Source organism: Lichenostomus cassidix, chromosome 2 (assembly GCF_008360975.1).
Source record: "Lichenostomus cassidix isolate B80296 chromosome 2, HeHo_3.0, whole genome shotgun sequence".
Lineage (NCBI taxonomy): Eukaryota > Metazoa > Chordata > Aves > Passeriformes > Meliphagidae > Lichenostomus > Lichenostomus cassidix.
The window spans coordinates 113,280,674-113,409,403 of record NC_139482.1 but is presented as its reverse complement, the minus strand read 5'-3'; the positions used below and the strand labels follow the sequence as shown (position 1 = coordinate 113,409,403).

At 40.0% G+C, this 128,730-nt stretch overlaps 3 protein-coding genes across 5 annotated transcripts; 2 read left to right on the top strand and 1 right to left on the bottom strand.

Moving 5' to 3' along the window:
* The first annotated feature begins 41,910 nt into the window (after positions 1–41,910).
* On the top strand, positions 41,911–50,238 carry LOC146442015 (epidermal retinol dehydrogenase 2-like). The gene is made up of 6 exons (XM_085052871.1): positions 41,911–42,254; positions 44,838–44,969; positions 45,792–45,891; positions 46,681–46,825; positions 47,401–47,526; positions 48,011–50,238. The coding sequence occupies exons 1-6, from the start codon at positions 41,934–41,936 to the stop codon at positions 48,102–48,104; spliced, it is 918 nt and encodes a 305-aa protein (XP_084908997.1). The 5' UTR covers positions 41,911–41,933; the 3' UTR covers positions 48,105–50,238.
* A 19,315-nt stretch (positions 50,239–69,553) lies between these two features.
* Positions 69,554–74,258, bottom strand: CHCHD7 (coiled-coil-helix-coiled-coil-helix domain containing 7). Of its 2 annotated transcripts, none has more exons than XM_085052872.1 (4): positions 74,079–74,258; positions 71,250–71,327; positions 70,587–70,685; positions 69,554–69,784 (listed from the first exon to the last, which is right to left on the bottom strand). In XM_085052872.1, the coding sequence occupies exons 2-4, from the start codon at positions 71,301–71,303 to the stop codon at positions 69,683–69,685; spliced, it is 255 nt and encodes an 84-aa protein (XP_084908998.1). In that variant the 5' UTR covers positions 71,304–71,327; positions 74,079–74,258; the 3' UTR covers positions 69,554–69,682. The 2 variants fall into 2 exon arrangements, with proteins under 2 accessions (XP_084908998.1, XP_084908999.1); XM_085052873.1 differs by lacking the exon at positions 74,079–74,258 and adding an exon at positions 72,776–73,076.
* A 164-nt stretch (positions 74,259–74,422) lies between these two features.
* On the top strand, positions 74,423–126,660 carry PLAG1 (PLAG1 zinc finger). 2 transcript variants are annotated; one of them, XM_085052869.1, is made up of 4 exons: positions 74,423–74,628; positions 115,592–115,691; positions 119,486–119,844; positions 120,441–126,660. In XM_085052869.1, exons 3-4 carry the CDS (start codon positions 119,603–119,605, stop codon positions 121,702–121,704), a joined length of 1,506 nt encoding a protein of 501 aa, XP_084908995.1. In that variant the 5' UTR covers positions 74,423–74,628; positions 115,592–115,691; positions 119,486–119,602; the 3' UTR covers positions 121,705–126,660. The 2 variants fall into 2 exon arrangements, with proteins under 2 accessions (XP_084908995.1, XP_084908996.1); XM_085052870.1 differs by lacking the exon at positions 119,486–119,844.
* The last annotated feature ends 2,070 nt before the right edge of the window (positions 126,661–128,730 follow it).

Sequence of the window (128,730 nt, the reverse complement as noted above, 5' to 3'; positions counted from 1 at the left end):
CCCTGAAAAACCTCAGTCCTTCTAAAGGTCTGATCACCCTCTATTATTTTAGGAGAACATCTTATACAGAAGAGATTCTAAGAATACTCAAAGCTAGTTGAGGCTAGTTTTATATACTGAAATTGAAGAATGTATTTTTATATCCTGCAATGTTTGAAGTCTTTTTTATGAGTAATTTGTATTTTCTCAGCCTCTGTCTGGAGAGATTTTTAGTTCACAGTTCCCAAAGTTAATGGAGTCTGCCCTCCACAGACAATTGTGGAGGGATAGGTTTGGCACTGAAAGTCAGAAAATCCCCTGTTTCTCTGTCACTACCTTTGTGTTTCACCTTACTTGTACCCTGAGAAACACAAAAGTAGTGAGAGTTGCCTAAAGCATGTATAAATGCCCCTGTTTTTCATAATTACCACTTCTGGGAAAAGGAGGCTTCATGCTTATACAATTTTTCATGTTAATTAAACAAAGAATTTTCATCTCTTTATTTTTACACCGAGAGAAATGTTACGACTTTCTATATTGGCTGATGATTTTCAATATTTCATATAATTTCGTGAGGAAGAAAGGCCTGAGTCAATCCAAACAGCCCAGTTATTAACAGATCAAAATTCTACATTGATTACTCTTATGGATTTTTCTAGTTTCTTTCTGCAGTCAATACCAAGCCTCTGTTCTATACTTCAGATTCTTCAGGATGCTACAGACTTCTAACAAGGAATGACTGTTTAATTTAAAAAATAATTAATCCAGCTCTAATTGCCTTCTATCATTGCAGAGAACTGTTTCTGAAGCCAAATAAATTATCAGGTGGTCTCCTACTTCATTAACTAATCTCAGCTGGCAGCACTGCCTGAGGCAGCAGTGATTTAAAGAGTCATGAGGAATTGCTCAATGCTTTCATAATCTCCACACTTCCCAGGTGTTCATTGATCAAATGCATTGTGTTGGTAGAAGGGGCATTCTAGCAGTTGCTCTCTTGCTTCCTCCATTGCTTCTTTCTCAGAAATGTCATTAAGAAATGACACCTTAATAGTTCCAGTATGCATTTTGAGTGCATTTACACACCTACAGAGACGGTCTTTTCTGCAATAGAGTGGGTTGAGTAGAGCTGGCTCAAGAGTCCATCCATTCTAATAGCAGCCTGTCTGCCTGGGATGATATGATAGGAGGTAACAGGAGATAAGGAATTAGATACTCCTACAGAAAAGGAAAAGCCAGAGAGTGTGATAGCCCTGAAAAGATCTTTGAAAGCTACTTAGAGTCTGACAGCCAATAAATTAGAAGTAGGAAATCAGGCTAGACCTGATGTCTACTTTGTTATCTAAAGTCCTTCATTATCTATAGCTTATATTTCCTTGGAAGCCAAAGGAATAGTAGTGCCTTGACTGCTAAACTGGCAAATCTGAGAGTCCCCACATAAATTAAGAGAAGACACATGATTCTAACCATGCCTTCAAAAGCAGGAGATGAGAAACCTCACTGTGGGACCATGCAAGAATGAAAATTAGAAGGAAATTATTCCTCTTCAATATTCAAGCCATGTTACAGAGGACTCTGCTTGCCTTACATGCATCTGTTTACTACCTGGTAAACTGGTGGTGTTTATTTCATATGCGTAGTTTTTAATATATAATTTCATGGCAGTTGATTTCCTGTTTTGCAAAGATTTTACAATGACATTCTAATCAATTATTTCCTTCCATTTACATTTTTTACAATCTTCTGTCCAAAGAAGGAACATATTTCTAGTAAGAAGTCAGAAAGTCAGAAGCCACTGCAGTAACTAAAGTAAGAATCAGAAAAATGAATACCACTTCTTTTACATAAGGAACGAGTTTATTGTACGTCAGCAGAGGCAACAGAGAGAATTCCTACATAAGGAGCAACCCCCACAATTTGAGAATCATTGTACACATCTCACAATGGAAAACTTAAATTACTTCAACCACACATAATGGCAACTGATGCATTCTTGGGATAAGTTCTCTCATGTGCTTTATAAATGAAAGGTGTGTTTCTGTCTTGGAGATGGCATCACATCTAGTGACATTAATGATAATTTTTTTTAGTGGCTTGTATTCCACCACATGCAAAATACCTTTAAAATAGCTCCTTCAATACTATTGCAACATAGATTAATTCAGATACTTCTTAACACAACATGATAAAATATCTAGAATGGAATTGTAGAAGGCTGCTATTAAGAAGAATTAGATAATATTATACATGCAGCACTATGTTGTTCTTCTACTATTAATAGGAAATGTCCTCTTTCTGGGGAAATATGAAAAAGAATCTTTTAACATTAGCTGGTACTGCATGCAAGAGAGAAGTTGTACATATTTAACTCTGTTTTAACTCATATTTAATAAGTGCATGAGCCTTCTTTATGTCCTAGTATTTTATGTTTCCAGCTTTTTTTTTCTGTCTGGTTTCTTTGTTTTCCTATTAGAAAATTAGCCTTAGTATTTTTCATGTGCAGCTTTAAAACTGTCTCAGAGACAGTGCAATCACTGGGAATCTTCTTTAAAGCTTTTGTATCATCCTTATTTCCCCAAAAAAAGTAAAATCAGAGCTTCAAATTGATTGAAAGGCACTTTGCCTTAAACTGAAACACAGCTGGAGCTACTCTAATGCAAGGTCACTCACAGAGAAAGAAAAAGAGGAACTTAGGTTACCCAGAGAAAATGTGTAAGGAATGCTTGCCTACCAACAGGGCTGCAGGACTAGGGAGGAAGGCCACAGAGGAAAGACAGGATTTCTCATTTATGTGTTGTTATTCCTTAGAAGAGTAAATCTTCCAAAATCATGTTCAGTAAATGGTGACATTTAGGAAAGAGGATTATGTAAACAGGTCTATGATCTTTTCCTAATTCAACAAGGAAGCTGTAAAAAACACTTAAACTGTATCTGTAACAATTAGCCTAACAGGCTATGGAACCTGCTTCACCTTAAGTTTCCCATAAAACATATTAGCTGCTTTGGTCAAAGAGCAGAATTAGCTGTAAAAAATTGAAGTTTTTCCCTTTATCTGGCTGAGACTCAGAGTTTCCAAAGGGTACCAAGAAAGAAAAAGGAGCAGGAAACTCACTTCTGTTTTTATCCTTTATGTTTAGCCAAATATGTATTGTATGAGCAGAAGAGCCTGGTATACTGTGGTTTCAGGGTGTGACCAAGAACCAGGACAGTGTTAGGTTCTCACAGACTGCCAGCCTTGCTGCTGCCTTTTGCTTGGGTGGCACAGCCAGGGTAAAGCTCTGCTTGTGGTGTTCAGCACAGCTACAGCACAAAGACCCAGCATGCTCCACCTTCACTTGGCTCTTCTGCTGCACTTCTCATCAGCTTTGCTGGCTGGCACCAAAACGTTGCTAAAATCTAACAACAGCCAAAAAATATTCCACTGATTGCAAAAATGAAAAAAAAAATCCACTTTCAAACTCTCATGGCTTCTAAATGATGCCCATTTACAAGAGACAAAGATTTCAAAGACTCTTTCTTATAAGGAATATTTGTCTCCAGTTATATTTATTTCAGCCTACTTTAGTCATAGTCAGAAAGAACTAACCTAAAACTTTGCCTAAAACTGTAAGTCACAACAAGAGCAATGAAAATCAACAAAATAAAAAGCTAAATGGAAAAATATTTTAGCACCTTTGCCAAATCAGTGTGCAAACTCTCACATATGGGAAAGCATTTTTATTTGCTTTCCTGAAATATGCTTTCAAGCAAAGGACAGAAAGGAATTATTGACATGAGTCACAATTTTGGTAGAAAGAGACAACGATTTGGGAGAAAGGGGATTTATCTTAAATAGGTGTTGGTAGAATAAATTACACCTGTGATACCAGCAGCCTCCTGCTTCTACATAAATGTGCAGGGAAAAACCCCAGAAGTTTACAGTCATTTCAAGAAACATATAGCAGAAGGATATTCGATAACACTGTTATCTCCAAAAAATGTAATGCTTGACAGAAATATTCTGTAAAACAATGGCTTTTTCACCAGTAATGCACATTTCCATATAAGCAACAAGTGCTCCTACAAGTCTGATAAATACCTGGCTTACTGCTAATCCACACTTTACTTTTCCCCTCCAGAAAAAAAAAAGATACAAGGAAAGAGTAGGTGACTCAGAAAATGTGTGTTCGAAGTTGGTTGCTACCATTCTTAGCACAAACAGGACAGGCTTGCTCTTGGAAGCAAGGACAATTCCTCTGAAAAATACTGCTTCACAATACTGAGAAAGGCAGCAAAGCTGTCTTCCCTGCCAGTAAAATTCTCTGACTGAACCAAAAGTGGGAAAAATACAGGGGCAGTTGGTCTTTTTTTTTTTTTAACCAATCATTAAGGAACAGATTAAATTAATAAATTCTAAATGTGTTTACAGCATTTTTCTAGATGTCCTATTTTTCCTCAAAAAAACCAACAATAAGCAATGCTAATTACATCAATTTTAATCTTTCCTAATTTCCACTTCTTGATAACATGATGTCGTTTGCTTTGCTTGCACATAAACATCTTCATTTCCATCACCAACTATCACGTAAGGGCTCTCCAGAGACTAAACAGCAGAGGGAATATTCCTGATGCTGCTCATTTAAATTCAAAGTATATTTCAAAGAATTGTTGCACACTTTAAACTGAAGATCAAACTGTGCAATGCTTGCTTATTTAAGCTAAAATGTATCTGGTCACCTGAATGATCCTGCAGAAGTAAATAAGGGATCCGTCTCATTTAATTTTAGTTATCTGGAGGTGAGGTGGCAACCCAAGCTACTAATTTCTTTGCTTGATTGGTTTCTGAAAGCAGCAATTTATTTCTACTAGTAGATGAGGACATTTGGTTGGATTTCCTATCCTGAGATGTCCATTTAATTGTTTAAAAATGGGATAAAGGAATTCCAGCCTATATTCTTAGCGATATCAGCTCAAATATTTGGACATTTAATATGCATCGCAAGACAGACAGGAAGGATATAGCTAATTTATATTCAAGTTCAATTATATTAAAAATAACATATACTATAACTATATATAATGCCAAAACATCAATGCTTTGATATATTGGATTATTCCCTCTTTCCTCACTTCATAGATTAGCAATTACTTATAACTAATAAATTTGTACTGATTGGGCAAGCTGGAAACAATAGATTCTGAGTTGAATTCAGCAGGCAATGAAACACCAGATGTATTCCCTATGACTATTGAAGTGCTTTAGGTAAAAGGCTTCTTCTGGTAAAATCTGCCTCACATCACTCATTCCCCACAGAGACTAATGTGGAGTGAAAAGTTTTTACACTTTCGAATATATTATCCTCAAAAATGCTACTGAGGTTAGGAATGAGTTGTTCCCATTTCTAGAGCAGCTTTGTGAATTGTTAATAGGATTGCTTCCCCTTTCTTATTCACAGCTTCAGAAAGGAAACCATGTCATGAAATGCACTGATAACGACATGAAGTTTGAGTTCAAATTATGATTTTTTTTTGTCTCTTTATTATAACACAAATTTCCAGGGTACCTTCTAAGATTTTATGTTAATTAGAAATGCTGGTTTTCGCTTCTGAGAACTGAGTTACTATATAACAGAAAATTAAGTCCCTTGTAAAGGTAAACAAGGGAGGCTTAAAAGGGAGAGACAACTAGGAAGAGTGAAGAGTTGATTTCCAGAGTGGAAGTGGGCTGTTCGAGAAACCCCAGAGAAACCTATGCTGCAGGCTGTGCTCATTTCATGCAGTTGTTGCTGATATAGAACACAGGATGAAGTAACACAACCATCTGATGATATTAAGGACAGTTCAGTCATTTATTTCATTCCCTTCTTCATTTGGTACCTTTGTGTCCCAGGCATCCCCAGTGCAGAGGTACTGGTTAGCCACCAGCTAAACTAAGGTGAACCTCAGTTTCATTTTTCCCCCGAATGGAAACAGATCGACATTTTTAAATTAGTTAATGGAAGGCATCACTCTCTGGGGATGGTGAAATTGCACTATGGTCAGAATATAGGAGAAAAAAAGAACTCAGTGACCCATTATAACTCTGAAAGATATGGGCAAGGGGGAAAGGTGTCACAGTCCCTGCAAGCCTGGCACTTAGACATAGACCTAACTCACTCAGCTTTACATACCAACAAGTGCATTAAACTTCAGAGCACAGCCTGGCACGATGGCATTGGCAGAAACTCCCATCTCACTCACATAGATTACTTTATGATTATGATTACTTTAAGATCATTGAGTCCAACTGTTAACCCAGCACTGCCAAGTCCACCGGTAAACCATATCCCCAAGTGCCACATCTACACCTCTTTTAAATGCCTCCAGGTAGATGGTGATTCCACCACTTCTCCGGGAAGCCTGATCCAATGCTTGACTACCCATTCGGTGCAGAATTTTTTTTCCTAATCTCCATCTAAACCTCCACTGGCACAATTTGTGTCCCTCTTCTAACTCCCTCTTGTCCCTGGTTTCTCTCCCATACAGTACAGCTGTCGTTGTATTTGCCTTCAGTTCACCAGCTGCTCCCGAAATTACGGGAGCAGGAAGGACCATAGACCTGCACGAACCTAAACCTGCCCTAAACCTGCTCTCTCCCCCGTGCCCAGCGGGGACGGGACACCGCAGAGAGAGCCGGCAGCGGCCCGCAGGCGGCACCGAGCACTGCGGGGCTCCCGGTACCCTCCGGCATCCCCTCTGCCCGCCTGCTGCCGGGGGCGACCGGCCCTGTGCGCCGCCGTGCCCGGGATGCCGCGCCAGCCCTCCCTGCCTTCAGCATCGCGGGGGCGCCTTGTGTTACCGACCTACCATTCGTGGTGTATTCTTGGCTATTTAATTCTGTTAAACTGACACCTTCCACACCAGGAACTTCACCTATCGATGAAACACCACATGAGCACTTCATTTTTTTAAATTCTTTCCCCCTAACATATAATTCTTAAAAAGCACCAACTATTTGCAAAGAAAAACCTTCGAGGCTCGCCGAACTATAAGTACACAGCCCTCGGCGGCAACGCTGATTCCCTGGAGGAAGCAAAGGGTTCATCCCGTGAGAGAGGAGGGCGGCATGCGGGACAAAGGCTGCGCTGCCGGGGACAGCCGCGCTCCCCGCCCCGATGGGAACCCGCCGGCCAGGGCGGAGCATCGCCAGCTCCGTCCTGCATCTCTAAGGAGCAATTCAGCAGCCTCTTCACTTGCTCCTCGAATCCTGCGGGCATAACTTGGAAGGCAGAGGGGTGCTTCTTAATTTTTTACCTTTTTCCAGTCGTTGGCGGTTTATATTTCCCGCTCGCACCGGGGCGTGTGTTTTTACGGCGAGAGGGTGAACCACTGGGGAAGACCGAGGGGTCAGTCCCTCTTGTCACTCCCTTCTTCTATCCCTGGCCTTCACAAGCCCCCAGAATGAGACGTTCGCCTTTCAGTGACGCAATAGAATTGTACATTATGAAAGAAATTTGAAGGAAACAGACACACATAACACTGTTTTAACACTGCAAGATCCTAAATCCAGCTGATCTTGCCTGACTGTACTGTGCCATATAAGCTTTGTGCACACAGGAGTGCCCTCTACTGAATAACAATATCTGTCTATTTAAAGCAATATCTTGCCACGAGCATTTCGAAGTTGAGAGAAGTTGCCATGGTTTTGAGCTACAATTTTTTTGCTTTTTCTTTATAAAATTGTTCTGTGTATGGGAAAATCCATGTACACCTTCTAAAATATCGTGGAGTTATTCATATGCCAGGGGCACTTCTTTATGGTTTTTGACAAGAGCATTTATAATACCCTAATAATTGAAAGCCTAGCAATTAGAAAAGACAGGGCACCAGAGTGAAATACGTGGAGCAGATTTCTGTGGAAGTCCAGTAAGCTATTTAAAAAGAGATGTGCAGAAGATTGCTGGATCCAAAAGACTAGACATGAGGCAGAGCCAAATATCGAAACCCCTGATAACATGAAATAACAGTAATGATGCTGCCCAATGTTTTTGAGAAAAGAGAAGGATGAGCACCGAAAAATGCCAAAGAGTTGGGGATGGAGAGCATAGCTCTCTGCACATTGTCTACTCTAATGGTAGTGAAGATACAGTTATGAGCCTGTACTAGAAATAGTATCCTCGAGGCCATGATAAAGAAACAAATAAATCACTGGTCTAATTTACAGTGAAAAGTCATGTATTTGCAGTTTACTGCAGGAGACAGTTGACATTTCAGTGAAGTTTTCCTTTGGCATTACATGACTGAGATGTCCTTAGTGGAGGTTTTGCACTTACTGTAAACATTTAGACATCCAGGATGAAGAGCAGTGTCAAAAATAGTGATGCTCCTGCGGTCCAGGTCTAGCACTCAGGAAGACTTTGTTTCTCCTTCTTGTGAAGCAGATGAAGCTCCCCGTGGAGAACAGGTACTCAGCAAATATCCTCAGAAACAAATGAAAAAGTTTGTTTCTGCAGACGAACAGTGTAAAAACTGTGTAAAACCCACAGGCTCTCTCACTTGCTAGCTCTACAAAGCTTGCATATCATGTGGATATGTTTCACTGGCACATCCAAACCAGAGTGAGCACACAGATAATCTGCAGCTCTCTGAGGAACAGATACCCACTGCATGGCTACACACACTTGTGATAAAATCTTTGTATGCTCCCTATTTGCTTCAGTTTTGAAAAATAAACACTTTCTTCCCATTAAATTTAGATTCAGTTTGAACACCCCATCAAATGGCACTGCAATTCTTTATGCTTTTACTTCCGTTTCCATTGGAAAGCACAAGTATTTCCCTGTATGTTATAGCTCCTGAAGTGTAACGTAGCACAAGAAAGAAAAAACTACTTTCCCAGGAATGCTGGCATTCTTTTTAGTTACCGAAGATGATATCCCAAGAAATGTTGATAAGATTTGTCCCAGTAGTACAGCTCATCAGCCATGAGCTTCAGCTTTTAACACACTGTATTTAATGAATTTGCTGAGAACTGTAACCAGAACTGCAGGCACATATTCCCCTTGCAGCCAGTGAAAAGACCAAAAAAAGGGGACTGAAGGCAGGTAAGTAGTGTGAAGTACCATTGAGATTTTGTGGCCTCTTTGTGCATGTGAGTGTGCGAGTTAGGTCTGCCTTCCCAGAACAGTGTCCATATCACTGCAGGAAACTGCAGTCACCTTCAGCTGGCCTGGATTAGGCATGCATTTACAGGCACAGAACCCTGAATATTTATACATAGCATGAGTTAGTAAACATTTGAACAAGTCAGTTACTGTGGGAAAAAGTACTATAAATTTCACCAGGCTCTGGAAGAAGTGTTATTTATTCATTGTTAAAATCTCACAATGTCTGCAGCTGTTCTTACAGATTTTATTGAGAGGTAACTCTGTGAGACTGGAGAATCGATACTGAAATAATTTGCTTTAAAATAAGGAAAGCTGAATGTGAAACTTTACACTTTTTTTAAATCCCTATTTCTTATTTTATCAGGTGCACATTTTCCTTTTCTACTTAAGACATAAAGTACATCGTCAGAAAGGTCAGGCTTGAAGTTCAAGTGGAAAAACTCAAGCACATTCTTACTTAAGCACTTAAGGACGTGTCTTTCCTCTTTATGGTCTCTTTCTTCCCTTTGCCAAATATCGATTAGCAAATACCCATTACTACAAACATGGTAAAACCGTGCAATAAAGCAGACTGTCAAGCTCATGGTCATTTTCAATCTGAGTCACAAAGAAAAAGTGTTTTCAAATTTTATGCTTTAGGTGGATTGGATTCCAATTGAGACACATGCTTTGGATATATTTTTCCAGTCCTATGCATGCGTATATTTAGTCCAAGAATTTCCATTAGTCTAAAGGAGAATGCTCTGGCAAAATGCCCTCTGTGGGAGGAATCAACAATTCCCAGTTTCTGAAAGCCTCTCTTACTGACTGTTCTCTCAACTACAGAGAGAGATTTAAGGGTCCTTTTTATCTGCAGCCTGAGAAGGTCATCCAGGTCATGAAGAACACTTTTGGAAATGTAAATGCAAGATGGTATTACAGTAATAGTTAAACAATGTGTTGCAATAACCATTTATAAACATAGATGTTGTGAATTTAATGGGGGGTAGGATGTAGATATAATGACGGGTTTTCAGAGATCATTAGTGGGAGGATAAATACAATATTTATAAATACATTTAATACAATAATTATAAATGCAATATCATTAGTGGGAGGAGCATACAATATTTTCAGGGCTAACTAGAAATTTCTTTGGTTTGGCACCTCCAAAACTGATGCTCATATTGTTCACTTACCTCACAATCTTTCACTGAGTGAAATTATTCAATTTATTGGAAGTTCACTTGATTAAAGAGAAATGATGATAGAAAATTACTCTGAAGATCTTAAATGCCAGCAATTTAGCAATTTCTATTATTGCATTTACCCTGTATTCTTGGCCATACGGATTCTTCTACTTTTGTTGCCTCTTGAGCAACTTTGCAAATATAAAATGAATTTTAAAAACCCAGAAACATAAAAAAATACTGTGGACTATGACTTAACCCAATTGATTTTGATTAGTTTAATGGGGATGAAAAAGACAAAGGTGACTTCACAGTTCCATGGGCTACCAGGAAGTCTGTATTTGTCACCTCACTTTTGCACTAAGGAAAACAGTAATTTTTATTTTGAATTACTTTGGGATTTTCAGCTGCCTAAATAACATCATTGTTCAGAAAAAGAAGGACTGAAACTAGACAGCTTTTAAACATTGCTACTAGTGCATAAAACTTCTTTAGTCAATTGAAGAATTAATTACTTACGTTTGATCTCTGTTTAGGTCATATTTTCTGTATGACAGTGAAGATATTTCAGGGTGTTATTCTTAATGTCTGCTTAAAAAAATGATGTTGTGAAAATTTCACTTTATTCTTTCACACATAGAGTTCTGCTCATTATTTTTTAAAAAGCAGATAACACATGGAGTTTCACAATATATCTAGCTGGACAATCGTATCTTTTTTATAAAATGGTAAAAGTAAATAAGTTCTTTTAATATATATTTACACATTTCATGTAAAACAGGAAAGGAAGTACTTTCACACAAGATTATTTTTCATTAATATCTGTTGTAAACTCTGTAAACTCTGCTTTATTTGTCAGTAAATAGTTGGGAATTTGCTGTTTGTAATTTCTAACCTTCTATTTGATGACATATGGGGCTGTGGAGGGTGTTGGATAACTACCTTCAAACAATAGGCCATGAAAATACTTGAGTACAAACAAGATTATAATTAAATGAGCAATTAAAAATGTCTTAAAAGGGATAAGCTATTATGGAGCAGGTCTAATTTGTTTCCTCTCTAGAAACTACTTTTCTCAATGGATATAAGTGTAAAACAAAATCTAAAAAAAAACCAAAACACATCCTCAAAAATAAACTATTGCCTTTCAGTTTCCTCGGTTTAGTGATACATTTTTATTTTGAAAGAGTATTCTAAAAATGTCTCCTTTTATTTAATTACTTGTAATTTCTTAAATTACAGTGTGATACAAACAAATCGCAAAAATAATTCCTTGCATTATGTCATTCAGCTGCAAATTCCATATCATTGTGTGCAGATATGTATGGGTTTATGCACGTGGTCAAGTAACACACACACTGAATTCACGTTTAAATAGAGAGAATGATAATTCCTGTCATAGAGTTTTCTAAAAGTTACTGAACACAATCCCAGTGCAAGGCACAGTTCACCCCAGAATAAAGAACCAGTGTCCCAGACAACTTCTCAAATATATTTGCAGTTTCTTGGTGTTTTCTTGATCTCTGAAAACTGTAGCAGTGGATGTCTGGAGAAAATGGTCCTTGTAAAAGCAAAATCTTGCCTCTGTGAAGGGCAGCAGTATCTGCCTTTTTCTAACTCACCTCTCTGCTTCTCAATCCCTAATTTAGTCCCACAGCTGAAGAGACTGGAAAGCCAAGATGGCATGCAAACACAGCGGATTGGGTCAGTGTGGGATAGTAGCTCCAGGCACATCAGGCAACTGCAGGCTTCATAATGAGACCTGCTGGGAAAGGACAAGAACATACAAAGTATAAAAAAGGCGCCAAGAAAGATTCAGTGGTGACTCTGGAATTTACAAGGAGTCTAAATGAAAGTAAACTTCAATTAACAGTGGCTAGACTTGATTTTTTTTTTTTAGAGAAAATGTGTCAGTTATAACTGGTGTTTGCATGGCACTGTATGCAATGGTCAAAATTATTATAACCTGTAAAAAAGGTGTCCCTGTAGAGAGATAAATTTCATATTTATTTATATATTATAGAAAATGAGACATGGAAATTAATTTACTGTCATGTCTTCCATGAAACTTTGACAGGAATCTCCTTCTCAGAGTTTCTAAGATGCTGGTTGTGGCTAGCACAGGTCTTTCCCATGAGAATTTTTCTTGTGTTTTATAAACAAAGATAAAGTTTGGATGTTATTAAAAAACCAGTGTCTCGAGATTTGGACAGTTCAGGCCTGGCCAATCAGGCCTAGGGGGAGGTTTCTGACTGACCAATCTGAGCGACCTCTGAAAAATCTATATAAGTTGGAATCAAACAATAAAAGCTCTCTTTTCTATGCCACGCTGAGAATCCGGGTCTTTTTCTCTGCTAGTGGCTCAACAGCGACAGCTGGTTCCACTGTAAGTATTTATTTTGAGTTCATATAACATTATTTGTCACTAAAATGTCTTACAATTAAAGCATTAAGTATTTTTAGATTTCTGCTGAATTCTCAAGAGGGAGAAGATGAAGGAAGATGAAATCTCATAGAGGCAGAACACAAATACATGGGCACTACCTTCATTTAGTATTGTTTCTCTATTAGTATTTGGTTTTGCACTTTCTTATCAGTATGATAATCACTTTTTTAGTTTGTATGTTTATGTGTTTGTTAGCTCTGCCTGAGAACTCTTGTCATGGATAAGCTGTAAGCTTAACGAAGAATTTGGCAGCTGGTAGAGGGAGTAAAAGCTTGAGTTCAAGGGGTTACGAGCTTGGGGCTGAGCACAGAGAACTCGGGGTGCTTTTGCAGGATCTGGGCCTAAATCATAAAAGCTTCAGCAAGAGAGAAATGCCAACTTTGCATGTCACATCCCATGACAGTGCTGCAAATCTTCAAGTAGCAGAACCAAAAGCATTTGAAGGCAAGGGTGTGTTTACTTCCTCAATGTCATTTACACATTGCCCAAAGAAGCAACTATCAAGGTGGCACCAAAAAAACCTGACAGCATGGGAACTAGGCTGTGAGCAACTTTCTGCTCAGTTTTGCAAGAGTTCTTTATACCTCACTAGCGTGGCACTGGAGAATCATTCCAAAATACATTAAGCTTCATTCCAAAATACATGACTTCCTGCTTGCTGCATGCTGTTTGTTCTCTCCTATTCTTCCCAAGGGAAGATGCTTGGGCAGTGAAGTCTTGTCTACTCGGTAGAGTTGGTTTGATTATAAACAATTATGTTGCCTCAATGCTTTTGCTAGAGGTCAAGTAAATGTGCCTTGAACTTTGAATGGAAAGTCAGGTTTGTGACCGTCCTTATATCCCAGGATATTCATTTCATTATCTCAGAGTGGTCTCCAAGAACATTCTGTCTCCTAGACAGACAACTTTTATGACAGCATTTACCCCTACTGAGGTGGAGATAGGGAGCAAATGGAATGGTCTGCATGGACAGATGAGTGCAGTTGTCAACACTAAGCTCTAGACACTTTTTGGCCATTGTGGAATACCCCACTGTGATGAGAAGAACCATCTTCTTGTGGGAAGAGATTGTAGACAGCTGAGGACAGGTCTGATGATACACTCAAAATAAACAGAATGGCTGAGGGCTTTTTATTGTAGGTGAATTGTTCTAAGTGCTGAAAGCCTGGTGACCAAACACATCAGACTCTTGTAGTCCAGCCAGGAAGCCAGCGAAGCATGAATAACTGAGTAACGTGTCATCGTCTGCCAGCATGGGATGGGGTCTTCTAGCCAATCAAAGCTTATAGAAAGCATTACTCATGGGTAATGCTATGTCCAAACTTAGCACAATCAAGGAATGCAAAAGGACTTCTAAATTATAGATTCAGCTGATCAATTACAGATGTTCAACGACTAACTCCAAAGTAGACTGCACTCTTCAGAACGGCTTTCCTCACATCATGATTCTTGCATGGGTTCAGTTTCACACAGATGTTTTTCATCCTTGGGCTAACTTTGTCCAAGTACAGAGCAGACAAGACAGAAACAGCAGCATGGCTGTATGGAATAAGCAACAGAGTAGTGTCTCATCTACCTTTTTCTAGTGACTTGAGTTTATGTCACCTGATGAGTTTCACTTCATGATAAAAAATACCCAAGAGACATCATTCTTGAACACCACATGTGACTAGCCGGACAGTACTCAGCAATTATTCATCAGTGCAAACCTGCAGAAAGGACTCAAAGCAACTTAATACATTCTCCAGCATCCTTCCCTTTCAGAGGAAACAGCTTCTTTTCATGGCTGACCGTCTCAAGTGCCATGGATATGCAAAGGATATGGATGGGTGTGAACATGCCAGCTCTCTCTAAGTAGTCCTTTCTGTTCATGTTAGTGGCATTTAGCCACTCAAGCTCAATGGTCCTGTAGGTCAGCATCCTGACCTGAGATCAAGCAACCTTATTTCTTCTGTAGAATAAGTACTTGCTCGTGGGAACTCACTGGGGGTTGAGATGTTGTCCACGCCTGAGCTCTGTAATGTCTGACATTTCATTTTCTTTAGTTAATTGATCATAATGAAGACTGAAGGTTTAGTATTTAAATCCAATGAGATTGTCAGTATTTTCTTTTCTAATTCTTTTCCAGCCATGAGAGGCCTTTACTTTCTTATTTACAGCACAGAACAAACTAGTGCTTGGTCAAAACAGATTTTCTGTAGTATTGCTTTATATGTTGCACATCTTCATTGCAATGGAGTAGGAAAAAGTAATAATATCTCTTCACTAATGGGTAGTTGCCTCTGCATAAGTACTCGGGAAAATTTTGTTGGTAAAATATAACTTCCATCAGCAATATTTCTTGACTGAGGAAATTGTGAATGGTAGATGTGCAAGGCGTACATTGCTGCAATTCTGACAGAAGATCATTAAAGCAGTGCAAACAAACCAAATAAATGATATATTCCAGAAATGCCTTTTTTCTGCATAGTTTCAGTGTTCATTTCCTTTCATATCATTCAATATATCTCTACCTATACTTAGCGGAGGCAATTATCTGTTGTCTGCAAATGACTGACACCATAAATACAGAATAAAGGTAGAATTTAATATACTTTAGTAAAGCTAAAATTGCCTCACAGATCTATCTCTGAAGGAATCAAGAAGCCTACAGACAAGGGAGAAAAATTTAACATAGTGTATACAGATTCAAAAAGACATTTGATAAGATTCTAAAAATTACACTGACATGGGCTAGCAGGAAAACCCCTTGTGCTACTACAGCTGTTAAAAAAAAATAGGAGTAAATGCCAACTGCCACAAACTACATGGTGTTCTGATCCAAAGTGTTCATCATATCCGAAATGACCACAAAAGGTGTGACTCAGAAGGAGACTTGGTGTGCTGCTGATGCAGTTATTCAGCATCATGAGGCCTGAAAATGAACCACAGAAAAGCCTCAAGAGATTGAGTGACTAAGTACAAAAATACCAGAGGAAATTACTTTTATGTAAACAAATGTAAAATGACACATGAAAACACAATCCTAACTTTGCAAACAAATCTGATTATGACCCAAACTTGGCTATTACTATTAGAGAGTAAGATTTTATAGATATAATATGTGGTTTCATAAAAATATCAACATAAACATCAGATATCACTGTTGAATAAAGATTTTTTAACAAAACCTCAGGAAAATGCTATGAATTATTAGAAAATGAATACTGAAAAAGACAAAAAATTTCTTTATGACACTGGGCAAAATAAATTATGTGTATTATGAATACCAAGACCATGACTGAAAGGGCATAGCAGAAATGAAAAGGTAGAGAGAAACCTAGCAAGGGTAATTTTGAACCACAAAGTAGCCTTCCTGTAAGGAAGAGGTAAAATAGATTAGGGTTAATAAACCTGGTGAGTAGACAGCTGAGAATATAAGAGGTCAAGAAATCAAGGGTGGCATGAAAACGGTGAATAGAGAATCTGTACTAGAACATCTGGGACACATCAAATGGTACTAGCAACAAAATCCACTGGAGATACAAATGTGTAAATCATTACAGTTTCTTTTCATCAGAAGAACAGCTGCAAGCTCTTAAATAATCTTAGACACTGGATGAACATTTTTTATGGTACTTGAATCTACTAGCAACACTTCAATGCTTGCCACTGACTGAATCTTCTTTATGTTTAGTCAGACACCTGAAAAACCTCATTCTCTTGTTTGACTCCTCCCAGATACATAAAAGTTTTGACATCTTTATGTTGCAACAAATAATAAGTAGGATGCCTAGTCACTGAAGTCCACAAACCTAAATTCTCTTCTCAAAAATGGGTTGGTCTCAGTGAATGATCCCTGGTCTGTACTGTCCCCAAAACCATGACCACGCACTGTTAAGGGATGGGCTGACTGATAAGGACAAAACCCACTAATAATGACACAGCAGAGATAAACATGGGAGAGTGGTCAGGCTCTGATGCTGTTTTCTTTACTAATACAAATGACAGACACTGATGGATGAAGATGAAAACCAAGGATATGATGAATCTTCTCCCAGTCCCAAGGGAGCCAGGGAAGTCTGTGGTGACTGATCACTTCCTTCTTGTGACTCATGGGCCACTTGCTGCAGAACCATTTAAAAAACTCACAGTACAGACAGGCTGTCTATACTCATGGAGGACAAATCCACAGGTAACCTGGGATGAGGACTGTAGGGGCTTCATAGATATTTCTGTTTTAAATTTGTGCTGTATAGGCATCTATTGACAGCCAAAGAATGATAGCAGAGATTCTTTGTAACCATTGTACAATCCAGAGCTGTGTGAATGATGTCACTGTGTTTGGAGTAATTCCTAAATCACATGAAAAATACTCATGGGCTGTACTAAGCACGGTTGAACTTTGCCAGCTTTCATTTCAGGCAGGCAGAATTTTCTTTTTCACAAAACTTATCACAGAATCATAAGCACATCAACTGGAAGGTGTCTCTGAGAGTTTCTAACACAACTTTCCACTCAGCCCTATAGAGTCAACCAGGGCTTTGAATATTTGAAAACTGGAAACAGATTTCTCCATCTCCCTGGTCTCACTCTCAAGTGTTGCACTATCAGTATAATAAGTCTTTTCTAGCGTCCATCCTGAATGACCCAGGTCATAGTCTTGTGGTTATTGCTCTTTATTATTAGATGAGGAAAATAACTTCCCACAGCTTGCTGGCAATGATCCTCTCAGTGCAGCCCACTAAAGTAAAGCAATTTGCTTTAGCATGTATCAGAACACAGTCTTGGTCCAAATTTGACTCCTATTTATCCCCTGTAACACCCAGGTAATTTGTAGCAGGACTGCTACTCAACCCTTAGGCATCCCTTTGCTGACAGAGGAACATGTCTTTGTGTCCATAAAAATGGACAGGTTGCTTTTTCCACCACATATTCAAACAATTAATGGGGTTCAGCAGTGGTCTTCAACAGTGTCATTAAAACCAGAACCTATGAATTTTATCTTCTTGGGAAGATATTATCAGTCAAATGCTATTTTAGGCCACATATATATACACACCAGAGTGCGTGGCAAGATAGAATAACATTAGACATACTTAACAGTATTATTTCTATTCTAGTATTCCTGTAAGAATTTTAAGATGGCTAATCCAAAAAGACACATTATTATGATGTGTATTATAAATGAATGAGAATTTACTTTTACATGGGATTCTTCTTTAAATTAAGAAAACAATACTTCAACCTCAACATTCATCTTTTAAAAGCATAATATGCTTTGGAATGAGTTTCTGTGATTTATGCATGAAAGTTGGCCTAATAAATACTATTTTTATGGAAAAATATTAATGCCAATGGCATGAGGAAAGAGGGTTATTCTAATTAAGTAAAAGTTTATTTTTGCTAAGTACATTTTTGGAAGATCATATCAGGGAAAACCTTTGGATTCCATCAACACTTTATCTTTTTGTAAAACTGACTCCATATCAGACCCAACATATTACAGGTGAGATCAAAGCCTGTTGGACAAAACAAAATATTATTTCAGGAAAATGCTTCACATTTGATATGCAAATGCTATATTTTAGTGCTGAAAATTATCTCTTAACTAAAACATTTTCAGATACAATTAATCAAATACAAACACTAAATATAGAAGAAAATTGCCATGACTGGAGTTCATACCTACAACAGTAATTTAAGATATTTTAGATGGTAAACTTTCCTGCATAAGTGTCTGCATTACTTTTACTTAATACTACTTGCAATTTCAAGGGGTAGTTCCCAAACTTCTGAAGATTTTCAATGGAAAATATTAATCCAGCTTTACTACTGTCTTTTTAAATAAATAATGAATTTACTACATAAGCTGTGTGAAGTGGGATATTCTCAAAGTGCACAGATTGCTGGTCTCCTTGTGAGATATCAGATAGTAGTTCCCTGGCATGACATGACATGACATGACAATGTGTTCTTCACCAAATTCAGAAAGATAAAAGCCACCCATTGATATTGTGATTATATTTGGTTATACTGTATGAGACTGTGACTATGTTATCACATTGGTAACTGGTTCCAGAAAATAGCAAGTAACACCTCTGATGAAAGCTACACTTGCTCTTTGCACACCAGTCAAAGATCAGCACATTGTTTTAAGCAGGAAAGAAAACAGAAGAACTTATATCTACAATCCATTCACTAGGAACTGGAAACTTTTCTGAAGAAAAAGTAGTGCACAAAGATCAGCAACATACTGCAGCCAGGAAAAAATTGAATACATCCCTGCAATTCAGAAGCCAAGTTTACCGACCATAAATCTGCAGTGAAATGCCTGGAAAACCACACAGCAGACTTTCAGCCTTGACATTGCTTTTCTCTGATTCTGATGCTTCAGCATCAGCAAGCACAGGACACTGCTCTGATACTCCAAGTGGAAAATGGAGCCTCTCCCTTATCATTTGTCCAGACAGTATGTGTTTTATTCAGACTTCTCCCCATTAATATAACCATTTCTGTATCATACCCATGTTGTTCTATTTAATTGTGAAATAAGCTCTTGAGCTCTGTATTCTTCACTTCCATTTAGTTACAAAACAACCAGAAGCAGAAATCATAACAACTGGGGGCAAAACTGTCCAGGTTCTTACTGGAAAACCAGGCGGTCTCTTACCCTGTCCTACTGGACGGAAAGCCCTCCTGCTGAATTGAGTTTTTCATGTCTGACTGCGTTGTGCACCCAGGCTGAAAGGAGGGGATGCACTGTGCTCTCTCCAGTGCCAATACCTGTGGCAATCTCACCAGGTAGGCCTTGGCCAACCCTGTCAGGAAGGCTGGAATTTCTTATTTTCCACAATGTTCAGTTCTATTTCTTTTCTAAATTCCATCATCCAGTTTGTCTTGATGTATTCAGCAATGGGCCAGTCTGGAAGTTAACCTCCTTTTCATCCCACTCAAAACCATTTCTCTCAAGCCCTACCCAGCATTGCCTGCTTCTGCTTCACGCTCTGACACACCAAAGCCCGTATCTGATGCTCCCCATTCCTTTAAAACCTGGCATCATTACCATAAGACATTTACAATAATTAATTGCGACAGATTGTACTGACACAGGTGGTAGAAAAAGAGTTTTCTGCTTAAATTATGTTGCACTGTGAATTTTGCACTGAAATCAGTGGCCAAATTTCTATACATTCTTTAGTCATTCCCACTTTTCCATACCAACAGATGGAAGGGCTGTGGAAAGAAAAAGGAATGAAGCGCCCAAACAATAGGTATCTTCGGGTGATGGCATTCCATCTTCCAAAAATAGTTCACTTCCTAAAAAGGTTTCTGCAAGTGAAGTGGTAGAAAAGATCAAACATCAAGAACCTTCAGCTTGTATAAATCTTTAGGTTTACCACCAGGCTACACTTATACAAAGTTCTGCTGAAGGCAGTGCTGAAAGTGTATTACAGCTATTCAAACTCCCTTGGCTGCACAGACATTTGCAAGGTGCAAAGACTTCCCTGGACTGATGAATTTGTTCACAAACAGTGGTACCTTAAAGCCAAAGAATAAATATTAAATTTGAGAAGTCTGCCACCTCCTTCTCAAAGCAATTTTGCCTTAACAAATTAACAAATCTAGATACTAAGTTCATTGTAATGAATAAGTTAAAAGGAATAACATGGGTATTTAACCATTAGTCATAATTTCTAATATCACACTTAAGTGATAAAAATGCACTTTTCCTACCACACAATCATAGATATCCTCTACTATTTGGTTTGAAATGGACTAGTTTAAAGCACCAGAATTAATTTTCTTGCAAATGAGATTCCTTCATGACAGTCTGCTTTGATTTTACACAAGAGAAAGATGAAGATAGATGATGGCTAGAATAGAAGAATCCAGACCCAAGAAAGAAAGAAGGAAAACAAAACCCAAGAAGTCGCCCCATTACAAGTTCAGGTTTTTTCCTTATTCTTCTTTACACAGAAAAAAATTTTCTCCCCCTCGTTGTTTTTTTAATTGGTCTTCCTCTCCTTCCCCCCTCCTTGTTTGGTTTTTTTTGGGGGGGGGAGGGATGTTTGGGGGGGTTTTTTGTTGTTGTTGTTGGGGGTTTTTTCCTTTGTTTTGTAGGGTTTTTTTTGTTTTGTTTTGTTTTTTTTGGTTTTGTTTTTTTTTTGGTGTTCGTTTGTTTTGTTTTTAAGAGCAAGTTAGTTCCCCTATTCTGTTTTGGACTCTTGCCAATGGAGTCTCCAGTTTTTCTGCCATTTGTTCTGCTAACTCGACACCAGCAGGTGGCCCCAGTGTATAATCTATTTCTTTACTTTTCTTTCCGTGATTCTCCCTTGCCTTTTTCATTGCAATAATTTTATCTTAGTTGGAATCTCCTGGGTTTATACCTTATTTTCCTCGGGGCTTAGCAAATACTTCCTTTAGAGAGTATGAATATTATCCAGGTCCAAACAGACATATGGGCTGAAAAATACAGCAGATCTTTGGAATCTTCAGCTCTGGATCTTTGAAAGAACTATTGCTGGCTCTTGTGACTCTCCCACATCTTCACCTTCAAAATAAAATTGACTTCTGGGAATCAGTCAGCCCCCGACTATGAAAAGGGTGTCACCTACATAAGTCATCCTGTGGCAATGCCCTTTCAAATAAAGAGAGGGAGATTCTTTCGATATGAAAATTGTGAAGTGAATTCTTAACTGATTGAAGATCTTAATTATCTTATTTATTGTATTTTTAAGCATTTAAGACATGTAGAAATTCATGTATCTACCTATTATCACAAAATAAGAAATACTGAGCTCCAGCAGTTAACAGGGTCACTTTTATAATATTTTACTTTGACAAGTTTCTGTATTCAGTCTGCCTTGTTAAACATCATGTAATACATCCTGCAGACAAGACCAGTTGGCATTTTCACTGTGACTTCCTAGCCCAAAAGAAGTGCCCATTTATTTGTGAAAAATATTTGTCAGTTAAGTATAGTTGTCTACTATGGATGTCCCCAAATTTTCTGACCTGATTTTTGTAGATAATTTATATGTAAACTCAGTCTTTGACTATTGCTAGTAAGCTAATAAGACAGAGAGTCTTATAGTTTCCCTACCATAATGAGGCCTGAAACCAATTTGGCGGGGATCAAGGAAATATGAAGCCTCCAAATATTTCTGGAATTGCCTCACTACAAACGTCTTCAAAAAGGCAGATTGAAATGTCCTATAATAGATGTGCCTGTCTGCATCAAGAAGGAGATATTTTTAGATTTGTGTTAACAAGGGCTTCCTAAGGAGAAGTTGGTGTCTGTTTCTATCATACCCTAACACCACTCTCAACTAAGCTTGCGACCTTTGTTGCCCAACAATGTGACGCCAGTACTGTCTTCACTTAAGGCTTCATTCACGTGGGGCACTAAGGAAAATGTCTGGTCAAGACAAAGTAACCAGATGAATTATGTAAGCAAGGGTTTATTACAATTTTATTTAGAAGAAGGGCAGGGGTTTTTTTAGGGGGCTAAGATATGGCAACCTGAGTTACAACGACTGAGAGCATCCACATAGAAGTTCAGTGCAACTTAACATATGTGCCGTAATTTATTTCATTTTAACATTCCAAAGCGCCCTAGTGCAGGCAAGCCCTGAGAAAACAACATTAGCCGAAATGAAAACTTCGGACAACTTTGCATTTGTCCCTTCCATAGCCTGCTCTGCTACCATGGAGACAGACAGCTCTGTCACATCTAGTAATCTCATCTTCAAAGAAACAAAAACATTCTTGGTGAAAAAGCCTGCAAAGCTATATTATTGGCCCTAAATGTTCACTGAAATCCCATTTCGTCACAAAAGAAAACAGAACTATTCTCTGCCACCCTTGTTTCCTTCTCATCTCTTTCTACGAACGGTAATCAGAGCTCCCAGATTGTTCCATGGGCAACACTATCAGTGGGCCCTGCACAACATCCTACATGCCCCCAGCACCATCATAGCACCCCTCTACACTTTCTCACATCCCTTCCCAACTCTTCCAGTTCTTCCCCATCAAGGCAGGACCCTGCCACACCTTCAGTCCACTCTTGCATGCTTAGCTGAGGATATTTGGTTCACACCCTTGATGTCTCTACTCCATAGCTCCTGCTGGTTTGCCTGGGGACTGAGAGCACCCTGTTCAGACAGCACTGGAGGACTCGCCAAGCGTTGGCTGCCTCTGAGCAGGCAATGACTCAATTCTTCCTACATTTCTCTCAGTTCAATTCTCTTCTCTCCTACAACTCTTCACAAAAAGTATGGAAATGTAACTTCTATGCCATTCTGCCAAATATTCCTGATTACATAACCGGCAGAGACATCTTGGTTAGTTATGTGTCATTGTGGTCAGAAAACAGGCCCATGAGAAGAGGGTCCTGGGGTCTCAACACATACTAAAAAACAGCTTTCACCATGCTCCCCAAAAAGGAACTTCACCTCACTCCTCGTTTCTTTGTCTATTAACAGAAACATGAAAGAGCCTATTAAAACTAAAGTTCAGAAAGGTGCTGGGAGTTCAAGACAATGGTTGGACATTGGCATAATGCCATTTTTAGCTCTGATGGAAGAACAGGTCTTGTAGCTCTCAAGAACATACTGAAATAAAGAAATTAAAACTACATTCAAGTGCTTGGGGATATTTGTAGTTTGGGGGTATATTCTGAATACCAAATGTAAGTTAGAAGGAACTCCAACTATTTAAGGAGACAAGTGACACATGGAAGTTATTTTCATGTTAGCTGGAGAGACATCGAAGGAAATGCAAATTTAACCCTCAGACTGGGAAGGGCAAATCTGCAGTACATTCCACTTTCATGAGATTTAAATAAGTCTCCTCACTACAGACAAATAAAGCTCTTACAAGCAAATTGCAGATCTCAGCTCTGCTCCTTCCAGAAGCTGCTGCCAGAAAATCTTGACCTCTTCTTTATTTTAACCATGTGGTTATACATGATTTGGGTGACTATAGCAATCACGAGCTCTTTGTTAACATACCAGTGTTGTGCATAAACTGCTGAGGAGTCAATGACCTGGGCTCATCTTCTCTACCCGAGGCACTGATCCATCCTGATCCACACAGATATTTAACTGCTGCAATGCATTCTCTGTTTCAATCAGATCTTGGTATAAATGCACTCAGCTGAATATGAGAAGAGTCTCAACCTTTCCTTCTCAAAGAAAAATGATTAAGCTAATCACACCCCTATAAAGAGGCTCCTCCAGGCGCAGCACATCAGATACTTCAGGTAACCCAGAACTCCTGAACCTCAAAGTCAACTGACATCTATGGTGTGTCCAGCAACAGAGAATGTGAGATGGAAAGCACCAGCTTTTTACATACTTGCATTGCCACCTACAAGACTTCAACAGGAGTTAAACTGGGTGAGCTGGGAATGCTGCCTGGCAGAAAGATGGTGTATTTGGGGGAAAGGTGAGCAGATAAGTGTAAAGGAGAAGGATGTCCCCAATATGCTCTAGGGAATTGGCAGTTAAACCAAATTTTTTGTTTCTGACACTGACCAAAACATATTTTATCTATTTTAAAGTATGATCTGTTCTTCTATAGTGTGATGTACAGAAAGATGAAGGATCAGAATAGGATCATATACCAACCATGCACCATGTTCATTGTCACTCAGACTTCTAAAGATAAGCAATAATGTGTTAAGATACACAACAAAATCACCTAAATTCTGCTCCCTTTGAGCATCTGTAGTTTAACTAACATAAATATATTTTGCCTGTGAAGATTATATTGTTCTAGAATTGAAGCTCTGATACTGATTCCATCTCATTTCTAAATCTAAGCATATGTTTACATGAGACATATTGAATTAAAGCATCCCACACAGCTGTGCACTCAAAATTTTAGTCTAGTGCCTAGAAATAATACTGTTAAATTTTATAAACTGTTATTTTTTTCTCAGCCACACAATGCTTACACAAAGTTACCCTTTCATAGGCCTACCATGGACCCCTACAACACACTCTGCCCTGTACATCAGCAGTCCTGACAAGAACACAAAGAATCCACCAGTAATACATGGTTATAAAACTTGGCTCTGGCCATTCTGTATCTCTTAAGGAATCTTGGGAATCCCTCTTGTCTTCTTTTTGATCATATAAATTGGGTGGATCATAGAATAGTTTAGGTTGGACGGGGCCTTTAAAAGTCACCTAGTCAAACTCTCCTGCAATGAGCAGGGACATCTTCAACTAGATCAGGTTCTCAGAGCCATGTCCTACCTGAATGTTTCCAGGGACTGGGCATCCACCACCTCTCTGGGCACCCTGTTTCAGTGTTTCACCATCCTCCTTGTACATCACCATCCTCATCATAAAAAATTTCTTCTTTATATCTACTCTGAATGTTCCCTCCTTCAGTTTAAAATCGTTGCACCTTAGAACAAGCCCTGCTATAAAGGTTGTCCCCATCTATTTTACAAGTGCTACTTAAGCATTCAAAGTCTGCAATAAGGTCTCCCTGGAACATTCTCTTCTCCAGGCTGAACAAACCAAACTCTCTCAGCCTTTCCTCGTAGGAGAGATGTTCCATCCCTCTAGTCAACTTTGTGATCTCCAGTTGGAGACAGTTCAGAAGAGAGCCTTCATCCTCCATCCTGTGTTGAAGGATGAATCATCTCATGTCTAATTAACAGCTTTCTCAAGCTGTTCCAGCTAATCCCCTAACCCCTCAATTCAGCATCATCTAAAGATGGGGACACCATCAGGCAACTCCAAATGATTATCACCTGTTCAATGAGGAAGAGTGAAGGCTGCATTAGCATGTGCCTTGATTCCTCACTCTGGTTTTCAGGAATCAGAATGTTATTGAAATGAACATCCTAAAAGAGCATGAGGCATTACAGAACAAATTTGACAATGTAGTAACACAATTTTCTGCAGTGAAACCAGCAGGATTATTGAGCTAATGGCAAAGCTTTTTAAATCATGAGGTCAGGCACTTCTTCCTCATGCTTCTGTATGCAATCCTCCCTTCTGTCTTGTGACCATCAGGTTCAGAAAAATTGAGGCAGTTTATCTCTCATGAGTCTTTGATGCATAGTTGGCCCTGTTTTCCTGGTTTAAGAGCTTACAGATGGTGTTACTGAGCTGTAAACTTAGTCATAAGCCTAACAAGCTTGCATTTTACCTATGCAAACTTTTCTGTAGAGTATGAACAATGTGTATTTTCTTTTAATGAAAAGAAATATGATTGCATTTGAAACTGACCTGGAATACTGGAAAATAACATCCTACAGAGATGGTGTATATTTTAGTTTTGACCTGCAACTATGTTTTTAAGTGTTGCAAAATAGACAAAGTGAAACTGGAACAGACATAGATAAATTTGGGAAGTTCTTGAGATAAACAAATCAATCTACTGCTGATACAAAATTATCTTATTTGTATGAGGTTACAAACTCACCTTAAAATCTAAGGTGGTCTTTTGACTTCTTCCCATAATAAGCTCCAGTTCATATTCTACTTTTGAGTCTTCTCATCTCTGATGTCCACTCAACTCCAGATCTGCCAGGCCTCAAGAGATGGTCATCAACAACAGGAACTGTAGTGAGCTTAGGTAAGACTGAACACAGCAGGATGACAATCATTCCTGCTCCATTCCACATACATGTAATTTCTCAACTATGAAAGCCCAGGACTTCCTTATTACAGTTGTCCTATTTTTCTTGGTAATAAATCAAATTAGGGTGTCATTTTATTATGTATCAAATATCTTGGTGTGTAATTTTTACTGTGGTTGCTACAGGTCCTAAACAAATGATGGCATGCATTATTACATCTTTGCAGGAGCTGGCAGGACACACAAGAAGTAGTTCACAGGATACAGTGATAAAGAAGAAACAAGGGACACAGAAGGAAGGTGGAAATTTACTTGAAGGGCTTTCTACAAAGGGGCACCAGAAAAAAAGAAGATTAAAACATATAGAAAAATAATGGCTTCACTGGAAGGATTGATTATTGTGGGCATTAGATCTGAAAACTGGGCAGCACTGGTTTGAACTCAGCTGTTCAGGACAGACAACTGTTGGTTCAACTGCTCAAGGAGTCACATGCCCTTCATTGCACAGGTTTTTCACTTAAGATTTCATGGTCATAGAGATTTAGCAGTAATATTAACATTACACACAGAGGAAATTTCTCTACACTAGCATAAATATATCTACTTTAAAATGAGACTGTTTTGTGAATCATATTAACCTGTTAAACCTGAAACCTCTGTACTGACCTTTGCATACTCAATAGTCCAGTAATTTAGAGAAACATCTAATGGCCATCACCTCTTCAAACATCCACTATGTCTGAATTATGACACTCAGGAAGTAATTTTTTTTTTTAATTATAGGGCCATCAGGACATAATGTTCAGTATTACAAACTTTTCTGTGGAGCATGTTAAATAATTCAGAGAAAAAATTAGAAACACAATCTAGTTTCAAAGTGGTTACCGTTCAATTTTCCACATGCAAAGCAAGTCTGCCAAACATGAAGGAGGTTTAGAGGGAAGTATATGAAATAAACCCCAGTGGGTTTCATTTTCTATCACATCTTAACACCCTGATGGCAGAATAAATACCTGGCAGACAAGGAAACACAGGTCTCTTTCTGTAAAAGAAATAAAACCAACCAAATACACACCCAGATGAAGCCAGCAAGCCACTGAGTGAATTGTTCTTGAGCACTTTGCCTCCTACCCAAATTTCACTCACAATTCATTACATGCAGAAACAGTCATATGGTAGACACAGCAAAAACAGAACTGATGAAGAGGTGGATAACAAACATCAGCAAATTGTGGAGACACCTAAATATTTGAACATTCAGCAAGATGTAGAAAGTATTTAAGTCGGACACTGTGTGTATGGGTTTGGAAAGAGTGCAGCCTGTAGCCAAGGTACTCCCATAATTTCTTGTGAGAGAAGCCTTGAGGTTTACGGAAACCTTCAGTAAGTTACAATCAGTAACTTAGTTCATGGCTGGCATCATTCAGGCCAGCACCTTCCCAGTGCCAAGGAAAAGAAATCAAGGAGCACGGGTGCCAGTACAACACTGCTGCTCCCCACTAGATCCTATTCTGGCCCATGCAGCAGAAAGCTCTCTTATACTGCAGTCCTGACCTGTGTAAGTCTGGCTGGCAAAGCACGTTCACATGTGCTTCACTATCCCAGCTTTGACTACTGTTGTTTCACCTCAGAGAAGAGGCTTCTCTGAGGAAGCAGCTGGTCTGTGCATCAGAGCTTCTCCTGTCCCTGCTTCCCAGACCTAACTAAGAACGAAAAAAGAAACAGACCCCGTGAGGCATTAACAACACACTCTCCATTCTTACACCCCTGATCTTAAGAGGTTCTCTGGCTTTGCTGTATGGGAAACCGATCTGCCACCAATCTCCCATAATCTTCAACACATTTCTATGTTCAGATAGTCAAGTTCAGATGGGCCTGGGCAACCTCCTCTGTGGAAAGTCTTTCCTTAGATTTTTGAGGTCAATGGGGAATGACTGAAACATAGGGACTATTTTAGTGATGCAACAGGTAAGTAAAGGATTGATTCTTAGGATTTAAAGAGATGAAATAAGAACAAAATTGGAGAGAATAGTTAAGGGTGGAAAAACTAAAATAGTGGTCAGCTTGCTGAGTAGGAAGTACTATAGTTTTGGGAGTATTGAAGTTAGTAAAGCACAAAAAGGGAGTGGCGAGAAGAGCTGAGAATCTGGCCTTAAAAAGGTATGTGTATGAGATACATCCAAATGTCAAAGAGGTGATTGTTGGGAGACTGATAGGATTACAACACATAGTAAATATAGGTTGGCTAAGGCTCTCCTCAGTGGAGCTAGGTAAGATTCTCCTTAATGAGGAGGGACTGTGATCTGTTTCTGATCCTGAAAGAGTCAAAGAAAGCACACCACCACCAAAAGAAAGGCTGTGGGTAAGACAAAGCAAGCCAGGAACTGTGGATGACTTGAGCTTTCAGCATCACGGACATGCCAAAAAGAGATTCCAGCCCTGGTGACATAGAGAAGCAGGCCTGGATGTATCATGGCCTGCAACACTGAAACCCGGCCCTCCTGACACATGAGCACAGGGGGCAAACCCACTCACATGGAAATACCCAGCTGTGTTTCCTACCCATGGAAGTGTCATCACAAGGGCACACCTCAGCTCAAGGCCCAGAGAAAACATTTCGGGACCCACGTTGTTGTGCCAGCTGCCTATTGCTCTATTAGCCCTCGTTGCTCAAGGGACACCATTGCCGCATCGGGCCCCACGGCGCTGAGGGACGGGCACAGCCGAGCGCGGCACCCGCCCGCCCGCTCCGGCAGGTGCCATTTTGTGGCACCACAGGCCCGACCTGCTCCCGCGGCTTCCACGGGCTCCCCCGGGATCGTCCCCAGCCCGAGGGGGCTCGGAGCTGGACACGGCGGGGATCCGCACTCGCCACCGCCGCCGCCCGTGCCCCGCAGGCCGCCCCGCCCGCCATCCCGCCCGCACTACATTTCCCGGCAGCGCCCCGGCCGGGGCTGCTGGGAGAGCCGCTGCCTGGCCGCCTGCCTTCCCGCAGCGTCGGGAAGGAGTGGAGTTGTTGGGGCTGTTTTATTGTGGGTGCAAGCCGAAAGGGGAAAGCCCCGCAGCCTAAAAAAAGCGTGACCGCTTCCTCAGTTCCCAGAGGGACCAATAACGGCGGTGGTGGGTGGGGGGAAGTGTCCAGCCGGCTCCCAGGTGGTTCTGGAGGAACCTTCTGGGGAAGCAGCTCCTTCCTCCGGGGGCTTGTGGCACTTCAGAGGTCGGGTTTAAACATAATTTATTTACAGTATGGGTACTATCATCACTTCGCAAGCATCCTGGAGACTAACAGCTGTTGGAGGATGGTGGTGCCCACGGGCTGGGACGGTTTGTGGGTGTTTGTTCCAAAGGCACAGCCAGGCCCTGTGAGGCCGTGGCTGCATACCACTGTACACGTTTCTAGGAAAGACCAGCAATATGAGGTTGGCATCTGGCCATCTCTTTGGCCATACCTTCCTGACCAATGTTTCGTTTTCCAATGTTATGCCAGGTGCAAAAAGACAGTCGGTGAAGTTACGTAAACATGCAAAACAAAACTCTACCCACCAGTATTTGGGAGTGCAAACAAATACAGACAACATGAAAATAAGAACAGAATCTTCCAAGCTCAGGTTTGGTTTTGGTTGCTTCTAACTGAAAATCGGTGCACGAGCTGGCCTATGCATTTTCTTTGCTCAGAAAGTTAGTGGATCGCTTTTTCTTCAAGAACTATGGGTGACCTGTCAATTAAAAAAGAAAATCAAAAACAGAGGTCTCTGTTGAACACGATGGAAAGCTTTTTCCCACCTTCCTTACTGGCCTTCTCTTCCGAATATGTTTTTCAATCTCAGTTTTCAGATGTCTAGAAATTTTCCAATGGAGCTACATGTGCCCATATGGCAAGTTTAAGCCCAGTGAGAAGGGGTTTACTTTTTTAGTTACTGTTGTCGTATGTTGGGCATGATCCACAGATAAAACAATTAATGGATCACAATTTAAAATGCAACAGATAGGCAGATGTACATTGTTTTCCAATTCAGTGGTATCTTCAGTAATTAATAGTTCCCCCTAATTGCACAATATAAATATTATGTGCCTATACTCTAATGCTTACAAAGGCAGATAAGTGCAATAAAACCCCAAGACCTTAATTATAGGTGTGTGACATATTAACATGGACAAACCAAAACCATGAACCTTACATTCAAAAGGTGTTTTTCCTAAGGGAAAATTCACACAGATGATCCAGAGATCAAAAGGCAGAGAAACAATATTTACATAATTATTCAGAAGCTTCTGTAATGCACAAGCACATTGGTTATATTTTCTCCATTTATCCATTGGTACCACTAGACACAAAACTATTTTCTGTGGCTTAGGATGTCCCTGACTGAATGTCTCCATACACACTAGGGAAAGAGCATTTGTTTGCTTTCCCTGCTCTTACACTGTTTGCCTAAGTACTGCTGCTGGCTATGTAAGGAGTAAAATACAAGGTTAAATAGATGTTTTGACTAACACAGTATGGCTGTTCTTCTGCAATGAACAATGTCTCTGCCAGTGCTCTATAGGTATCAGTCGTGTCAGATCAGCTGTGTAATTTAGCTTTCTAAAATAAAGCACTTCTTTCTTTGAACTGCTGTTCTGAGTGAGAACATTCTCCACAATCACTTTGCAAAGTGTTCAATACTTATTATATACATATATAAAAGACTCTGAAATGGGACTTCTGGTAGGCAATTGCTAAAAAGACTGTGTTTTAATATGCTTTTTCTTCTGTATGTATTACATAAATGACCTGTGTAAAAGGATTACAATTTTCAGCATGAAAATCAGTCTGATTTCCAGGACTAAGGATGCAGAGGGAAAGGGCAATTTCTTTTCTTTGATTTATACCTTGAGGATGACAGTCACTTGTTATCACCTACTTGTTTATTGTGAGAAACTGAATAATCATTCACTTCATCCACACCATTAGAGATGTTATATTCCTCTATCACACCTCTCCCCTCTCAATTCTTCCAAGCTGTTGAAATGTCTCTTAAGCAAAAGCTTTTGCATAGTAGAGACAGCAAGTTCACTCTTTTGGAAACTTTCCAAGTTGTTCTAGATCCTTTCTGAGACAGGGGTAGAAAGCAGGGGAATTATTCCTCACTAGGCATGGAAGATGTGGGTGCATGATGGATTCATCATGTGGGGTATATTGCTTTATATTTTCTTATCCTTGCTTCACTGAAAAACTATTATTTCACTTTGCATGTTATTCTGATATACTTCCCAATGCTTTCCAAACTCCCTACTTCAGAGACCATTGATTTGGGTTAAAAAGCAAGCAGCTGTCAGTCTGACAGATTTTGAAACAAAATCCAGTCTAAAACTAGGTCCAGTGGTTTTGTTTTCTCCAAGTGTAATTTTCAGGGAACGGGAAGGAGGCTGAGGAAGATAAGGTTGGTGGAACCCTCCTTCAACCACAGGAAGTTAAATGAGCAACAGTGAAGCATTTTAAAAGTGGCCTTCTTTGGCTTTGAGCTATGGAATTAACACATTATAGATTTCAAGTCTAGTACAGAAAAATATTTCAGAAATTAGGTGAGCAATAGTGAGAAATACAGACTTTTCAGAAAATATAAGGGACTTACTTTATATTCAGATAGATGAGAAGTGACACTGTAAGCAATAAGGTAATATGCTGCATTCAAATGGAACAAAATGTGGGAAAAAGTTCTTTCTCTGTAATATTGAGGTGATTTTGTACGATTTCTGTGGGTGAGGTTTCACACTTAGCAAGTGATGTCTGGGGGAAAAAAAAATCACAAAATCTCCTGTGGCTATTTGAAGTCAGCTGTGGAAAAAAGTTTTAATTTCTCAGTTTCTAGTATAAAATACAGTGAAAGATAAGGACTTCAAAAGCAGTGGTAAGCTTTTTCCTTGGGGTTAGCCTAGAGTAAAGATCTCCTGGGCAGGTTTCCTTTCTTCACAAACTTCTTTGAGATTTTTTCATCATACCACTTTGTGCTGCCGTAGCATCATGTGCATCTGCCCTTTGCCACCAACCAACATGATGCTCAGTTTCATCCATCATTAGCCAGCTGTAGGTATTACAATCAACGCTGAAATGGGACAACACTGAATTTTAAAATAAGAATTGTATATACAATACTCAAAGATAAAACTGTTTATTGTAGGGGAAATGTATTAACAAATGCATTGGAAGCATTTCAAACAAATGTAGACAAATGGATGTAACAAAATCATTGAAGTGTAAATATAGTAATAAATGTACAAAAAAATGTAGTACAACTTAGAAGAGGGTTGAGAAATGTGACTAAAATAACTGGACAGGATTTTTCCACCTGCTTTTGGATTTGAAATGTCTTTTTCCTTATACTTTTTAACTTTCTAACCTACAGAGCACTGCATAGGTCAGTAGACTCATTAGTACTCATTAGTACTCATTAGTACTCATTAGTACTCATTAATACTCATTAATACTCATTAATACTCATTAATACTCATTAGTACTCAAGACTTCAAAGTCCTTAATACAAATCAGCTCCCTGGTTTAGATCAGAATTTCATTTGAGGAAATTTGTTTCATTTAATTTGTTGTTGTGTCACGTGTACCATGCAGCACAAGCCTATAGCACTAAGGAACATCCAAAAGCACCGTGTAGAAATCAGGCCTGAACACTCCTAGCTTCTTCTGGGGAGTTGTTCAACTTAAATTAACTATTAAGTGGACTTTAGAAATTCAGATTTGCAGATGGATCTGCAAATTTGAATCAAACCTGGCAAAACAGAGGTGATTTAATCTCTGGTCCCTCAGATACCAGCTGGATCACTCAGAAAGTAGCAAGTTTGGGGCTCTTCTGAAGCAACCAGAGGGACACAATGAAACTTTGTCCAAGCCAGCACACTCTTGTAAATACTTCATGCTCAATGTTCATGGATTTATATGTTCTCTGAAAAAATAATTTCATCAAAATGTTAATGTGTGGGTTTCCTCTGTAGCTGAAGACCCTAATAACTTAGAAATTGTAGATAAAAAGGCAAGTTAAAATCCAAAAGCACCAATGCTGTGATTTTACATATAGCAGAGACTTGAGGGTTAATGTCATCGCAGCTGGCAGCTAAGTATGGTAACATGGACATTAAAGTTAGCATAAAAATATCAGAACTTTTTCCCATCACAGCATTTTTCTCCAATTTGCAGGCCAGCAATGCAGAGGAATGTATCAGCCTTTCTTTTCCTCACAGACATTAGCAGCATTATCTCAACTTCTGAGAACCACACAGCAAGCCAAAATCAACCATCAGAAGACATGCAAGTATGTTCTGGCATTCACAAAGTTTCATTGAGAGACAGAGGGTACTTTCTGTCTTACTGAGAGGTATTTACTTGAGAATAGGCAGGAAATCCTGATACTTAATAATAACATCAGCTGATACCCTAGAAAGTAAGGTGCAGAGCTGGAAACTCCCATCTCCTTTAGGGCTGTCAAAAACAAGGTAACAAAAGGACAGAGGAGCAAAGAAAGTTTCCTTTTTTATTAATGGTAGCTTACAGTGATACAAGTCGGAATGATGCTGAACCCTCAGAGAATTAGTGGCCACACATTATAGAGTGCATTAGAATACACTAGAAATTGCCACCTCACTCTCCCCAGGCTGTTTAACACTTAAAACAAGACAAAAAGCAACAGAATTTGGAAAGAAGGAAAAGCAGAGAAATGAAGATTAGGTCTGGCACAGAATCATTATTTGTTTCTTTCTGCCCCTTTCATTTATCTTCACTTGTAGCCTCTACATGCATGCAAGGCTGCCCTGGCTTTCCATCAGGGCACAGATCTGCAAGCCCAGATGAGATATTCATGACCACCACACTTGGATTCTTCCCTCCAGCATGTGGAGGTTTAAATTAATTCTTTGGTTATACCCTGCTGTTTTCATTCCATGTTCTCCTCCAATCCCTGCTTATTCCTGTACTAGAACACACTCTCCAACCCACTGCTTTCCTATATATTCAATTAATTAATTAAAACCTTGCTAACTTTTCTTTCTGTTAACTGGATATCAGCCTTGCTGCCTCATTTCCCAGACCTCTAGCATTTTTGTTGGTTTTGCTTCCCTGCTGTGTCTCTAATTTTTCCATGTCGGAAACCTTGCATTACCTTTTATTAGGCAGAATTTTTTCCAAGTCCCAAATGGTAGAAAACTGCCTCACTCTGTTTACTATTCAGCAAGGATCATGAATTACCTTTTTTTTTATTTTCAACTTCTCCCTTTAAATCCATCCTGACAGCCTGTACACATCTGCATTGTAAACAATGTTTTAGCCCAGACTCCTCCAGTAACCATTCACTTTTTTTTTTTTTTTTTTTCACGAAGAAAGGAGAAAAATCTCTTGTGGGACACTTCCTCCTGCAGTACAGGCAGGTACTCTTATAAGTAAGGATGCTATGAGGAACACACCATGGGCACACAGGGGAGCATGCAAAAACTCTGAGCAAAGAGCTACACAGCAGCAGTCTCTCTTTGCAGCTGTCTGTGGCGGCTGACTGATCATCTGTGTTCATTGCGCATCCAAGTTACAGCTTATGCATTTGCAAATAGAATCCTACTGTGGGATCAGAAAACACACACTGCCAAACAAAGCTGATTTGTAACAGCACTGGGACACACACTTAATATTTGAGCACATGCTGAAACATTTCTGCATAACTCCAGCATGCACCCCTTTTTTCTTTTTTTTTTTTTTTTGTAATTCATCTCACAGTTTTAAATAAAATTGGTTAACTCTGGAGGCTGATGGGAGCTCAGCCAACACTGCCTGATTACTGAACTGACGTAATAGGCATTCCTGTATGGGTAAAGAATGTAATTTCACACACACCTCCTGTGTATAATACTACCTGTTGCCAAAGTTAGAGGCAAGAGCACCCACACCACATTTTCTCATTGCACGGGAGCTCCAAATAAGTTTGTCCTGCTTTGCAAGCTTTCACTCCTCTTGCCACACAATCCTCTGTGCTGTGTGATCATATGATACATTTCATTGCAGAGCTGGCTCATATCAAAATGTTTTCTTGCAGGTCTTTAGTTACCCATTCTGATGAGGTTCACTACACTGCCGAAAATGCTCGGGGAATGAAAAACAATCTATCAACTGTTTGTTGATAGATTGTTTTCTATCTATCTCACACTGTAAACACACCTTAACAGACAGTGAACTATGGGACCTGGGTATCCAATGGCTAAGTCATAGTGATTCTTGGTGCTGGCATATTCCTCTTCCAATGAGAATTTGTCCCTCTCTTAATTTTATTTGCAAGAGATGTTAATTTTATTTGCAAGAGATGTGTATCATGCTGCTGGTTATATTTGCTGTGTAGTTAGTAAATACTTTGAACAGATGTTAGTGCAGCACATCTCACCCTCTTACCCTTGCTAAAAAGGACTTGGCACTTTTCCCAAGGGAAGTGAATGGGGCACCAGTGGGTAATAGTTTGTCACTTCTACAATTCCAGTATTTTCAAATCTGCTAATAGAGGGAACTAGAATTCAATACACCTCTGTTAGATGGTAAATATCACTCAAAGAAAATGCACATAGTAAATGAATATTCAGAATGTAACTTAGTTCTTCTGTGTTCAGGATGATGATCCTTCCTCTTGACTGGAATCTCCTTTGCCCCAGCTGTTTTTCTTCTGCCAGAATAAGAAGAAAAAGTCAATTTTGAAGAACTTCGGATAAGTGGTGTTTGCCCTGTTTCCTTCAGAGGCAACACAGTAGACATTTGCCTTCTATTAGCAAGGCACTAGGGTTTCTACAAACACCCACTCCTCTCTTGGTAGTTGCAATGCATGACTAAGGACAAGTCTGTGTAGGCTGCAATTGCAGTGACATACCTGCAACTGCTAAAGCAGCTGACACTGCCAATGAAAACTTATCAGAGAATCATAGAATACGCTGAGTTGGAAAGGACCCATCAGGATCATAGAGTTCAACTCTTAGCCCTGTGCAGACACCCCAAGGGTCATACCATGAGCCTGAGAGCATTATCCAAGTGCTTCTTGAACTCTGTGTTGTGATGTTGCTTGATGTTGTGACCACTTCCCTGGGGAGCCTCTTGCAGTGTTCAGCCATCCTCTGGGTGAAAAATTTTTCCTGAGATCCAGCCTAAAATTCTCCTTACTCAGATTCATGCTGTTTCCTTGAATCCTGATGAGAGTGAAGAGATCACTACTTGTCCCTCCACTTCCTCTCGTGAGGATGTTGAAGAGTGCAGTGAGGTCATTTTAGGATTCTACAGTAAGCATTCAAAGAAAGCAGAAAGATCAGACTGTTTACAATATTACACTATTCCACTTCAGCAGCAGGGGTATGTGGGGGATAACTGATGCTTTAATACCAAAATATTTATTGCATTTTGAGTGTTCTGATAGGAAAAAAAAATAATATGAGAGCTTTTAAGAGAATATGCCTCTAACAGCATGACAGGATATTGTTGTTTCTTTTTTTACTCTAAAGTGAGGATAACAATCCTAATCACCATGCAATTGCATTTATCCAGCTTAGACCAACCTTTACTCAATATTTGCTTTATCCATGCTTCTTGTGACACATCTATAATCAAGATTAAATAGTGGTGAAGTCAGGTGAATGTAACAAAACATCTACCACAGATTCACATGAATAGCACTCTAGTGGTGCTGCTGGTTATACTATTCCAATAAAGGTGCCAATATCTGCCCAACAGCAAATGCCAAGTGTTTTCTTGAAGTTAAGGCAGGCCAAAATACAAAGCCCTCAGTAAAAAAAAACAGCTACAGACTAGCAGTACACATACACAGCACAAGTACTACAAACAAGCAAAAGTGACAGCACTTATGAAGCTCCTCAAACATGTTCATATGACTTGAATGACCTTGGGTTCCTTTGAAAACATCCAGCAGGATGTTACACAAAACAAACAAACAACACCAGTCCCAGTTCTACACTCCTGGAATTCTGACAGCACTCACAAATCAGTCCAAAAGTAACATGTGGCAAGAGGGAGGCATCCTCATCTGATACAAATTAGAGTAGTTCCATTTCTAGACTAGAATCAACAGTCATGATTCTGCTTGTGTCTTCTCTGACACAAGACTGTGAAAGACGCTAATCTGACAGTCTCAAAATGGTTTCTCTACAAACTAGTTTTAGTCTTTCATAATGTAGACTAGTAAAGTCAAGCTATCTGGCGAACTTTGTTTCAGCAAGTTTTATTCAGTAAGTTTCTCACATGTAGGAAATCTTTGTACAAGCTGGAGAAAGGGGATGTGTCTCCCACCTTCTAGCCTCCAACTCCAATCATAAGGTCAGTATCAATGTTAAATGCTGTTAATTCCCAAGTATTAGTGCAAAGCAGATATTTAAACCTTTTTAAAATTAAATAAATTGGGTGGGTTTTTTACACTTCCTTGTTTTAAGTGAGCCACTTTAAACAATACAATCCTCAAAAAGAAAGCAGCAGCCAGTGTCACTGCTGGGCTATTATTAGACTCCTGAATGTAGTGCTTTAAAACAATAATTTTGGAAAGCAGGCATATTAATGACCATGACAAGGATTTGCCAAGCAAATTACTTCAGTCATATTTTTTCTGGTGATACTAAGCATTCTCTCCTCATACAAACTTTCCTTCCTTACAACTTAATTGTGAATATTCAGCACCTTACAATTTCAGAGTTCTGCTGCCTAATGATGAGCACCTGGTTAAAAAAGCCCTCCAAAACAATGGTGCCCTAAGGGACTTATGTATATATAGCAGTAAATGCAGAGCATTTCCCCGAATTAGCAAACTCAAGACTATATTTTGACTACAGCCAGAACACATTTTTTAAGCTGAAGTGTCGTTCATTCCCTCAAAAGGATGCCACCTTCAAGAGGGTCACGCTCAGCCGGTGAAACGCGCTCCGTGCAGTATGGCTTCACAGAGGCCAGGTGACCTCTTCACATCAACCATGCCTTTAGGTGCAGGTCTCAGCATGGAGTGATAACCACCTCATGTGTATAAATACGGGGGGGTGGGTGGGTGGGTGGGGGTGTTGTTTTTGTGGTTTCTTTTGGGGGGGGGGGGAAAAACCGAACACGAAAAAAAGTAACCTAGGGAAAGTGAGGGGGAGCTGTCCCGAGGGCCTCCGCCCAACAAAGTGCTCCGTCCTTTGAGCTTTTGACCCTACTCCGGCCTCAGCGAGGAGCCCAGGGGGCTAAGCGTCCTCACCGCCGCCCGGGGCCGCAGCTCTCCTTCCCGGGGCCGATCCCGCAGCTCCGTGCCGGCAGCTCCGTGCCGAGCCCGCTGCCCCCGCCCGGCTGAACCCCAGCCTGGCAGCTCCGGGCGGAGGGCGGACAGCGCCGCGGCAGCCCCCAGCCCGGCTTTCTGCCGCCACAGAGGGGAGAGGAGCGGACAGGAGAGGAATCGAGCCGAACCGAACCATCTCATCCCGACCCATTCCGTGCCGTCCAGTCCCCTCCCGTCCCGCCCCCAGGCATCCGGTCATCCCCGCTTCGGGGCGGGCTGCCCGATAAAGGCAGGGCTGCTCCGCTCCGCCCTGCTGCTCTCGCTGCTCGTTTGCGCCGCTCTCGCCTGCCCGCCCCAGAGCTGCTGCGCCACGCCGGGAGGCTGAGGTTCCTTGCCCGTCCTACAGCCCGGCAGGCGAAGGTACGCTCGGTGCTGGGGCGGTACGGGCCGGGGGGACGCGGGGGGACCGGACAGGGTGTGTGGGAGCTCGGCAAGGAGGACCGAGGCCGTGGACAGCCGGGCACTGCGGGGCAGCGGCGCGTCCCGGGCAGATGTGAGGGGGATGTGAGCTGGTCACTCACTACTGCTGAACGCTGCTCGTGGGCTTTCTTGTGATGCGGGTTGGGTTGGCAGGCGCGGTGTGCCGAGTGAGAGTAAGATTATCCAGCATGCTCCGGGGGCTGAGAAAAGTATTGGTGTATCTCAGCCCTTGGACAGCCTTGGTTACAGTGAGAAAAAATCATGCTTGCCAAACCCTGCCCAGGTGATTGCATGATGAGCCTTTAGTCCTTGGACTGGTAGAGGTGTTGTGCAGTCCAGCTGCCAGCCTCAATCCTGTCCTTGTGACTTGTGAGCAATGATATTCTTTAAGAACCTGTCCGGTTTGCAAGAGCCTGTTGGCTGTTAGCATTGGCACAGATACCAACAAGCCTTTGCTGGCAAAGTTACCTGCACTTGAAATCTGTCTGATAAGACGTTGTAGAATGTCTGATACTTCTCTACTGCATAAAAGCTCTCCACATATATGTCTGTGTGGATGTAGGCATATTAAAAAACAATACAAGGCATCAGAGGTGATCTGAGATCTTCTATGTGCCAAAGACCCCATTGGTTAATTCACCTGTAAATACATCCCTGCTTACTTTTTGAGCTGAGGACCCAAAATTGGCCAAGTGAGTGGCAAATTGAATTGTCTGTATGGATATGCTTGGTTACAGTAGCTGGTGTAGTTAGCAATACTGATGCAGTGAGTGAGAATGGAGGACTCCTTGCCCAGTCAAATTTGGGTTAGGGGAGAGATGTGTCCATGGAAATTGAGCATGTTATTGAAGAATGCAGAGTTGGTCTTCTACCAGGAAGTCTCCTGTGGTCAGTATGCCTAAACAACTCTACTTCATTAAGTGAAAGTCATACTTTTCTGAAAGATCTAATGTGCTTCTGTCCTATACAAGCCTAATATAGGAGTATTTTACTTAAAGAATTACTGTCATAAATTTTAAACTGGGTTTAGGCCAAATTGTGTATTGTCTTGCTTGGTTTTCCATAGGGGTTAACATCCTTATCTAAGCCAGAGATACAGGTCCCCTTTCATACAAATGGAGAATTTTATGTTAAGTGCATTAAATCAGTGCAATCAAGTTAAATTCAGCAACTGCATTTATTTTAATGACTTGTTGCATCCGTTTTAGACTCAACAAAGAACTTGTGCTTCCAAAAACATGCGCTTTTTATGTACATGAAATTTAATAACATTTTTCCTTTATAACTCTATTTTTGCTTATAACTGTAATAGCTCTATAGATGTGAGAATGTATTACAGGAAATGCCGATATTGGCTCTAGGAAAATGTTCCAGTGCTGCTTTGATATTTCTTTCATTTCTTGCTGGTGTTACCACCTCTGTGCACATTTTGTCACATTTTCATTAGAATGAGGAATAGAAAGTAATTAATAAAAACATTCACCCTATGACTTTGCCAGAAAGAACTTGTTTTGCTGCCCACTATGTCTTTGACAAATGTTTTTCTGTTTTCAGAACAGTTTTAAGATGTCCCAGTGTTTCTGCTGGAAAACTTTCTGAAATAACTAGCTCTGCTCTAGCAGTGGCCTATTTCTTTTCAGCTCCGGCCTAGTTTCTCGTGTAGAAAACCTGAGACTCGCAATAACACTTGTATGTTCACATGCTAAATTTCATGAACTTTGCTCAGAGTAGCAGAGACCTGAGTTACTTATCTCCTGGCACTTGTCAAACACAATTACCTATACACATAGATAGCAAAGTTAACTAAGAGATGTAATCAGACTGGGCACATAGTGCTAAAGGTTGAAGTGTAAGTGCCAGCGTGCTCTACCTTTAGCTGAGAAAGAAGATATTAATGCTTCATAATGTTGTTTGTCAATGAGTAAAACCTGTCTTGACCAAGGATGAATATCTTGCACAGCTTTTGTATACTGGGAAATAAAATAACATTCCTCCAAGGGCTTAAAGGCCTGCCTGCTGTCAGCATTACTGGGGTGCATACAGACTGTGAGGTTAAACACGTACCTTAGATGGTATGATTCAAGCCTATGACAATTGCTTAATGCAGGGAGGTGAAGAGAAGAAACTCAGCAGCTTTGCAGTGCATTCTTAAAGAACTGAGTCCAACTGCAAAAGCAGCCTCTCCTCAATAGTGGTAGTCCAGGTAGCTGAAAAGTCAGTAGTGACACACAGTTATTTACCTCGTGTGCTTTGGATATTTATAAGCATATTGTGGTCTGAAGCTCCTTATGCTCAAGTTTTTTCAGCACATTTGGGACTGTGACTTGTTCTGCATATGATTTCATGGTGACAAGGAGTGCCTACAGAACAAAAAAGGATATGGTGTCAAAAGCAGAATTTTTCCTGACCTATAGTACTGGCTTGTAAGCACTAAAGTTCTTTGATCAAGCTATAAGTTTTGATTTGTAATCGTCATGCATTTCTGTTTAAGATGCTCCCTGGGAAGACATATGTTTTTTAATTTGTTTTTATTTATTTATTTATTTTGTGCCTACATTCAGTCAGAGGACAGAATGAAACTCATGACATGAGGGATGGGGAATTTCTAAAGCAGATGAGGGCAGGTGCTGCTGAATGGTAAATGAACTGTGTATTGCATCCTGGAGGAAAGTAGGAGCAACCTGCAGATGAGACAGAAACAGAACAAATGGGTTAGATATGCAGGTGTAAGCCTATATATTTTTTTGAAACAACACTCAAAAGCAGGCTAGAGAAAATATTTAGAATGGATCTGAAAATGTTTTTGAAATGTTGATGTTTGCATCTTCTCTTTGGTTTACCCTATCTGGTAAATGTTTTGGGTTTTTTATCAGGTATCTGAAGAAATAGCCTCAAGATGAACTTCTTCCTGGAAACATTAAAACTCGTCGTACTTCTTGTTTACTATTCACTGGAGTCGCTGGTGTTCTTGGTTGTGCCTAAACGGAAGAAGAATGTTAGTGGTGAAATAGTATTAATAACAGGAGCAGGAAGTGGCGTTGGAAGACTCTTATCATTGAAGTTTGCCAGCCTTGGAGCCACGGTTGTCCTCTGGGATATTAATCAAGAGGGGCTCAACAGCACAGTTAGACTGGCCAGAGAGAATGGAGCAGGAAGAGTACACTCTTACATCTGTGATTGTAGCAAAAGACAGGATGTCTACAGAGTAGCTGACCAGGTAAAGTATCTCATTTGTGGCTTCCACGGTATTCTGAATGCATGTGTAGGTTTAGGATACATGATTAAGTTTTATAGTGGCTTCAAAGCAAGAGATTAAAGTTAATTCATTCTGAATGTACTCTGCTTTCTATCTGTTTTGAGAATTCTGATTTTTAGCGTTGACTTGTGTATCTCTATTCCTTAAAGAATAAAAAAGGCTGGTTCTCTTTTTCAGTAGCTCATTTTAACTGGGTAGCTTCTCATTCATTCAATTACAGAGCAGGCATTTAATCGTGAAGTGCGGAAAATCAATTTATTGAAGCTAAAGCAGTATTTCAAGTTCTGGCAGCCTTTTATCAAAAGTAAACCCTAAAAACCATACATTGTAAAAAGGATTAACTGCTTAGGCAATTTTCAAGTAATTCCATTGTTGTGAAGAGATTTTTGCAGACTTACTTTATCTGAATTAATATATGTATCTTGATGTCTTAAATATTTCTTTCTTTCATTTCTGAAGAGCTTTGTAAACATAGCATGTAGTTAGATATTTTGGGCAGACTAGCAGAATTACCAAAAGCTAAAATTGTTAAACAGTTTCCAATGTAACAACCTGTTCTTATACGTTTAAAATTTGCTAAACTTAACTGTTGGACTATAAAGTTTCCACAATGAGCGTTTGCCTGGGGATGAATTTAAAAAAAAAAAAAGTTCAGCTGTCTTCAGGAACATCTGTTGGCTGAAATAATGTTTTGTGCTCTTTAAGAAGCTCTAGCCTTCTGCCTTTTTCTGTCTGTGCAAAAAGGACTACAACAAGATTTCTGATATGTGATGCCTCTTCATGTTTTGCAGCTTGTTAGAGCTGTTGGTTTTTTATTCCAGTAATGCTGATCAACCTTGGTCCCCCTTGCAGCTCCATTACACCAGCTGAGCTGGACATCTGCTGTCCTTGCAGAGAAGTTGCACATCTCTCCCTGGGCCTGTAGGTGTGCTTCCTGCTCAACTGGGAGGACCGGAGGAGCAGTATTGTAGTGTGAAGGACACTGGAATGAAGAAGATGAAAGTTAACCTGTAGTTTTGAGGACTTGAGTTGATGGGTAGCACTCTGGGCCCGTGGAGAAAAGCAAAGGCTGAGCCAGTCTGGCCAAATTTGAAAAAGAAAGCAGCTTGTAGATCTGTATGACATGGGTTCAGGATGATGCAAACAGAGCTACACAGGAATGAAGAAGTTGTAATAGTGTCCAGTGCATGATCCCTCACTTACAACCTTCTGTCAGCAGCTCAGCAACTGTCAGGTTCACTAATAATCCTCATGCTGATCCACATAGGAGAAAATACCCTAGTACCATTATTTCGGAAGTGTCACATTCTGCTAGTGATGTAGAATCATCCAATCTTATCAGTTACAAAAAAACTTTAGTATTGGTTGGCACTTGGTGCTACTGTTTACTTAATGCAGTGTAGTAGACTTTGCTTCATAGTGTTCAGCATCAGCCTGTGCAAGATAAGACAGCATGGTTCCATGTCCTGTTTTGTCCCCTTCTGGTAATTCAGTTTTATGCAGACTTGGAGTTTTGCAAGACTATGGTGAACTAAATTCATGCTGGAAGGGCAGGATATGTTTGAAACCTTTGCTCCCAGTAAAACAGTCTTACAGCCAAAATGAAATGTAAGTGAATCTTTAAAATCTGTTTCATTAGCCACACAAACACACCAGGAAAAAGTCACTTTGGTAGGAAGAAAACCCAAAGGCTCTGCACATACCAGGTTCTTGTTTCTTTCCTGTACCAACAGGATGAAGGACAGCCTTTTGGCTATCAAGAGCTATAGCTTCAAATTTATTTCTAATGTCCCTGTTCCCAGAAGTTCCCAACTCCTAAAGCTTAGTTAACAAAAATGGACAGGATTGTAACAAGTTTAAGGAAGATGAGGAAGTTAAACTAGAAAAAAGGATAGGTGATAAATCACCCTTTAATTCTTTACTGTTATACCCATTTCATTTTTCCCAGATAGCTCAGATCAATGAACAGTACTCCAAATTCTATATTTAATATTTTCATTCTCCTTTGGAGAGCTGACACAATATCTTGATATCAGCTAGGCCTATAGTTGTTCTCTCAACTGAGTCTGTTCAGGAATGTTCTCAGTCTGGAACTAAAATGTGAACTATACTTCCTCTTACTGAATTAAATGTATAGGTATTATTTTTTAGCCAACTTATTTTCTGGTGTAGAGTGTACCAGATTCTAGTCCAGAATTGCTCTTTGGTTTTAAGATGGGTTTACTGTAGCAAAACACTTGTTGCATTAGTTAAGCTCTGTGTAGTAGAGACTTATCTGGAACAGTTGTCCTTGGAAACAGAGGTGCTGAAAGCAGAAGCTTGTGTGGTGCTGTTGGGCTCCACATCTCTGAAGAAAATCCAGTTGAAAGCTCACCTTTAAAAAGGCTCCAGGTGAGAATGTGCAAGAACCTGAGGTGTTTGGATCCATAACAAGAGTTCAACTTATTTAAAATGTGTAATATTTCTGTTTAAGTTTTTATATATAATACTTGGAAAGAATGTTTTGTATTTATTGCACACTGTGTTGATGTTTTTTTGTTTTAGGTTAAAAAAGAAGTTGGTGATGTTAGCATCCTAATCAACAATGCTGGTATTGTAATTGGAAAGAAATTTCTTGATTCTCCAGATTCACTTCTAGAAAAAACCATGGAAGTGAACATAGTGGCACACTTCTGGGTAATACCTGTATTTTGCATATACATTCTAAAACATCCTTTGAACATGTTTTCAGTGTTAATTTTGCCTTTTGGAATTGAGCAAAACATGCAACGATATAGAGCTCTTGGGTAGTTCAGTCAGAAATGAAAAAACAAATTACTTACTTTGCCCTGGAGTCTGTAAAATAAAAAATAAAAAGGATGGAAGAATGGATCCTTTGGGAACCTCTAATGTAGGTAGATGGAAGCACTTCACATTTAGAAATACTCTTAAGAACTGAAGTAAGAAATACCACATGTTCAGATAGTGCTCTTAACAATAAGTGGAGCTTTTGTCCAAAATGAGTAACTTCGTGTGCTTTTACTTCCTTCCAGGGAAGGCAGGTCACCTATTTGGTGTTTCTATCATAAAGAATTGTAAAGAAAATATTCAAACATGTTGCAGTTTATTTAGAAATAAATTTAATTATGAAGATTTCATGAATTTAATAGAAGGAAAACATGAAATTCAAATCTTTGCCATTTTACAAAATTTGCAATGAACTCTTAATTCTCCTTTGAAAGAAACTTCATGACTAGCTGAAACTATATATTTAGCTTTTATCAAGTTGCCATGTATCTTTAGTAGTACTGGTGGGGTTGGGAAATCCCCATTAAATACTTCAAGGTTAGAGTTCAAACAAGCTCCACATACATACACACATCCTTTCCATAATGAAAGGTAGAAAGCTTGTTTAAACTGTAGGGGGAGTTTCTCTAAAACCAACAAACACCTAAAAAATCTTACAGCATGCAGCTTGCCTAGTAAAATGTTACATTGCAACTCTGACTTACTTTGCAGACTTACAAAGCCTTCCTCCCAGCAATGATTGCCTCTAACCATGGACACTTGGTTAGCATAGCAAGCGCCGCAGGACTGTGTGGAGGCAATAGTGTTTCAGGTAGTGTATTAAAGCTAACATTAATTGAGATTATTAGTTTGATTTAAACACTGCAATCAATACCCATGGCAGGGAAAAAGCCAAACCGATTTTGAGTTTCTGGATCTTTCTGTATAGGTAAAGCAAAGAGTCACATTTTCAAAGCAGCTGACCTGAAATAACATTTCTTTACAAAGTGTTTTCCGGAAGCTCAGCGCTGCTGTGAAACAGGTTTTGCTGCCAAGGCAGTTAGAAGGTGTACAAGCCATATAGAACTTAAGAAACTGAGAACCTCAATGTTGTTAAGGTTAACTTGAAGGTTTCTGACAGGGGCGACATCACTTTAGATTTAGAGAAGACTCACAAGGCATTTCTGGAAGATGTATACAAAGGGGGAGGAAAATTATATAGGGTGACATAGCAGTAAAAGAAATCTAGCTTCAAGTGAATGATAATGAGGACAAATTGAGTTTCAAGTTGAAACCACATTAGTCTTGAAAACTTGAGTTTGACTCATAAGAAATGAGTGCATGGATTTAAAGAGATGGTCTAGTATGAAAAGGTAATTTCATTTACCATTGTTCTGTGGAGAGTGGAAAAGTGGTAGCAGGGTTGTGATGAGAAACCCTCTGTCTGCCAGTCTAGAGCAGCAGTTGGTTTAGGAGAGGAAAGTAAGGGAATGAATCACAGCAAAGGTGAATTTTAACCTAATCCTGAAAACTATTCTGTTGTAAAGTGGTTTATTATTGGACAGTAAAGTTTAATTTTTAAATTTAAATATTTAACTGCAATTAATGTTTTATTTTACAGATTACTGTGCAAGTAAATTTGCAGCAATTGGTTTTGCAGAGTCAATTGATATGGAGATGAGAGCTCTGAGAAAGACAGGTGTTAAAACCACAATTGCATGTCCTTACCTCATAAACACAGGAATGTTTGATGGTGCTAAAACCAAGTGAGTAAACTCTTGTGAGGTTTTTTTGCAAGTTGCATGTTTGGTGTGTGACAAACTCCTATTTCCTTTAAAAAAATAATGAGCTAGGCTTTTTTCTGCTTGTGTTATCTTAGGGCCTCAGGTGGGTGTTAACAGTGCTACCCAGTGACTGGGCAACCCAAAAGGCCTAGGTACTTTACTATTCATTTAAGCTGAAATGTGAAACATAATTGGTGTCCTTTCCTCTGCAGAAACTAAATGCTCCAGTTGTCCTCTCAGGTTTCTAAACCCCCATTCACCTGAAATTGGTGGCACAGCTTTGCTCAGTTTGTGTGTATAATGACAAAATTTAGGATCCAAATAAAATCCTGGTGTGTCTTAATATGATGACTGGTTTGTCTTAAGTCATACCGGGGATAATAACAATGTCCACTCACTCTGACATAATGAAGATTCTGCTGTAATAGGACTTGTGGTATTTATTTCCTTTTTTTAGTTGAGTAACTGAAAAATAACTGTAAACTGTAAATGTTTTATTGAATAAAATGTGAATCCAAAGCAATTTGTGTTCTAGCAGTAAATGTTTTCTGTTTCAGGTGGCCACGTGTGCTTCCCATTCTGGATCCAGAGTATGTGTCTGAGAGGATAATCACTGCTGTACGGCAGAACCAAGAAATTGTGATGATACCACGCATCATTTATTTTTTATATTTTTTGAAAAGGTAAGTTATGGTTTTCCTTCTTTTCCCCTCTCTTTTCTCTCTGGGAATGTTTCAGCTATGTGTTTGATTAAAAGTACAAATGAGGCTTCTGCTTAGTGGTGTGAATTTTCATTAAGTTCTGTGCATTTTAGGAGGGCTTTTTTTTTTTTGCTTGTTTCTATGGGTTCAGTCTATCCTTGGGCCACAGAACCATGACAGAAATGTCTAACTGTGCCTTGCTGACTCTGGGGTTCAGTTTTACTGTGGCCTGTAGACACTGGGCCTCCTTCTGTTGCAATAGGTTGGAATACCAATCTTTCTAATAACTCAGGCTATCAAATGAGTATAAAGGATATTTTGAGACGACCAGTGGGTCTGTATTTCAGAGAGAGCACTGCCTTTGCCAGTTTTAGCCAGGTAAATTAATTCTGTGATAAAACTGCACAACTCTTCTGATGTCTGTTTGTTCCTTTTTATCTTCTTTCTCAATGTCCCTATCTTACAGCTTTCTACCGGTGAAAGCAGCAGTTGTTCTAATGGATTACTTTGGAAACTTTGATGCCATGAGTAGTTTCAAAGGCCGGCCAAAGGAGGAGTGAAAAAGCGCAAAGTTCAGAGACCAGCAGCTCTAAAGTGGACATTGTAAAGGTGGTGGTGGGAAAGGTTTGCTTCTCCAGCAGCTGTGAACTTTGGGTGCCTCATTTTTCATTAGTAACAAGATTTTTTTTAAGTTGCTTTTTAACTGGCTCTTAATCAACAGCTTTCATCTTATTTTTTTTTTTAATCCAGTGAATGGTTTTCTTTTCACCTCGTTATAAAAATACATTAATTTCATTGCTTTGGTTATGTCTGTTTATAATGCCTTAAATATGATCCTGTATCACAAACTAATAATTGGCAACTTCAGGGGGGAAAAAAGGACTCAGAAACCACATGTATTTAGCAGGAAGCCAGAAAAGCCTCTAGTGGACCTGACTTCTTGAACCATGGTTCATTCAATGAACCATGAGGATGGGCTGTGCTGCTGGTGGCATTACTGTTCCCTGGTAAGCTGAAGAATTCAAGAATTCCCTCAAACAACAGATTCTAAGTAATCCATTAGCAAGTGAAAGTTCTGTGAGATAAAAATATTCACTGTGTTGGTGAAAAAAACAATTACATTTATTAATTTTTGGAGGTGTGATCTCTCAACTCACAGATGACTATGGATGTTGGGGCAGGGATGGGGAAGGATGTGTGAATTATGCATTTGTGCTGCTAATTTTCTTTGTGCCTAATTTATTTTAAAAGATAATACCATGACTGCAATTTTGTTACAGAAGTCTTTGTATCTTCTAAGTGCAAAATTTTAAGAGCTATTTTAAATTGTCATCTCCTAAGAAGAGTAAACTTGTATTTACAAAGCATAAGACTGTCAGTCTAGGTGGACTAACCAGTGTCTTGTCAAGTAAGACAATGAGCTACTAAAACCAAGTGTGTTATATTATATAATAGGGGTTTCTCTTGGGATTATTGCAGAAAGGAATGATGCTGATAGAACTGAATGATATCTTTACAGCTATTGTTTGAGTAACAGCATAATGTTTTGGTTCTCTGAGTTGGGTGACAAGTTGCCTTGTGTCTATAGAGACTTGTTTTACTTCCCCTTCACTCTTAGGACTATCCATTTATTTTGAGCATATTTTGAAAAGGTATTGCCATTTTTGGCAATGGATGCTTAGAAAGCTGAAAGTCACCTTGACTTCTTGTAATCCAAAACAAGAAAAAGCTTATGTGAATGTCATTTATGTACATGTTAAGTCCACCTCATGTCACAGTACTCCGCTAGCAATTGGTACAGCAATTGAAACAGTATGGAGAAAAGGGTGACCTTTTTAATGGTGAGTCTTTTTACTTCACATGATGGCCTAGAAACTACCTCCATTTCCCTTGGCTGTACAATTAGTGAGGTTTACTATCAGCAAAAGGTTTACATAGAACTGTTTCACTACTGATGAGCAAGAAATGCTGAGTGAAACAAGTGTGTTAAAAATCACCTTTACGATGGATTGGTGAGAGCTAGAATCCAGAGTGATGAAGAAGAGATTTGTCTCACTCTCAGATCTGCAGCTTTTCTGCTTCAAAACTTTTACTCATTTTATACTACACCTCAGGAAATGAAAGTTGTCAATTAAAAGAGAGATTGTCTCAATGTGCAGTCCATATAGATGTTCCACTGTTCACGAGTTCTACCACTAATAACTATGTGGTGTATCTGTGTCTTCAGCCTCCTCACCTTTTTATACTAACAGCATACTTTTCCCTCCTGGCTATGAAATACTAGATATGCAGAGTTCTGGAGCAAAGGAGGAGAAAAGTGGGCTATACATATGAACATTATGAATATCAAACTCCAGCTCTAGTGAGAGCAAGTAGATTTTAATTTTTAGTGTATTTCTGACCACATTCTGCTGAGCGAAATTAGAAGCAGTGAGTCTGGCAGTGGGATTCGGGTTCGTGGCAGGTTCATATTTGTCACACCCCTAGAAGGATTTCACCTGACAATCTGTGCCAGAGAAATACATCTCCAAGGCATTTTACTACTTCACAGAATCATTGGACTTGGAAAGGACCTGTGTTCAGTTATGTTTTGTATATCTCTTATGTTGGAAACTCTACAGTCTCTCTGGGTCACCTGTTCTAGTGTTTGTTCACACTCTGTTTAAAAACAAATAAATGAAAATTATGTCTAAATTGAATGTACTTTTTTTCATGTCCATTCAGAGGACACCACTATGAGTCTGAGTCTGTGTTTTACACCTTCCTTTTACATACTTAAACACATTGGGCCTGAACCTTTTCTCTATACACTAAGCAGTTCCAGCAATCTCAACCTCTCCTTGTATGACAGGTGCTCCAGGATGTTAATTATCTTTGCAGCCCTTCACTGGACTCATTCCAATATATTCTTATCTTTTAAGAGACCAAGTTCTGTGCTAGATTGAGCATGCACAATATGTAATAAAGAGCTTCACTGGAAACTCTCTGCTTGCTAGCTGTCCTAGTAGGAGTACACAAATACTGCTTTTATGTAAGTGTGCTGCTACCACTTCGAATATTGTGGTCACTGTTAAATTACATCCTGTGTCTGGAGGACAATAGCCTCTCCTGTGGTGGTTTTTATCTCCCACAGCTCCTGTGATGGCACGACAGATACATGGAGTTGTATCCTGGAGGTCAAACAACACATATCCTTCCCCTGTGTTTGGGAGGTTGCATGGAGCAAGTGTTTATGTCTTCAACATACATATGAAGCTCTTGAGATAAAAGATGGCTTACTTCCAGCATAACAATGATCTTGACTGATTACTTTCCTGATGCCAAAAACAACTCTTTCCTTCTGCTCTCGGCAAGAAAACTCATGGAAGGATCACTGTGACACCCAAACAGGAAAATAGAACTTGAAAACAAAGAGCATCTCAGTTGTGACAGCATAATGTCTGACAACAGCCCAGGACTGCTGGACAAAAGAGTCGTTGGTTTCATGGCCATTGCTTGAAATTTTAAGTAGTCTCTTAATAAAAATTACTGTCCCAAATTTGACTGGGATGGCTGCTGTGGCCTAACAATCACTGATACGATGATTCAAAGGCAGTCCATGGTATTTTGTTGCCTGTTGTATTTATTTTCCATGTGAGTTCATATTCCTGTGGTAGCAGAAATCTTGCTGTCCCCTAAAGTGTCTAAACATGGAGAACATAGTGCCAAGAAAAATTAACTTGATCCTCTGGACAAGACTGAGGAGGAAAACAAATAAACCCAGCAACGGAGATAAAGACTCTATTATTATTTATTTTACGAGTTTGGAAATCATACCCAGGGTCTATATGCACCTACTTGGAAACTGGTGTTCATGGTCTGATTTCATTTCAGGAAGGAGCCAAGCAGGTACCTGATCTCAGGTAATTCTCCTAGGAGCAGTTGATCTTCTGAAGACACCAGTGTGGACTGCATAATTTGCTAAGCAGCTGTTCAAAACCATAGGCTTAGTAAAAAAAACATTTTAACAAAATAGCTTCTCCCACTGACCTTTACTATGAGAATCAGGAGAAACGGACCCACAGTGATCAGATGTTCTAAGAAAATGCAACATTTCTGTCTCTCAGGTGACACTTAAAAGTTTTATTAATGCTTCAGTAGGTGGGGGTGCACTACAAGCAGGGACTTTTGTCCGCTCACACTTTCTCTCTAGTCATAGGTGTCTCCAGCTTGACAGATATTTTCTTCACCAGCCAAAGCCACCAAGCTCACAGCCTGAAGTTATGCAGATGGCCTATGGCTGAGGAAAACATAGCTTTGTCCAGAGAAGAGAGGTGGAAAAAAAATCACAACTTCCCTTGCCCTTGGCAATATTCACACTAGGGAAATGAACATCCTCAGGATTGGGACAGAGATGTTCAAGACAAGGGTATGGCAAAGGCAGAGGTTCTGTGCCAAGGTGCCTTGGAGCGTTGGGTCTTCTGGGTAGTTACTGCTTGATTAAAACAAACCTTGATGCTTGGTATAGCTGTGTTGAGAGATTTCACCCATATCCAAGGTCATGAGCAATTACATCTAAGGAATCGTGGTTCTACGAGACTTGTAGTGGAGTAGCCTTCCAGAATGCCTGTCCAGGAGGGAAGAACCCTGAGAGATATTGTGACACTTTCACCTCTCCATGTCTTGGAGCCCAGTGGCAGCATCCCTGGCTTTGGCACAGAAAGAAGAATCAACAGAGCCAGAACACAAGAAGCAGTAACAGCACTGCCAGTACATGCAGCCAACAGCAACAAAAGAGATCCTTGCTGAACAAGTTTGGCCAGTTGGCACCATAAACTTCATGCCTAGAAGGTGTTGTGACCTAGGCTATGGAACCTGGGTGATGGTGTAGTCCCCCTGGGCAGGTATCTGCATCACCTGTATTAACCCTGTTGCTGCAAAGGCAGCTTGCTCAGAGATTAATGCAAGGGGATATATGATAGCTGAGGAATCTGTTGAGCACATGGTCATGGGAATTTTTGTGGAAGGTTAACACGGAAGATCTTCTCTGTATTAATTCTAGAAAATATACTTTGCATTATTTATTGGTCTGTCTGCATATTTCTGGTATGGGAATGGTTAACACTGAAGCAAACTCACATAATGCACCAGGCACAACTAATAAAGTTACAAAACTGATTTGAATCATGCTGCAGTTATTGCAGAATGTCATACCTGTGTTTTGGGGAGCTTCTAACAAATTAAGAGAGAGCTGTCAGTTCCAGGTAATCTCATCTGTAAAGGGTGTCGTATCCAGAAGGAGCAAATATCACTAGGATAGCCAGGTGAGGTGCTTGTCTGAAGTATTTCCTTTAGGAAGAATGTGATTTCCACCCTCTGGTATTGTCAGTCCTTAACAGAGGATGGGTGTAATTGACAAGGTGCATTGTTGAAATTTCTGTGTTAAAATTCCCTAAAAAAACAAATGCCAATTCCACCAAAAAGAAAAAAATAAATACTTGAAGCAGTTAGAGCCTGCTTGTAGAAATTATCTCCACTAGCAGCAAGAGGCAGAAATCTGTTTCCAACCTTGCTTCTGAGCCAAGGACTTGGAAGACAGCTATGAAACTAGTTGTTCAAGTTCTTTTCCACATTGACAATTAAATGTCTGACTGCCCTCTTTCATGCTTTTAGATACAGATAGTTTTATCTGCAATGGTATTTATAACAACATTTTAGGGCTTATGAATTGGTCCATAGCATTCAGATAATTAAAAAAACAAAGTGTTTTTAATTTGTGTGTGATTGTAACACTGCCCATCTAAAATGGGTCAGGTTTTCAGCTTGCATTCAAAGGGGAGAGAGCACTTAAACAATCACCTCACAGTCAAGAAATAATTCCCTGACACCTGCTTTTTCCTAGATTTGGAGTGAGGCAACTACAATTGTTGGAAAAAAACTACAGTATCCAAATTGGAAAACCCCCTTAGAGAAGAAGACTGGAGGAGGGATGAAAAAAGTGAGGGAATTTCATTCACCAGTTCAAATGGGAGTCCACTAAATACGTGAGGAGTGCAAGAAAAGAAGGAAGGGTGATATCGGTGATACTGTTGATGAATAATTAGTTGGTACATGATCTCCTTGTGGGAAATACTGGAAGACTTCCTTTTGGTCCACAGGATTCTTGAAGGCTGGACATGTTTCTACTGTTCTAGAGAATTTCCTGACCTAAAATAGGGATAGCATTGTGTCTTAAAAACATGGTATTTTGTAAAGAGGATAAGCACTTCGGAAAAGTGGAATATAGGACATATATAAACATATACATATATATATATATACACATTTCAATTATACATATATGAAGTATGATGTTTAGATTTCATTTGGACTCTCTATGTACAGAGATATAAAGAGGCGGACAGGAAGGTTTCCAAGCCTATCCTCTTTTCAAAGTCTTTTCAGTTAGTTTTTGCAATTTGGGATGCTGTGGCTTTGAGTTTTATATCTGAAGCCAGGTAGTGACTTGCCTGTGCAATGCTTTCCCTATCAGATTAAACAATCTCTTTCAAAATAGCAGGTATTTTATGGGGTAGCACCCTGACTGCTAAGAATGTGGACTAAGGAGACGGTGGCACAGCTGTTCACAACTTTCATTTTTATTCACCAAGCCACAAGCCTAGCCTTTTAAACATTATTTTTCAGAACATGGCACAGAAACAATGGATTTTTCACATCCACAGGAAGAGCTGTTGCATTATTTCCATTGTGAAGGCCTGTTCTGTATTCTCTTGCATATATATGCTTTTTTTATTTTATTATATTACAGCAGACAAAGCCACAAAGACATACCATGAATATCTATCCATGTTCTCCACCTCAGTTATAGATCAATTTGTTTGTTTGTTTGTTTTCTTCTTAATAGTGTTCCCTTAAAGTCCAGAAGGAAGCAGTAAAAGTCCAAGTGGATCAAGAGAACAAGCTAAGGGAGAAATTCAGGGTTCAAACCAATTCCTTGACTGAGGATTTTGAAGGAGACATAATAAAGCAATAAATTACGCCTTTACAACCAAATACAAATTCTCTTAACTATTTTGAAGCACTCAATCTTGCCACTGTTAAATCCAGGAAATCACCATGAGGAAATCTACAATGTCAATTCTTGCATTCCTACATGTAAACCATCAGAGCTTCTGTGGTGGCAAATGATTAGGGCTTCACATCTGTGTATTCCATTCAATCTGTTTTGGGAGACATTCTGCCACAGGACTGCTCTCCAGATTTTATACACCTGCAAATACTTTAAAGGATATTTTCACATCAGTAGATCTGTTAATCTTTTAAACTGTAAGCCAAATATAATCTAAGTGAAGAATGACTTGAATTTAGGAAGGGACTTAAAAAATGTGGCAGCTAAAATAGTCTTTTCCAGAGACTGAAATCAGAGAGTGCTGAAATGTTGCATTTGTTCCTAAATGGGGAAGTTAACCTTTTTCTTTCCCCGCTGTAAACAAGCAAGAATTTTTTTCTTTTGTTGAGATGCATTGATAGTATCTGCTAATTAGAGGCAGAATGGCCCTGCATCTTTCATCAAGCAAAAAGTCATGGCACTGCGTCAGTAATGACTTAGTAGCACTTCACGATTTCTGGAAATTCCTTGGCTTTCATCCTATTGCCCCTCCCTAGTTGGACTGTAAGGAGACTTGGATGGAAAATTTTAAGAACCTTTGTATTTTGTCTGCATAGAGAAAGGACTGCTATAAATTGACTACTTTTACCTCAGATATTTTTAAAGATTAGCAAAATGGATTGATTGTAAACAGACTATATTCCTTTAAGAAGATCCCTCTTAACAAAAGTAGTTGTCTTAGGAGAAAAACATAATACCTCTAAACTTACCCACACATAAATTATGCTTAACTTCAGATTACAGTTATCATAATTGTAAATAGTTAGCTTCAGTGGCATGGAGACTTCCAACATTAAATGACTGATGGTTTGAAAAGAAATTGAGGCAGAAACACAAAAAAAGGCAAATCACAGTCAGTACAATGCTGATAATAATTGTTTGTATGTTAGATTTGTGTATGCTGTCATTCAGCGAAGCACAAACAGCTTAGAAGTGGCTTTCCACTGAGGCTGGAATGGGATTAGAGTAGGCAGCACTCGGAGAGCTGTGCACACCCTTGCATTTGCTTTTCTGCTAATAATTGGATATTTGCATTCTGCACAAAGTGATGTTTAGGAACACTGCCTCTGCTTGTAAGAACCTCAAATAGCACCAAGTCTGATGTCTGCAATTCCAGACAATGACATATTTTTTATTATTACTACTGTGGAATTCTCATAGAAAAATATGTGAAGGAATGCCTTTGAGTAAATACCCTAACTGATTTTCAATCAACATGCTTATCAGAAGACTAATTTGAAGTCTTAGTGAGAGATTATATGAGCAAACCTGGCTCATATTGGGATTCTGCCACATCCTTGTCTCTCCCCCCACAAAAACATTAATACCATCAGACTTGTTCCAAAAATAAGAATTGATAGAAATAGTCTTGTTTGTTTACCTTGGTCCTGCCAGGTGATGAACCCTCTGGCTTTGCCACAATGAGAAGTTACAAAGATATGTAACTGAAGAATCCTCTTTGGCTCTGTTTTCTCCACCCTACATGACAGAGAGTTTAACCATCATTATGCAACCATTGGTTTGCAAAAGGGTTTTGGCTTAAAAGATGCTGATGATGATAGGAAATATCTGTTGAGAAAGGGTGACCTGGATAACCAGCTAAACAGGAGCCATGACACTGCTGTTGTCCACATTCTGGTTCCTGCTTAGGGCCACAAGAGCAGCTTGGGGATGATCTCCTCACAATGTCTGCTCATCAGCAGGGGCAGCTGGTGCTACTGTCTGAGGACAGACAGCTGGCATCTACACTACTACTATATACCGTACACTGCTACTACCTGTACAGGCTGGGGCCAAGTGGCTGGAAAGCTGCCCAGTGGGAAATGACCTGGAGGTGCTGGTCGACAGCACCCAAACATGAACCAGCATGGGCCCAGGTGGCCAAGAAGGCTAATGGCATCCTAGCTTGTACCAGCAATAGTTTGGCCAGCAGGACCAGTGATTGTCCCCTGTACTCAGCACTGGTGAGGCCACACCTTGAGTCCTGTGTTCAGTTCTAGGCCACTTGGATCAGAAAAGACATTGAGGTTCTGGAGCATTTCCAGAGAAGGGCAACAAAGCTGGGGAAGGGTCGGTAGCACAAATCTGATGAGGAGCAGCTGAGAGAGCTGGGGTTGTTCAGCCTGGAGCAAAGGAGGCTCAGGTAGGACCTTCTCACTCTGCAATTACCTGAAAGGAGGTTGTAGCAAGGCAGGCAGTCAGCCTCTTCTCCCAAGGAAGAAATGACAGGATGAGAGGACACAAGCTGTGCCATGGGAGGTTCAGGCTGAACATCAGGAGGAATTTTTTCATGAAAAGGGCTATTAAGCATTGTAATGGAACTGTAATGCCTAGGGAGGTGGTGGAGTCACCATCCTTGGCAGTGCTTAAGAAAGGACTGGATGTAGCACTCAGTGCCATGGTCTAGTTGACATGATGGTGTTTGGTCATAGGTTGGACTTGATGACCTCAGAGGTCTTTTCCAACCTAAACGATTCTGTGATTCTTTGACTGTTGAGGTGAAGAAGATACCAACACTGAATAAAATAGTCCAAAAGGCCAATTGATCATATTAGTTAAAAATTATTGTAGTAAACTAACATTAGTTTGTATCTCTCAAACAGTCTTTGTTTGTAAAAGACATTTAGACTTGCTACATGGTGACAATAGGTTGTCCTTGTTTTTCTCCCTAGCAGCTGGTTGGACATGTGCAGTCCTGTGGGGATGTACAGACTGGCAAAGTTTTCCAAGTGGTCTTTAGTTTTCCTTCTTTTTCCACTACAACCAATCCAGAAAACAGTAATTTGAAATAGCAAGATTCCAGAAGGCTTTTCTAGACCTCATATATTTTCTGGAATAATCTCCCTGGTTGGAACATTCCCTACTTTTCATGTCACCAACAGGAAAACAGTGAAACATCCCTTAGCACCATTTCTCCCGTTACATTGTACATGAGCTATTCACCAACTGCTTGTCTCTTAAAGAAAGTCTTAAGCAATGCCTGTGAAAAGCCCTGTCATGAGTAAGCAGTTGCACAAGGAAGTTTTTTAGCAACCAAGATCTCAACAGGCATTTTTGAAGTCACAGTAATATCTGTGCAACCTCTAATAGCAGCAAATCAAGATGTGCAAGCACAAAAATTCTCCCAGCTGCAGGAGACTATTCTCTTGCCAGTCTGCCTTGAGAGTTCACTGTTGCTCGAGGAACTGCAGCCAAGCTAGCACTTCTAGCACTTCAGCAGGTGATTCACCAGCAGCTGAGTCATCCCTGTCCAAAGCTAGTACATGCAAAATGCAGGGAGGGGTGGACAGCTGGGGAAGGGAAGCACAACAGACCTTCCTCCATTAATTCATGCCATCTGGGAATGACAGCCCATAGGCCTGCAGCTTTGTTTGCAAAACATTGTTTACAGTTTTCACTATGAAGTCCATAGGGAAGGAGACTTAATTTTATTTAACAGTTCATCATCATTACACAAACAGTTGTTCTGGGTTTAGCTTCAGAAAACAGGAAGCAATACTCATGATTAGTTAGTCAGGCTTATTTTTTTGCAGGCTTTTGTTGTTAAACAATTAGATGGGAAAATTGGAATTGAACCCACTGTCATGCAACTGGAGTCTTTTGGTGTTAGAGGTCTCTCTGGTGAGCCACAGAGGATGTGAGCTGTTGCAGCCTTGATTTGTCACTTTGGTTGGTGGTAACCCAGGCTTACATGGGAGGTCACTTTGCTTAAATGTCCATAATTGAACAGAAGGGCAGCAATCACACATGGTGATCTGTAAGCAGATGCTGCTCTGTGCCTGAGGATCATGTGTCCTGGGGCTTGCACAATCACTTTGTTTAAGTGTGAAATTATGTAAGACTGGTCACTAACCACACAGAAGCTCTTCCCTTTAAGCTGTTTGGTTAGCAAATGTGAGTAGTCCAATAAAGGATCCAGCAAGTGTAAGAAGTGGTGAAAGGTTGAAGATGAACTGCCCCTAGGAAATGGGATAGGGTAAAGGGAGCAGGGTCTCCTCATCTGACAATGGTGACCAGTTAGATAGCTCAGCCCTTCAATTTATCTCACCTTACAACGTTTTGTCTACTAATCACAGGTACAACTTCAAAAAAACCCTGGTAATAATTGTTTTCTATGTTCTGCAATGAACAATAAAAACACCAAATTCTGCAAGGTAAAGGTACACAGTTGATTATTCATTAACCCACAGTGCAGGAAAAACAAATTCACAGACTGTGTAATGCTCTAGAACACTTGGCTATGGTCAAAATAAGTCTCAATAATCCCTTTGATCTGTAGTTTCCACAGGACAGGAGCATCTACTGCACTTTGACCATGAAGACTGGGTTGAAAATAATTTCTGCCATCAAGGGTGGAGGTGAATAGAATGGACACACTTGTCTTCTCACAGGTAAACTTTGGGGTTACCTCAGGACAAGAAAACTGGACTAGAACTAGGCTCCAGGCTCCCAAAAAGAGTTGTTTCTCTAAGGGAACATGACTAGAGGCAAAATATTCCCATATCTTCTTTTTTTGCACCAACTTCTCCAGAAAGGAGGAGGAGGAAGAGGTGAAATTTAGCATGTGGTGCGGGTTCTCAAGGAACTTGGATGAAGGTGCAAGAACATGAGAGGTGTGATATGAACAGTTAAAGCTCAGAATTTAAGATGTCTCAAGTGGCTAGGCATTTCCACACCAGGAGTATAGCCTGAGACATACCTAGAGGACAACAGACACAGGGAAGAAATGCTGCCTAAAATCACAGATTTCCATTCTGAAAAAGCTTTTCTGAAACTCATAATGTCTGGGCATGGGTCTGTGACTACAAAAGTCCTGTGGGGATGCCACAGGTCTACAACAAATCAGGCACAGGCTGCACTGGTCCCATCCACGTGCTCTACTGGAACATATCATCAGCAGTGATCGAGGCTCCAGACTTGGCCAGTTGCTGAGTTGGAGACTTCAATACTACAGATGCGTATGAACTTCTAAAAGTTATTCAAAAGAGTAATATAACTATGGCCTAGGTCTCCTTTGTTAAAAAAAAAAAAATTTACACTCTTCTAGAGGATTTTTTTTTTAGATAAAAACGTTATTAAATAGTAACACAAGTCTACAAATACTCTCAAATATTCTTTTTTCCATTCACTCTCTGTTTGCTTGAATTATCCTCATAAATGATACTTAGTTTAATAACATCCAAATATTTAAGCAGATTTTAAAGATGGGAAAAGTTACATTTGTAGGTTTGAAAGCTAAAATGTGATTGCTTCACAAGAGGGCAAACATGCACATAATCATAGACATGCAGCAAACATTGATGTGTAAATACCTACTTAGATGTGTGCTGGTTTCCTCTCAGGTTTTGAGGGTTTTTTAACCTTTTCTTTTGGTGAGGTTTTTTTTTTTGTTGTTTTTTAGAAGAATGAGGCCTAGAAGTTTGAACAATTAAACTACTGGTATAGCTTTACCTGGGAAACTACCTGTGTTCATAATAGGGTTAGACATGGCCTATTTGAAAATGCCATTATTTGCATATTTTTCATTTTGAGTTTTTTTCAGCACAGCTGGTAAAATATGGTCTTTGTGAAGAATTTAGAAGTTCTTTTTCTGTTTGTAGTTAATTAAATTTTAGCTGTCTTCCATAGCAGGGCCAAATTCACGGCAGATGCATAAGAAGCACTGAGCTACTGCCAGACACCTTTTTTTTTCTCTCAAGATTTTTGTAGTATTTTCTCTCAAGGGTTTTGTAGTACCTTAGAAAGAAAAGTACCAGTCACGTGATCTGCACAAATACCACGTTTCTTTAAGAACGGTATAGGGAGAAAACTTTGTTTATATTATCCTTATTTGTAGTACAGGAACTCTTTATTATGTCCTGCTGTTTCTGGGTCTGTAGCATTCTCCCACTGTCAAACAGAGCTTACTAGACTGCCAGAATGACAATTTCATACTTTATTATGAAGGCAGGTCCTTAGCATGGCTTTTCTCAGAGTAAGGCATCTTTAGGATGCCAAAGGACAAAAACCCTTTGTTTCACCACTCATGATACCACTTCATTATTTCTACACTTACTACATTACCCAGCATATGCTGACTACTCTTTTTTTTTAGATAGGGTCTTTCATGATGTTATATGAAATAATCTGGTAAACCAATGTCACAATTTCAGCTATTAGAATAGGGGGCTGAGGTGGGAAAGGCTTTGACCTTTATTTTGTTCCTTTGAATAAGCCATTTTAAGGTCATTTAAGGTCATTTGGATAAACACTGTGGGAGTCAACACTACCTGTGAGCAACCTGACAGGCTAGCTGTTGGGCAAAATCCAAAGCACATGATCCCTTATGTCTAATCCAAGACCCACTGTGAAGAAAATTATATCCCAAATACCACACACAGCTTCCAGTAGAGAGGGACATACAGGGAGGCAACTTTTTCCTGCAATCATCTCTCTTTGAAGAAATCCCACTCAGTTATAAATATATGGCCAGCTACTGTGGCTCTTTGGGATACAGAGTTGACTTGTTGTCCAGAGACATTGAAATCTTTATTGAATATGGACTTTTAAAAGAACTCTGCATATGCCAACACATTCACTATCCCCAAAAGGGTTTATGCATGTGAATTTAGGACAGTGAATGGTTCCCTTGTTAGAAACCCTGGAAATTACTGTGTGACTGGAAGCAGAGTCCTAGGATGTCTTCTGGTGGTGTGACAATTTCCTGTTTTAAGCCTCTCACAGGTGTTTATTGCCGATGAAATGAAAAGCAGCAAACCAGCTACCAAATAGCTTACCCTTCCTTGGTTTTTATGTGAAATTATGACTTTTTTTTTTTTTTTTTAGCTTTGGGGATGGGTTGTGTAGCACAGTGTCAACCCTTCCTTAAGGGCCCAGAGGAGGAGCATCTCTGCACAAGTGCTGCTGTGCTCCCAGCAGAGCTGCCCTCTTCCAGCAGGAAACCTCCCAATGCCACCATGCCTTCCCCTCACAAACACTGCCTGAGCCACAGCTTTGTAAGCACCAAATTATACTGCACTAATAAACATAAATTTCTTGGCAATCTAACTGATTTGACTTCATCTAGTTCAATGAAAAGAGGTTTATGAAGTCAATTTCCATACCTAAGATTTGCTCAGTATGTTCCTTCAACACCACATGTTGAAAATCCTTCTAAAGGCTTGTGCAAGAATATCTGTGAACCTCCTGTGTCAGACACATCTCATAAAGGGTATTAATCCCTTACTGAACAGCAAATGTTATTTCTCTTGGGTTGGTACAGAATCTAGCAATAGGAAAGCTGAACTGGAAATAAATCACGAGGAGAAACTTGCACAGAGTCATTCTCTACAAGTAAACCACAATTCTAGACCCAACAGAGGATGTGAACAAAAATTAATCAATTAACATTTTAAAATTAAATTTTATCAAATTATCAAATTAAATTTTATTAAATTGCTCTGATTTTAGAAACAGTGTCAGCTTCTTGAGCCTTTACAGAGACCAACTGGTAGCAGTAATCAACAACAAATTACCTCACCAGCACAATCTAAAATGAACAGTCTGCATTTCCAGACCTGTACAAAACTTCGCTGTTCTGTACCCATTTGGGTCAGAGAATGAGATTTCCCTGCCTGTTTGCAAACACCCAGCTTTACAACAGCTTTGCCAGCAGGCCAATCTGCAGGTGCCAAACTGGAGAAGATCAAGAAATACTGATGCTTTCTGCCAACTCCTGGCTGGCAATTTTTCTACACCACAGAAAACCAAAGCATTTTGTAAACTCTTCTTGTCTCAGAGCTACCCTAAAAGAGCTGGGGTGTTAAAGTATTTATTAATGTAATTGATTCTCAAGGTTTTGAACATTAAAATTTAAAGGGCAGAAACCTGAAAACTGCTTTTAATACAGAGGTAAGTAAAAACCTACCAGTGAGCCTTTCCATTGGTTTTCTGCTCCTCACACATTCCTGTAGCACCTAATTGCAGTGTGATCACATCTAGGATGAAAAAGATGGGCACACTGTTCAGACTATTTAAACTGCCTAGCTGAAGGTGCTAGATCATGGTTCCTTCTAGGCTCTACCTACTTCTAGCTGCTGGCCACCTCATAAAGCACAGCAGAGACAAAACAGTCCAGGAAGTTCCTGGAGTGTGGAAGAAAACTTCCTGACACAGCTGGTGAGGGAGCAAACTAGGGAAGGCACCCTAGTTTTTTGTGAACAGAAAAGGACTGTTGGAAACCATTCAGGGCATGCAATCATGAAACGAATTTTTGGTTCTCAGAGAAGGGAGCAGGTGGAGGTGTAGGGGGGAGGTGTGTCAGCAGAACTGCCACATTGGACACCCAGCGGACAGACTCTGGGCTGTGTAGCAACCTAGTAGAAAGGATCTCTTTGGAAGCAGTCCCAAAGGGCAAACGTGTCCAGGAAGACATTCTTCAGAAAAGGTCTAGAGCACAAGTTTTATGAGAAGCAGCTGAGGGAACTGAGGTTGTTTAGCCTGGAGAAAAGGAGGCTCAGTGGGGTACCTCATTGCTCCGCACAACTGCCTGAAAGGAGCTTGTAACGAGGTGAGAGTCAGTCTCTTCTCCCAAGTTACAAACAGCACAAGAGGAAATGGCCTCATGTTTTGCAGGGGAGGCTTAGATTGGACACAAGAAGAATTGTCTTCACCAAAAAGGTTGTCAACCATTGGAACAGGCTGTCCAAGGGAGCAGTGGAGTCACCATTCCTGGAGCTATTTGAAAGATGTGGAGATGTGGCACTCAGGGACAGGGTTTGGTGGTGGACTGGGTAGTGCCAGGATAACAGCTAGACTCAATCTTACAGCTCTCAGTTAAGAATCACAGCCCTTGTGTGCTCACCACTTTGAATAGCTAAACCCTTTTTCAAGCACCGACTTGTGGTAACAGCTGTGACTTCAGCATTTGCTTCCGCTATTTTGCTGCTTACTCAGACACCCTACCTTGTCTCTTCCAGCCCAGGGACACAAAGGTGGCTGCAGCTCCAAGAGAGGTGCACAGGGGTCCAGCTGGAGTGGAAAGCAATGGCCATCCCATTTTCCCTTTGCAATTTTGCAGCTGGATACATGCCCCAGGCTACAAGTCTGTACTAGCACTGATGCTGGGGATCACACAGAGGCACCAGCTGGAGGGAGAAGGCACATGGAGTAGCAGTTGAAGGGAATGACTGTAAAGATGACCATCAAGCAACACCTTGCAGAAAAATAAATTTCCTTCTGCTCACCCATACTCCAGCAGACTTCACAGTCAATCCCCAAGGCTGATGGGAGCAAAATACTTATTTTGTAAATCCCAGCAGTGCTGAGGTAGGAACAAACAGTCCCATCAGCACTGTCAGCACCAAAATTAAAGGTAGAACATGAAGCACCAGAGACTTCTGATATCAAAGCGTCTATCATAAACAGGCTCTAGATGTCTAAACACAACAGCCAATAGCTGTAGATTCCTAAAGGCCTGTTAATTTTAAATCTGAGAGTCAAAAGGGTTTTTCCAACATCTTGAACTGTCACCTTTAACTTAGGAACTACTTTAGTTTACCTGTCACACAGATGAACAGTAAAACACAGCATTTCTTAGACTATCAGTAACATCCATTCAAATCCATTCAGCATTAGGAAAAATAGAGCCAGAAAGAACTCAAAACTGATATTGCATGATATAGTAAATTCTCAGCATACCCCTTATTCAAGGATTTGTCCTATTACCTTCATTCCATCCTTTTTTAACTTCTAGATTGAAGCACTGTGTGACCAACATATTCCGATGCAGCAACTTCATTCAATTCCACTATTTAACAAAAACAGTAGAAAATGCTACCCTACTTGTAATATGCAGCCACATTCACTGATCACTTCAACAGCTGCATGCAACTCTGCAGCCAAGGACTGCTCAGGGATCCACGTTTCAGGGCAAAAAAAATTGAGATTCACGTGCGACACAGTAACAAAATACTACCAACGGGCTACTTCCAGGAAAACACTGCAAAACCTTTTTTGCCAAAACAATTGTGATCTTTTATCATCAACTAAAATGTTTAGATTTTTCAAAGGCAAGCTTTAGCTGATGGCCCCTATTTGTATTAGTGTAAATTTGACTTACAGCTGTGAATTGCTTTTAGTATATTCAGTCAATACCTCATTTCTATCTTGACTACAACCTCTTTTGTCATTACACATCACCTTGTTACAATTGTTTTCTGTTTTGACAGACACTAGCTCTATTTTGTTCTATGCAGAATTCTTTGTGTTCTGCCAAAGTGACTTGATATCAGGAAGTGCTTGCAGTGCGTAGCAGTTTATTGAAGTAAAATAGGTAAAGAAGTAGCTCAAGCGTAGGGGGACTTTTTAAGTTTTTCCAATAATGATTGGAAGAATGGCTCTGAAAATCCTCAAAAAAGGATTTTGAGGTAGGAATCATCAAGGTAGAAACCTAAAGGATGGAAAAAATTACTTATTCACAATCTGATGGTTTGAGTTACTACATACAGTATCATATATGTAGTAAAATAATGAAGTTTTGTTTAAATGATCCACTGCATTTAGTTAATATAAATACAGTACTTCCCTCTTTTCTTCATTATCAAATAGGCTGCAATAAAAATTAAAACATTCTGAAGTAGAGAGCTTGTTTTACTTTTTACTGCTTTAATTCTTACTCAACCATTTCTTTCACTTGCCTCAGATTCTTCCAAGACAACAAAAGCCTGCAACAGTGTACTGTTTTTCCACACATTAATTACTTCTTTCATGGCTATTTTGGAAGACCAACTTTAAAGATGCAGATATTTTTAACGTGAGTTAAGGGCTGTCTCCAAACGCATTAGAGCCGAATAACATTTTATACTCTAAATTCATCCTATCTGTTCTGCAGAAGTTTTAGCAAAGGCTCATCTATACAGATGTTCTTGATCACTTGAGTGCAAAAGTTTCATTACAAGACCATGAAAGAGACTCTGAGCTGCAACAGATGCAACTCCCTGCCTTTCAAAAGCTTCAGCTAAATCCAAAGAAATTTTCAGGACTCTAGAGCTAGACAACTTGGATTTGATGATCCTTGTGGGTCCTTTCCACCTCAGCATATTCTGCAATTGTTAACTTACTTCTTAACATCTTCAAGAGCACAAGCTCATCCCAATTGTGGCATCAGAAAACTCTTGAGCCAGACAAAGGCCTTGCACTGTAGTGTAACAGGAAAAATGAGATGGCAAAAATGTACAGCTGGGAGTCAGGATATTCACCTAGGCCTGGGAGAGAGCCTGTATTCGCTGCTCAGTGCCTGGTTGTAATCAAATGACCACAAATTCTTTCAAGGACCATATTCCAAAGCTTCTCAAGCTGCACAGAAACCTATTTCCCAGCAATGATTTAGATTCTTGTCCTCCTCTGCTGTTTATAGTGTACAGACAGGACCAATCTTTCCTTTCTACTGTATGTATTTTGCTACCTCTGTGGGAGGAGACCAGAAAAACTTGAAAGAGCCAGTAGTGGGTGGAGTGCTTCTGTTTTCAGTCTGTTGTACAACAGCACCATCCAGCTGTCAAACAAAAAAATTATCAAACCTTAATGCCAATATCCAGATTCGGTCCTTGTAGCGCAAGCAAAATAAATAATTACACATATTAAAAAAAAACCAAAACCAAAAACCATGGAGAAACAAAACCAACCCGCAGGTTCTCTTCCCTGCTTCTTAGTTAATTATATTGATCCACTGTTACACTTTCTGGGTTAGTATAAAAGACTGGGCTTTAGGGAAACTAACAATTCAGCCCAATTTATTTCTGTGTGGTAGGAGTGGCATGCTTCAGCTTACCTCAGTGTTTAAGTATGGAATGTAAGCTCTCAGGTAAGAGGAAAAGACCATTATCTTTGGCTCACAACCAAAGACAGTTAATCACACTACAAAAATTAATGGAAAAATCTCAACTTGTAAAAGCCTAAGTTTTAGCTATCAAAATTTACCACTCTTGAGCTATAGCAGTGAAAGCAAGAACAGCAACCTCCACAGAGGGAGAAAAATGATAAAAACTCATACTCAAGTAACAGATCACTCTTGAGAGACTTTATGACACAATGAAAACTCCTTGCTCTCCCAAGATTTTCATGAACTTGTGTTACTTAAAAGTCACTGTAAGGCACATGCAATGGAAATAAATGGCATTCCCTACAACAGATGACTGATTACCTGAATTACACCTTTGGGGTTTAATTAATTAACTTAAATTGCCCTCATTTCTATGCTAAACTCATTTTTGTTGTAACATCCACAGGGAGCTTACTGTGTGTGTCCACTGACGATCAGGAAGTCTAATGTTAGACCACTGTTCTTGCGTTACATGTGCCTTAGCCCATCCTGTGATCCCATGTTCCTCCATTGATACCAGAAAAGCAGTAATGCATCTCCTTTTCTGAAGACCAGTACTAGTTCTTCACAAACCCTTTACAAAGCAGCACAGGGTACCTATCAAAGTCTAAAGACAGGCCAGTCATCCTTTAAAAGAAAACAACATTAGTGGAAGCTTCCCAAGTAAATATTGTCAGGAAAAGAAAAATTTTGAGTCCAACAGTTAATGTAGGAGAAAGAGCATTTCTACATGCAGAGAAAACCTGAAAGGAAAACCTAGGATAAATGAGATGACTTTAAGGAACCTGAGCTTATGCAAAGAAGAATCAGCATAACCACATCAAGAAGAGATGATGTTTTTCTTGCATATAATTAGAACATACTGTAGATTTTAACATAAGCCCAGAATTTAAGAGCACAGCAACAGGAAAACAGTAAGCACTAGAATAGTAGCTAAAGCCACAGGAGCAAAGAACATGCCCAAAGATACAGCAGAGGTGCCAAATGACAAACCTGTGCCAAGTAGGAGAGAAGGTGCCCTTAGACAAGCACAACAGCAAAGCCACAAGAGTCTGAAGAGACACAGCCCCAAGGAAGAAGACAATAGCTCCCCAAAATCTGCAGATGAACAAGAAGATCAAAGAGAGGCATAGCCAATGAGGAAGTATTATGAGGAAGTATAAGTTTAGCTAATGAAAACAACAAGTTCTCTCACAATGATGGAGGGAACAAAGAACAAAACACCTTCAAAAGGAGCTGTATTAGAAAGTCCTTGCAAGACTATGTCATTAGATCAGAGACAGAACAAAGGTACTAGAAAAAAACTGGAATGAGAACAGACCAGAATGTTAAAATCATTCAAAAAAGAATTGGTGCCAAATTTGGGGGGGGGGGGGGAGGGGAAGGGAAAGATTGGTACGTAGGAAGGTATTAAAATGAGGTAAGCAAGGGCAGAAAAGAGCAAGCCCTTGAATTCAGAATGAAAATACCTTCAGCTCCCCACTTGGGGGAACAAAACAAACAACAACAAGAACCCCAACCAAAAAAATAACCCCAACCAAAAAAAAAAACCCCAACCAGAGACAACAAACAAACAAAAAAAAAACCAAAAAAAAATCCCAACTACAAAACCAGCAAAACTTCAAAGTTTGCACTTTAAGTGAAGAGAAAGTAATTTGAAATAAAGAATCTGATGATCCTGATTGAAGAACATACATTTTTCTTGCCAGGAACTGACAAGAGAACTTGTGACATGCTTGGAGGCTGCACAGCTATGCTTGGAGAATTGCATACTCAAAAGGCATAGAGTTACACACTCATTCCAACAACAGAAAGGGTAAGATCTATCTATTTCAAAACTCAGATGTAGACAGAGAACAGAAAGGAGGAGCAAAAGCAGATTTTATGTAGCTCCTAGTCAGATCAAATAATAAGGGAGAAGGTGGAAACAGCACCAAAATCACAGCTAGCATAGAAATAGGCCTACAGTGGAAAGAAACAAGACAAGCCAGACAGGAGAAACAGAAAGCCGTGAAGTCTTTCCAAAACAGTCTAAATAGAGAGACAACATTTTTACACCATCCTTCATGAGGTCAGCCAGAGTTCTGCCAAGTTGATCCCAGTAAGTACTAAAGGATTTCACATGGAACCTGAGCTCATGACAGTAGTTTTTCTGTTTTATCACAGGATGCAAGCTTTTAAGCCAGGACACCAAAAGGTAAAAACCACTGTCTCCACTAGACATCAACCCATTTACACTTACTAGTTGTTCAATTTAGCTAAGAAATCAACCTTATTTAAGATTAGAGTACCTGTTTAAACTGAGCTTTGTAGTCTTGTATGAGTAAGCATTTCCAAACCCAGGGTTTCAGCTGTCCAGAGTCTTAGATAGACGTACTATAGTTAAACCTGCCATGTCACTCAGAGGATATGTTTACACGTCTGGAAGTCCCTCCTGCCTGCCTCCCACCAAAGTATCTATTTACTATCCACAGAAGTTACTATTCAGCTCAGACCTGAGGAGTTTGGTTTTGCCTTCACCAGCCTCTCTAACCTTCTTGCAGATCTGATATACTGCAAGCTTCTGCTGTCACTGACAAGTGCAGTGGCAGACCTAATGACAAGCTTGTTGGCTTTAGGATTTTGGCTCACGAACAGTCTTACTTAAACTGGGGACACAGAATACAACACGTGAAAATAGTGAAAAGATCACACATGGTAAATCCATACTGTTGAGCAGAACAGCTGAGTGCAAGAAGCATGTGGCATATGCCACCTTTTCAACCTGCTCATCTTGGAACTTAGAACCACACTGCAGTGCTCACAAGCCCCCTCTTTGCAAAGAGACTTTCTGCAAGTCCCGTTAATTTTATATTTAGTGTTTCACAGCAAGACAGCTTGTACTTCCAAAAGTTTCTACAAGTAAGTTGCATTGATACCCATGTCTTCCAATAAAGAGGCCAAGTTCCCATGACAGGAAGTATGAATAAACCCAGGAAGTTCTATCCTAGAAAGCTCACACATTTCAAAATTTATGATCTTATTTAATCCAAGATATGGCAACTGTAAAATCCAGTTCATAAAATGGTAACTTGCTGCTGCTAAGTCTTCATATGGTACAGTGAAAGCAGTCAGTCAATTCAAGTTTCTGGTCAGTAGGGCTTCCCCATTGATTCCAAGATTTTCTTTCTCTCTTCTGCTGAAGGCATCTCTGGTTTCACACCATTTCTCTTCCTTTGCATCATAATTCCATGCTGAAAATAGAACAAAGTGACCATGAGAACAGATTTCTCAAAATCTCTGCTCCTGAACTCCAAATGAACAAGATTCTTTAATGGAAAAATGCTTCATATATCAAGACCCAGGCACTTTAAGTCTGATTAGCTGACAACTAAACATTACTAGTACTTAGCTGAAGATATCTGATAGTTTACCTTGCTGCTTCAGAATCCAGTGTAGCAATTCAGTATTCCCATTACGCTATGTCAGACTAGCACACAATTGTCTGTAAACAGCTTTGTCATAGTTTGCACAAGTATTTAAAGGATAAGCTAAAACCTCTTTACTAAAATGGCATAGGAAAGCAAAGAAAACAGCAGAAAACAGTTTAACGGCACATAGCTCCTCATGATACTTCTCCATCACCAAATAAGACTGAAATCTTCCTAAGCTTTATATTAGGTTCAAGTAAACATGATCCAAGTCAATGGGAAATCAGATAACCTTACCTTGCCTCAGAACTTTTTCACTGCATCCATTTATAAGAGAACTTATTATTACAAATACCTGACTCAAATTCAGAGGAAAACATCAGGTACTTCAAGAACACTGACTCACAATCTAAGAGTAAACTCAGAACAATCAAGTGAAGTACTTTGATGTGCATATGCTTAAGTCTTCCAGCAACACATACTGAGACTGCCTGGGCTGGTAAGTCACCGTAAAAACAGGAGTAGTAGGCGTTAGCCAAGTTTCAAGGGTTCAGAAAGCAGCATGTCAGAAGTAAGGCACATAAAGCAAAGCAGGAGTGAAATGAATAAAGTCTACTGTGCTTACCCAGAATTTTCTGCAGTTTTTGTACTTCAAAAAATAATCAGTACACATATCCTTGTTATAGTTGTTGTCATCCATACATTTTGTAGTGGCATCTGTTTCCTTTAATAGGGGAAAATATACTTCAGAGATGAGGGAAGTTATTGTACTCAGTGTTTAAATACTTTAACAAGTCCCAGAATATCTATGAAGATGGGAGTCAGCTCTTCAGATGAAAGAATACTATTAAAGAGAGCAAAGGAACACCTATTACAAAGGATAATCAGTACTTCCAAGCAGTGATTTCATTTGGAGATAACAGAATTGTACTCTTTACACAGTAAGTACAGAGTCCACAGAATAGTCGTTTATAATGATGCTTGGTATAACTCACCAAAGACTTTTAAAAAATAACCAAGCTTGTCTAACCAGGATTTCAGGCTCTGGTTTTAGGGACAGAAAAATTAAGAGATTGTTATCTAGTTGTATTACTCCATTTATGGGGAATTACTTGTTATTTCATGCTTATTACAATGGATGATTTTCAACCCTTCCCATCTTCAGACTCTTAAGAAACTTTTAATGTAAAATGCTATAATGCAAGTGTGTTACCCACGAAACAATCCTCCAGAAAGTGCATTATTTAACATTGAAATGAACAAACAAATGTCATTTTGATCATCTTACCGCTAGACATGGATTTATATCATGATCTCTAAGCTTTCTTGCATGCCTGGACATTCTAGACAGACACTCGTACCTTGGCTACAAAGGGAAAAGAAAGTGATTAAGTATCTACTTTTAACAGTAACTCAGGATTAAGTCTGAAGTTCAGGATGTAATAAAAGCCTTCTAGTGATACACACAGTTTGGCTGTCTTTGAAAATAACCAAACAAAAACCAAACGTTTTTGCAAAGTGTTATTTCAAAAGCAGTAACAGCAAGACAACACAGGCAAGTTTAGCCCATCACCAAGATTCTTACTCCCCTGATGAATTTCTGCAGGGAATGGAGCCACTGCAGCAGTTGTCACACCAGTTTATGCATCATGAAGGAAGTGACCATGTGTAGGAGAAACAGCATAACCACATCATAGAAGCTCTTCACAGCCAACACACTGTAGACACTACAATTGATTGCGTGCAGGAAGAATGCACAAGTAAAATTTTCCAGAAATGTTCCTACTCCTTAGCTGGATCACATCTGTATCTTCACTGAGCTTTCCCAGGTAAAACAAGCGCCCAGCTATCTCCTGTGTTGCTCTACCAAATATTTAATAGAAAAAGAACTGGTTTCACCGCAAGGTGGGACCAGACCCACTTACAATGTGTATGACAGCTTGAATCACATTTTTTATCAGTTAGTAGTTTGACGCTGACTCTAGGAACTGTAAGCATGAGAGACACAGAGTTCTGTGCCAAGAATCTACACTGATCCAAGATGATGCCATCAAGATGAACTGCAGACCCTCTTCCCCTTTACAGCTTCCTATACATCGCCTCCGGCACACATATGGCGATGCAAGTATTTGTTCCAAACAAATACAACATCTAACCAAAAATAAATTAATGTTGACCAGATGACTGCTTGAATCAATGCAATCAGAAACACAGGACAGAGGGAGCGAATTAAAGTACTGCTGATGAACAAAACTGAGCTTAATCTTGCTGGGTTTTATTTTCCTGAAAAACATTGATGCTAATTCTTAAGTAAGACCTGTTTCTGTTCACATTAGGGAATAGTAACTGCAAGTCTGCAATAAAAAGACCACTTTGCTTGATACCAGATTAAAAAAAAATCAAATACTGTTCTTTGTAGCTCACAGAAAACCATGTTTTAGAGAGGGTTTCTTCTTTGGGTGAGAGTAAACTATTCCCAGCAAACAAGCCTTAGGTTTTACAACCCCTGCATGTATACTTTCCTGCTGCTTAGAATTCTCTTTGCTTTCCACATGATCATCTTCCGTAAATGGGCCTTTTAATGAACAGCATGAGGAAACGCTTTCCCTTTCCTTTGAGAACTATCCAGTGCTTAAGTTAATTTCACAAGCTAGGCAAATGTTCTCTTTTTTGGTGGGTGGAAGTGCATTTTTGATCAGGCACTTCCGACTCAAATGGAAACACAAGCAGGTATACTAACATCACCCCAGACTTCAAGAACAGAAGCAGGAAGGGAAACGTAGGAAGCAAAAGCAGCATACCACAATGCCTCACCTAAATCACTGTATCAAATACAAGATTTTTATATGTTTGCTTGTGTCTGCATTATAACTCTGCATTTTACTGATATTACCACCTAAGCAGACATGCCCCAAGGTGTATGGTGTTAGTTTGACTTCAGACTTACTCTCTGAAAGAATACTTGTGAGTCATAGGATGTGCTGTCATAATCAGAGTTTCTTATACAAACCGCACTTAACACTTCCAGTTTGATTACACTACCAGAGTCTGCAACCATGCTCGGTCTAAGGAACAATGCACACAATCAATTAAACACCTACTTAACCAACAGGCAGTTCAGATTCTAATGAAGATGCATAGCTCAGAGAACGCAAATGCTTAAACATTCTTAGCACTACCCAAAAGGTCTGATAGCTCCTGCGCGTGTTCCTCTCTCCCCCTCTCCGAGGTACTTCAGGACTTGAAACATTATCAGCTGGAAGGGCAGGCGGGTCACGCTGAAATGCTGCTGTGTGGCTGAATGAGCAGTTGGGCAGGAAGCGAGCTTCCCCCTCCTCCCAGGTTTTGCACATGCACGGGCTTCCCTTCCTGCTTTCAGATTACAGGTCAGAGCCCAACCACAACCAAAGGCTTGTCTATTCCACAGTTCTTAATTGTGCTTTAACACATTAACAGTTGTAAACTGTACCACAGAGAACCAAGGCTGTTGCTGGCACTGTTTAACCCTAGGGCTTTTTCAGTTCATAAACCATCAGGACACTTTTCTACAGGCTCCCGCCCATTGAAAAACGTTTGATTTGCTTTAAATGCACCCGTATAGATACCAATTCGCTAATTATGCCACAATACAGACCAGCTCATTAAAACTGTGAGCCCCGGAGCCAAGGCCGTACTAAAAATCCTACGGCTTCTATCGCTGTCACGGCGGGAGAGGCGGCAAGCGGCAGCCGGCGGGCCCGGGCGCTCAGCACCGCGGAGCTGCCGCCTTGCCCGACTCAGCTTCCCGGGGAGGGCCGGGGGCCGTCCAGCTGCGGAGGCGAGCCCGGCGTCCCCCGCCCGGCCTCTGCCTTTCCCCGCCGGCGGCGGCGGAGCGGCCGGAGGCTGCCGGCAGCCCTTTCCCCCGCCCCGGGTCGTTCCCCGTTGCCGCTGCCGCCGCCTCCCCTCGGCGCTACCTGCCGCCAGGGAGCGGTGCCCGGGCCGCGCCGCCGCCGGGCCCGAGCGGGGCTGCCCCGGCCCGCGGGCGGCGAAGGGCGAGAGAGACTTCCCTCCGCCGGCCGGGAAGGGGAAGCGGCGGCAGCGGGCGGGCACAGCGCGGGTCGCCGCCGGCGGCACTCACCTCCGTCCCCGGCCGTGTCCGCGGGAGCCCGGGGCGGGAGGGGGACAGCCCGTCTCCAATTCGAAAGACGTCAGCGGCTCGGGCAGCGCGCTTAAGTACGGGCGCAGCCTACCCCGCTCCCGGCCCCGCGGCTCCCCCCGGCCCCGCGCCGCCGCCGCCCACGCCCCGGCGGCGCTGAGTGGCACGGCCGGGCCGCCAATGGCGGCGGCGCCGCGCCCGCCCCGGCCGTGAGCGGCGCCTCCTTCCACCAACGGGGCGGGCGGCGCGGTCCGCAGGCGCCGGCGGCGGGGCGCGGCCGCGGCCCTGACTGACTGGGGGAGGCGTCCAACCCGCGGTGCGTGTGGGCGGCGGGCGGTGTGGGCGCGGCGTGTGCGGCAGGCTGGGCTGCACCGCAGCGCATACACTACAATGGCTGCTGGAAAGACGGGAAAGCAAACAATTTCCAGGCCCGCCGCGTCCAGCCCGAAATATGGGGAAAAAATTACAGAAAAATCGGAGAACACTGTAAAGGGTGGAAACGGGGCGCAGAGGGGATGCTGAGGCTCCCGCGGTGAGTCTGCTGCGGGTTTGGGGGGCAGGCGCCGGGGTTTAGCAGGGAAATATCAGGGTTATTTAAATTATGAAGGGGGAGGAGGAGAAGGAGGGGGGAGAGGAGAGAGGAGCGGCGAGCAGTGAGGAAAAGTTTGTGTTAACCATCCCTCCCTTCCATCCCTCTCCCCCCATCTCCCGCAGCCCCCCGCCGCCCCGCGTCGGACCCCCCCCGAGGGGAAAAGCAGGGGAGGGGAGGCCAGGCGAGCGGTGCCCCCCCCACCCCCCTTCCCCTCCCTCGGAGGGAGAAAGAGATGATTTTCAGAAAAACCTCTCTCAGGAGTTTCCTCCACTCCTCCCCTCCCTCCCCGCGGCGCTCTGTTGGTTCGCGAGGAGCGGGCGAGGCGGCGGGGCTGCCCGGGGGACGGCAGGAGGGCGCGGGGTGCCCGCCACAGACCCCCGCGGCGGGCCGGGCCGGGCAGCGGGGCAGGGGCAGGGGCAGGAGCGGCGCGGCCGCCCCCTCCCCTCCTCGCCTCTCCGGAGCCTGTGCTGTGAATGCAGTGACAGCGGCGAGAGCAGCGAGAGAGGGAGCGGAAGACATTAGAGACCGCGGTGCCGAAAAATGAGGGAAAAAATTAATATAAATTCGCCCGCCGCCTCAAACCGGACAAATTTCGCACAGAAATTTCCCCCGTGGACCCGGCTACCCGTGGGGTGTCCCCCGGACCTGGCGGCTGCGTCTTTGGGGGGATCCGGAGTGACTTTGGGGCACTCGACCCCCCTTTCCCGTCGTTTTTTGGACAAAAGTTTTTTTTTTCGTAATAAAGAAACGAATTTGCCTGCTCTCCCCCTCCGAGTAGCCCAGGAGCTTTTCCCTTCCCCATCGGTGTGTGTTTAGAGCAAAGTGTGAACCCAAGTAAGTGCTGAGTCGTGTTGCATTGGGGAGGGGGGTTTGCTAACTGAAAGCAGGAGAGATCCGGAGAGAGAGAGAGAGAGAGCAGGGACAGCTTGTTGTCAGTATCATAAACAACCAAAATGGAGGGAGAACTGAGGCATATAACAAAATAAAAATCAGAAAAAAATGCCAAAAAATACCTAAAAATCGGGGCTGCTCCCCCTTTTCTTCCTCAAGGTAACAGAATAAAACCCGTGTCTTCCCGAGACCGTTTTAAGGTTTCAGGGAGCAAGGAGTTAATATTTATTATTTTTTTTTGTTGATGAATTCTTTGGAAAGGCAAAAGCCTCTTATAACTCGCCACCGACAATGAGAAAACGTGAAAATCCCTTTCAGGACAGAGAGGTAGGGGGAGATGATGGTGCAGAAAGTGTATAACTTGGGGGTAATGTGGAGTGATCCTAGATAAGATAAATGCTGTATATGGTGCTTTATAACTTCCTTTTTTAATGGGTTTTTTTGTGTGTATGTTTGGGGGATTTGGGGAGATGGGGGCTCCTTTCTTTTCCTCTGTCTTTTTCTTTCCTTTCTTTTTTTTTTTTTTTTTCGGACCGGAATGTAATGCCTTTGTAGTGTCACTTTCCTGATCTAATTAGGATGTGTGAGGCAAAGAGTAAACCTTTCCGGTTTATAAAGTGCATTTTCGTTGCCTTTGAATTTCAAGTTTTCTTGGTGGCTCACTCCTCTGTTTAAACTGGATTCTTCAGAGTGGTGTGGGGTTGAGCTAATGCTCCATAGGGAGAGCAGAGAGGGCTCAGGGGCATGGCACCTCTCCTGCGGGTGGTTGCTGATTTCCCTGGCACGTTCAGTTCACCTGTTTGTCTCCTACAAAGAATGTATTCTGCAGTCTCCTCGTTTTATTTATGTGAAATAATGATGCCTCATCTCGCCTCACATTGAAGTTAATGCGAAAGTGCTGCTGATGTTGGTTCCACGTGGGATCAGGGACATAGCAGGGCATTTTAAAGAGACAGCTTCTCTTTTCCTAGGGTTATCATCACCTCTGCAGCACCTCTGCCTCTAGCAGAGGGGTGGTCCGTTGTTTTTTTTTTTAATGGAAAGGTATCAAATCGGCCCCAGTCTGATAAATTAAGGAAGGATAACAGGGGGAAACGTGCGGAATCGTTGGGATCAAAGCAATTCTTTTGTGTGTCTTTGTGGCAGGTCTTCAGGGGAGTTTTCTTGGTGTGTTTATTAAAATGCTGTGCTTTGGAGAGTGTTTTTTGGAATGTGTGTTGCAGAAATGAAATAGTCTCAGGTTGTTTAATATTAAGATCTAGTGCTGTTCTGCTAGCTCTGAATTCTCTGGGAGGACATGAATTCCCTATGTGTAGGGCAGTTTCACAGACACTTTTGTAAAAGTTGTGAAATGCATTATTTTGACTTCGAATACATTCAGTTTTGTTGGGAACACCTGAGTTTGTTCAGAAGTTTGTTCTATACCTAAATCTCCTAAATTGTCCCCAAAGGTTTTGAAAATAGTGAAAAATAACTGTAGGTTTTAATTGGCCAAAGTAGGGGCTCTTTACAAGTACATCTAAGCTGTGTAGTTATAACATCTCTTGGAAGAATCGCCTCTGGCTTTGTTTAAAGAAAGAAAAGTCATTCTAACTGTGGTCTAGTTTCATGTATATGTGTGCATGTGTGTGTGCATGCATGCTTTTAGCATGGGTTCTGGCTGATACTGTTTTTTTCTTAATTTTTGACTTATAAAGGTTAAACTGTAATGATGCTAAATGCTCTGCTTGTCCCTGCTATCTCCTATGTATTTTAATTTTATTTTTGAATATCCTATTTTTAAACATTAGCATTGCCTCTTAACATGGCAATTTGATATCTTTATGAGTTGTGAGTTTCCTTTACACTTGCTTTGTTTTTGTAGTCTTTGTATTTAGTTCTATATTGAAAATTGAATACAGGTATGTGGTTCTTGAGAGGGAAGATGTGGTACTGAATTTGGAGGGAGGCTGTTTCAGCACATGTTTTCTGTGAATTTGTGGAAGTTGAGTATGAGTTGTGATAGCCCTCTGTGTTGAATGGCATGTGCTTGCAAGTGATCTGTACCCTTTCTGCATGTGTGACCAAAGCAGCTTGTTGACTGGGATAGCCTTGTGGTTAAAGATTTGGGAAGAAATCTCAAAGTTTTCCAGTGACTCACAGTTGTGAAAATTAAATCACTTTAACTACTCTTGGGATAGAAGAAAGGATCATTAAGGAAGAAAGATTAATCAGTTTGTATAAAGGAATGATATTGAACATTTTTCCAAAACTGCCTTTTATGGTTTAGATATCTCTTTTATAGTTAGTAAGAACTCAGACTTAAAAGTTCCTTTCTGAATATTTCTTAAACTGATCTGTTGTTTTTATTGACTGAAGTAACATTGCTCTGGAATGCATAGAAATTTGATAAATTAATAGCAGTATACCATATGTTGGTAGTTTTAATGTACCAGGGTAGATAGACAGATAGTAGTAGATGTGCAGAACTAACTTAAATAAACTAGTTAATGGTATTGAGAACTCTTCAAATGCTGTGTCTGCGACCATCAGTGTGAAGTGCTTAACATGTTACTACATTTTTACTTAATTAAGGACTTTTTAATCATTAATATTTTAATGCTGGAAATAGGTAAAAATACTGGTAATAAAAACATGAAAGAAGCATGTGTTGTGGAGTATCTTTGACTTACAGCTATGTATTACAAAGTAAATTCAGTGTATCCAACCATTGTACAAAATTCAGGATTTAGGGTGGAGAAGGAGGAAAGGGTGTTCTCTCAGAATTTGATACTCTTCTAAACTGGATTTAATTTTAAGGTATAATGCAGATGGTGATGATGATAGTAATAGCAGAAAAAAAATGTTGTTTAGTATTATTTTTTTACAAACTTACTGTCCTGTAGAAAACAGAATTCTGAGAGTGATGAAGTGTTTTTTTTAATGAAAACATAAAGTAACTTTCAAAACTTCCTTAGTCCTAAGAGTTAAGATAATCTTGTGTATTATGTGTTGGTCTGATTTCATACATGATACAGTATGATTTTTTCAAGATTTTCTAAAATTAAAACACCTGAGGAAACAAATACTATGAGGTTTTGTTGGTAAAGTTATCCTACTTTTTCTAGGTAAACTGGAGAGGTGTAAATGTATTAAAATCCATCTTAGAGACTTATCAGTTCTATTCAATAATGTTTAAAAATTAGTAGCTACTGTATGCTGCAACAGTGCAAGCAAATACAGAAGTCTAAAGTGACATGTATTCAGCTTTCCTTGAATGCTTAGCTTAAATGTGTCTCTTGGTGTGTACTTTTAATTTAGTAATTATCCTGAAAAATTAGTTTTCAATATAGAACTTTTGAGGTTTAAATTAAGAAATCTTTTAAAAATTTCTGTAATTCCAAAAGACACTGCACACAAAGTGCAGCCACTTCTAATGGTTGTCCATCTTTGCAGCTGGTTAGTCAAAATGGTGCCCTTAAGTCTCCTCCTTTCAGGGTATTGCATAGGTTTTAAAATTAATGGGTTAAAGAGGGCATTGCTCATGTTCTAAATAAACCACTGTTTGTAACTGTTCAAGGTTATTTTGTTAAAATAGGTGTTTTTACTTCAGAGTCTAAACCATAAGTTTTTTAATTTTTCTATCTATGACCTCTTAATGTTCCTAAAACCAGTTTTTGTGAACAAATACTTTTTGGTAGGGTTCTTGAACAAATTTATATGTTTACCAAAGAGAAATATTCTGATAAATGTGAAATCTGTTCAAGCACTTAAATCATTCTCAAATCAGCATAGAGTTGAAAGGAGCTAGCAGTGACCACCACTGATGTGATAGAGAACTTGCTTTAGAGGAGTTATTCTCCAAATATCTGCTACTAGTAAGGATTTAGCTTGCAGAGCTTTTGAAAGAAATGTGCAGTATTTATGCACTGAACTTCTAAGCATCTTTAACCAATTACCAAATGTTTAGGTAGCCTTAAAAAACTATTTACAAATAATTCAAATATTAGAACAAAGTAACATTTGTATTGATCAAATATAAAATGTTTAAATTTCTGAGGCACAGGGGATTTTTTTTTGCATTTATCTGAGCATTTTGATCATAGACAATTCTGTATTTTTCCTCTAATCAAAACAAACACATCTAGAATTTAATTCAATTTATATTGATTTTTAAATTGTGGGATCTCATAACTTGAATGTAAAACATTGATTAACTCTCAATATAATCACTTACACAGATGCTTTTTTTTTTTTTTTTTAATTTTCAAGGAATATAGTGACCATTTATCTGAACTTGCATAGATTGCAGTTGCTAATGCATTTTGAATGAACAGTTGTCCACCAAATATCAAATGCAAAAGATCCTAATTGTAGGCAAGTTCAGAAAACCTAATTTTAAGCAGAACTGGTTCCCATTACTGCAGGTTCAGTTTTACTTTTATTTAGATTAGCTTGTTAAAGTGTTTTCTATCTACTTCTGTATCAGTGTTCACCTGTTACTGTCTCATTTTAGGACAAATAGCAAAAATAAGTAGAAGTAGAGGGTTTTGAATAGATACAGCATGCTTTTAAGAGTAGTTGTGTGCTAACAGTTTTAAAGGATGGGGCCTTCTCATAGGATGTATTAAAAATTCTAATATTTAAATGGACCCTGCATGTCTAGTAAACGGTTACTGAATGATCATGGCATTAAAATTAATCACCATACATGTCAGGGGTTTGAGATGACTGTATAAATACATACTTGACAGTGAAGAGTGGGAAAGGATATATAGTTATTCTCATGTTGAAGAAATAAATCAGTTTCTATTATAGCCTTCTCTGTAATAACTTTTGTCCCCTTCCTAGTTCATTGTCTGTCAAGAGTGTAGGGACACCTTGTCAAATACATTAAAATACATAGCCAGAGTGATAGGCTATTTTACTCATGACTAGCCCTGGTGGTTTTTATAGACTTACAAGGGGGCACAAAGAAAATAAAATGTGGCCCAATGTATATTTGTTTAGAGGAAAGGAAAGAGAGAACAAAAACCTCCACAGGTCTGAACTAGTATAAAACCTAAAAGTGAGACAGAAAAAACGAATGTAGACAAGTGTGGCTATAATGCATACAACAGTAACACAGAACTCTGAAGTAAAATAGCTCAAATCAGATTTGAGAAAGTCAAGTGGGAAGCAGGAAAGTAAAACCTAAGAATCGCCATCAGATGCAATTAAAAAATAAGTGTGTAAAGAAACTTGGAAAAATGCAAAAAGTGTCTGTTACAGTAAACTGAATTGCTGTAATCTTCTTTTCCACTTAATGTGCTAAATTCCTCTCTCAAGGAGAATATCCCTAGAAATCAGATTAGAAAGTGTTTAAAGGGAATTATTTGTCAAAGTTTTTTTTTTCACTAAAGTTAGGATAACTTGTAATAATCTCTTCCATATTGCTGTAATAATACTTTATTTGATACAATTTAGCCATACAGATTGCACTTTGATTTACTTAGGGATTGTGCAGGTAATTTACCAGTAGCCTGATACTGTGTATCTCTAACCCTAAAAGCCTTTCTTTATGGTTGTGAGTCACATCAGATTTGGCAGTCTGCAAAGTGTAAAGTATTTCTTATGAAATAAGATGTAGATGGCTGATTTTGCCTTATGCACATTTACTGTGAATTGCCAAATAAGTAGAAAGGAAGGAGGATGTCAGAAAACTTACCTTCCCTCTTCATGTATTGAATATATATTTGTGTACTACAGTGTATCAGATTTGCTAGTGCACGAGTTTTCTAAAAAACCTTGCAAATCATCTGATTCTGAATTAATGAGCTCTCACTATACTATGTGTTTGAACAGCAGAAAGATCCTGTATATGCAAATCAGATTTTGCTCTCTCAAGTGCTTGTCACTTCTAATAAACTGTTTACTGTGTAGTGTATGTATTTATCATGAATGTTACATTTATATGTAGTATAGATGCAGACATGCACATATTTTAAGGAGACATCTGAGTGTTTGGGGACAGTATCATGTCTTTTGAATCAGTTGTGGTATAGGAGTATTTTTTTAAAGAGATCTTTTTGAAGGAAAGGCAGAAAGAGAGATTCTGGCAGCTTGCTATTAAATTTCAATCAAGCCAGTATAGTTAGTAATAAAACATTTACAAGTTTGTAAATGTTAAGTTTCTTCAAACTCTTACTGTCACGTGTGGAATTTTCATTTATACTATTTTGCATTTACTGCAGCTGCCTACATGCAAAGCTTAGTAATACTGCATTTATCACATGCAAGCATAGATACAATATAAATATATAAAAGTAGAAATTGCCTGCAGCTGTTCTTATGTTTTCATAAGATGATACACTACAAAGGTGTAAATTTATGGTGTGAGCTACCTGCTTCTCTTCTCCTCACAAGTACTTGAAGAAGTGTATTAAACTACAATGAAACAAATATAAAATAGTGTCAGAGTTTTGTGTTCTGTTTAAAAGCTAAACACAATATTGTTCAACCTTATTTTGTACACTGGAAGTTACTGTGGTCAATACATGCATAATTTGTTTCATCTAGGACACTAGGAAACATTGAACCATGTAGCTTAGAGAAGAGCTTAGGCAAAAATGCCAGTTAATTTAAATCTTTAAGGTTTTTCTTCATCTGTGATTTGAAGTTTTCTTTTATTCTTTTGAATACTAGGGTTGTGCTTAGACTAAACCACTCCTAATTGTGCCCCAGCACAAACATATTGCTTATGGCTATATTTTAATCAGTTTCAGAAAAAGTAATAAAAATATTATTGCATCTGTCAAAGGATGGTGTTGCTACATGCTATTTTAAATGGTGTTTAAGTACAGTTATAAGCATACCAGTACAATGAAATCAGCTCTATTCCTAAACAACAAAGTTACATTATTTTTTACTTAAAAAGTTAACCAAGAATCCTAATATGTTAATTATCCTAATTATTCAGGCTGGTTTTAGTATGTGTTGAAATTGCTTTAAAAAGTATATGTGAAATATTTATATCAAACTTGTTTAATTTCTCATTACTTGTAAAATGTAATGTTTTCCCAGTTATAATTTTAAAGGGTTTTTTGTTTTAGCTGCCTGAGTGTATCCTTTTCTTTTGGATACAGTCTTTTCTGAACCCAGCAGCTCTTTAAGTTATTTAAAACCCTTTTGTTCTCTCAGAATCAATTTGTGTCCCTTTAAATTGTGATGTTGATAATTTTTGTACTGCAAAAATTGTGCTGAGGAATACTGTGAAATTAACTTGAGCTGGTGATGCTATAAGTAGAAAAACTGGGTGCAGAGTAACAGGAAACTTAATCATAATGGTGTTTGGGTGATGGGAGTAGTCCCTAACTGAATGAATATTAAACTAATCTATAAGGAAAATATGTCAGGTCTTGTAGCAGTAGTCAAATGCATACTGTCACTATTTCTCATGAGAAATACTCAAGCACACTCCTAGTATCAATTGCTGTAGAAGGCAAACAGAAATCTAGGTTATACTTTCAGAAATGTAAAACTGTGAAATAAGTTTCTTGGGAGAAGAAATGGTTTTAGAGGTGGTCTCCCCTGTAGTATATTATTTCACCTTTGAAAACTTGGCCGCTTCAGAATGTTTGAGAACAAGTAAGTTAAGTCCATCTTGAGAAATACATTTCAGTTTCTAGTTCAGTTTTTATCTGTGCATCATGTAAAACAAACTTCTTGCTCTTCATTATACTTAAATATTTGTACTGAAAGCAAAGGGCATTTAAGCAGTTTTTAACAGCATTGATTGCTCATCCATTTGGTTAGAGTAGCAAGGTACTTTAGTTTGGGGAGGTTTGATATGTGTTATTATTTTCAATTTTTTTGTAGTTTGACTAATAAAACATCTGAACATAAAAAGAGACTGGGTCTTTCTTCAGTTCTTAAGTGAGAAGACAGGTGTGGTCAAGAAGGTGCTCCAGTGACTTAAATCACTGCCCCTCAGTCCTCTCAAAATATTTAAATCATATGAATTTGTGATATCAGCCACATAGTCATGTTGCGACCTTGAAACTGATGATATATTCAATTACCTTGAGATGAACTCCATAATTCTTCATTAGCAAAGTAAATTTCCTAAAGGTTTTGTCTGAATAAGTACTTGAGTATTATGCTGCTTGTTCCATTTTTCGGCAGGAACCACGCAATAGAAAGTCTCAATTCTGAGCAAAGCCTCAAAGCTTAATAGATTCTCTAAACATCTCCTATTCTTTTTATAGTTTTAGGTGTTAAACTGTGGTTGAATGTCAGATAATCCCTTCTGCTAAGCATCTGAATTTCATCGTGAAGGAGGTAGTCTGGTATTTGGAGGTAGTTTTAGCATGTAAATTTCATGTTGGTAGCTTAACAAAAAAGCTAAAAGGCAGACAGAAATTTGCTGTCAGGTTGCAAGTGCTCTGTAACTGTTCTGTGAAGTACTACTAAAATCCCATTCCTTACTGTGGTATAGTAAGACTCACAGTTTGAAGAAGAAAGAGCTTAAGTAATTTGTTAATTCTTCCTTCCCATATACATATATATATATATATATATATATATATATTTATAAAATTTGCCACCACTTTGGCTGACAAAAGCCTCTGGAGAGGGATTTTTTATAAGAGTGTGTAGTGATAAGACAAGGAGTAAAACTGACAGAAGGTAGGCTTGGATTTGACATTAGGAAGAAATTCTTTACTGTGAGGGTGGTGAGGCACCAGAACAGGTTGCTCAGAGAAGCTGTGGGTGTCTCATCCCTGGAGGTGTTCCAGGCCAGCTTGTGTGGGGCTTTGAGCAGCCTGGTCTGGTGAAAGGTGTCCCTGCCCATGGCAGGGGGGTTGGAACTGCATGATCTTTAAGGTCTCTTCCAATCCAAACCATTCTACAATTCTGTAATGTATCCAAACTTGTTGTAACTTAGGCCTTTGTAGGATGGCTATGAGGTCTCCTGGACAAAGATAATATTGCCTTTCTGAATTAACTTATGAATTAACTGGTATTTAGCAACGTTACAATTTTGTGATGTGATTTTGTGTTGGGGCTACATCTGAGAGAGGATGTAAGAATCTAAGAATTGTAATCTAAGAATTGCTTAGACTTCACTCCCTGTGCATGGCAGAGTTCATGTCCCAAAGAACACATGTTCTGTCTTCTTGCTTTGAGTATTTTTAGACTGGTTATGTGGAGGTAAAAAAATTAATCATTTTTTAACCTCTACTTTTTGCATTTGTCAGTTTAGGAAGTTTTCCTCTTGATTTTTTTTTTTAAGTATGTTGCAGTGGCTGGCAAAGTTACTGAATTATCTGAACTACAGAATTTGTAGGTGGAAGAGGGGAATGTTTTCACCATCTGATCTTGACCACATTATTTGCAAGTTTCCTTTTCTTTTCAACAGTGTTTTGCTATAAATGAAAACTATTTAAATTGAACAAACAGTCAATAAAAATGTATGGCCCGGGTTCCTCTGGCAAAGCTTATTAAAATCTAGTTGGATGCCAACAATTCTTTTCACTGTGGACCTTTGAGATACGAAGCCTCTATTTCATGCTTTCCAAATGTCAACATTTCCATCTATCAAATTCTAGGTAGGTCATTAGGAAATGTGTAGTAGTAACTGTATGGTCTGTAATGCTAACATATTAAACCTGTCTCAGAGTGAGAGATCTGTGTTAAAGCTGAAGTGCTTCTGGGGGAGCAAGTGGTATTTCCCTCTGACCTTTTTTTTTCAATATTGTAACATGCATTTGAGATTGTTTCAGGTAGCATTCGTTGAAAGGGGTGGTCTTTCAGCTTGGCAAGAAGCAAGCTGTTCAGTGCTTTTTCTATTAAGTTAAAACCAGTATTTTTGTAGTTTCATTCAGAAACTGGTGGTCATTGAGGGTACATCATGGAACAGTAGAATCATGTGCTTCTCGGCAGGGGATGCTGCTTAATGATGGAACTACAGTGTCCTGAATGTGGAAGGAGCAGACCAGCAGTGAAGGACTGGTTGCTTTCTAAAGTGTGAACAGGGAGCTGCTTTACTCTGGCTTTTACAACTAAATTAATTATTTGGAATAAGATGCTTCCTTTACTTACTGGCATTTAAATTTTTTCTTGTAGTATCAGAAATGGACACTTCAGGATAATTTTACAAGCCTATGAACTTGAAAGGGCAACTAATATAACCACATATGAAGTTAAAGTGTTTGAAAAATATTAAACTGTCTTGAAAGCAAAGAAAAATAACTACTGTACTAATCTGATGATATTTTTAAATGAAGTAAATAGTTCTTAGGTGTCATGAGAGATTCATTTAGCAATAGCTTGGATCCTTCAATAAGGAAATGTGTGGTGCATTTATGTATTTATTACTGTAATACATAATGTACTTAATCTAGAATGTAGTATTCAATAGCAAGGCCATCATAACTCGATCAAAGAAAAAAGAATTACATTGTGTCCACGTACATCTACACCTAGACGTGCACAGTTATTGAGAGCAGTCCATGATGATTTCTGGAAGCTGTACAAATACAAAGCTCTTCTGCTACATTCAGATAGTGTGTGATAAAGTGCTTTCTAAGGTTAGAGAGGGTTGGTTTTGTGGGTTTGAATTCAGTCAGAATTAAAAGTGATACATAGAAAAGTGATACTGTGCTGACTTAGTAGCACAAAGTATTTTAGTCCAGTGTTGAAAGTACGTATTATAAAACCTGTATGTGAGTTTTACATGGCTATAGAGTTGACTTTCTAGAAATTTGGAAATTACCTAGGAAAGCAACTGTTTTGTTTTGCTAGAACTACAGTTTCCCTCCGGTGTATTTGCCTTTAATTGAATTCTGCTCTGTGATTTTTTTTCCTATTATTTGCACAGAATTGTGCTCATGCTTTTTCCTCCAAAAAAATACAAATAGCATTGTATTCCTGCTGTGATTATTATACATAACACCTCTGACTCAGCAGATCAAAAGTTATGTTTACTGGAAAACAGAATTAACATTTTATACTTTTTTTCAAGAACACCCAAAAATAGCTGTGTCAAAAGAGATTATGCTTTTAACATGCTAATCCACTACGCCATCATACATCACTCTGTAGGCAGTGTTTTTATTCTAAACTGCTACCTCTTCAAGGGCCCATCTGAGAGGTTTCAGGATAGCACAGAAATATACCCATGAAGTTGAATTCTTAAGGAGAGAAACTTAATATAATGCATGATACATAATACCTTCATTATCAAATCGCAGACTTTTTCCAATAATTGTTTTGTATGTCGGCATGTTTGGCCTGCTCTAAGGCATTCTGGCTATTAGAGACAAATTGATGATTAAAACTGGCATATGCAAAAACTTTTTTGCAGTGTGAGGGGGTAGTGAATCATAATTTTGATGGAGAATATTATGTTGGGATCGCCAAATAGCTGAATAGAATACTAGACTGATTAGGGGAAAGATAAAGGAGTATGAGAATTTATGCCAGCTGGATTGGAGACTCTGAGATTCATCTGGATTAGTTGTTTCAATTGCTAATCTTGTCCCCTGTTCCTCTGCCACTTTGTTTTCTGAAGTTGTCTTTTCAATGTTTGTAATTGTATACTGTTGCTGAATAAAGAGTCACACAGACGTGGGAAACAGCAGTACTGACTTGGCAGAAAACTCTGTAAAGTGCAAAAAATGCAATAGAAAAATATAGTTCTGTTTTATCTTTTTGACTTCAGAAATCTTAGATGTTGCTTCTAAGAACAGTAGATGTCCGTGTGGTTATCTGAAGTTTGGCTATAGGTTAACTAGTCATTGTACACCAAAGACTAGAATTTTTTAGGTAATAAATACCTAAAGAATGTAGGTATTTATTACCTAACAAATTTGCTTGTATTTAGTTGGATTACAGTGCAAAGTTTGCTGAAATAGCATAGAAGTAACAATTTTCATTTATTTTTTAAAATGCTAATTCAGAGTGGTACAACATGAGTGAAAAGTTTAGTTAGTTGTTACTACATGATACTCTACTCCGGCTAGTTGTGGAGCTCTATTTAATGTTATCTGACAGCTTAGAATATTTAACTTGAAAATGTGCTACTGCTTGACTGGCAAGTTGGGACATTGCCTACTGCGATTTCCTACTGGCAAGAAGTCTGTTTTAAGGCAAGCTTGGCCGTACTTGAAACTAACAGTTAGCTAAGGTTCGATATGCTGCTTTCTTCTTTAGGCCCGCTGAAACGTCTTTTGGAATTCGTGCCAGTGTATTTTTGGACTGTAGAATGTGCAATGTGTGTAGATTGCCTGTAGAATGTAGAAGTGTGTTTTGTGTAACGTAAGACTCCTCAGGTTTGGTGGCATTAGCCCTGTACCTTGAAGTGATTCTGTGAAATTTTTGTTATGCTGGTAGACAATAAGCATGTATGGCCAGAGCACACCACATTGTGGTTTTGATCACATCCCTATATAACCATCTGCAAAAAAAGTGCCATAATGAGACACAGGGAGAATATGGGAAAGAAGGTATTGTATGATACAGAGGAAAATGAAACATCATCAGGCCTATGCTGACGATGTAGCAATAATCCAAAGAACTGTCTCCTCACTGTGCTTTTGTGTAAGGCACTGCACCAAACAGTATGAGGCTGTACTTCCTACATAACACCTCCAGATTATGTTAGTAAATAAAGTATTTCTCACAAGGAGTTATATGTATTAGTAGACCGAAGTGCTGTGTGGAAGCAACTATGCCAGTCTTTATGTAAATTGTTTTTAAATAGACTGATGAATAAGGTGGTGTTCCAAACAGTCACTGTTTAAAATCCTGATAAGGAAGGAATTGTTGTAAAGTGTTTTGTTCCAAAGCTGTATACTGAATCGTCCTGGCAGACAGAGATCTTCATTCTTCCAGGGCCGGATTTTCACTTAACAATTAGATGAAGTTACCTACATTTGAACTGATTACTGAAGTTAGCCCAACTGGCTTGAGAGCGATAACACTGAAAACTGGTACATAAATCATGTTGTGGAGCTGGGTTGTTAACTGCATTAGTAAAAAATACGTTCTTTGACTCACTGATTTAAATATAAAAAACCTAAAAACAAACACCTAGAGAGCTTTGTTTGTAGTTAGGATACGGTATTACTCAATTTACATGTATGGCCAGTGCAGAAACAGAGAATGTCTCTAAATTCAGCAAGTGGTGTGTGTTGCTCTAAAGGCAGCAAGTGACTCATGTGACTGTCTTAGCAGCTGGGCAGCAAGATTACAGAGCTACTATGTACACATTCCCTTACTGAGGGGTCCAAGCTATTGCTAAATGAAGTTGTATTACTGCCAGAAAGTGAATAACAGGCATAAGAAAATATAATAAATAAGTGTGTCATCAGGTTAGTGCAGTAGTTATTTCAGACAGTCATTAAAATGAAGCGGAAAAAACCCCTAAACACAACTTTTTGAAGATTCACATTTAAAAGATGTTTGTCTTTTTTTCAGACTCTAACTTCGTGTGAGATTACATGTGAAGTGTCCCTTTCAATTTAGAGATTTGCAAAAGTCATCTTGAAATGGCTGTTTCTGACGCTGCAGGGAAAAAAATGAGAATGTTAGTGAGTGAAGAATCTTATTCCAAAGAACTCCTTTATTTGTAAAAGTACTAAAAATATGCTTGTATCATGAAGTATTTTGATTTGAACTGAAATTGGCAAAGCGTATACTTCTTGGTCACTTGCTAATTTGAAGACTTATTCATGATGTTATTCCTCGTGTATTTCCTAATTGCAAGAATTTGTGAAGTTTGTTCCAAATTGTCTTTAAGTTTTCCTGGCATGCCAGTATGGATTAGTGGAATATGTATTCTTTTTATTTTTTCTTATGTTTCCCTAATCTAATTTTGGGGTTTTTTGCTCAGATACTTGCTTTTCTTAAGAGAGTTGCTAAACATTTTGTGAATGCTTTGTTCTTTATACATAATGTGTTTACAGTTACACATTGGATTTCAACTACAATTCATGGATTTAAATTGACAAGTGTCACCCGTCAAACTTCTGTTTAGGATTAACCCTTGGGAGAACTCCTTTGAGTCTTGAGGACCAGAGGACATATGCTTGACTGTTGCAATCGAGTAAATTGATACAGAAATCAAGAAGATGTGAATGTGAAGCTCCTTAGTGCTATTTTTAGTGTCAACTTTCAGACCATAATTATGTTTTAAAGATGAGAATGTATTTACTGAAGAGGAACTTTTAAATATAAAAAGCCAAAAGAGACAAGAAGTCGAGCCCATGATAAATTCCTTATAGTAAAAGAGGACCAGAAGGGTGTGTTTTCCTAGTTATCATCACTGTGTCCCACTGTCCTCAACGAGGTTAAACTGTTTGTTTATTCCTTTGCTTCAGGTTTTCCGATTTCTGCTTTCTCTGTTTTCCTGTCTAGCAATGACTTGTTTCTCATCTTGTTACTCTTTCCTGTTTATTTCAAGTTTCTGCAGCCTTCCTCGACAATGGTTTTCATTTATATATCCAAGACAAGATGGAGAGCATAAAATAAAATTGTCCAGAGTAGTCAGTGCACCTGAAAACTACCTTCTCCAAGTGGACCATCATTTTAATAATACTTCCAAACACCTTCATCTTTTGATTTTTGCATGTTTAGATTTCTTCGTAATCAAGTCTCTTATTGTTTAGTATTTTGAAATCTTTGATTTATAGGAAAAGTTCCGTTTGGGTTTGTTTTGATTCATTCTTTCTGAATGTTGCATTCTACTTTCATATACCATTTTTCTGTACCAGATTTCTTTACTATTGTGCTTTCATTTTTCAGTCCCATATTACTCATCAATTGCAAAAATGTTTCTGCACTGCTTAGTCTGATGGTGTTTTGTGACGTAGGATTGTTAGGAAACAGGAATGTTTGTGTATTGACAAGTGATTTATAGATAAAGCACTAGCAGACTGTGACCAAGGATATACATACCTGCAAAATGTGTCGATCCTCTGACTACTTGAATGCTTCAGTGGATTCTTGCACGCTGTTCTTAACACATTCCTTGAGATGAACCATCTGAAATATCCATCTGCCAGTGGGGTTTCAGGTCCTGGGGCTTGCTGCCCTGTGTCGTGTGCCACAGCAGCTTCTCAGGCTTGGACTTCCTGCTCCCCTCCCACCCCTCCCCAGGGAAGAACTCTGCCATACTGCAGGTTTTGTTGAGCTGTTATCCTTTCTTCTGCAGTGTGCTTTGGTTTTTTAGAGCACCTTTGCACAGCTGGAAGAATTACATAAAATAAACAGCTGCCCTTAGAGGATTTTTGTGCGAACTTGGACTTCAGCTTGTTTGTTTGTATCTTTAAGAATTACACTCAAAATTTCTTAGCCATAAATTTGTCCTGCTCCAGTGAACTAAAGAGGGAAGTATCTTCTCATGGATTCTAAGGAGGAAAATTCCTCATCTACCTCTAACCAAAAATACAGTATTATTTTTAATAGATTTAGTATTCAAATGTCCAAGGAGAAACAGCTGAGCAAGATCAGACAAAAATATCTTGTATTTATGTGAGATTGCCACTTGTAAGCAGTCATGCTTTAAGAAAGGAATAGGAAAGATTCTTTCTTGATATAGTCCTCCTGCCCCTGCTCTCTCATGCCATTCCATTCTTAGGATAGGGAATTATCCTGGCGTTTTCTTCTTAGCTAGAAAATCATGGATATTTTGAAGGAAGTTGAGATGCTGTTTCTGATGTTATTTGTATCCTTCCGGTGAGAGTTTTGCAGTGTCAGCTTATGGTGGTGTGTGCCACCTGCCCAATATGCTTTTCTTTGGCAGGAAGGCCTACAAATAGGAAGAAAAAAAATGGTTTTGGGGAAGTTGGTAGCTGCTTTTAAATTAAAAAAAAAAAAAAAAAAAAGAAAAAGCTCAACCTGTGCTCTCTGACAGCATTTCCTAGGGCTAGAGTTGCAGTCTCACCTCTTCCCTTGCACCAGGGGGGCCTGGCAAGTTGTCTGGGAGCTGTAAGTTGATCAGAAGTGACTCTTCAGCTCTTCAGTTTCAGATGTGATCTTGGTATTTGATTCTTGTAAGAGTTGACGAGCTTCCCGGTGAGGAGAGAGAATTTTAGTAGCTACCTTTGGAAAAGGAGAAATCTTGGTTCTGGTATCTTCTGAGAGAGCAAGCCCTCTGGGGCAAGCTGAAAAGTAAAGCATGGGAAGGTTTGGAGCCTAGATAACTGAAACACTCTTCTCCAGTAACTATAGATACTGTGGTCTTTCACAGGAGAGCGGTGGACAGGAAGAATGTTTGTTTCCAAGCACCGATGACCGGAGAAGAATAAATAGAACTAAAGGAGGCTTTAGGAATTGTGTTGCTTTGTTAACATCTTAAAAAAAAAAAAATAGCATCCATTTTTAGGATTCAGTGTACTGGAGGCTGAAAAGGAAAACACAGCAGGCATCTGTCCTTCCCCTGAAAAGCTAACGGTGTTACTTGAAAGAGGAGAGCTGAGACATGTGGAAAGGAAAGGGAAAAAAGCAGTTAGAGTACTTACAGTTGCATGTGTGCACACTGTTCAATTTTGTGTGTTAATTTAACAACATGGCACAACAGTGGCTGACAAAGCCAAATTTATGTTCTTCTCAGTCATCACCATGGGCACTCCTATGCTGTCCTGTTTTTCAGGCTGTGGATCACTGAAGGCAAATACCCAGCGGGATGCTAGTTCTCAGGGCTGCATGTATCCCGCAGATGGGCGTTCACAAGCCAGTTTTCTGGCTGGAAACTTATACATGGATCTTGACAATGGAACATATTTATACAGAGTTCTGGTATGCTCTCTAGCACATTTGATGTTTTGCTTCAGGCTCTGGATACTTTGAGAAAACCTGCCCTACAGCCACAGTCCCTGCCCTGGTGAAATGCTGCACACTTGTATGTTTTTTCTGCCTCCTGTGATGGAGAGACACATCTGTCCCAACCTGCATCATCATCCGTATACTGTGAAGTACCTTGATACGAAAGGAGGAGAGCCTGCAGTGCATGCACAGGATAAAATGCAGAGTGAGAATAAAGTAAATAACTCTTGTGGGGATTTTTTTTAAGTTATTTTTTTAAGAATCAGCTTTCTGTGGAATTTTTGGAAGAACCTGTTCTGAGATTACTAGGCGGAGTTTTTCAAAACCATTGTCTTCATAATCTGTTTAGAATGTGGCTTTCACTGCCTTTCAGTTCAGCTTCAGGCACTAAGTATTTCTGCAAATCACTCCTTGTAGACACATGCCAAGGACTGGGAAAATTAATGACCTTCTCTGTAGCATTTAGTTTAAATGGCACAGAGATCTCTAGTAGAATCTGAGTCCTTTAGGACAGCGTTCAATTATCTGACTTAAAACATTGATTTCTGAGTTACTAATGAGATTGCGGAATAAGTAATCAAAAACTTGTCTGAATTTGGGTAGACTTCACAGGAATGACAGCTGCGCCACTATCACTGTCTTATTTCAAATCTCCATCTCAAAGAAAGGTGTTCATGGAAAAGGAAAAGTAGGAAAAGTCTGCCAGAACTTTTTGACGCAGACAAAACTTTTTTTTTACTAGCCTTTATATTTTTGAAATGCTGCACTGTTTTGAATGAATAAAAAGTGAAGAAATAAAACAGGGAACCAGACACTAATTTGTAAAATTTCAGCCCAAACAATGGCAGTTTGGCAAAGTTGTAGGCTGTCTTAAATAGAATAGTTTATCCTATAATGGCAAGTGTTTGGCAGCATGTTGAAATGTAATCCTACTCATTCTGCAGATAGTCAAATATACAGGATTTGAGATCACATTTGTACCTACTGACAGCAGTGTTGGTTCTTCTGTAAATTAACAGAGGAATTGTCCTGCTTTGAAATCAAGGGCTGTCAGAGAACTGATACTGCAGGGCTTTGCAGCCTGATCAAGGCCTGAGATGACAGTTCTTTTATTTAACCTGATAAATGCTGATCAAATTCTAAGTTTGTATTTTATTTAGCAAGAATAATTATACTTGTGTGTGTATTAAAACCTGGTGTTCTGTTTCTGGCAAAGCCAAAGATGTCATGAAAAGTTAGAGAAGTAGTGATGATACTCTCAGAGTATTCTCCTGATCTTCAGTAATCTACATGTCAAAGGCTTCTGAGCTAAACATGAGTTTGTATTTACTAACCTTTACCGGACTTTTCCCATAACTTTCTCGTGTGACCTCTTGAGCTTTTGTAAACTCTAAAGTGTCTAAACATGCTGTGTCTAAGAGTTACACGGCAGAAATATATGAAAAGCAGGTGCATTGCCTTCTCAAACCTGTGTCCTTTGATTTAATTTCACGTCTCCAGCTCTTTCATTAGAAGAGCTGCCAGTCTGTTCAGCTTTCTGTCTCTCCAGCCACTTTAGTTGAGGTGTACCTGCATGCTGTTCATTTGCATCTCCCTTTGCTGCACGTGTATTGATTCCTCCAGAGATCTCCACTTGATTCATGGAGCTTGATTTCCTTTTCTAAGTTATGTTGCTTCTTCACTGATATTTTGTATTTCTAAGTGTGTCCTCCTACCCACACCCCAGCTGTTACTGCAGTTCTTGCTTTCTTGCCTGGTGTAGATGTCAAGCTTGCTGTAGTACTTCACTGGTTATTGGGAATTAATTGTTAGAAAAGACATCAAACTGGCAGCAGTCTGTGTGGTATGTGTCTCCTCAATACTGTACAAGAGCTATGTAGCATGGCAAAGATACAGGACAAGGTGATGAATGAAAAAAGTAGTGAAACAGTTTCCATGGAAGGGAAGCATAAATTGACTTAGATTTTTCAGCTCTGCAGATTTTTCAGACTGCAAAAGGGAGAGTACTGAAAAGAGAGATTTTATATCACAGACGGAATTATAAAGGAACCATGAGTGGTGTTGATGGAATGATGGGTGAGCAAAATCATTAGCTAAGAGGAAATAGTGAGAAATGGACTCAGAACAAGCTAGTAGAAAGCTGTTGTTAATAAAATGTGAAATTAAGCTGTGGCAGTCCTTGCTGTGGGATGTTGTCAGTACAAAAGCTTACATGGGCACAAGAGAGGGCTGCCAAAATCGTGGAAAAGGGGGGCGTTAAATCTATCTAGATCTCTAAGTCCCTAAATCACAAGTGGTGATACTTCCCAAAATACTACACACTTGTCTTCCTCGTGGTCTGCTGTTGCCTTTTACTGGAGCAAGGCTGCTGGGCTGGATGGACTTTTGCTCTGGCCTGCAAGGACCATCGTTGTGTTGCAATGGGTATTCAGGGACCCCGAACCGGAACAAATCACCCAGAACTGGAACAAATCACCCTGGCTGAGCCAGATGCCTCGCTGTCACAGAAACCATGTCTATCTTTGTGAACCTATATAGAGCCACTTGCAAACTTGTGAAGTTTTTTCCATGTAAACTTAAAGCCAGTGTTTTGTTGTCTGGAAACCCTTTTAATTTCCAGCCTAAACTTATTTTGATAAGCTTGGACTTAGACTTCTTTGTTCCAGCCCTACTGACTGTCTCTCTGGTGTACTTATTAAGAACTTTAGTCTTCTTTTTCGTTTGGTCAGATGTTTTATTGTGCTATCCCAGATAAATTTTTTGTGAATATGTATTACCAGATTTATACATGGTGTTCCCAGGAAGATCTTGGTAGTCTGCTGTAGTAGCATCTTTAAGTCCTTTCCTGCACTAAAAATACAGCTGCTTTTTTTAATCATTGTATTTTCTTCCTTCTGAACCAGCTCTCTTTAGTGACTTTTACTAGCTGCTTATAGGAGGGTTATACACAAATTTTTTCCTTCTCTGCTGCTTCCAGCTAACATCTTACCACTTCTGAGCAGAAACCACTAGTCTCTAAGTGCATTACTCTGTTCTTTGCTGTTACTTTTCATCCTGTTTCTGTCCTTTAGATTTGTTACCATTTTTCTTGTGTTTTTTCAGTCTGCACTGTACTTCTGCTACCTCCTAGTTTTGTATTTTCTACATATTTTCATATGCTTACTTGAAGGCATAAAAAAATCCTAAATGAAAATGTTGAATCGAAAAGACTAAAGACCCGTCATAGCAGAAGTCCATAAATAACATCCTTCCACCTTTTTCTGAAAGAAATCTGTTGTCATCTGCTCTTGACCTGCTGCTTTTCCTGCCTTACTATTCTTGAACTAGCTCCTCTCAGCTCAGCAAATTACTGCTCAGGTGGTAGTGCAGCAGATTCCTTATTGAGTGAGACTAGAACCGTTGTGCTTCTTTTGTATAAAGACTATTTGTAATGTTGAAGAAAGGTTGGGTGTTTGATGTGGTTCAGCTTTTAAAAATCATATAATATTTTATTTGATTTTCTTTACCTTCATGTTTTCATTCTTTCTTTGAAAACATGCTCCAAGCAAGAGATGCCATGTTATCATCATTAGTTGTATGTCCAGATAACTTTTCTCCACCTTTCACAATATTGAAATGAGGCAAAAAACGTGTACTTGATTTTGATGTTGTTCTGAGATTGGTCCATCTCATCACAGCCTTGCTTCCTGTTAAATCAGAAGGTAGTATTTCAATATGAAAGGTAAGATTATATAAGTGTGGTAGGCGCTTTTTTTATAAGTTAACCTTTCAGAAGGCTCTGTGTTGGTATTTGTGGTTGACAGCCATCTCTGGTGCAGAGGACTGTAAACTTTTACATTATTTTCACTCCAGTAGGAGTAGCGGGTTCAGACAGTTGCCCAGTGCTCTCTCTTTTGTGACCATAGATGTTTGGCAGACTTAGATTGCACCAAGTTTATTCAAGGAGACCTATGCAGTGCCGATAATAATATGAACTTAGTCATTTAATACTTTTCTTCACCCCTGCTCAGGTGAGAGCATCTCACTGTGCCATGATACTGCATTAATCTGCTGTACTCAGTCTGTTCTGTCAGGTTGGTTCCTCTTGGATCTTGGGTCTGCAAGACAGAGCTGGTGCCAAATCCCCTTGGGTGCTGAAACTGCTGCCATTCCTGACTGAATAGCTACTCAGTACGGTTAGTACCAAGAGACCACAGGAAATCTGTGCATGCTCTTGGAGCTAGAGATGTGGGAATCCCAAACTGCTCATCCCTGTTCATGAGGTGGCTCTTCTCCACCTCCTCGTGTGCTGGCAAAAAGCCACTCCAGAGACTTGGACTGCATGGAAATGGTTGGAATTCTTTCTGTAGGGTTAATTTTACTGTTTTAACTCTTTAGGTTTAACTTGAATGTTTTAGGTCTCTTGCCTCAACAGTATGTCACCAGACAAGCATCAGTGTGAGAGGGAAAGGAAAGGAGGAAGAAGCACTGAACTGTTTCAGTGTGGAGGCATGCTGAAAATAACTAAGCTCTGGACAGACTAACAGAATGCTGACATGTGCTGTCTTCAACATGACAGCTGGACAGATGTGTCCATCTCTGATCCCAAAGCATTAGCCAAGATGCTGTGCCAGAGCTGTTACCCCTGCCTCTGAGCTGCTCATGGATGAAAAGCTGAAACGCTCAGCTGCTTTTGCCAAATGGTCTGGATTTCAGCAAGGAGGTGGCTTGTGTCTGGCCAGCTTGGCATGTTGGCAAGGCATGGTTGCCTCTGCCTGTGGCTGACCCAGTAAATAATATGCTTGATTAGGTGAAGTTACTTCATTCTGCAGATAGCTGCTTTGCTTTTGGGATTGGCTCCAGAGATGAGAGGGTAACTGCTTGCCAAGGCAGCTATCAAATCTGATGAAGGATCAGGCCTTGAGGTTAACTAACAGCAATTATCTTTACCATAGTTATATATATTCTGAGTGATTTTTCAGTGGTTTGTTTTGTGTTGAGTTTTATTTGTTTTGAAAAGTTGATGCCTCATAGTGCTGGTTTGTGTGTAATTCAAGGAAAATACCAGTCCTCATCTTGGCAAGTACAGCCTTTTGGGTACAAACCTCAAAGTTCTGGTGACAGCTATGGTAACAATGGGAAGTTTAAATGTAAATGTCTGATACATTCTCATATCTTCATTTGGAAAAGGCTCCTCCAAAAGCAGCCCCCTGCTTTGGTAAGGAAACAAGTGATTTCAGAAAGAAACACGTTGAAATCATCAGGGCATTGTACCTGTTTTGGTAGTGTGTCTTTTTACATAGCCGTTCATTTGCATAACCCTAGCTCTTTTTGACCGTTTTGTACCCTTTTCTTTAGCAGATGTTTCCCCCCAGCACTAGTCATGGTGGCAGCTTGTGCAAGGTGGCGGGACTGGGTGAGTTTGGGGAGAGGGATGGAAGGTTGTCATCACTACAGGTCATAAATAACTGTGTTGTGTGTGGTTGATAATATGGAATGAGTGTGGTTTAGTAAGATGAGCTTCCAGCTCTTCCTGCAGAAGGGAATGCACACCTTCCTTTACTCTGGCACGTTTCTGCAAGATGAAAGGAGGCAGGAAAGAAATGTAATTTCTGTGGCCAAGTTTCTGCGTGTTACTTTTTCATGTGTTCTTGCTGATAGAAGGCTTGTGTGGGTGCTGTGCTGTCAGACTGTGTTACCCAGCATTAGCTGGTCATGAATCCAGGCTCCGTGTTCACATGTATTGCTTCTTTTCCTAAAGACTGCTCATTTGGGCAGTTACAAACACTGATAGAATGGGCTTGAGTCTCTACATCTCCCTTTCCTCCCTCTGGTACTCAGATTTCAGTAAGCAGGGCATTCGCAGTTTGAAATTTGTAATTGTAACATTATCTGTTAGAAGTAAAGAAAAAAAACCTGCTAAAATAAGTAGCATAGAACACACTAGATCTGCTTCAGATAAAGCTGACCATTATCGTGTGCAATTAGACCAAGTGTTTTAAAGGATTAGTAGATATTATATTTTAAGAGATTGGTTAGTGGTAGGAAGTAAGGCTGCCAGTGAAATTTTTCTTCTAAAGTCCAGATGCAAAGATCTCTTAATAAAATTTATCCAGTTGTTTAGCTTTTCTTAACAGAAGGTTCATAGGTCATAGAAACAAGTGCAGTATGAAATTTCATACTCAATAGTCACTTGCTTTTAAAGAAAAATAGTAATACTCCATCATTTCAGAAGATAACAGTTTCAGCTTTTTGCTGTCAACATATGCCCCCGTGTGTTTACATTTGTGTGTATCCTAAACTGTTTTGATTTCTGTTCCGTTATTTTTATTTTTAGCAGTATAAGCCCTTACAGGCTGCAGAGGATCTTGCTGGCTTTCTTTCTAGATGCTTTTTCCTAAGAAAAGGCAACCGTACAAACGATGTGAAAAATCCTCTGCCCAGCATTGCCTTGCAATTTGTTAACCCTGCTGCTTTGCCTGTGCTTGGTTTTGTTTCACTTTTTAGGCTCCCTTGTGCTCTTCACAGGAGTCTCTGTTTTGGGGATTTTTTTTACCAGCTTGTCATCTGCCACATAAAGGGGGGGGTGAAGGGAAAAGAGGACTTTCTCATAACTGTTTATTAAGAGAGCATCGTTGTTCCTAGTCGACTATAATTTGTCTCTGTTTCCTCTTCTTTAATCTCATTTTGCCCCTATTTCCGAACCTCCTCACCTTCGTGCTGATGACTCCTCCCTCCCTGATCTTCGGGTTTGCACGAAGCTGGGAGGCGTGGTTAGATGCCAGAAGCTCTCAGTTATTACTTAACACAGGGAAACTTCATCCTGTCTGACAAGCATACTATTCGTAGCCTTGAGGGATATACCTGAAGGGCACTGAGTTTCCACTCAGAATTTAAGTAGGTTAGATTGTGTATACATATTTGTTATGACTTGGCGGGTATCCCAGTGCCCGAGTGTATAGAAAGTAAAGTATATATAAAACATATACTTTGCTGTACTCGAGGCAAGCTCAACTGCGTGTTTCAAAAGATGCTCTGGGGAGATGGGAGGCTGCTGTTTGGAGTGTGCAAAAGTATTATGCTCTCTAGATCTGATATAACACGGGAATTCTAACTACTGTTCTGTCTAGTCCTGTATTTTCTCTTGATATTAGGTGCTATCAGATGCCTCAAGGGGTGGTATAACTGTAAGATAGAGAGGAGAAGATCCTCTCTTATTTAACTCTCTGCTGATTTGTATTTTGTGCTGGAAAAAGAGGGTTGGTATTATTTTTTCCTGAAGCCCTCTTGAAATCATATTATAATTCTGGATGATCCAGTTATCTATGTAAATCTTGTCTGTCTAACTGTATGCTACCTTCTGGCAATTAATCTCACAGGCTAATACTTTGCTGTTAAAAATCAGGGTTTAGTGTTTATTCATTTAAAATTTGCTGTGCTGTGATTTTATTGAGTGTCTCTGTCATAAGAACAGATGAAACCTGTTATTCTGAGTCCGAACAAGTTACCCCACTGCCAATAATTTTAATAGTTTTATCTTGTCATCTTGTTTTAAAAAAAAAACTCAAAAAACCCGCAAAACAACAAAGACACAAACACAAAAATGCAGCCCAAAATTCAGGTGCTGCAGATATGCTGGAGGGAACTGTGAAGTTAAAACAGCTGTATTTTATGAAATTCTGTTTGGTATGGCACTTGTCCTTATAAGGACCAATGACCAATTGTTTTGATTATTTAGAAGGAAAAAATTCCATGAGAACTGTTACTGAAAATGACTAACTTGGCATTTGTGATCTGTCGCTCTCTTACAGCATTTGATGCAGTACTGAATTTGAGATAGCTAAAACATCCAGTTAGCCACTCAGTGCTTCAGCTCTTCCTGTGTGACCTATTTATTGCATTTTCTTGTAAATTGCTAATGATATCTCTAAATAAATACTCCTCCTGTTTGTAGTGGGTGTCTTCTTAATATCCAGGCCTTTGTTATAAAGAATAGCCTGTGCATCTGATAAAAATTTCTAAGACCTGGTTTACGATGCACAGTGGCCTACAGGCTTTTGCAGCAAGGAGCTGAAGTGATTCCTTAGGTTTTGCCAGCAGAGCAGGGAAGTCTTGGAAAGAGGAGTGTGGCTCTGCAACTGCTCTTGAATGTTGGAGGCTCTGAAGGGGCAGAGTGATTAGGGCTGCACTTTAGAAACTAGGGATGGATGGGTCTTGTTGCAAGAGGAGGGAAGACTTGACAGAGAGGTAGGCTGGATTTGGTTAAGTGGTTTTGTTTCTTTCTCTAAGCAAGGACTGGAAGTTGATAGAAACCTGTAAGATGATATGCCTTAGATATGAGCTGCTTTTGCTCAAAATTGCAGAGAGGAATGTGAGAGAGATGGGACCAGGAGTTAGCAGATCTGAAATGTACATATCCATCTAACCCATTCCTTTGGCGTCTTAGTGGCTTACAGAAGATGCTTGGAAACAGTTCCTACAAATCCGTTTGTGTTACCTATCAGAGCAGTCTCTTAAAGGTAGAGGATGAGGAATAACATATTGTGGGATTTTTTTCTTTTTCATTATGCATGATATTCTTCCTATATATTGAAAAAGAGATTTTTCTCTAACAAACAGAAACTGCATGCAAAAGTCACTGCATTTTCCGTTCTTTACTTCTGTTTTCCTTTTCTGCGTATGGAAACAGGATTTCACTCAAGCAGACAATGGGCAGAATTGTCCTTTTGTGAACTTCAAAATGGATGAAGTGAAGAAAGAATGTCTAGGCTGATGATTACTGGGAAATAATTAACAAAACCAATTTACTATGGCCTAGTCCACAGTAGGATGTTACCTTGAATAGAGTGAAGTTCCTCTTAAAGCATCCTGTGTCCATGCTGAACTGAATTCTCAATGTTGCATCACAAAGGACTACTTACTGTAGTGAATGCTTGCTGTGGTACGCTGGGTTCCACTCAACGTTTCTTTGGGTTGATTGCTTACAATATGCTGGAGATTTTATTTCTTCCCACCTGGTTCACTACTCATGTCCTTCTTTACTCCAGGATCGTCCTGAGTAGAGGTAGATACTCCATACATGTTGGCACGTAGGCAAGAGTGGTGCTTTTGTGGTGGAGCTTGTACGACAGTCAGTTATAAAAATTGATTAGTTTTGAAGAGTCTGCCAAGGCTCAGGTAGCCTCCAGTTGATATGTGACTGAGCCTACTCAGATATGAATCGTTACAGGATGGACAGGTATAGGTCACTACCCACATAAATGAGAGAAAGTACACCTGGACCTGGCCTCAGGAATGAGTCAGCACAAGGCACCACAAAGGATATAGCAGAAGAGAAAGAAACAAAATCAGTGCCCTCATACATGCTGAGTGCTGTGGTTTTGCAAGTGACATTACTACCAAATCCAGGAGTGAATTTTTTTCGCTCTCAGATGGTGCACAGTACCATAGCAGAGGCCTGAGGTAACTGAGTTTGAAAAAACAAACAAAAAAAAAGTCAGTAGCCTCACCTATGCCTTAGTGTCCCTCCTGGGCCTTCTGCAAAGCACTGTGTCTCCTCAGCTGTGAACAATACCCAAGAAACGGCTACAGGATCCTGTGGAAGCTGGAGGAGGAAACTGATCTGGTAAGTATTGCATGCCCAATTGCACAATAACTTCACAGGAGGGTTTAAACTGCTTTTTCTGGGGCATCAGTCCACCACTCAGGTAGCAGCCTTTCCCTTGCCGTTTAACTTAGCCATTCTCAAACTTACAGCAGACTCCTGTTTTATTTATTTTCTGTGAGCTCCTCATCCACACAGATGTGCTGCCACTCACTGGCCACCTCCAAACTTCTGCACTTGAGCTACTGTCCCTCCATCCTTTCATTTATCTTACTCTCTCACCCACAATATCAGCCTTTGCTATCAGTATCCACTACCCCCCTCCCTGGTCTTTGCTCAGCTAGCCTTGCTTACTTACCAGTCCAGCTGTACTGATGGGCTTCTCAGAAACTTTACTGTATCAGCTCCCTGATACCTCCATGTCTTTTCCTTTCCCTCATTCTCTGTGCTCTCTACCCTTTGTGTAAAAGACCCTTTTCATGAGGAATAACATCAAGTTTTATCTTAGCTGCCCAAATCAGTTATGCTCACTGTCCAGAGCTTTGCAGCTCTGTCCCATACCTACCTTGCCCTATTTGGAAAGCCTGAAAATCTCCGGAAGGAGAGTGCTGATCCTGGTCTTGGTGCTGTAGTCACTATGGTGCATACTGCCAGCTCCCTGCCTTGGGGATGCTGGGGCTGTGGGAAAGGCACGAAGCAGCGCAGCCCAGTTAGCCCAGGAGCTGCCTGTCCCAGCTGAGCTGAAGCCATGGCACGGCTCACCTCCATGCTCCCTGGAGCTCTGCCCCTCATGTGGGGGAGATAGTTTGAAGGCTGGAGGGAGCCATGTGTTCGGGGTGTGCACAGACACAGAATAGATGGCTTTGTATGGAGCTGTATCCTGCTGCTGCCTGCACCCCTGCCTGTGCAACATCCTTCAGCTTAGTAAGTGTGGGTTTGCCTTCTCCCCAGTCAGTGGCTGTCACATCTGTGCTGCTGACTCATGTTTTATAGTTTCTGCAGTACCTGACTCCACAATTAAAAGAGCTCTTGATCACACTTTTTGATGCTTTTGCATATTTTTCCTTCACTCTTTTTCCCCTCAGTGAAATGTCGTTTTCTCATCAGTCATACTTTAAAGCTTTAATGATACATTTCTTTGCTGCGCCAAGTCCCAAATATGATTCACACTTTTCTGCCTCCTTTCTCAGCTGATTTGTTCTCTCATTTCCTCCTCGCTAATCACAGCCTTCCCCAGCTTTGGTTATGCTGCCCCCCTGCTCCAGACTTTAGTCATGCTCAGAGTGTTTATACATCCTAAAGCAGTCTCAAATATAAAGCTGTGCTGTGGCAGAGTTTCATTAGTGTGCTCAATCTTCACTCAGGGTGAAGCACATAAAGATTTTTTAAACTGTGCTGTTGTTCTAAATCTTCTGTGTAGCAGAATGAGCTTGTGTAGATCTAAAGGCTGCTACAGAATTTTCTTAGCTTTGCAGTGTATTTTACAATAATTTTCACGAGCCATAAAAAGTGAAAATAGTGTGTAAGAGGGAGGCTTGACACAAAAAGTGCAAGTAAAGGAGATGTTTGGTTTGGTTATTTTCCCCTTTAAGGAAATGCTCCTCCAACACTCTTGAATGAAGCTTATTGATAAGTAATCTTCCAGTGCACTATCAAAGTTTGCTTGTTGTCTTTTTAAGTGAGGCCCTTAAGTCTCCCAGGAGTTTGTTAGGGAGTAAAATTGTTCAGCATAAGGACAGCTAGTTTCCCATGTATGCAGTCAAATACATAATACCTATTAGTTTTTTCTTTGAAAACACAATTTAAAAACACAGCAAACAACCAAAATCAGAACCCTTTGTGCTCAAATTTCCTAACCAACAGTGTCTGACCATTTCAAGTTTTGAAACAATAGCAACCAACTTACCCCATTACGTATGTCTCAGAGAAACCTGTAACAGCATATGTAGTATGTGGAAGTAATTTCGAAGGCATCTTGCAGTTTTGAAGTGCACACAGTGAAAAGGGAGATTGGGAGAATAGAATCTAAATGTGGTCATGAGGAAAGAAAATAGTTAGCAATGTTAAAATAGACTTTGTAATGAGTAGGGTGACTCATAACATCTTTATTTTCTGATTTCTCTTAGCACATAAAAAAGCTGCTGCCCATATGAAGAGGGGAATTAGTAGCTAAAAGATAGCCATCAGATTTCAGAAGATAAAGGAAAGGTTGATCTGAACCTTGAAATTGTCAGCTCAGCAAAGGCAGAGTGGTGAAAGGAGGGTTTCCTGGAGAACCCCCAGAAGATTGTGATGGATTATGAGTTTCTGGAAGGGGACAAGAAACAGGCAATACAAAGGCGCTAAATATAAACAGTTGTAACAAAACACTGGTCAAGCATTTTACCTCCAACACCCTGCAAAACATAGAAGATGTTTCATATTGAGACCGCTGCATCAGTTGAGCTGAAATGTTTCCTGACTACTATGATTCTTGTGTATATCATCTAGAGGAGCACTCTGTGCATAACTTGCTTTGTTTTTAAGGTCATTATTTTTCACTGAAAAAAAATCACCATCAGCCAAATCAGTAAATAAATCCATTTTTCCAAACACCTGTCTGAAAAATTAATTGAACACACAACTATTGTAAAACTCATCTCTTCACAACTTTTTAAAAATAAAATTAAACTAAACATGTCTTATTGATTTGAAATTTTTTGCTAGGCTAGAGCTGCTTTCGCACAGCATGAAAGGAGCTCAAGCGTCTTGTTGGAGAGCACTTTAGAGGAAGACATTCTCCGGGATTCACAAAAGCATCTCTATTTCATGTTTCCATCTGCCCTCCAGGATTTTTTCCCATAACGTGCATGAAACATTGATGCATACCATACAGTCATAAGACTATTTTTATTCCATCTCTTTTGTCACCATCTTCCTTCCACCTTTCTGGAAGCCTGCCCTACTAGCAGTTTGCAGCTGTTCAAGGCAAAGTCTTGCGTATGTTTTTCTCACATCACTTAATGTAGGCTTGAAATCAGGGAAGCAGAGTCTACTGCGTTGCTTTAAAAAAAAGAGGAGACCTTGTAAGTGGCCTGATGTCTTAGACTGTGGAGAATAAGATTTAAACTTCAGGACATCAGGGTCTTTCATCATAAATCACCCAGTACTGGTGTATGCTTACTGTGGTAAACTGCATTCAGCAAGGCTGAGAAAGTCTTATGCCAGTGTGGGAGGTGGAGCTGGGACAGGGTAGGACAAAACGTGTATGCATTTTATAACCTGCTTCTGTGACAGCAGGGAACCCTATTCCTGCCCCTTGACACAACATGGAGAAACCTTGTGCTACTGTCAGCCTTCCTGACTTGGTTGCCCTGCCAATAACAAGATAGATTACCTTGTGATTTAATGGTAAAGTTGTTTGGTGACCACATTGTTATGACATTTCATGAGGCTGACAGGAGCTCCCAAAGCGGTTTTCTGTTGGTGCCGCTCTAGGACAGAATCTGTGTGGACTTCTAGCGGATTCTGGCTTTGCTGCCTGAAACTGATCCAGTCGTTGCTGCCAGTCACCTGAATCTGAATATTGTAATCCAGGTGGCTATTCTGGATACTAACTGCCTGGCTTATCTCCCACTGCAGTGTTCAGTTGTGTAGCTCTGAATTATGCATGACTGCTTTTAGTTGTTCCCTGATCTGGCATCAAATCTCAGAATTTTTATGGATTGAGATGTGCATCCCAAATTGCATTGCATGGCATCACAGTGCTCTGGAGCACAATACTCAATGTGCCAAGTGGGAGCAAATATGGAGCTATGTACTTACCTCATTCACAGGCATGCTCTCATAGCAACAGGGCTTGTGGGGACTCTGAGAAGTCGCTCTAGTCAGAGTAAGCTGTTTAGGTGTGTTCTGTCAGCATTGCACAGACAAAGCTGGTACATAAACAGAGTTAGAATGTTCAGTGCCTGTGCTGTTCAGCTTCAGAAAGGCTTGCTGGTTACTGCTTTGAAAAGAGGATTTGCTTTGGTATTACCCTAAGCATTCTGCATTTCAGTTATCCTTCCCTAAGGCTTTTGTGTTTTAGTTCATAAGGTCGTTGGTACCATCATCCAGCATCACAGCTGTGGCAGTAGTAGCAAAGTAATCATGGCTAAATGTAACATGTTTTGTTTACTGTAAAGCTACAATAATCTATGAATTATTTTGTTTTCAGATAGAACAGCAGTTCCCGGACTGTAGGCTGTATTGGAAGTTAATGACTCCTTGGAAATTGGGCACTCTTTCTTGTTGCTTTTCTTTGAGGGCTGGGATAAGAGGCAGAGGAAACAGGGCAACCAGGATCAGCATTTTACTTGGAATAGCTCCAATAAATAATATGAAAATCCAAGGTTACAAAGCAGCAGTGCTAAACCCTGTCACAGCTTTTGCCCCCAGGCAGTGTTTAGGGAATGTGACTCAGGGCAGGACTGGGCTTTTGCTACAGGCTTTGCACTACTGAGTGGTTGCTACCTATACCCAGGATGTGTATGTCCTGGGAAGACCACCCTGTGCCTCAGTCACTTTATCTCTGTCCTGCATGAGTTGTCTTTTTGTTCCAAAATTGATCTTCTGAACCATCTATTGTAGCACCATGAGGGAAATTAGCACATAACCTGTGAAAGGCCTTGTCCTAGTACAGTCCTTGCAGCTTTTATTGGGTGTTGAAATTTTTTCAACCACCAACTTGCCCCTCTTATTTGAGCTTGTGTTAACTAGTAGGACTAGAGCACCAGAAACCCTTTTACTTGAATGATAGCTGAAACTGTTAAAAACATCTTGAGTTATGATTCGCTAGGTGACTGTCTCAAAAAGCAAAACTTGTAACTTCCTATCCAATCTATTTGTGCTCTGCAACCTAATTATGTTGTCTAAATGGTACATGCTAAAATATTCAGGTTGAGAAAAATCTGAAATGCAAGTATGTAAAATCGTGGTTTCGGGGGTGGTCTGGGCTAGGCAGGCCTGTGCCAGACAAATCTGAAATCTGTATTTGGTTGGTAGATGCTATAATAAAGCATAGAATTGATGGCCACCTGCACAGGAATGATAATTTGAGAAGAGTCAAAGAAGCATTTGTAAGAAAGCCCTGTCTTGGGGAATTGGAGTTTCTAGGAAGCATCAGCAAGAAGTAAAGATGTTCTGGTTCAAAAATCAAAGTGAAGTTCATCAAACAGGCTTTTTAAGGAAACAAAGAAGTCATCATGTAAGAGGGGAGGTCTTTGCACAAGTAATTGACAGTGTAAGAGGTAGGATCAGAGGGTAGAAGGTCAATTCTCAGTAGAGTCCCAGTTAAGTTCCACAGAGATCTGTGGAACGTGTTCACGAATGTATCATACAGGGATGAGCAGCTGGGTGAGCAAGTTGCTGTGAAGAAGAAAGCCAGCTGTGGAGAACAATGGAAGGACATTGAAGTGCTGAGGACTATGCAACAAAATGGGTCATAAAATTCAGTGTAAATAAATGATGGTGATGATAACTGAGAAGGGTAAGGATAACTGCGCAGATTATGAGTTTGATTATATACTAGATTATATACTAGATTATGAGTTTGAGCTGAGTATTACCACTGAGGAGTAAGATTTGGGAATAGTGATTGGCAATCCTGTGAGATCATGAACTCACTGGTCACCAAAACACAGCCCAAATATTAGAGGAAAAAATTACAGAATAAATTTTGAGAATGTCATTACAAGAGTGTATGGTACAGTTGCCTTCCAAGTGCTGTGTGTATTTCAAGGTTTATTAGAACTGGAAGAAGCTTAGAGAAAGTCAGTAAGGATGATGAGCTACATGGAGTAACTTCCATTTCTGTAAACTGGGACTTTGGTCTGGAAAAGGAATTAATTGAGGGCAATGTTGTGGACATCTGCAGAGGAAGGAGGATGAAGACTAACCACTGCCTTTCAAAACAAAAGCATACACAGTAAGGAGGGAAGGCAGAATCAGTGCTTTCAAAAAGAAGCGTTTCTCCATGAAATCAGTAGTGGGATGTGGGATGACTTGTCAAACATATGTTGTAGATGTTTTAAAAAATTGTATGGTTTCCAGGAGAGTCGTGGACTACTGCTTGGAAGGGTATTGTGCTAAACTAACAGAAACCACATATGGTTCAGGAAGTCCCTGACATGAAAGGAGTTGGTGGTCAGAAGAGAATCAGAGAAATACCACACATCTGTGACCTGTTCTGTGCTTTTGGCTATTACTGGAGACAGAATGCTGGCCTAGATGTACTGCTAATCTCATCCACACACCCATGCTCATTTTAAGATGTCTTGTGACAGGGAAAATACTTAAAAACGTCAATACCTGACTGTATTTGTGTATAATCTCATGCACCTTTAGGTTGCATGTTTGTGCTTACATGTGCATCTTCAGGATTTGCTTTTGCATTTTATTATAAAAATAGCATGGTCCTATATGCAGATTAAATAGTAACCAAAGATTGTTTTCACAGTAGCATCATCACTTTAAAAATGGGTGCAGATTATTCTTGAGGAGCTGGGGTGGTGGTGGTGGTGGTGGTGGTGGTGTGATTCCAAAACACATGAAAACACTTCCGCAAGTTTTAAAAATTCTAACAGTAATTACACTAACAATGTTATTTGTATCACAGTCTCTCCAAAGTTTTTAGAAAAACATCCATGCAGTGCCATAGAGATTCTTAAAAAGCCCTTAAAACCACAATCATCAGATGGGTTAGCTCTAGGCAGCTCTTGTTTCCTTTAATTTAGTATATAACCAGGAATCCTTTGGAACATTTAGTAACCAAAACTGAGCTCTCAAGATTTAAAAAGGACCTAAGTAATCTGAAACATGGAAAGCCCACAAAGAGATGCTGGATGGTATTGTGATTTTTTTTTTCTTTAAATTACAGACTATTAGGTCATGCTAAAATAAACATTAGTAAGTTCATGTTCTATTTTTCCAGAAACTTAAGGGGAAAAAAAAAGCAAGCATGATAGAATTTTTTTCTAATTTTGAAAAAAAAGTTATGTAATCCTCTTTCTAGTGTAGCATGTTATGAGTTACTTTCTAAAATTAAAAAGGTGGCTGTCCAAATTTCGTGACGGTAGTACAGCTCTCAGAATTGCATAGAGTTATGACCATGAAAAAAACCATATTGAACTTAATAGCCGTATGTATATAAATAACCTCTTTTTGTATGATGGTTACTGTCCCACAGGAATCTAGTGGGTTTTTTTCCTCCAAGTGCTTGCTTTATTAATTAATAAAAGATATGTATATTTAACAGATGCTTACTAGTGAAATCTGTGTATTTACTGCCCACAAGAAAAGAAATGTGTTTAATAATTTTAGTGAGTTTGTCTCTGTTGCTGCCCAAATTCCAGACTAGTATGAAAGGATTGGGATTTTTTCCTGCTGAACTGCCTGCAGTTTCAGTAGGTTTCTCTGTTTTGTGGATGTTTTCAAAAAAACCAACAAAGCCTTAAATAAATCTTGTATTGATGAATCTTGTATTTTTCTAACTTCTATATAATACTCTTTGCAGCATAATCATCATTCTGCACACAGTAGATATTAGTAATGTGCTGTCACTAACAGTAGACTACAATAGTTGCCTGGTTTTAGTTTCAGTGCTTATGTTATTTCATTGTGTTCTAGATGTTAGGCTGTTTCCCTGAGGGGTGAACTCTTATGTGTTATTATCTCTAAGTCATTCTTATGTTTACACCTAAGATCGCTGGAGAGATATTTTCACTGTTTTGCCCACATCATTCCATTTTCCTGCAGCAGCTTTCACAGGCAGTTCTCCTGCTTCGTGCTTGGATTTGGTAGTCTTCCTGCAGCCTGTGCATGCTCTCACTGCTGTCCTACCATGCTCCCCCAGCTACCCCTCTACACTGTAGGATACAGCTTGAATCCTTGGAGCAGGATTTCCCTGAATTCAGCTGCCTGCTATATAAGCAGGTCCTGAAGTTTAAGATAAGATAAATGCAGCCTTGTATATATTTTAAAAAGACTCACACAGCAAACTATCTGTTCTTTTGTGCATAGTTTGCATGACTGTGTGTTCCCTTTACATGAAGCACCACTGTAGAGTAGGGCCAGTGCCTACGTCTTTGAATGGTTATTTGCTGTAACTGTTGTCTGAAAACGCAGAAGGCCAAGAAACATCACCCATCTCTCAATGCCATCTCGTCCCACTGGGGCCTCAGTGTTTGACCCCTTTGTCCTTTCACATCTGTCTGTCAGCTAATGAGAGAAGATGAGCTGTAAAACCCTGGCTGACTCCCAGCTGCTCTCAGGTAGGGTACCTGCCAGCTCTCCCCTCTCACTACCTGCCATACAAAAGTCCACAGTGCCAGAGACAGGGCTCTGGGGGCCAAGATCTGTCCCTCCTGCCGTTTGGCAGTGCCTTATTTTTAGACAATTGTGCCAGGTGTCTGTACATGTTGCTTGCTGTTCAAATCTCTTCCAAATTACACAAAAATGCAGACAGAAAATTAAATTCTGCTTGGTGAAAGTGCAGGTTTGAGCCCCTCCTGGCCTAGGCAGACTTCATGGTCAAACCCATTTTCTGGTTGTCTCACCCCAGCAATGCCCATTCTTCCTCCTTTTTGTCCTCCAGCATCAATGCCTCAGCTTGAGTTTCCAGATGTAGGAGAGCCACAGAGACCTTTGTTGCCCCTTTTCCCCTCCAGCCCCATTTAGCCAAGAAGAAATGGGGGAGGATCAGCATCTTCCTACCAAAGACAGGATTCTCTTTCTAAATATGGGCACAGGTGAGCAGGCTCCCTCAGCTATCTCTTTTAAAGAGTGACATGCTGTTGAAATAAATGCAGATCAAATGGCCTGCCAAGCACAAGCAGGGATGTAGAGCCCTGCATCAGTCAGAAGACTTGATTTTAATTCAGCTTGGAGAAAGGCACCCCTAAAGTCATCAATACTTCAACATCTTTGCATGGATTTTTCTTACCTGCTTGACTGTTTCCATTGGTGGGATCAGCTTCTCCATCTGAGATCCTCCCTTACAGAAAGTTAATTCTCTGTAAGAGGGACCTCTGAAAGTCACAGATGGGCAGCTGGATCTTCTGCAGCCTGCAGCTACTCTGAGGTGAAGCTTCTGCTGGAAAAGTCAGGTGTTTTTTCTACAAAGCTGATCAGACCTCCCACTCTCTCTCTGAGGTCCGTACAAGCGTGCTGTAGGCACGTTGATCCTTGTTGATCCAGGAAGGGTGTCTGAGCCTTGCAGGGCTGCAGGCCCCAGCATGCTGTCCTGGAGCAGTTCAGGCACTTTGCCACTTATGCCCTCAGCCCCTTCCAACAGCTATATCAGCAGGAGGATTAAATCTGCTGTCCCACAAATGAAACTGCCTAGTGAGAGGCTTGTGTGTAAGCCCACAGCACAGGGAAAACCAGAGAAGGCTACATGGTGCTCCTTCTTTGGCTGCCTTAACATGGGGTTAGATTCCTTCATCTTCAGGATCTCTGGCAACGCAGGTGCCATTTTAACAGCCCCAGCTGAAAGGGGCAGATGTGTGAGGTTTGTAGTTGGGGTCACTGAACATTTTGGGTTGGAAGGGACTTTAAAGATCATCTGGTACCAGCCCTCATGCCATGGGCAGGGACACTTTCCACTCAGCCGGGTTGCTCAGAGCCCCATTCAGCCTGTCTGTCAGCACTCCCAGGGATGGGGCATCCACACCTTCTCTGGGCAGCCTGTTCCAGTGACTGCCTCTCCACAAGTGGAGGTGCTGTGTCACTTTGGCTCTTCTGAGCTATGGTGAGTGGATACATCAGCTTCCTCCTGCTGATACTTTCACCAACTCAGTTCCCCCAGCTGTCCCTGGTTGCTCCAACAGAGCAGCTTTCATTTGTCAATACTTTTTTAGTCAGGTGATTGCTAGTCAATACTTTTTCGGCTATTAGTCACCTGGTACAGAAAAGAGGAAAAATCATTACTTATGCTACGGTAATGGTAGCTCTCCCAGGTACCTTTGCAATAGAGGCACCAAAAGTCATCTATTGTCCTTTGCTCTGAGTGGCTATTTACTCTTGGCAAACCTGAGAGAGGTTGGACTGGGGCATCGTGAGATTAGTTTGCTCCATTACCACCCTGAGCAGCAGCAACTCTTTGCTTCCTTGAGCTGCACTTGTTCATCCGCTTTCTTCCTCAGCTAGGATGCCAATCTGTATTCCAGCTTTCCAAACCTCCAACCACACTTCCAACCAGGACATCGACTCTTGCCCACGTATTTCTCTCCCATGCCCCTGCTCCTTTTCATCTACGGCAAACCTTGCCAGCACAATTCACATCAGCACCTAAACCCCTGAGATGGGAACACAGGTTTGGGAGCAGCAGGGGAGAGGGAGGTTGCTACTTCCCAGAGCACCGTGTTGATGGCAGTGGAGGTGCGATTGGGTTTGTGCCGCAGTGTGAGTGAAGGGCAGAGTGGGAGCTGCCGCTGCTGCTGACCGTGTTAGGTGGGGCGATGGTGAGCAGCACTGCTGGGGACTCCTTTGCCTTGTGCAAAGCTGGGGGGTTCACAGGCACAGCCTGGATGGAAATAACTCTCTTCAGAGGACTTGGTCCTGTCCGTGTGAGTACGTGCTCACCTGGGATCTGTGCAGACAGCACTTCTTAAAGAATCACGGTTTCCGTAGGGTAAGTAACTGATTTTCATTTTGTTTCCTTCAAGAAATATTTAAAACCCATGCTGACTATAATGCTATTAACTCCTCATTGAGTTCTACTGTTATTATGATTCTGATATTTCTAGGACCCTTCCTTGGGTTTAAAACTGATTGATTTCAGGAACTGAAGCTAGATTTGCTGTTTTGTATAAAAGGCAGTGTTCTCAGTACTGTGTTCTCATTATTGCTCTTTTATTTGGAAAGAAAATAACCATGAAACTATTGTTTTCCTTTACTGTGCTTTAACCCTCTTAAGTCTGACATGCAGGTTAGGAGGGAGATTGCTGGTTGTATTTCTGTATTGCCTTCATTTTCCTTTTAGATCAGATATCAAATGTTTTAAAATATTTTCAAGTGCAACTATAGTCTCAGATTTTTAAATAGCAACAGTGAATTTCAGAAAAAAGTGTTACTCTTTTTTCATATTAAAAATGCATCAATTATGTTATATTTATATTATTTATCTTCCATTTAAGGGTTTTGGAGCACTTTTTCCCCCCCACTTTTTTTTGGTTGGAATTGAGATATTATATAACCTGGAATTACCAGGATGCTTGGAGAATTAGCAGAATTAGTGCCTCACAAATTCTGGAGGTTCTGGCAAATTGTAAGAATTCTAAGTGTTTTGACAAATTGGAGAACTCGTATTTTGTTACTAGTACCCAAGTGGGCTTTGGGCACGTCTGTGTAATAATGCATTTTGTAGTTTGATGCTTCTCTGCTTCATATGGAGTTCATTTGAACTTTGCTTCAAAGTTCATTTGAACTTTGTCACTCATTAAGAATTCTTCCTACCTCATCTAGGTGAAAGGTTTAATAACACTGTGACTATAAGCAGTTACAAGGAGAATGGTACATCTTTGTCCGATATTCTGCCTCAGAGATTTTCTAACCCCAGAAGTTTCTGAGAAAGGTGGTCTGGAAATCAGCATTATCATGGACAACTTTTGTATCCTGCACATAAGGAAAAGTCTTTTATCCAATAGCATGTTCATTGTTGCAAAGCATAGGAATTATTTTATCTTTTCATTAATCCTGTCCAATGTAGTAAATGTTTTCATTATTCACACAAATGTAGCCCCTTTTGTGTGTCTGTTGTTAAATTCTTTAGGTAATAATGGCCCTGTAGAAATTGAGATCCCTCTAATTGTAGGTATAACATTGTCCTCATCTAGATCCACTGCATTGTAATTCACTTCATTGTAATTTTGCTGTATTTGTAAGGTAATGAATAAGAGTACCTGACTGTCCTCCTTCATTCTCCTCAGCATTTTAGCTACATCATGTGTTTATCTTGCTTATTTACTTGTTCCAGTTGCTTCATTTATCCCTGCTTCAATAGTCTTTCCATGTCTCTAGTGGCCTGTCTCTGAGGGCATCTGTGTTTTGCTAGAGCAACCTTAGATGTGTGGTGAGCACTGAGGACTATAAACATTTAAGAGAAATTGTTAAATACTGTTGAGAGGACTTTAGGATATTTTAGATAGGATTTGTTGGGAGTTTTTTTTCCAAACAGGAAATAGTCTGTAAATATGAATAGGGAAGGGACTAAGTCCAAGTGGACTTAGTCCATTACATCTGTGTGTCTGTCTTAAATATTGTCTACTTACTGTGAACTTCTACATTGGTAGAAACATTTGGGGAATAAAGCTCTTCCTTTCTGCTGTGATGGTGGAAGATGTTGAGATGGGCATTGCAGGGTAACTGATTTATAAGGGTCTTGCTGGGAGAGGGGGTAAGGAACCATCAGCATTTTCTCCCTTAAACAAGATGATTTGAGGACCCCAAAAAGTGGAGGTGAGGGTTGTGCTCGTTAGTTGAAAACAGAACTTTCTCGTTTTCTCTGGGTATTGGAGCTCTTTCTGCCTCCTGCCTGTATGAACAAAGCCCCACATAAATGCTCCTCAGCCATCAGAGAGCTTCAGTCAGTTGCTCTGAAGCACTTTTGACGCTACTAGGTGTTTGGGGACATCTCTTTGCTCCTGTTCATGCTCACCAACAGAGGATGCTGGGGCTGTGCAGAGCTGAACTCAGTATCAAAATAATGCTTTCTGGAATGAATGGGAAGCCAGAAAGGCAAATGGTTTGTGTGGAGGGAAATGTTGCATTACTACAGGGCTCCTGCCAAGTAGCTTCAGCCTGCTGTGGGCTGTGTGCATTGTATGGGGCTTTGCCTTTACATATCTGGAAGGGTTGGATGGGATAAAGCTTCCCATTACAATGAGGCACTGAACATGTTTTCTGTGTATACCTGTGTCATCCAGGAGGGCTTCTAGCAAGAAAAGGAAGACCTGTTGCAAATTTACAGAAGGATGATGGCAGGGGAAAGGGAGATAAAAGGGAAATTCCAAAAAGGCCCTCTCAGTTTGCTCAGGCATACCTAGACTTGCCCTCTTTTGGGATTTACCTGTAGCATGTACATCATTAAGAGGTTTTATTATTTTTTTAAAATTAATTTTATTTTCCTTTGCAGGTCATCTTTTAAGCTGCTATTTCCTGTATAATTAAGCAGAATGAAGGCATTAGGTTCTAGTAAAGTTGGGCCTAATCCAGAATCTTCTCTTATTCAGTCCTTTCTGAGTAAGAAACTCAAGTCTGGGCCCAGCATTTTACATGTTTTGCTGTTACTTCTAAATTATTTGTGGTCTGTGGATTTTTTTAAACTTTATGAAAACTCCTTTGCTTTTGTCTAATTTTATCTCTTTATGTGTGACTGTCCAGCTTAGCATTAGTTGAAATTTTGTAAGTATACTGCAAATTGAAGTGCATAATTGCTACTGATAATGCAAGAATGATTTCTACAGTTTATAATTAACAGTATATAATGTTCTGTGCATGGGTTGGATCTGTCCCTTTTAACTTTTCCTTTCTGATTCTTTCCAATCCCTGGTCTTGCCGCATCCCAGCCTTTATGAATGTACTGATTTCACTGGAGTTTAGTCCATTGTTCCTTTTGTTTTTCAGACCAGTAAAAATGGGAAGTACTGGATTCTGGTTTCCTCCAAGAAGAGTCAGCGGAACTGGTTAAGACCAAAATCTGAGGACTTTAGTGGGCAAACATCAGGTGTGCATTGAACAGAGGCTGCTTTAATCCTGCTTTAAGTATATGCTTCTTTAAAAATAGTATGATATATGAGCTTTTGTGTAATGTGTTTGTTATATTTGATACTGCATATAATCATTCATCCTGCAGTTGTGAAAGCACCAGTAAGAATGTGGATTTTAAGTGATAATATTTTGAGACACAAACAGGCAATATTACTCATAAAATTCTTTCAGCTGGTCTTTGGAAAATTTAATATTTGAGCATCAGTGGTTTTTTAAAGTTTTATCTCCATTGCTCAGTCTATATATCCACACCCAAAAAAGGGGAAAAAAGTGGTTATTTGCAATTCAGAGATCAATACTGACATTCTTAATTGCCTCACCTATTGAGAAACACTACTGAGATAATAGTGCATACGTACTTATTAATAAAATGCTGTCATTGTCAAAGATTGGATCCACACTATATTTGTTCTAGTGATGCATTTTTAAGGACACAGTTCAAAGTCAGCTTAATTAGTTTTGATCACAGAGGAAGAAAACCCGAATTCTTCGTCCCAATGAATGTGCTGACTGGTACAGCAGGTTATCTGAAGTTTTGAGTAGATAACCGTAACGTTATGTTGGCCTGAATATAGGATCGCCTCCAGCCTGAGGTATGATCTTTGCATTGAGAAAAGGAGTGAGAAGTTGTCAGATATTAATTTAATGGTTAAGCTTAATATGCTGTTTTACAACAAACTCTGCTTTTGACATCACATCAGAATCCGCAGAGCACCCTTCTGCATGGCCCAATATCCTGCATCTCCCCTGCTTGGTGCATGTTCCGTTCCTTTCCACCCTCTCCGGTGTTACCAGCTCACCCCTATCCCCTTGTCCTTAGATACTCCCAACCCCTACACAGCACTCCCTGAGCCTCCCTAGCCCCACACCCCCATCCTGCTTCTGTCCACTCTCCCTCCCTATGGCAGCTCATCCTCCTTCCCTGTGTCTTGCCCGCTGTCCCTGCTTGCCTTGTCACTGTCTGGGCACAGATTCCACTTGCTGCTGAGCTCTGGACCCAGCATGGTCAAAGTAGCCCCACTCCCAAGCAGCAGACTGTGGAGGCTGTTCCCTTGCCCTTTCTGCTAATCCTGCCTGCCCTGTCTCAGGCTAGGTGTGGATTTGGCAGGGGGTCCACAGGGGCTGGACTCATTGTACCTGTTGGGCTGTAAGTGCCCTGGCCATGCAGTGACAGCTGTGACTGCTGTGCTCTCTGCTCTGTGTGGTGGCTCTCGTGCAGGTGCCTGTGTGGAGTAGAAGTACCCTGTGCAAGTGAAGATCAGGTTGGATTTTTTTTCTCCTGCCTTGAACATCATTTGTCAGGAGAGGTTAGACTAAAACAAAAGTTCATTCTATATTCAGGCCAATATGCATTGAAGACCAGTGTGTTCATTAACAGAAGAGCAAAATTAATTTTATTAACAGATTTTGATTAAAGCTTATATTGAAAAAAAAAAACCTTTCAATCCACAGATCTATAACAATTTTAATGTGAATCAGACCCTCCTTTTAATTACACTGGTGACTTCATTGAAGTCTTTGGAACTGGTCTTCATTTACTTTTCTTGAAGAAAATTATTGCTCCTAGGTGTTCCAACAACTGTTCCTTATGAACTAGAATTAGGTGAACTAGATTGTTGATTATGAGAGAGAAAATAAAATTAAGCTGATACTTTGAAGACCTGTGCATTTTCCCACTCATGGAACTGATGTCTCCAGGCTTCATCCCATGAGTGGGAATAAGTTTGAGACAAATCTGAAATCAAAAGAGTCCTTAAAGAAACGCCTTTTCTGTCACTGGGTATCTTTAAAAGAAGGTAGTGTTTCCTTATAAAATTTGAGGGAATAAAGGATGTCTTACAAAACTGCTTGTTTAAAGAAGGTAGTGTAGTTTAACTTGTCATTCAAGGACTTCAGGGTTGAAAGGAAGCAGATTTCCATCTTGGTGTGCCAGTACTTCTCTCCTCCTCTAAAGACAAGGGAAAAGTTATGGGGAAGAGGGAGGAAAAGGCTTAGACAACGACATGCTCTGTGTACACACTTCAAATGAAGATCTCAGACTGAGGATTTCTTACAATGCAGACATTAAAGAGGCACATCCCCTTCTTCCTCTCCCTGCTCCTCCTGTCCTGCCATGCATTGAGGAAAAGAGGCTCTCCTTCCTTCTTGCTTTCTGCCAGGACCACGCTTGGGGCACTTGCGAGGACCGTGTAGTCTTCCCCCCAGCACACCTGGGCGCTGCTCTCCACTCCTCTCTGGAGCAGTTGGCTCCCTCCTTCTCTGCTGAGCCTTAGCAGGGATGAGAGGACAGCTAAGGCCAGGCCCTGGCTCCCTCCCAGCTACCCGGCCTCCCTCACTGCCAGCAGGGAAGCACCCGGCTTGTTTTCCGGGGAGGTGGCGCTGGGCTGGAGCAGCTGCAGCCTGGTGGTGCCTGCCTGGCTCCAGCTGCCCAGCTCCACCTGTCCCAGCAGCTGTGGCTCCCTGGCCCTGCTGCCGGGGCTGTGGCGCTGCCCGGCCGCCGAGCACTGGCCCGGCCACTGCCTGGCCCCGGCAGAGACCGGAGGGGACAGCAGCTGCCAGCCACAACTTCGGGGCTGGGGGTAGGTGGTGGTGCTTTCTAGGGAGAAAGGCTAAATTTTGGGGCTTTCCAGCCCTCCCAAATGCTTGCAGTGAATGCTGTCCCGCTGTCCTCCTTGTCCCCGCTGCCGCAAACCTCACGCTCCACCCTTCCCAGGAGTAGCACAGGATTTTGGTATCTGTAGTAGCAGTTGTGCTCCAAGGATGAAGCAAAGCTGTCAGCAGCCCCTGACAAAAGAGGACTGTTGAGTGCCCTGTGATGGCAGGTGCCCGATTGCCACTATATGATACCAGATGACAAATTTAAAGCTGCTCACCCACAAGTCAGACAAGGATCACATCATGCACCTCCTGACAATGAAAGCCTCCGGTTTAGTTCACATTTTGCTATGCCACCGAGGCAGGACTAGGAGCCCCCATGCTGAGCTGAGTCTGAATGCCTACAGCCCTGACGTCTCACAGGACAGTGTGAGGAGGGTGGGGTTCTCCAGTGCTGGGCTGATAAAACCCTGATCTATCTAATCTATCTCTAATCCATGGGACTTCTGTCATTCATAGATAAAGTTGCTGTTAGCAGAGGGTGAGTTTACAGGAGAATTTCACCTGCTGTTAGGCATCATTAGCAGTGCATGCATTTTGCTAGAGTAGGTGCATAGATGTGCAGTAATCACAAGGAAGGAGATACATCCGAGAGGGAGCACGAGCATGGCCTACCATACTGTCAGCGTGGCTGCTGCCACGTTTTGTGCAGGTTTTCAAACATTGTGAGGCTTACAGACTTTCACTTTGATAGCTGTGTGTGTGTGTGCATGCATGCATGTGTGCTGGGGGTGTCTGTGCAAACACCACAGGCGCGGCTGTCATTCCTTTGAAATCCGAAGCTGCCAAAAGGTGCCTGGGTAGGTAGGCTCTTTGCTTGATGCCTCCCTTAATCTGACAGAAACGTTGCTGTTCTCCATCAGTGCTTGAGGGGAAAGTTGTGAGGTGTGATTTCAGGGCATATGTGGATCTGTTCATCCTGAGCAATGCGTTTTAAGAGTTGCAGCAAATAGTATAAAGAAACCTGTAGGTATTACATTAGACCAGCTGAACCTAACTTTATTTTTAAGTTTTATTCAGAAGCATCACATAGCAAGTAAACTTCAAAATCTAAGTTTAGTTACAAACTAGTTGTTTCTTATTTTTTTTTTCCAGTCCCCTTTTGCTTTCTTTTACGACCACATGAAACTTGAGAAGCCATCTAAAGCTAAATCATTTAGTGGAGTTGGGCAATTCCCAAGTGTCCAACAAGAAGGCCTGGTTTAGGCTGCGATGGCCACTGTCATTCCTGGTGATTTGTCAGAAGTAAGAGATACCCAGAAAGTCCCTTCAGGGAAACGTAAGCGTGGTGAAACCAAACCAAGAAAAAACTTTCCTTGCCAACTGTGTGACAAGGCCTTTAACAGTGTTGAGAAATTAAAGGTTCACTCATACTCTCACACAGGAGAGAGGCCCTACAAGTGCACACAACAAGACTGCACCAAGGCCTTTGTTTCTAAGTACAAATTACTAAGGTATTAAACTCTATTTATCTTTCAGATTATATTATCTATTTTATGTTGGCCGTGTTAAGCCGTGTAAAAGTATATATTTCTGTACGCCTTCAGTTGATTGCAGAGAGGATGTGTTAATTAAAGTAGCCATTGGATTGTTTCTAGAATTCTAAATTACCTAAGTTTGCAAGCTAATGTCTTTGATTTTGTTTCTTAATTTGTTTTCTGCTTTTGTTTTCTGTTTGTTTGTTTTTGTTTTGTTTTGTTTTTGTTTTTAATGAGCGTAGAATTTTCATTTGTATAAGGAATTGTCACAAGAAAAAGAGTGTGGACTGAAAGTTCTTTGGCTATGGACTTTTACACGAGTACTTTCATACTTGCCCATATACCCCTGTTACAGTAGCTAAAACCCACCAAAACTAAAGTGTCAATTTAAGAGAAATGGCTCGCGTTTTGCTATATTTAAATTTGTCAAACTGTCTTTGTAGTGTCATGCTTTCAGTTAAAAGGGTCTGTTGCAAAGCTGCCCTTAGTGTAGTATTTAGCTGCCATTAAAAAATGAGCACGTGTGTTTTTTGATCAAAATAATTACTTACAGAATATATCTGTGTTTAAAGGCATATGGCTACTCATTCTCCTGAGAAAACCCACAAGTGTAATTATTGTGAGAAAATGTTTCACCGAAAAGATCACCTAAAGAATCACCTACATACACACAATCCCAACAAAGAGGCCTTTAAGTGTGAAGAATGTGGAAAGAACTACAATACCAAGCTTGGGTTCAAACGTCACCTGGCTTTGCATGCTGCAACAAGTGGTGACCTCACCTGTAAGGTATGTTTGCAGACTTTTGAAAGCACAGGAGTGCTGCTGGAGCACCTAAAAACTCATGCAGGCAAGTCATCGGGTGGAGTGAAGGAGAAAAAGCACCAGTGTGAGCACTGTGATCGTCGGTTCTACACCCGAAAGGATGTCCGCAGACACATGGTAGTGCACACTGGAAGAAAGGACTTCCTCTGTCAGTACTGTGCACAGAGATTTGGGCGGAAGGATCACCTCACGCGCCACATGAAGAAAAGTCACAACCAAGAACTTTTGAAGGTCAAAACAGAGCCAATGGACCTTCTAGATCCCTTTACCTGCAATGTTTCTGTGCCTATTAAGGATGAGCTGCTTCCAGTGATGTCTTTACCTTCCAGTGAACTGACATCAAAGCCATTTACAAACACTTTGCAATTAAATCTCTACAACACTCAGATTCAGTCCATGCAGAGTTCTGCATCTGCACACCAAATGGTTGCCACATCGTTACCATTGGGAATGTCTTGTCCAATAGATATGGAGTCTGTCCACCCTTCTCACCAGCTATCGTTGAAATATCCGCTCGGTACTACCTCATACGCAATTTCTATGCCTGAAAAAGAACAGCCATTGAAAGGGGAAATTGAAAGTTACTTAATGGAGTTGCAAAGTGGTATGCCTTCTTCATCCCAGGATTCTCAAGCATCTTCATCAAAACTAGGGCTGGATCCACAAGTAGGGCCACTAGATGATGGGTCTGGGGAAGTTTCCCTTTCCAAGGGCTCCGTTCCTATTAGCGAACCTCTAAACGCCCCATCATTGGACTTCTCTCAGCTGTTCAACTTCATACCTGTAAATGGCCCTCCCTATAACCCTTCTGTTTCAGTGGGAAACCTCGGCATGAGTTACACGCAAGAGGAGGCACATTCTTCTATGACTCAACTTCCACCACAAACCCAGGATCCACAAGATCCTAGCAATAGTATAGGTCTTGGGTCTCTGCACTCATTGTCAGCAGCTTTCACAAGCAGTCTAAGCACAACCACCACCCTACCACGATTTCATCAAGCTTTCCAATAGGATGTACAAAGCTGGCTTGTTACTGTCTATTTGTAGAAATGCCTTAGGTGACCATTTTTAACTTAGTGCCTACTATAAGACATTATAAATTCTCTGCTTTTGTACAGTACCAATCTCATGAAGCCAGTAAGAAATTTAAATTAACTTTTTAAAAATGTTTTGAAAGTGTTTATTCTCAGCTGTGTTTACTTTGGTTTGTTTTTTTTTTTAAACAGTCTCATTGTATTGTTTTCATTTTCACTGCCAATTTACACATTCAAAATGTTCAGTAGAAAGTCATCCCAAGCAGACTCTCAACACTCATCCCTTTTTTAAAACTTTTTCAACCATACCAGCTATTCCGTTTCATTGATGTCAGTGCTAGAACTGCCACTTTTACCTTTTCATATATTTTACTATTTGCAAATAATCCATTTAAAATATGTATCACAAAGATTCCTGAAGATTTGGGAAAAAGATTCTCCAGTCCATTTCCAAACAAATCCTCTTCCCAAATGGTGACACATCTGACCTGTTCTATAATGACAAATCTAAATTTTTTAAATAAATATAGAATTCAGATTTTTCTGAAAACTTGTGTGTGTATATATAGAAGTCCATATATACACATGTACATATATATAGCATTTTGACTTGTATTGAAGTCATTATAAAAGTTGTTAAGAATTTTGCCATTTTCTGGCTTAAATTTTGGTGGCCTGTTATGGATAACAGAAGAAAAAAATTTAGTTTAATTCTCTAAAATTATGGCTGAACAGAATTTCGACAGAGAATCTCTGCTTGCCTAAATGACAAATGTTTCAAGTTGAATTTGGAACTGTGTTGTTGTGCTTTTGTGACTCTGGTATAGGGAAACAGGCAAAATTAATGGCTGATCTTGAAATATAAAAGTGTTGTAATGTAGTAATGCGGAATATTTTGTCGCAGTTTTTGTTTTAATTCTTAACTTGCTGTTTTTTCTCTTTAGTAGCATAGAAAGAGTACTGCATAGGAACCTTCCAGTAGTGTATTCACATTTGTAGGCATCAGTCTTCTCCCCGTTGCCACCGCCAAAGGGTGGATGAAGTCCAGCCAGAAAGTGTGTATCTATTTTCAGTTCAAAATTAGTATGCAGTCAGAAAGTGAATGTAAATTTGCAACTACCAGTTTGTTTTCTTTTCTTTTGTTTTGTTTTTATTGGATTGATCTTTTCAGTTGTGTTACATGGTGTGTTATGTCCTCCTAAGCAACAAGTTAGATGTTAATCACACTTTCTACACCTGGGTACTTGGTTAGGGACTTTTTGCCCATTGCCAAGATTTAAAGACAGGACTCTTAGGAGTGAAGTAAAAGCATATTGCTTACACCACTTTTACCTAATGCAATATATTCTATTCCCCAACCCCTAATAACCAAAAGAGGAAAAAAAAACCCTAAAAAAACAACCAACCCTGTGATGCATAAAAGCAAACTAGATTTGCTGTAATTCAACAATAACATTATTTTCCTTGTCATTTTTGCACAAGGAATTAAAAAATAAAAATCAAGGACATTAGTATCTCTCTAACAATAATGAGGATTCGTACAAGGTTTTAAGTGGTTAAACTAAATATACTTCACAGAAACAAAAGTTGCTCCCATTTAAGGAGCTCATGCTCCAGATGTTTTATCAGTAGCTCCTACTGTTTTTTTTTAAATTCTAGGAGCAATATGCAGGTGTAGTTTTACTATTTTATACATATGTGTATTTAAATTTTATTACTGAAAGATAACATTTTTATAAACGTGTTTGTGTTCCAAAGGCATTAAAATAAGGATGTATTAATAAGGAAATTACCTTTTGAAATTCTGCAAACTACTCCTAGATTTTGGGTTTAGGAGCACATTATCTCAAAGTGGGAGTTTAGCTCTGCTTCTCGACTGCTTCCTCTGGTTTCTGTGAAACAGATTGCTCGCTTACTTACATCTTTAATTGAATGATTTGTTCAATATTGCTTTTTTTCCCTTCACCTTCCTAAAGGAAAGAAAAACACAGATGAACAGAGCACAAGCTGAATGCAACCGAATGTAACTCTAGCTTAAATAAGCAACTGTAATGCATCTAAGAAAAAATAGGGTTTATTCTCAATCCTTTTTATCAATCTGATATGAAGATAAATGGACTCAATTCCTCCACTGGGTTATGCCCTGCGTGGAGCCGAGCATCTGCAACTCTCCCTGCAGTAGAGGAAAGCTGTGAGAGCTTGGCATCCTGCAGCTGGCCCAGCAGTGTGTCTGGGCAGCACTGCCCTCCCTGGGCAGCCTCTGGCACACAAATTTGCAGTCCATAGCCACTGTTTTATCAGCCTCAGCTGCTGAAAGACTTCATAAAAAACAAAACCCACACTTTGCCAACACCCGTTTCTTAGTGCGTAGCCAGAATCCTTACTTACTTTGTTCGTGCCTTAGCTTCCTGAAAAGGGATTGACATTTCACTTGGAGTTAGATGTACATTTCACTTGAGAAATAGAGACCTCAGACAAGATATTGAACCTCATTCAGTCAGGGTTTCAGTGGGTGGCTGCACCCAGCATGTTTGCAGCTGAACTAGGATGTAGGGTAACATGGAAGCAGATTGACCCTTTAAGCAATACCAACACCACCAGAGTGCTTTGAGCATCACTTAGGCAGAGTCAATATTGGCCACTACTAAACCATCAGTTTTTAAACCCCGTTTTCTTGATTTCCCACGGATTCTTGGCGGGAGGGGGGAGGGCTGGCTGATCATGCACCACTCTTTGTGCAACTTCTAAACTTCTAGTAAGGTTGTTTTGTTGTTGGGTTTTTTTTTAAATATATATATTTTTGTGTACTTGTTGCTTGTGCTTTATTTAGTAGTAAATTGTGGAATAGAGTGATTTATTGTTAATTTGGCAGTAGCGGTTTTTAAAAACCATATACTGACTGAAACATGAGCCAGAGCTGATTGCTTTATTAAGCTAATAATGAATGTTAAGAGTACATATTTTCAGGATCATTTGCCTAGTGAGCTAAACTTGTATTATAGGCCAATATTTTTTAAAATAAAGCTTGGTCAACCTCTATGTTACACATATTACAAGATATAGCACTTTCAAAAAGAAAACCTAAACCTTTTAAGAAAATTTCTTACAGGTTATGCTTTTTATTATAAAACCTTTTATTATAATTTGTTTCAAGTGCCATTAGATTACATATATGTAGGCCTTTGGTATAATGCTTTGTGTACAAAATGGTAGACATTGTAATTTTAAACAGGTACATTTTTACAGTGTTTTCTTATCAATTTGCTATATTGCACAGAACCAGTGTGTCTTTCTTAAGGGTTTTACAATGGTTTTTACTAGGTTTACATGTTTCAAACTACACTGTCTTCTACTGCCATTTTAAATACCAGTCAAAAACAATTAGGAGTTTGTCCTCACCGTTTGCAAACTGTGTCCTCTGGAGTTCTTGATGGTAAACTTTGTCAAAAATATTTAACGTGCAGTATTTGATACAGAACTTTTTTTTATCATATCCTATCATCGCTATGCTGCTGTCTGAAGTTAACTTAGGGCCTGATCCTGCATCCGTAAATGTTGAGGGGATCCTGCATCCTTTGTTATGTCTGTCTCATACACTGGTTTAGCAGCTTCTCCTGTATTCTTCTCAGTCTATAGATAAGCCTCTGAACTATATGTACTTATCTGATATGTAGTAAACCATTATAGGCTCAGCTGCCTGTCCTGCTTCCCCCCAGTGTACAGTTTAAACCACAGCTTACTTAGCATCATGCTCAACTTACAAGTAATGCCACAGTAGTTCAAAATGTGTTTGGGTAGTCCCAAAGCTTTTATGCAATAAGGGTGTCTTACTTTTGTTGGAAGGCAGTGTCTTTTGATAACAGTTATCTAGCCCTGGAAGTGACACAGAACTATTGCTAATCATATGTAAACACTTTTCAGTATAAGCTTCAGTGGTACAGTTGAACCAGAGTGAATGTTTATCTCCTCAGAAACACTCCTGCAATATTGTTATATTGGATCATGCTGCTAATGTAACTTGGGATACAACTCCTCTCATGGTGCTACAAACCTCCCTGTCTCATTCAGATGTATTTTTACCCATAGAAAAAAAAAGGACTATACTAGACCTATAGTTGTATGATATATTTTTATACTGTGACTTAATTTGTCATTAATGAACTTTGTGCAACACCACAATGTATTCATATGCACTTGCAAAAGTAAAATTTTGGACATGCAAATTTAAACGCTGACAAGCCCAGCTCTTGTTCACAAAAACAGGTGACTGCTAGTTAATGTTAAATGTGGGCTTTTTATATGGTGTGGAGTGAAGAACATACTATATATTACTAAAAGCCTTAGACAAAAACTGGGAAGAGTATATTGGGGAATGATTACACACCCAAACCTGACTCGGATTGCTGAAATTATATTTTTAGCTAGTGGAAAATTGTTTGGACTTGTATGCTAAAATGTTTTTAATGATAAAAGTTTTGAGTCAAAAAAAAAAGAGAAAAAAAAAAAAAGAACACAGAAAACCCTGCATTCCAGACTGAATTTGTATATGTTTCTTGCATTTAAAATTTGCTATCCTGTGATATGGGAAATTGAGTTGCTTATCATGTATATGTACTTTAAAATGTATTCACAAACTACTGTTGTATTTGTATAAAATATAGACAAAAAGATTGCATATATATTTTTGTGTATAAGCTCTGTAAAATAGCAATCACATTATGAAGCTGCAGCAGAACTTCATTTTAAACATTCACATCCAAAGAAACAGACTATTTATTGTCCACATACCCTGACTATAAAATATACCTTGCTGCTATTAAACAATAGTGCTGCAGCTTCTTGTGGCCTACAGTGTTATGTTTGCTGTACAAAAATATGTGAACTCCACAAAATATATCAATAAAATTACAGAATGGTTTTAGTTAATGAATAACTTATGCCTGGCATTTCAATAGATAATCTTGATCTGCATGTTTGGGATTGCAAGAAGTAATTACAGAATACATCCAGTTTTGCTGGGTGTAGTTTTTCTGAGTTTGCAAAGGCATAGCTGTCTTTCTAATTTATGACTGCTAAAATGTCAGTTTTTCAGAAAATCTTAAGGCATAAATATCTGCGTTTCATGATTTCACCAAGGAACAAATGGAATGATGCTACTGTGTCTGTGACAAGACAGATCTGAACTGAAGGAAGCAATTGAGTTTGCCATCAAATTGTACTTTGAAATGCTGTGAGACACTGGAAGGTGAGTATGGGGTATCCATAGTGGGACCATTCCTTTGGGAGACGTAGGTCAGTGATTCTCCATCATTTCAGATTAATGCCCATCACAGACACTGATTGTTATAATTTACAGGACAAATAAGGGCATGACATGTGCTAGACACAGTATGTGGGTTGTCTCTGTGCAGTATTTCCAGGAGAAACTCAGTTGCTTTGATCCCATAGATCTCCATCTGCCCGTGGCGCTGACTTCTGAATTAGCCACTCTAATGCTTGGGGAAGAGGTGCTTCACAGCCAGAAGAGCAGCCTGCACACAACTACAGAAAGTTGCCTCTCTGCTCATTCCACACAGTTGTTCCCTAGCATAGACGTTTGCCAGGAAAGTAAAAGAGTAGCATTTCACATTTCATTTCTTTTTGGAACATACTTTGTTAACATCTTTAGCACTGTCTGTGTTTCCCTGCTTTTGAATTCCTCTCTGTTCTGAGTCTTAGCTTTTCAGGTTCTTGCTGTAACCCAGTTGGAGAGAAATGGTTGTGAGAGAGTTGCTGGCTTTCACCTTCTCCACATGCAGACATCTTTCCTTTCTTCTGATCCCTACCCGTTTCCTCTGAGCAGACTTATCACTTCTGTGCCACAGGTTTTTGACTTGTTTGAGAGGGTTAGCCTTGTTATATTGAGGGTCAAAAGCTCAACAGATGCTCTATGATATGAAAGACTCTGCAAAACAATTTATAACCACCCACAAACATATACCCCACACACACCCCCTCGAGAGAAAACCACCCCATTCATTGTGTTGCTGTCCTAGCTGGTCTCACCCACAGTTACTGATCTAACATGTCCTCCTTCCGAACAGAGACCCTCTAGAAACTCCATCAGCCTATGGAATAAGTGCAATGTGATGGCACAGATGACATCTGTGTTTTCTCCAGAGATCTCTTGGTGGAGTCTCTCCAGAGTTTCCTTGTTAAATTCAGAGCCACAGGCATTTTCCCTTCTCTCTCTCCTGTAACTTCCTCTTTCCAAAACTTGCATAAGAAAGTACAGAAAAATGGTTCTTTAGTGTCCTCTATACCTGGTCTCTCTGTCCTCCTCTCTGTGTCCTCTGGAATGTAAGAGGGAGGCTATTCTGGTTTTGCCCTTCACTCTCCCTCACTCTTAACACCTTTTTTTCCTTTACACGTACAAGCATGCCCTAGGATGAAAAATGTTTTTTGACAGAGAAATCCAGATCTGATGCAAATCTGCTGGATGAGCAAGAACTGAGAAGCTACAGGCTTCCCTGCTTTGCAAATCAAAACGTATAAAATCAGAGAGAAATTAGGTTTTCCAAAGTGGCAGCTGCCGTAGTTGGCACAGCAAGGGTTGGCGATCACAAATACGCAGCAAGTGGGACAGTAAGATAAACTCTGTTACAAAATTTAGTCTGTACTTAATAGCTTGAGAAGTATATTGGAAGATTAACTGCTGCTTATCAGTATGAGTTGGGGCGTTTAGCAAATAAACAGCAACACTGTATTTTTGTTTTGAACAACACTGGAGATAACGGTGTTGAAAATGACAGATGCCAGCAGTAGTGTGAAGTTTTGAGTTCCTGCTTAAGTGCTATATCCCAGATAATTCAGTATGAACTTTCTCTACTCCTAATAAAGGTGTAACAGCTTGTCTGGTATTTTTATTTTTCTATAATTATCTTTATTTCTTGTCATGGTCTGCATGTCCTCAAGAAATGAACATTTTCAGAGAAATAAGTATTTGTAAAAAATACAATGAACA

Bases quoted from the DNA above. Each gene is read 5' to 3' on its own strand.
- PLAG1 (XM_085052869.1), top strand. From the start codon at position 119,603: ATGGCCACTGTCATTCCTGGTGATTTGTCAGAAGTAAGAGATACCCAG. The intron at 119,845-120,440 runs GTATTAAACTCT...CTGTGTTTAAAG, and splicing joins TCTAAGTACAAATTACTAAG to GCATATGGCTACTCATTCTC.
- CHCHD7 (XM_085052872.1), bottom strand. From the start codon at position 71,303: ATGTCCAGGCATGCAAGAAAGCTTAGAGATCATGATATAAATCCATGT. The intron at 70,686-71,249 runs GTAAGATGATCA...CCCCTATTAAAG, and splicing joins ATATAAATCCATGTCTAGCG to GAAACAGATGCCACTACAAA. The intron at 69,785-70,586 runs GTAAGCACAGTA...TTCTATTTTCAG, and splicing joins AAAACTGCAGAAAATTCTGG to CATGGAATTATGATGCAAAG.
- LOC146442015 (XM_085052871.1), top strand. From the start codon at position 41,934: ATGAACTTCTTCCTGGAAACATTAAAACTCGTCGTACTTCTTGTTTAC. The intron at 45,892-46,680 runs GTAGTGTATTAA...TTTATTTTACAG, and splicing joins TGGAGGCAATAGTGTTTCAG to ATTACTGTGCAAGTAAATTT. The intron at 47,527-48,010 runs GTAAGTTATGGT...CCTATCTTACAG, and splicing joins TTTTTATATTTTTTGAAAAG to CTTTCTACCGGTGAAAGCAG.